Source organism: Ixodes scapularis, unplaced genomic scaffold, assembly GCF_016920785.2.
Source record: "Ixodes scapularis isolate PalLabHiFi unplaced genomic scaffold, ASM1692078v2 PGA_scaffold2__306_contigs__length_199485367, whole genome shotgun sequence".
NCBI classification, from domain to species: Eukaryota; Metazoa; Arthropoda; class Arachnida; order Ixodida; family Ixodidae; genus Ixodes; species Ixodes scapularis.
The window spans coordinates 161,551,933-161,696,111 of NW_024609857.1; the positions used below are offsets into that span (position 1 = coordinate 161,551,933).

At 44.8% G+C, this 144,179-nt stretch overlaps 4 protein-coding genes and 1 non-coding gene across 5 annotated transcripts; 3 read left to right on the plus strand and 2 right to left on the minus strand.

Moving 5' to 3' along the window:
- Positions 1–3,691: 3,691 nt before the first annotated feature.
- LOC8025994 (aspartyl/asparaginyl beta-hydroxylase) lies at positions 3,692–31,031 on the plus strand (the record flags this gene model as incomplete). Its single annotated transcript, XM_029983902.4, has 14 exons — positions 3,692–3,761; positions 4,423–4,608; positions 7,134–7,240; positions 7,580–7,652; positions 10,747–11,001; positions 13,460–13,611; positions 16,215–16,449; positions 17,246–17,382; positions 18,660–18,854; positions 23,504–23,641; positions 23,891–24,020; positions 24,107–24,198; positions 28,381–28,511; positions 30,018–31,031. Coding segments are annotated over 14 exons (2,052 nt in total), but the record flags the coding sequence as incomplete, so codon positions are not given.
- A 3,670-nt stretch (positions 31,032–34,701) lies between these two features.
- LOC115328264 (probable 28S ribosomal protein S16, mitochondrial) lies at positions 34,702–43,091 on the plus strand. Its single transcript, XM_029989478.4, has 2 exons — positions 34,702–34,813; positions 42,623–43,091. The coding sequence occupies exon 2, from the start codon at positions 42,633–42,635 to the stop codon at positions 42,993–42,995; it is 363 nt and encodes a 120-aa protein (XP_029845338.2). The 5' UTR covers positions 34,702–34,813; positions 42,623–42,632; the 3' UTR covers positions 42,996–43,091.
- On the minus strand, positions 38,864–64,217 carry LOC121045539. The gene is made up of 16 exons (XM_040498443.2): positions 64,113–64,217; positions 61,909–61,979; positions 58,670–58,839; positions 55,570–57,507; positions 55,395–55,505; positions 55,157–55,249; positions 54,828–54,941; positions 54,518–54,698; positions 53,704–53,796; positions 53,560–53,630; positions 51,680–51,854; positions 49,806–49,982; positions 46,594–46,709; positions 45,314–45,453; positions 41,909–42,062; positions 38,864–40,157 (listed from the first exon to the last, which is right to left on the minus strand). Exons 1-16 carry the CDS (start codon positions 64,113–64,115, stop codon positions 40,006–40,008), a joined length of 3,759 nt encoding a protein of 1,252 aa, XP_040354377.1. The 5' UTR covers positions 64,116–64,217; the 3' UTR covers positions 38,864–40,005.
- Positions 64,218–87,489: 23,272 nt separating this feature from the next.
- On the plus strand, positions 87,490–90,584 carry LOC115331926. Its single transcript, XM_040498435.1, has 5 exons — positions 87,490–87,501; positions 87,611–87,874; positions 89,720–89,891; positions 90,035–90,118; positions 90,193–90,584. The coding sequence occupies exons 1-5, from the start codon at positions 87,490–87,492 to the stop codon at positions 90,582–90,584; spliced, it is 924 nt and encodes a 307-aa protein (XP_040354369.1).
- Positions 90,585–131,187: 40,603 nt separating this feature from the next.
- On the minus strand, positions 131,188–131,260 carry Trnar-ucg. The gene has a single exon. It is a non-coding gene; the product is annotated as a tRNA-Arg (tRNA).
- Positions 131,261–144,179: the final 12,919 nt, after the last annotated feature.

Here is a 144,179-nt window from a genome sequence, read left to right on the forward strand (position 1 = left end):
CAGTCATAATCCGATTACGAAGCCTTGCTAAGGCGTCGTAATCGGATTATGGCCGCTCCCGAGAGCGCACCCCACTGAGGAAGATGGCGGCGCCCTGAGACCGGAGCGGCTGGTTCCCGGTTTTCCCGCCAAGCGGGAAAACCGGGAACCAGCCGGTCCAGGCCGCTCCGCGCCCCTCCGCGTCTCTGGTGGCTTTCGCGGAGACGTGTTGTCGGCGCGGTGGCGAACGATGTAATTTGACGAAGGTCCGAATATTTCTTAAGTTTGCCTGAGTGATCATTAGTGTGGCGAAGCCTCAGTAGATTGTTTTCTTCTATTACGTGTTTGAAAGCCCGTTTACTCCACAGCACACGGTCGCGTGCTTTCGATTTCTTGGATGGGGAGGAATCACGGAAAAACTTTTTGATTTCTTGTCTGTCTCGAATCACATTCAAAGTGACGACTGCTTGGTAACTGATACTGGAGGAAACACCAATGCTGCAGTCAAATGAATGGGAAGGTTCGATAGCTGTTTTTCTTGAGTTTGGTTGCGTTCGGTTGGCTTCAAGTTTGAGCCACCCACGCCGGTCTGTGCGTTGGCTATTCATCTTGGCTGCTTTTCGCCGAAAAAGCCTCTGGACCACACTGAAGGAGTTGGGCTGATTTCGCAATTGCTTGATTCGTGAAAACCTGCTCGCTGCATACGATTAATGAGGGAAATTATCCGTTTTAAAAAGGTGGGGGACGAGTTTCGCGACGGTAGAAGCTGTCACGGCATTTTGATCTATCGCGCCTCCCAATATTTATATTATACCCCCGTCAAAGCCAGCAGCAATATCCGTTTACAATACTCAGGTTGACCGGCCACAAAAAATACTAATTTTCTCCGTTCAGGATTCGAAGCAAAGTTCAATGCAGAGAGGTTCTGCGTGAATTTCCGATGAAGACTCTCTTCAGTTTGTCTTCGTGCTGCCGGCTAGAACTATATGGCTGAGTTTAGGTAGTATCTCTCTGTCTGTCAACTATACTTTTATCCAGCAGTTCACCTTATAGCTAGTCAACTAAGCTCATATTTCAACCCAAAGAATATACTAATATCGCTTTAGTGGGACATAGTACGTAATATAATACATAATCCGCTCAAGAAGCGGTTGCTTAATTTTCGTAATTTTCCTGCAGCCTGTGTTGCTGGCCGAGTAGACTGGAGCTGTTTTGTAAACGCGGATACGCACAAAAGCTCGATTTCGCGGACAGATAAGTCGCATAGTCGAGGCATGCGAGTTAGCTGTAAAGTTACTCTCTGTGGAAAAATTCTATAGTAATCGCCGCTTTCCTTAGATGCTCAAAACTGATTAGTATATTACCGTCTCTCCAAAGCCCGTAGTTTCGGTTTGGAACGAAATCTCCGAAACGAAAGTTTGACACGAAAAGAACAAAAAAACACCGGCAAAACAAAACTATGCTTTGCAATATTATCTGCACCGGCTACACTTAACCGTCTCAGTTCAAATACCTATAAAATTGGGCATTAAACAAAAGAAAATCTGTTAAATTGAACGCGCCACCTGTTCAGGCGGCCCGGCCGAGCCGCCGCGACCTGGACTCGGCCGCCATGTTTGTTTGGTGGGGGCGCCCCCTATAGACCTTTTCTGCGAGTGCGCCGCCATCTTGAATTGACGTCACTTCCAGTATGGGCGAAAACCTTGTTTTGCCTTTGCCACGCCAATAGAAGGCATTTGGGATATAAGCGTAACCGTCACACTTTCTCGTTTTGCCTCCCCTTTATTTTTTTACTATTTGCAGGTTGAAACGTTGGATTATTTTTTCGTCGCCCATACCGGATACGCCTATTAGGTGGCTGGGAACGAGAGTACGCAGAAAAGGTCTATAGACATTTTCCACAGGGGCGCCGCCATCTTGAATTTTCGTCACTTCCAGTATGGGCGACGAAAAAATAATAAAACGTTTCAACCTGAAACTATCAAAATAATAGAGGGGAGCCAAAACGAGAATGTGTGACGGTTAGGCTTATATCCTAAATGTTTTCTATTGGCGTGGCGACGGCAAAACAATGTTTTCGCCCATACTGGAAGTGACGACAATTCAAGATGGCGGCGCCCTTGTGGAAAAGGTCTATAGGTCGCTGGAGTCGCGAATAGGCGAGGGCGAGCTTTTTGCCCACGCTCCATCGCGCATGCGCGGCGCCAATGGCGTCCGCGGGGGACGCTCCGGTTTGTAAAACGTTATTAATTAACATAATTTTATTTGCGGTCATTTTCTCTTCCCGCGCGATGATGGTGCCAACTTGATCGCTGACTAACCCTTTATTACCAAGGGGTCCCTCAGCAGTTTTTTTTTTTTTTTTTTAAACTTTGGAACCCCCGTCCTAATAAGTGTAATTAACTAACATCTTGTTTACGAATAAAAACACATTTTGACATGACTTTACATAGTTTAATTTACAAATATTTTTCATATTAAACTAAATGTGAGGCATTGTGCGGTGGATTCCTAATAATTAATTGCGATTCTCTGAAAGTTTTTTAATTGCCGGGTTTATTGCGTTTTAATCATATTTAGACTGTGTTAAAAGTTATATTCTATTTTGCTTTAATTTGTTTCAGTTCTCCATAGTGTGCAAGGAACTGTTGATAGTTTTGAGTTAAGAATTTCATTGTCGATGGTTGATATATATATATTTTTTTTTTCACTTAAGTTTACGGATTCTGTAATTCACTACGATAGAGCTAGGATAGGAATTTGATAGGATAGGAACATATCAAAGGAGATATTTACCTCAATTAAAACGTTACAAATAAAATCTAATCTGTCTCGCTTTCATGCCAAAGGAATATTTCACAAAAGAAAGTCACCACCTAGCCCTCTTTGTGTAATTGTATTTAAGGTTAAATAAATAACAACAAAACGCACACAGTTAAGTTTGATTCCAGGTTGGGCCTTTATCGATGCAAAACTAATTGTGACTAAGGCATTCACATCTAGGATCGTGCTGTCTTCTGCAACACAGCTGTTGTCCCATGCACTTCTTCATCTTTATATGTCGGCAGTGCAACTATTCAGGAGTAATGTTGCACTAATGGCGGGCAAGTATTATGTGGATTCAGTATTAACGCAAACATACGACAGCCACACATTTTCATATAAATATATTTCGGAAAATATTTTACATATATGTAAAATATTTACAAATATATGTGTAAAAATAAGATCCATATATTATTATAAATCACGGAAGAGGAACTGCGCTGGGTTCGTGAGTAATTTCCGCACATAGGCTGCAGTTTCCTTTCGCATTCCGGCAGTTATGTGTTTCACGCTACTCTCTTGTCTTTCTTTTTTGTAAAAGAAACTAAGTTGTTTCCGCTCAGTTAGTTTTTTTCTTACAGTGTCTTATTACAAAGTGTTTCACAGCAGAAGGCATAAACGATGAAACTAAAAGCCGCTAAAACAAAGGGCTAGCAGGCGAACACAGCGAGCAGGCGCTTTCGACGTGGAGTAGTTCAACAGCTGGAAACACTGGCAAAGTGCCCCCGTCCGAACTGTGGATCTTGGAAAAAGTTCACAAACTCGACTTCTCCACATCACCGTCCGTCCTCATAATTCTTACCGCTGGTTGTTGCAGCATGTTTTCGAGGCGTCCGTACTTGGTGTAAAGGTTCGGGAGTTTATTTTTTCGTAAAGAACATAACTTTTTGTTATCGCGACGATGTCCGACCGAGAGGTCCGTGCCCGAAAGAAGCGGAAAGGAGCGTTAGAGAAAGGTGCGTATTTATAAATAACTTCGCTATTTGCAGTCGGCCGAACCGTGTTGTGGAATGCGTACTTACAAAAACATTGTCCCCTATGTCTTAAATAATTTCGCTGAGCAGTAACATCACCGTACTTCGCAAAATCAAATTTCGGCGTACCGCACCGACAAGCCCGTTGCACGTATCATGGCGCTTTGGACGTTTTTGTGAGTAAACTCGATATTTCGACTTGCAAGCTACATTTTATGCTGTCTGTCGTGCATTTTCACTGGGATATTCATGTATTCACTAGCGGGGAATTTTCCAGTTCATACGCTCAACGAGTAATCGAGTTAAAATCTGCCATTTGGAGCGAGGCCCATTTCCGTGATACGTTTCCTGACGTCCAACAAAAGACTGAACCAAGTTCGTCCTACGTGTTTTAAATCTTCCATGTAACGTAGTTTAAGCTCATCACCCTAAATATAAAGTTGAGTCGAAGCGCACTAAAATGTATTTCCTCTTAACTCTATTCTGAGGAAGAAATTCTGTCGGACTTATTTCAGTATCTGTGCATCTAATATTTTCAAAGGCAGCTTTCCTAGAAAGGCTCTTATTATCCCCACGAAGAGTGCTTTAACTTAAATTTCTATTGCTTTGCTTTTATTGATTTTTTTTCCTCTTCACACAACAGGTGCAGCAGAGCTGCCCAGCACCCCTGGAAAATCCTCATCTCACAAACATTCTGACTCGGAACTTGAGGACGATTCCGCCTCGACCAGTGAGCCCAGTGCCACTGCTAAGGTCACCTTCTTAATCATCTTTGTAGCCCTTGCAATAACCGTGGGAGCTGTTGTCATCGCCCTCCGAAGTGCAGCACGTGAGATCTGTTTCTTATTCTAACATGCAGTGAGAAAAAACAAGAAAGTAACTGGCATTTCAAATCTACCCTTAAAAAGCAATAACATGTTATAGTATGTCATTGTTTTTTTTTTGTTTTTTTTTCTTAATTAATTTGACTTGTCACAAGGAACTTTTTTTGCACTCACCATCTTTTGTACAAATTTAAACTTAAAGTGCCGTTCACACCCTTGCGACCGAGTAAGACCGAGAGAGACCAGATTGGTTTTTAAGCCTTTTGCGACTTCTTAGGACCGGACGCGCTGCAGCGGAGCTGGTCCTAAGAGATTGCAAGAGGCTTAAAAACCGGTCTGGTCTCTCTCGGTCTTACTCGGTCGCAAGAGTGTGAACGGGCCTTAAGGGAAGCAGCAGGCTAAAAGGGCATTCAAATACTTCTAAAGCAGTATTTTCAAATAGAAACTTTTAATTTGTCAATAAAAACATCAATACCTTTTTCTGCTTATTTTAATTATTTCAATACCCTCAGGGCCCAGAAGCATTACGGAGGGGAGGGGTAAAAACGAAAACAAATTAAAACATATAGACAAGTCTAGTACAAAAAGTAAAAACATGAATGGTCAAGGATTAACAAAAATGATCAGTTATCGCAATTCTGAAGGACTCAACTGATGGTATAGACCAGGGGTGGCCAAGCTGCGGCTCTTCGCGTGTTAAAGTGCGGCTCGCGGCTACCTCCCCTACCTCCGCCTCCCTCTCGGTCACACGAGCACTTCGACGAAAAGAGAAATGTAAAGCGTTTTAAATCAATAGACAGGTTGCGGTTTGGTAGTCTTGTGCTACTGCTACCTTACGTACAGTTGGACTGCTTTTGACTCGAATGTATTGAAAATAGCTTGAGTTTCGTTTATTGCTCTGGACAAATATTTGCACACACCCCCCCCCCCCCCCCCCGCGGCTCTTGGAAGTTTCGTGGTTTTGTTTGCGGCTCTTAGGCCAGGTAAGCTTGGCCACCCCTGGTATAGACACTAAGAATCTGGGAGGGCAGTTCCATTCAGATGACGATAGTTGCACTATCATCCTTTTTATTCAGTTTCACTCCAGGTCAGATGTCCAATAGTCCACCCAAAAACTGAGTAAACAATATGTCACCATACCTCGTTGAAAAGTAGAGTTGTCTTTATAACTGCTGAGGTTTCTCATCTTCCCGTCGGGGTGTTTACATTTTGAAAGGTTGCTGGCTGCAGCCCAAAAACCGGTTCAGATATTTACACCAACTGCATTGCATTGCATTTCTCTAGGGCATATTGCGTGGCACTCAGTTGCTGTGATAAGGCATACCAGCAGCATCTCATTGTGAACGGTCGTTAACACAATTGGTCATTTTCAAAACACAAAAAACCAGCCTTTACTTATTCCGAGATACTGTTTTTTTTTTTAACTTTTCTAAAAACTGCTTTGTTATTCCATCCCTGGTCACATTGTTGCAGCAGCATTTTTAGTTTTGTACTACAACTAAAAATGAAAAACTGTCAGCTTCTATGATGAGCCAACAGCATTGCAACAACTCGCTGAGTTGAATCGAACAGCGATTCCTGTTTTCGTATGACCTCGGGTAGTTGCGTCAACTTTTAATGTGAAAACTCCTTTCCAAGTAAGTAGTCAAACGAATAACTGGTATCACTTTAGTGTGACATAAATGCTCACAACCACCACATTATAAATAAACTAATAAACAGAACTGACACTAGAAAGGCTATTATCAGCTCTTCAGCAGGCCACCAGTAGGTGGGTCAGCTGCTGTTAAAATGGTTTGTCAGTTTTGTGCACTCTTTTGCTTTTCTGCTCCTGTCCAAGTTCACAACTGTAACCGCTTTTTAGATGTGGTCATGCACAGCTGCTCGATTCCGTGCTAACGAAAAGTTAAGTGGCTGTTACTCGTGCGACACAGTTAGCTGATTCCAAGCCTGTAGTTTCAGTTTCACCGTTGATCCCCAAAACCAGAGTTTGAACCAATATATTTAAAGGGCAGCCCACTACTAGAAAAGAATACCTTGTAATTCAGAGACTCGAACTGCCCTCAATAGAGTTGCAACAGCAAAATCTAGTTAATGGAGCCAAGCAGTCCCTTCAAAATGACTGCCTGGACAAACCGTCTTTCTCTCTCCAGCATCTAGAGGACATCCGCAGCTAATTTATATTTTGTTTACGCATGCAAACATTTTACTATCATTCTATTTGCTGCGGTGAGCTACCACGCCTTGGCAGATGGGATTTTGTAAAATTTATACGCACACATACGCCAAGCCAGATATAATGGAATGTGTTACATTGCTGCAATATTTTGTGCAGCCTTGAGAGGATTTATGCAGTACATTTAACCATTTCCTTTTGCCATTTAGGGGGTATTTACTCGCATGGGTGTTTACCACTTGCACTCCTGCCATTTTGTCCATTTGCTCGCTGCAGGGAATATTGAAATTGCCATTATGGTTGGACATCTGCAACGGGTTTCAAGCTAACAATATAACATTGTTCAACTTCCAGCCACAATTGAAATTGCGGACGAAACGGTACTAGATGACATTCAAGAGAGCATCATTTTTCCACAAGATGAACATGAGCTTGAAAGTGAAAACTATGCAACAGAAAGGGTATGTCTGCCTGATCAATATAATTTTGTTTCTTGAGAAGTCCAAAGCATTTAAAAATAGCCATGCCCCCCTCCCCCCCCCCCCCCCCCCCCCCCAAAAAAAAAAAAAAGAAAAAAGTTTGGTAATTAAAGTTGAGCACATGAAGCTGTACCCCTTTTCTCCAATATTATTTGTTTTTAATATTAGGGCTCTAAAAATTGTGGAACTTTGCAGATATAATAAATACTTTTCAGATATATTCCATGTAGAAAATTAACCAAACTTTTTTATTTTGGTCTTGTGATTATCTTAATTAAGGTGTGTGCTGGTTTGAAAGTTTTCATTTTCATTTTGTTTCAGGATAAATCAAATGATTTGCAGCAAAGCATTGAAAATAGCAATGGAAATGGTGATAAGCGTAATTTCAACACAGGTATGTACCCTTTACCATAAAGTTTTGGAGAAACATTCAACCTCTTGAAGGACCCCCCCCCCCTTAATTTGTGGGCAATGTATCCTGATGAAAACATTGAGAGGTGCTGCCCACCCTCCAACTGCCCTGTTACAGGTTAGAAAAAATATTTGATGGGGCCCAAAGCTGGGTTGACAAGAAGCAAATGCCGAACCATTTCTTGAATGTGCTCTGATCAAAGCCTACATTATTATACTTTATTATAACATACCATAAAATACTGTGGGATTGCCCACCCCACATTCACTGAAAACTGGATTAATCTAGACATGGACTTGTCCAGTCAAATGGGTGCTTACCGTGTAATTTGCAGAATTCCCAAGTTTAGAACACGTTAAAGGTGGGCGCTTCTGCAGTATTTTACGGTAGTCATGAACAAGCTAGAAGAAGAAAACTGAAACAAATTTCCAAGATATCTTATTTACTGCTAATAAATTGTCAGCCTATTGAAATAAATGGAAAAATCCAAAATATAAAAATGGAAAAAAACAGTATTTGGTGTGCCCCCTGAAATAAGAATATGGATATGCACACACATGGGGTCGCAGCAGAACCGCGACATACCCGACGCTTCAATGGCCTCAACAAACATATGATCTGCTGGCACCAATAGCGGCCCAGGTTGCATACAAAGACGCCCCGATTGTTTTTAAGGACGTCTGTATTCTGTTTTCTGCATCAATTTATAAATTAAAACGAAACAATATTCTGCCATCTCTACGATCTATAATTTGCAGAATTGGTCCCCCATTGCACAAGCTCATTTCCAGCACCCATGTGTTGTTTGCCGAGTTTTTTCATAGCTTTTTACTCTTGCACACCGATAGATTGGCTGCCTTACATCTTTTCACTACTTGTCTCTTCACTTATGGTGGGCTTTCTCTAGTGTGCTGTAGTTGCATATTTTTGAGCATCTTTTCGCTTGTGTGGTGGAGTTGGCAATGCACATGGAGGAACTGGTTCAAACCCTGCTCGGCCCGGGTCTTCCTCATATTATTTTTGTGCTGTTCTGGAAAGTTCCAGCCTATTCTCAGTTTTATTGTGTGTTTTGTTTTAGAACATTCCTTACCACATGTAGAAGAGCAGCAGTGAGGTGCTCCCTTGAGATAGTCGCCCTTCCGTCACCGTCACAGGTTGCTTGATACCCTCTGTTTTAGTTTGTAAGCTCAAGTTTGCCTCATTAAACATTTATTTTCAGTTTGACATTTGTTTTCTATTTTTAGGCTGTGACAATATACAGATTTTATACATAAATGTCAGGCCGTAAGGGTTTGGTGACCGAATACCGTAGAATGCGGAGCAAGCGCCACCCAAATTTAAAGATAATCTTGAAAAACTGGTGGGATAGGCACCTGCTAAGGTCTGTTTACAGGATGCATTTTCTTAAAGCGCAACAGTTTTGCAAAATTGAGATTTCGTGCAGTCGGCCAATTCACATGTCGAGTTTGGGGTGCAAGAACGGTGACATTGACTCACAACAATTTTGCCAAACTTTTATTATCTGCACCTGGAATGTTGATCGCTTTGCAGCAATTAATGTGCAGTATGTACAGTGTGAAGAGACGGTCAGTCTAGGTAGTTAATATCGCTCAAACGACTTTGCCGGCAAATTTAGCTCACTCGGTTGATTATGCCTGCCAAACTGGGGAAAGATAGTGAATGTCAAAGAACAGACACAAAATCTCTAAGTACGGCATATACCTTCAAAAAAATGTAGCTTTTTTTTTTTTCATCGCAAAAATAGATTACACATCGCCCAACGCTCATTCTCCGTCCAAAGTCAGGGCTGGCAGTTCGAACCAGATTTCTAAAGTTTCAGCACAAGCCGTTACCTTATTCAGAAGTGTTTTCTGAAAATTTCGATGGGAAAATGGGGGTCATTTCCGCTTGTTTTTGGTAACCATAGAGCTCCATGTATTCGAAAGCTCCGTCGGCCGCCATTTTTCCATTGAAAATTTTAGAAAGTCACTTATAACTTTTGAAGGAAATAACGGTTACTGCTAAAACTTTGTTGTGTGGTTTGGACTGCTAGTGCTACCTTTGGCAGAGAATGAGCGTTGTATATTGCAAAGTTTATTTTTGCGGTGAAAAAATTCCTGTAAAAATATTTTGGGCGGGGGGGACCCCTTCTTTTAGGGATTTTTGAACCACTAAAAGATCAGTTATTACCAGTCATGTTTATGTGCAGTGTGCACACTCGTCGTGACTGTTGAGTAATCTTCACAGCGCCGCCAACCCGTACCACCTGTACCAAGCCCATACGCACCGCTTTTCCACTCACCGCTCAGTTTGTCTTTTTTTGCGGCTTTGGCTCGGATACAGGATCGGTCAAAATTCAAGCTCCTCCAAAAGCTCGCTGTGTCTTAAAGATCGGGCATTACAGCGATGTCAGGCAGCCTTGTGAACGTCCGGATGCCTGCTTTGGGTGTTTGATGAGCCTCGGTGAAGTTTCAGCAAACTCTCGCTCAAGAGCAAGGAGTGCATGTATCCGTTTCCAGATGCGCTCTTCTTTTTCCGTTTTGTTCAAATGGCGCACCCGTTTCCCGAAACCTAGTTTCGCGACACTAGACTCGCCGAAAAGATGCGCCATGTGAACTAACCTTTAAATCCAAAAACAAAAATGCAGAAGGGACAAATGATAGGCTGAACTTCACCACTTTGCACCAAAGTGCTAGGAGAAGTTGCTAACAAAAAGGAGCATCTCAGCTAACAGCTTAATGTGGGGTGGGCACCTGATGTGTCCTCTACTTAGTTTTCAAACCTCAAAAGTAGTGAGTGGACGCTCATTGTGGCATGGGCGCATGCTCGGTATTTTACAATATGTACTGCAGCTTGGCAGCGCATGGTATACAAAAAGCAAGCTAGACATGATTATCAAGTACCCTTAGCCCATCTGGTCACAGTGCTGACCACCATTTGACCGAGGTTATCAGTGGTGACCGGGTGAGTGTCTTCAGGACACCAGGGATCACTCGTCACCCACAATGTCACAAAAGTAGTGTTGTGTTGCTGTAAATAATCCGAACTAATGCTTGTATGCGATACTTTGTTCCAGACTCGACTCAAGAATTGCAGTCTTCCCAACACATAGTTCTAGAAACGACATCAGCAGATACACCCCACTACTTCGATACCACACAGCCAGGTGATGGTACCGAGGTGACTTCAGAGCACACTGAGGAGATTGCACAATCTACAGGGGAGCCTGAAGTTCCCAGTTCTACAGAAAGCGTCACACTTGCTCAGACAGCTCCGCTGAAGCAGGAGGAAACGGCCCAAGGGGCTTCACAGGATGCAACTTCAGCATCAGGCAAGTTGTGATTCTGAGCAGAATAAAAATTTATACTTGGTTTTCTGATGAGGCCGATTGGTACAAACGTGAAAGTTTTAAATTGGGTACTCTGGTGTGTAGCCAGAGGAGGTTGGGCTGGGGACTTACGGTGCTTCAGCCTCTCTCCCCTTGCCCCCAAATCTATATACCACATTTGCACGAATATAACGCAAGTTTTGTTTCAAAATTACGTGCTCCAAAACGCACCTCGCGTTATATTCGGAATCGAGTTCAGCCACGAGGCGCACGAGTCTGGAGAAAGCAAGAGGAGAAAGCCATCCCTCCGGCTCAATGCAAAATATCCGGTAGGAAGAGCAGTGGGGGTGTGGAAGGGAATTTATTAGCTATTGGGCCACGTGAAGGGGAGAATAGAAAACATAAAAAAGCATTTTTATCACTTTTGTGTTTGTACAACGCGTGCACGCCGCAGAAACTCGGCGCGCGCGCGCGTCTTGCGGGAATGCAGGCATTGGCCGATTCGAGCCAAGCCAAGCCGGGCCGAGTCAACACAAGCCAAGCCAAGACCACCAACTGTGTTTACGCAAGAGTAAAGCTATACGCACTCCGGAGTGCACTTTGGACGGAAATGGCTATACGCACTCCGCTTTTCTCGTGTAAAACGAGTGGTCACAACCAGCTTTCTAAGCGGTGGCATGGCATAGGGGTCAAGGAGTCTGCTTCATACGCAAGGGGACGCAAATTCGATCCGCGGTGGGCCTACCTTTTTTTTTTTTTTTTTTCTCTCAAACATTTTGTTTTGTCGAGGCACTTGGCGATATTTACGACATTTCTTTTTTTGCGATGAACAGTAAAAAAAAAATTTAATTAAAAGAATGTTGTCGAGAAACTTCGCGGAACTAAATGGTATGGGACTCCCTTTCCGGAGGTGCGATCGGGGACAGCGGGGCTTGAATTTCCGGCTGGACGCCGCGAAGCAGCGTGTACTGGTTACGTTTTGTAATTAGCAGCCGATACTGTCACCGCGAAGTGGATTGAACGCAGGCTGGGGGCTGTGTCAACGAGCTCCCCAGTGATACACGCACCGTTCGAAAAGCGTGGCTCGAGCGGCATGATCTCTCGGAGGAGTGCGTATAGCCATTTCCGTCCGAAGTGCACTCCGGAGTGCGTATAGCTTTACTCTTTATGCAATCGTGCAACACAAGGCATTTGTTTATGCAGAGGGACCAGAACAAGAAGTGTGATCGTGTATCGGATTCAGTAGTCTTTTTTTCTGCCTGCGCATTGTTTAGTTTCTGCTCCAGAGTGATCTGGTGTTTGTGTGTTGGTGCTTCTGCTTCGTGCCTTGTTTGGATTGCGGGCTGCCGAGGAGCTCGCAAGAAAAGAGAACTACCAGACAAGCAGGTGTCGTGCTGCTGCTTATCTGCGTAGTCGCCAAGTGGATTTTAAACGGAAGGACCTGAACAGTGAGGATGAGTGTAGTCAAAACATAAACTGACATTTCTTCTATTTCCATTGACTTTTCACATCTGCTATGCCCCCGAGTGCGAGAAATTGACGCGGCCTCGGTTCGCGTTATAATAGTAATAGTATTTTTTTTTCTTTTTGAGGGCATCAAAACCTGCCCTCGCGTTATATTCGTGGTCGCGTTATATTCGTGCAAATACGGTACGCATGGTGTCATCTTCATCCCTGGCAACCCTCCTCCCAAAAAAACAAATTTCTGGCTATGCCGCTTAATGTTATTGGAGTATGTAACTGCTGTATGTACTACAGTGCAACCAACTTATAACAATAATGAGAAAACCCAAAATTTTAATCGTTATAACCGATTATCGTTGTATCTGGTCTAGAAACTGGTTATTTCCAGTCTAAAAATTCTAGAAACTGATCGTTATAAGCGGTACATCGTTATATGTGGTATCGCTATAAGTGAATTGTACTGTACTTCCTTTCCCCTTATCCCGTACCGACTTGAATATGATAATTGAAATTTCCTCGAGAAAGTCTTGAAGGTCTCAGACCTCCCTTTATATCAACGGTTCTTTGTAATAATGGTGTTGCAATAAAGCGTATTTTTTAGTGACTGCCACAAATCAATCTTTAAGAGACCCTTAGCCCCTCAAGTAAGTACAGGGACAAGCAACCTATTCTGCTCAAATATTGCAATCTTCTGTCTTATTTTTTTTTAAATTTGTTTTGTGGATTTAATTTGTGCAGGGGCAAAGAAATGTGTCATGGTGCCTGACAACGCTGCTCTCCTCAACGTATTGTGTGCATTTCAAACTCTCAAGAGGAAAGCTTTAGAGAGCGAGTACTTATCAAGTCTGGCAATTCCCTATATTAGAGCATATTGGCAACTGTAGTTGCTGGGAACATGCTAACAGAGAAATTGAGCAGTGCCTCATTGCAGAACTAGGAATAAGAAAAAGAAAGCAAACAGATATGTTTTAAAACAGGAAGACTTGGTTTCTTGCAGAGGGCAGTCCACCTTTGTCTGATATGCCTACATCAACTCTCGAGACAATGCAAGTAAAACCCGACTTTCCTGAAGAAGAGTCTGCCATCACAAATGAATATGATGAGAAAATTCAGGATGATCTGAGGGACTCTGAAGAACTGCTTGAAAAGGTAAGTTTTCAGCAAATTCTTTCTAAATATTCTTTTTTTTTATCTATAGTGTTCTATGATTTGAGGCTGTATGAAAAGTTAAGGCTATAGACTGTATAATTAGGTTGTGTTCTTTCCTACTCGTATGAACTTCTTGACAAACATTTGTAGGGAATGTCTGTACTTCTAGTGCCGCATCCCTCACATGAGCGTTCTTGGCTTTTGTGGGCATCAAGCTGTAAAAAGAAAACATAATGAATCGTATTGCCTAGTTCTGAACTTTTCAGTGCTAATGGCAACAACTGCTCAATGGAGTGAAATACTTGATATAGTAGTTTCTTGATATCCTGTCATATTTTGTCTGTCATCTGATATCAGCTTGTTAGAGAGGTTTGTTAAATAAACAAACTGGAATTCTCTTTCTTCTTTTTTAGTTTGATGAAATATATATCTAAACTGTGGCAATATTCTGTTGCAGGAGTTTGAAGACATTTTCTGGGACCTCTAAATGAAAAAAAAATGTTTTTAGTCTTTAATTTAAAGGAAAGGGATTCTAGTTTTTTCAGGTACCGTTATTAGCTGTCTACGAAGGCTGAGTACAGATCATTGGGAAAACCTCAGGAGCGCAATATTTTCTTTCGTTACACTTTTATGAGAGGGAATGACTAACAGTTCTAATTCATGCTTGAACTGAGTACACATAGCATGAAACCGACTAATCTGACTACTCAGTGTAGGCATTGCAGCTGCAGTTCATTTGAAACATTAAACATTAAAAAAAAAAGAAAAAATAGAAGCGGCCAGGGCTATATAGTTTTTTTCCCACACCATGGTCACTGAAAAACAAAAAAATACACTTAACAAAGAAATATGCAGGTACTTTGGTGGAGCAAGGAAACACTGTTTCACGCTTCCCGTGTCACCTTGCATGTCGTCCTGCAGTGCCTTGCTGCCAGAAGAAAGCTATATCACACTGTTTAGCAATAAACACGCAAGTACATCTTTATTAGGATCAGCACCCCTCCAGTTAGCCTTACAAATTGGTAAATATAAGGAGTGATCAATAAGTTTTGCCTCCTAGGCTCTAACTTTCTGATTCAGTGATGGAATTCATTTACTTTAACTTGGTGCATTGGATACACAGCAAACATATGCATGTTTGTATTCATGCAGAATCATGGTTTTGCATTGAATTCAATTACTGTATTTTCCAGTCTAGAAGTTGGACCCACTTGTAAATGTCTATTCCTCTCGAAAAAGTTGGGATATAAGTTGTATCTTTGTGCAAGTCGCACATTTTTGTATGGTCGACGTAGCGAAACTGAACTGATTTTGCGTAAATGTGTTGTGATCGCAATACGTGTGCATGCAAGAACCAGTTTCAATATTCTCGTCAATGATTCGAACGAGAAATATAATCCTTACAACAAATTTGTTTCGATGTGCCGACTGTCGCTTCTACTGGAAGCCGTCATATTTTTGGACGTAGATTATGAGGGAAAGCTAATTTGCAGAGTCTGAGGGCTATGTCTGACAGATCTAGATCCGTTGCAGCCAAATTTGGTGACTGGAAGTTGATGCCAGATCTCTCGAAGAGATAGATAATTATGGAGCGCTGTGAAAGATGGCTCACTGATTCGCCGCAGCTGTTGGCTAATGCCGCCACACTTTGTACTGTCTTCAGAACTCCGGAAAAGCAGGCCGTCGCCGGGTTCTCTGCCGTTCCTCTTTTGACGTAATTGTCGATACGGCCTACTACATCCCACATCTTACCCATTTAAAAGCCAACGTGCAACGTCAGCTTTCTGCAGGGAAGATAATCCTCTTAGCGCTCCCCCTCCTAAGCTGCAAAAGGAGCCAAGTTGGGGCATGGTAAAAAGTGGAGAGGGTATAGGAAAGAAGCAGGCGGGCAAAATTGCGAAGTGTATGTCAACCTTTAAAGGCCGACTACCAGACTGGAGATTCTGCAAGGCAGAAGACCCTCCTCACCACGGGAGAGGAGGAAACAGGCAGTGGTGGGCAGGGTAGAAAGGGGAGAGGAGGAATCGGGAGAAAAGTGTAAAGTGCGAAGTGTACGTCGGCCTTTAAGGTTCATATTTCTAAAAGAAATACATAAAAGTTGCACCATTGTGTAAAACACACAGGCAGAAATTTTTCGAAAACATTTGTGCCTTGTACACTGGAAAGTATGATAGATTGCTTTTTGCACGTTAAACTTAGAAAGGTATCAAATTTGTTTTTTCACAGACTCGTTGAGTACACCTCGAGAACCTTTATTTAATTTATGACATCATGACTCGTGGCATAACCTTGAACTAATTGATGTGTGATGTTGCAGCTTACTGTTTGTGATGAAATGAGTGTGCTGTGGCCATTGGCGTTATGAATGCATTTCACAGTACATTAAACTTCACCCATTTGAGTGCTGTGCCGCATGCTTGCTCGGGCAATATTTTTTAATATATCGATTGGTGCGTGATTTGCCCTGTATTTTTGTTCAGGGTGTTTTGTTCTCATTTGTGTGTAGAGTTTTCTTTGCTACTAACAGCATTGTGATGGTTTCTTATCTAACAAATTTGTATGCGCATTGAAGTGGGTTGACCTCCTCGACTAACATTTTTCAGTTCCCGGAGCGAGCACTTCAGAGGTTTAAGGAAATCCTTCAGGCCCATCCTTTAAGTCCTAGAGCTAGTTACGGAAAGGCCCAAGCTCTCGAAAAACTGGCCGAGCTCAAAAAGAGCAATGCGATGCTAGAACAGGCTATTCAGGCCTATGCCGAAGTCATGAAGCTGCCCCAAGTGCCTGACGAACTGTACCTCAAAGCTGGGAACAGATCCGTGGATCGCATGAGGTTTAGGGGTAAGTTTGTACATTTCTACTAGTTCTCGTGACTTTCGGGAACGGTGGCAAAGCAGCGGTGGTGGTGGCCGCATGGTGGTGCTGCCAGTGAACAGAGCAGCTTCGTCTGCTGAATTGTGTGACCCTAAGAGTCTTGGCTGCTCTACCACTGAGACCAGATGCTCTTATAGTCAGTGACACATTGAGTGTTCAGGGAAAGCTCCTCTCACCTTTTTCCACTTGAGCAAAGTGAATGCTGGAAGGGAGGTCACCTCCTTTCCAGTGTTCGCTTTGCTCAAGTGGGAAGAGGTGGGAGGAGCTCCTACTGAACTCTTACTTACTACAGTTCCGAATCTGCGGGCACTCACTGTTTACCAAGGGAAGGGGCTATTGCCGTAAAATGCCAGGTGAGTGCCCACTCAACTTTACTGAAAACTGGGTTAATCCACACATGGGCGCTTGTCCGGTCAAATCGAGTGCTTAGCAGATATTTTGCGGAATTGCCAAGTTTGGGAAATGTTAATAATGGGCGCTTCCGCAATATTTTGTGGTAAAGTTTTTTTTATTCTTTGCTGTATTTGTTGTAATTTGTTTGTTCAGCACATGTGGAGAGTGGGAATGCGCAAGACTGAGAAGACAGCCTGTCTAGTGAGATTAAAAGAATAATTGCATCAAGAAAACACTACCAGAGGATTGCAAACATTTTGACGGCTATTTTTACCATTTCGTTCCGCGATCCCTGGCCATTGGGGTTTGCGGGCAAGTAGCACCTTTGATCTATTTATTTTTACAACCATTTCTCTCATTCTTCTTTCAGGAATGTTAACTCGTGCCTTGAAGTTGCAGAGCGAGATGAGCGCTAAGTTTCCGAAGAACGTGGGAATAAAAAACGAGATGGCCGTCTCATTTCTCATGATTGGTAGAGGTCAGCAGGCGGCAGAGTTGTTGGAACAGGTAACCATTCATTTTCTGTTTTGTTTGCAGAAGAATGATATCAGTCTGGCTGTCACTACTTTTTGAAGGTGATTTCATAATGTCAAATCATATTTTTAAAAAAATACATGTGCTGTGCAAGATTTTTGCGAACAAGCCTGTCCATTTACAATCGTGCAGAGAATGTTGAGTTCAATTTGGATTTTTCTTTGCAGAAGAACAGCTAATGGTGAGACTTCCATTAATTTAAATACCAAAATGCTTCATAAACTGGGAGGCTGAGTATAACACATCTTCAGAATTCCAGAGCAGATTGCATCTTTGAGCCTGTTATCAGTGCCTCGTCATTTATTGCCCTCTTTTCCTAAAAGACAATGATTGGCTTGCACATGCTCTGCAAGAAAATATATGCGCAGATTTTGTTCATAAGTAGCTCGTGCTGCAGTGCTTGAGACAAGCTATGGCACTCTGGTGTTCTGTTTTGTTTCACTCAACTCTGATTTGATTTCTACCATCAATGTGAACTTGCTCTACATTGAGAAAGATTTGTAGCCTATAGTTTGTAAAAGCTATTGGCTACAAACTATAGCACACAGTCATGTTAATTGACAAAATTCTTTAGAATTCTTCTTCAAGGCAGTGCTGTGTACGTAGCAGTTGATAGGCATGTCTCCAAACAAAGTGATTTAAAGATACACTAGAACCTCGATAGTATGTCAAACGGGCGACTGTGAAAGCCTGAATTTCTTTCAAGCCTAGCCCGTGTTCAAGCCCACCCATGCAAAAAGAACTAAAGGCGCAGCTTGGAGAGACAAAGAAGTGAAAAAGTTGTTGAAAGCTGCCGTGGCCTGACACGTCATATTGGCCGTATTGGGAGGCAGTGTTCTGGACGTAAGAACTGGGAAAGAGAACAAATCAGATAGGAAACGGATGCATACATCCGTATGGGAGTTCAACGAGGCTGGTGTTCGTGAACGTAACATCCGGGAAACTTGTAAACCGAGATTGTACTATTGTGTTTCTACTGTGGGAGCAGTTTCACATTTAACCTTGTTATAGAGTCGTATGCTGTCGTTCCAAAAGATGGAATATAGCTTGCTTGAGGTCTTGAGTGTGCTTGATGCTTGCAATAGCTGCATCTATATGGCGTTACCTCAGGTTGTTGTCTTTGTCGCACTGAGTTGCCTTTGAAGCGTGCACTGATCTTCAATTTTGTAGCAGTGCGATCCTTTCTCGACAGTCCGAGTCAGTCTGTACCAGCACATTGCTAGTAAATACAGGCATCTCGTTCCACATAGGTCTTGAAGCAGGACGGGAACAGTGGATTTGCAAAGGTGCATTATGGCTTCATTTTGAAAACGGAGAGGAACGATCTCCCAGGTGCCATCAAGTACATGAGCGAAGGGATTGCCACCCGCGAGCCGGGAGTTATTGACGGACGGTTCTACTTTCACCTGGGTGATGCCCTGGCCAGGACGGGACAGTCTAAAAAGGTGAGCGAAGCTTGCACGGGATTGGGTTTTCTTCCAGCGACAGTTGCGTCTCTTGTCTTTCTGTATTGCAGTTCCTCCAGTGGAGGGTGCACAAGGTTAGTTCTATGCTGTAAAACGAGCCGGAATAATCGATGCCTGGGCATAGAAAGCTCAAACTTTCACCGAATGGGCATTAAGGTGGTCAGCTTTACCTTATGAAATTTTAAGCTGTAGGTCCCTTCCTGTAAAAAATGAGACCAACAAACTTGCCAAAGTCAATGGCAGACGTTTTCGCAGGTAATCAAATTAGCGATGTATGTAACTTGTGGTGCCATCTCCTGACAGGTGCAGCTAGCAGACAACAACACTCTGTTGTCTACTTGCTGCACCTGGCAGGAGATGGCGACACAAATTACATTCATCGCTAATTTGGACGTCTGCAAACACGTCTGCTGTTGACTTCGGCAAGTTTGTTTGTCTAATTTTTTTTTTTAAAGGAAGAGAAATATGCCTTGAAATTGCACAAGGTAAAACTAACTACCTCAATACACATATGGTAAAAGTTTGAGCTTTCTATGAGCAGGTTCAGATTTTTTGCCCGGTTTACAATGCAAGATTCATTGTGTGCACCCTATAATTTAACATAGTTGTCCAATTCATGGGTGCTCAAACTAGATTCCCAGATTGCCTAGAGGGCACCATAAAATCCCCAGAGGAATTCTCTAGGCATTCCCTAGAACGGGGGTTTCAAATTCATTCGAGTCTGGGGACCAGATAGAACATCCTTCAAAGGTTGATGGCCCCAATGTAGCGGCAATGGCGTTTCACATTGCAAAAAGCAGCTGTGTCCCCCAGAGACACCCCAGAGATTTTCCAGAGGAGGGACCTCATACTCTCTGCTTTTTTTGAAACTTGCCATTTTGCCAGTGACATCTTTAGCTTTGATTTGTTTATACGACTTCTTTGGTAACAACAGGATATAAATGCCACCTCCCCACCAACTTATTGTCATAGTCGAAGAAAGCAGCACAGTGTTGCTACCCTATCGCTCAGTTCACTCGGAAATTAAACAAATCCTACATGTCTCAAGAAAAAAAAAAAATCTGGAAAGTATTACATCTTTTTTATTTTCCAGACAGTTATAAATAATGATAAAAATAATAATTCTTTATTCTTTGTTCCCACAAACAACTTTTCAGTATTCAGAGTGGTGCACAGCCAAAGAGCAGCCAAAGATTGCTGAAACACTACTCAACACAAATCATCTTGTCATATTTAGGCGACAGACATCCATTTCCAAACGAGCAAGGTAAAATCCCTAAGGCACATGAAAATATCCAGATGCTGTTTCTTATCGAAGGCCAACTGAATCCACGACAGAAGAGTTACTGGGGGCATGCAAGATGGATAAAACGATGAATTTCGACTCTACGGACAACTTCGGGAATGAATATATACGTAAAATCTCTACACTGCCTCCTCACAGCAAGTTTATGTAGCGTGAATCGCCTAAGTAATTTTTTATAATGATAAAAACACCCTCTTTCAATATAGCGGTCGTATACTATTCTTATCATTCATTTCTGTACGTTTTCAAGCGCAGTTGCCTGTATTATAGATAAAGAATTTCAGAAGACCGAGCCAAATTCTAGCCATGATCTAACTAGTGACTTATACAAATGCAACACACGAAAGGGCGATGAAAATTGGTGACAGAACCGAGAAATTACGCCTAACACTCGAAATGCAGCATTAACAGCTATGCACATGTGTTCGTTGAAAACCAGTGCACTATCAATATGAACACCATGATCCCTGATAACAGATACGCGGGGGATCGAGGTGCCTTCAAGGTTGTAGGAAAAACAAATTAACTCACGCTTTCTAGATAGCACACTATGTTTAAATTTCTCTGGATGAAGCGCCGAGCAGTTTTTAACACACCAATTTGAAACCTCTTTATCAGGCTGAAGGCAAGTGCAATCCAATAGTAGCATGATAAGAAAATATGTGTTTTTTCAATGGCATTTTCGGACGGCTTTATCTTTGGTAGTTTCTCCTGCTGAGGGAGAGTTTGTACAGCCAAAGTTCATACTTGAGCAAAGAGCTCATGCTTGTGGCTAGTGGGATTTTCATACAAGCAATTAACATGAGAAAGCTGAGAAACAAAAACTAAGATGAAACAATATTCAATCCAGTAGGAAACAGACGACCTAGTGGGAAATATGTGAACATGTGATAAGAGCAGAGCCACATTTCGAGCGGAAATGATTCGACGACCTGAGCTTGAGGCGTGGGATCTCGCAGCTGCGGGATGCCTGTGGGCCACGTCTCAGTGACTCACGGGCTGCGCGTTTGAGACGCCTCCCCTAGAGGTACCCTGGGGAATCCCTGGGGAACCCCCTGGGTAACCCCTGAGTTCCCCAAGCACCCAAGTTTTCTCGATTGTCCATATCACATGTAAAGAGTTTTCCCTGTCTAAGCAACATTTTGGTGAAAACATAGTGAGCATGCAGGCAAGCTGGTGAACATTAACTATGATGAATTATACCTGAGTCTGTGGTAAGAAAAGAGAAACATCAAACATTTGAAGAGACAGAAGAAAGTGTAAGGCGAATGTTTCAAACTCAGCTGCTGCGTTTTTTGGAGTCCCACTCCTTATGTGCCCATAGTGTATTCACATAAAACCACCAAACACAAAAAAACTAAGACAAACACAAAGAAGCGAAGTTCAAGCTCGCAACTGTTAGAGGCAAAAAAGCATCATTGACCTTTTCAACATTTTAGACATTTCCCCTCACCCTCAACCTCAAATTAAGCATCAAGGTTGGTCAATGAGAAATGTCCAAAATGTTCAAAGAATCTATTACGCTTTTTTTTTAGCAGTTGTGAACTTGAATTTAAGTTTTATTGTGTTTTGCAGTTGGATGTGGGTATGTTACTGGTGTATAAGGAGTGGGACTGAATAAACGCAGCAGCTGAGTACGAGACATTTGCCTTGTCCTTTTTTCTGTCTCTTCAACTGTTTGGTGTTTCCCTTTTCTTACCACAGTCTGAGCTATGCATCAATGCACAGCTATGAACCAAACACACCATAGTGTGTGTGTTATTGTAAATGAGGTTTGTAGGCCTCTGCACAGCTTAAATGTAACAATGCCAAGGAGGTCAGGGGTTCTTTGACTGTTATTCAAGGCAGGTAGCTGTTTCTCGCTATCAAAAATTGCAAACGATTGCACAAAGAGTGCTGCGATTAACAGCGGAAGCTGTTGCATTGCTGAAAGATTTGCCTTTAGTCGTTCTGCTTACACATATTTGCTTTAGGAGTTTGCTTTTAGTAGAATAGTTGGAGATGTGTGAAAGGTGCTTTTTCGTTTTTTCTTGTGCGTGAAAACTGGGGTCCGGCACGTTTTGCTGTTGCCACTGCAGCCCCCTGTCTATTCTGCTCAGTGTGGCACACTTGCTACTCCTCGAACGGAAAGTTGTAAGGAATGGCAAATGGCTATCTCTGGGAGGGGGAGGGAACTGAGCAAGCGCCTTGTAGACTCGCCGCTGAACCTTCCAGAAGCCCGAGGCTGCAGCGGCGAGGGGGAGTGGAGCTGGTCGAGAGAGAGAGAGCATTAGCGCCTTGCCATAGATGACGTGGTTGTGCGAGGGGCAACGGCAATGAGAAGAGTGTGATAGCACGGTGGTGCCATCACTCTCTCCCTACTATCACGGGAGCTTTTGCGTATGGACATGCCAGACTTTGCCCAAAAGAGACACTAACACCTACCTTTGTAAAAAGTTAGAGCACCCTTCATCTAATTCTTTCTTGAAATGTATGCCAATGATGGTGCAGTATGGCAGGTTTACCATTTTATGTTGCCATCGATTTATTGGGCCTCATAAGCCAGTTCCTTTCATTTCTGTGTTGTGTGTTTTTGTTTAAAGGGATGCTGAACCGAAATCTGGATTCCACCAAGCACGGCGGCAAAGCGTGTAATGGGATGCCACAAACACCAAAACATCACTCATACAGCAATATCTCGAACGGATGACCGTATTTTTAAAAAAATGGAGGGGCATTTGACAGATATGTGTATGTCTTGTTTCCCCGAGAAGGAGAGGGAACGGCCTCGCGCTTCACTGCCTCGCCGCCTTGAGGGGACGAAGCGAAGAGAGGAGGAAACGAGATATGTTGGCGGACGTCACGCAGCTCGTCGGCCTCATTCAATCTCGACCTTTCTTTCCAAAAATGTGGCCGTCCATTCGAGATATTGCCTTACGAGTAGTGTTGTAGAGATCGTAGTGTCCCGGCCTACATCTCCTGCATTGTGTTTCTTTAGATCCAAATTTCGGTCCACCATTCCTTTAATCAGTGGTGGACATACTCTTCAAAATTTCAGCATGCACAGTTACCCAGATCAACATTTAAAAATGATAAACTGTGAGCTTCATGATGTCCACTTTATTATGCTCCACTGGTGTGGTGAGACTAAGTTGCAAATATACATACATGGCTCTCAGCCATGTCTTCAATTTTTTTTTTGACATTTTTAAAGTTTAGAGTTTTTCTTTTTTAGGAAATTCTAAACACAAGTCGAGCATAACAGCGTTTGAGCTTATCGGATGTCTGAATCTCTGCTTTCCTTTTATGAACATGGAAGTTACTGTTTCCACTTCTGCTCTAGGCTCTAAGCATTTATAAAGAAGGTGTGAAAGAAGGACTCTTCTACTCCGTGTACCAACGTTCGCTGTACAACGTCGACGGCCTCAAGGCACAACCATGGTGGGACGCAAAGGAGACTTCCTATGCAGCGGCCATTAGGGTAAGGCTGAATCGGGTCTTTTAACGAGAACATTTTCGACAGAAGTCTGTCTGGTTGGGGAAAAATTAAATTTAAAAAGGAAGAACTGCAACCAAAACCCCAATATAGCAGGTTTTGAAACGTCGGGCTGAACCTTTTTGGGGTTTTGGGTGCAGTTCATCCTTTAAAAATTTAATTGGTTGTGTGTGTTGCAGATTTTTTTTTTATTTTTTTTTTATATTGACCTTTTTGACTGCATCATCATTGCAGGAATTAGAGAGGAACTGGGTTGACATAAAGAATGAGGCCCTCTCCCTCATGAACGACAAGGGCTTCCAGCCGGAATCGGAAAACCTGCGGGATTCGGGAGATTGGAAGCAGTTTGAAATTTACGCTAGAGGTAAACGTTTGCAATAATGGATTCCCCGCCTTTCGAGAGGAGCATCAATCGTTTCGACTTGCAACTTCAGCCTTGAAACGTTTCAGGTCGCAGAATTGAGAAGAACTGCAGGCTGGCTCCCAAAACTTGTGCCCTGATTGCTAGGATGCCCGATGCTGCAGGATGCAAGCGAGGACAGGTAAGCTCCACAACACTAGTTTTCAAAACTCGTTTGATCAACGTGTTCTGCAAGATACTGCGAGTGGCATTCCATTTTTGAGCTGAGTGCTTCATGTATACTTCTTTTCAACTCGACAGTCAAAGTTTAAGATGCTTGGCTTCTCACAGAACATTATGATTTTTTAGATAATGTGGTGAATTAACTAGGCATTGAGTATCAGTTTATTTGTTCATACACATTTCAAATGCAATTTTTATTTTTTTTATACCAAACTTTTATGAATTATACCTCGTGCAGCTCATCAACTACCGTATTTACTCGCATAATGAACACACTTTTTTTCCCGAAAAATTGACAGATATTTGGAAGCTGCATTCATTACGCGGGGTAAACTTTTTGCATTTACACACTTCGTGCAAATGGCATATTAGGTGCCAATATGACACGGCATGGTACTGTAGCATGTCTCCACTGATGGTGGAGCACCCACGGCTGGTTGGGGGGCGCACCACAGTAGCCATGCTTCATATATTGCAAATCTTTTTGGGGCGCTTTCGGCATGCCTTTTGCCTAAGGAAAAGTGCCCTACGAAGCTCACTTAGCACGAAGAGCAACGCGACCATTCTTAGGCTTAACCACTTTTACGATTTCATTGTCCGAAAGTGGACCACGGACGATGGTGTGTTTGTTGACATCAATGCATCCGATAGGCAAAGAATGTCCGGTGCTGGGCAATTCCTCGACCCAAGCTTTGTCAAGTATGCGTACCACTCGGTTTCATGGTTGATCACTTCCGCAACTACGCACTTGCGACCATTACAAGAGCGGCTCGGCTTGGCTTGACTTGGCCTGACTGCATGGCGGCAAAAGACAATTGGCTTGGTGGCTTGCTAAGTTGGACGCAATTCGAAACTCGCGGTGCTGAAAACTGGAAGTATGTTCATTACGCGGGGTAAAAGAAGAAAGTTCAAATGTTGGTACCCGTGTTGGGGAGTGCATTCATTATGTGAGTAAATACGGTATGCACCAAGTGTGATTTTTTCTTAAGTGACAATTGGTATAGCTTATTTAAACGTACTGCAGGTTCCAAGTTTTGTGCAACAGATGTCACATGTGGCACAAGACACTGGAAATCTCATTCCCTGTCGTAGGTTTGGTATATCAGTCAACAATCTTTCTTTTTCCTGGAAAGACAAAAGGCAGGTTTCGAGTTGGATTTCTCAGAGGGGACATACCGTTGTGTCTGCCTCCCTGTATTCACTTTGGAAAAGAACAGTGCCTAACCTCCAATGATTGCATCGCACGCTTTCTGACTAAGTAAGCACAAATAAAATTTGCATTTCCTCGAGTTATTAATGAAGTGTAACTGAACATGGCCCATGCTTTTACTTTTTTGCTGTGCACAGATGCAGCAGCTGATGACGTTTTTATATAAGAAACACAGCAAATAATGAGATAGAAAAAATTATTCTCTGCGAAAATTCTATCTGCGTAATAGCATTTTTGTGCAAGGATGTCTCCTTGGTCCTGCAAGCTTTTTTTCTTTTTCTTTCTGACGTATGACTCAGACGGGGCTGTTATCACTGAAACTTGGCTCAACGAGCACGTGTCAAGTGACGAAGTGTCTCCCGTCGGTTATAAAGGTTTCCGTAAGGATTGACTGTCGAGAGGTAGCGGTGTTGCAATTGCACTAAAAGACGGCATTTTACCACGCTCTCGTGTAAGCTGAACTAATAACGCTCTAATGATCTGGGCAAAGCTTTGTTTTTCATCACTGGCAATTGTAGTGGTTGCACTTTATCATCCACCTCAAGTGTTTCCCACTTATGGGCTCTACATGAATCTTTTTGCACACTTCCAAAGCGCTATACGTGCGGGTGATTTTAATTTATCGCACATTGATTGGGATCATATGCAGCCTCTGTGTTTGTGTCAGGAATTGCACTTGTTGATTGACATCGCCTTTTCATGTAACCTAACTCAAGTCGTTTGTGGCTTCACACGCATTATTAATGCAACTGAAAGCCTTCTTGATCTTGTCTTTGTTTTCTCCTAAGATTGCGCCACAAGGTACGAGCTAGGAAATTGTTGAAGGTGTTTCTGACCACTCTCTTGTTGTTTGCACTCTCTCACTTGCTTGTCAGCAACTGGATACCATTGACTTAAAGAGAGGTTCCATGACTTCAGTTATGCTAATGATGTTCATATCCTCGATATTTTGGAAGAGAGCTTTCCCGAATTTTGTGATATGTTTAAAGCCGCTGGCAGTACCACGCATGATTAATGGTCGTGGTTTAAAGTAGCGCTCAATGACTGCATCCAGAGGTTCATTCCGATGCAAGGGAAAAGAGTAAAAAGATATAATCCATGGATCACCCGTGACATCTTTCACCTGGGCATCAGTCCTCCTCAGGTTGCTTCAGGCATCGCAAGAGCACTCTCATCACTGCTGCACTCTTTGTTCCGAAGCAGACGTAGGGTGTTTTGCATCTTTGCAGTCGTCATCATTTTTTAACATGCTTCCTCAACGTATCTTTGTCTTTACCTTAGCCGCACACAAGGTCTACAATCGTAGCATCCGGGGTAGGAGCAACAACGGGAATGTCCACATCGACAAGCACGAACGAATCAAAGTTACTACTCTAGATGGCTTCACCAATGTGTTCACACACACTCCTGTAGCTCTTGGAAATGTGTTCACACACACTTCCCAGAGCATTGCAGCTCTGGAAATCATGCAATCGCTCGACATGCTTGCGTGCGCAAGAAAACCAGATGTGCGCAAAGCAATTTGCAATCTTTTATCTTCTAATCATGGGCACGCTTTTTCTTGCATGATAAACACTTCCCAAGCCCGTCCAGTATGTCTTGGTTGTTCTGTGGGATGGTCGACGGTGTCGAACAGTCGATGCTAGGATGTTGAATTTCTTGGCGATTTCGTGCTCAGGCCGGACACTTTTTTAACCTCGCAGATCGAAGTAACTTTTGACACACACTCCCACGACGCACATATACACCGCAGGCACACGCATCAGAGCCTCTCGCAGGGATGATATCCTCTCAGCTCCTTTGCTTCCTCGACCCAATTCCGACAAAAGTCAGGCCACGGGTGCCGTGGGTAGCGTAAGAATGCATACACTGCTCCCTGGCTGTGTCAAAGCATCATCGTTGGAAGCGGCGCTCTGCCCTTCATCATTCGTTTGCTCTGTTTACTGTTTTCCATTTGCCCAGTTTGCCGTTTGCCTCGGTGGGGGAGGGGGAAGGAATGCAAGGGCCCCCTGTGTGCCTCTGGGTGTGCTTTCGGCACCTTGGCTCTTGTATAAGCATGTGCCACCAATACCCATAGAATAATCCGGTTCAAAATGCGTGCATTTCGGTCGGGGAACTTTGAATAAAGCAATTTTGTTATGAAGGGACTACTGTAATTTAGGAATTTTACTTAACTAGCCAACTTGGCATGACTGTGGTTCCCTCTTCTAGTGTCTGCCGAGCCTATAAATACATAGAGAAGTCAGCACTTGTGTTACTCTCACCCTCTTTTTTTTATTGGTTTCTTTTAAAATTAAATAACCTAACCTAGCATTAGACCTCTATTATCAGGCCCGTAGTGGTTGGCTAGAAAACGAGATTAACTAACAATTTTAATGGATTTTGGTGACCTTTATCAATAGTCCTTAACTTTTTATGGCCAGGAGAATGGATGACATTGGCTTACAACAAAAAACTGTTATGGCCATTTCCCTCCCACTTGAAGTGATGCAGTTGTAGTCCGCACATTTTTGATATCGCCAAACGCATGAATCCCCGAAACCCGCCGCGGTGTTTTCAGGATTCGATTCTGGTTCCACCGATAGTGAAGTGAGTGCGTTACCACAGGGCTATGCCAGCTGCTTCGGCGCACCGCCTAATGAACCTCGTGTGACGAGGATAGCTGTGCAGCGTCCCCCAGACGGTCACAGTTGCGATGACGTCGCATCACGCCGCATCCGTTAGAGGGCTTTTGTACGTATAAAATAAATTGGCGCATCTCTCCGAGTACGGTAGACGTTGGCGATGGCTCCTCCACACAGGGGGCCAGCAACAGCAAAAGATGTATAAGAAAAGATTAGGGTTCGATAAGGTGTCGCAGCCATTGCTGTGACTACTGTGGGTTCACTCACACCTGGCTTATCATTTGTTTTTTTATGACTTTGTTTGCAGGTGAAGTTTTCACTGATGCACCCTGGCACCCACGTGTGGGCCCACACAGGTCCCACCAACTGCAGGCTCAGGGCTCACCTCGGCCTTGTGGTACCGCCTCGGGTGCGCATTCGAGTTGCCAATGAAACGAGGTGAGGGGTTCACATTACTAAATGTGGAGGCTGTTGGATGGCAATTGTTCCTTAGCCCCTCATACATTTCTACACGAGTCAATCGTCGTTTTAAAGGCGTTGCTGCATCAGTTTAGGTTGATTCCTTCATATCAAAAATATCATCTGAATGAAACCACCTTCTAGCATCTTTAGTAAACATGCCATTTAATCATTTATTTAATGAGGCATTGAGTAATTACCTATGCTAATATCACCCCGAACTGATAAGTTTCTAAGAAAATTGCACTCTTCATTTGTAGGTATTGAAATAAATAAAAAAATAGAGATTTATTTTTGCAGTGGACATATTTCTGTGTAGTTGGGTTAGGCTCCTCATTATATTTAATGTGGTATCTCTTAACATGGTACCTTAAAATTGTTTTATGACCAATCAGTGACATCGTAGATATGTGAAACAAAAAAATATTTGTTGCTGGTACAGTGATTAATTTTAATCTTTAAGGAGAAAACTTTTTTTTTTTTTTTAATATTTGCAATAACTGAATGAAATTTTCATAGTTTATAGTGCTTGATGTCCTCTTTGTAAATCTAGTTACTTTTAATATTGGCTTGTTTTTTATGCTCTAAATGCCATGCATGTGAAAAGAAAAATAGGTGCTTGTGTGCACGTGGGGTAGGGCAGCACACTTAGAAGAGCCTGTTAAAATAGGCTAGCTCGCTCCTTTTAAAGCACTGAGTGCAATAAACAATAAAAGTAATATGTACAAGAACTTTTTCTTTTAAAATAAACGAAAATCGCAACAGCACCATTTTCTAAGGGCAACAAAAGGTTTTTAAAGTTTGCAATAATATAAAAATTATACATTCTATTTAAACCATGATAGTTGTATTAGCCGCCTTGGTGGCTCTAAGGCGAGAGCGCCGGCCTACGGATCCCCATGTGATGGGTTCGAATTCCGGCCGAGTTGCCCGCAATCTGACGGAGGCTTATTGCAGTGAAGGCGCCGTGTAACCGAGCTTTCGGCTGCCCGTCAAAAGCTCCCCAGGTGATTGAAATTAATCCTTAGTCCTCCGCTGGGACGTGCCAGATGCCCGTCGTTGGTTTGGCACGTAAAACTCCCAATTTGATAGTTGCATTCTATGTATCCTCAAGCTTATGCATGCAAACTTTGGTTGTCATAGAACAATATTAAGAACATAAATTCTTGTGTGCAAACTGTGAAGATGCCTCAAACTGCAAAAATAAAAAAATGTGTTTGAATATTGCCATAGATATGTAAGCGGCACTCCTTCGCAGCAAAAAAATAATATATAGATATATTCTTTTTCTTTTTTTTTTGTGAGCAGTTTAAGCCACAAAAGATTAGGAGATGGCTAGGCCTACTTCTCAAAATAATTGTGATGGCAGGGGACATCACAATTTCAAGGACCGTGCACACTAACATGTCTCATATTTATACCTTTCTGGGTTTATGCCATAAAATTTGGTCTAATTGTGGCTTTTTTTTCTCTTCTTCATTCTAGGGAGTGGAAGGAGGGAAAAGTGCTGGTGTTTGATGACTCTTTTGAACACGAAGTGTGGCACGAGGGAGACCGGTTTCGGCTAGTGCTCATTGTGGACTTCTGGCATCCTGAGCTGACGGCAGCGCAGAAGGCCTCATTGTCTCCAATATAGGGTGTCGGGATGCACCCTTAATAGGCTTTTCAAAGTTCTTCAGCGCATTTTGAGAATTACTTAAGGGCAGTCTAGTGTGATTATTTTTAAATGAAATCTATTTGCATGTTGTGTAATCCCGAGAGATGGCCCACTGCCATCTCCTGTTTTTGTATGCTCATTAGAACGGGAATTGTGATGCACTGCTCAACGAACAGTCACATCGTTCAAGAGCCGCAATAACAGCATCCAAGGAAGGTTTCTATGTTACGTTTTCAATGTGCATACGATATACACAACTTGTTTACATGACAGACGATGCACCATGCACATCTTTCTGCTCCGGAGGTGTGTGTTGTGTGGTTCTTTTTTACTGCAATTGGCGGCAGCTTTCTGTGGAATTTTAGAAGTGAAGAGTGGGTATCCACTGCCTTTATTGGTGCTCAATTTGGACGAATGCATGTGCACCCACTGCTTTGACTGTATTGACACAGAAACTTGTCTCCAAGTATAACATTACATGATGAGCATCAACAAGTGCTGGGCGGTTTCTTTGTTATGGTGACAATCTTTATGTTGCTTTTTACAAGCACATATATGTGCATATGTTATTGGAATGGCCTCAATACAAACATTTCTATGACCATGTCAAATGAAAACTTAAACTTTTCAAAGGGAAGGAACAGAAAGGTGGACACACAACTTCTCAAACTTGGCTTCCATTACCTTTTTGTCAAACCCGGTGCTTGAATTTTCGCTGTGTGTGATGAGCGGGCGATGAAGCCACTCTGTTGATACATGTTTATAACCAGCACCTTTTAGGTAGGCCTTTTTTGTTAGTGACATTCATTTGAGAATAATATGCAATGAATTTTGAAAACATACCTAGGGCCTCGTGCTTTCTGAGACTTTCCATTTAGAGTTCAGCAAGTGGTAGTTCCAAAGTGGTAAGTTGGCACTGTGCAGGCCCACTATATGGAGCTGGTGTTTCACAACCACCTGGATTTTCCTAACAAGTTAGAGGGCATTCTATCTTCTTTTCAATAGTTCTCTCAGTTCATTTGAAGGGCACCTTCATCAATTTTGTAGATTGTGGGATCATGACTTTTTACCACGGTCAGTTTTTTTGGTACAGTGTTTAATTTTGTAGAAATCTGCTGTTACATTAGATTCTAAAGTCTTAGCCACAGTATAAACAATGAACTCCGGAAGTGCAGCAAACCCCAGAGAAAAGCTCCTCCACTTTTTGCCGGCTCTGGAGAGAAGCTCACCGTAGATGCAATTTTCATAAAACTATAGTGCAGAGGCCACGAACATCTCGAAAGCCTTGTTCAAAACAATGTGGTTGCTGTCCTTTTAAAGCTGTGGTGAAACCAAGGCTACAGGCACCTTCAGCACCTGTAGCTGTGGTGGCCTGCGGCAATGTTACCATAGTCAGTGACAGGTTAAGAATTGAGGGGAAACTCTTTCCACTTTAGCAGAGTGAATGCTGGAAAGGAGGCAACCCCCTCTCCAGCGTTTGCTCTGCTAAGGTAGAAAGGGGTGGGATGAGTTTCCCCTGAGCTCTTAGCCTATTACTGACTATAGATCAATGACAGTTGACAAGCTTCCAATAGTGCCTGGCGCCTTTTCGTGGCACGTCCGCTTGACGGCACTCGTTATGCTATCAGCCTAGCCGATATGAACAACCGACAGAGCTGTAGAAGGGTGGTGAGTTGGGCTAGATGGCATGAAGATATCTGGAACATAACAGCGCACAAAGGACGAGGACTAAGGAAAGAAACACGCAAGCGCCGACTCGCAACTGAAATATAATACACAAAGAAATAAGAAGCTGAAAGCATCAGAAAGGCTCGGACTACAAGAGCACGCCAGAGACGCAGCTTGAAAGGCACAGTATGCACTGCATAAATGCTAGGGTACACAAATATAATTTCAACCTACAAATTAGTTTTCTTGCACAAGGACCTATCCAAAAATTAGGTTTCCTCATCCGACAGCCCCACGAAAGTCTTGCTGATGCAGCGTTCTCCCAAAATATTGATACGTAATACATGCTTCAAGAATTCCGCGAGTGTCTTTTTCTCTATATCTTCTAATAATTGTTGCGCCCTGAAAAGATGGTGAACACGAATGAGATCTGCAGTGCAAAGGGAACTCGTGACCCCCCCACCGTTGATTTCAGGGATCTATCATGTTCGGTGAGACAGTTGGAGACCAAAGCTCCCACCTGTTGTTTAAAATTTTGGGAGAACGCTGCGTTGGCAAGCCTTCCACGGGGCTGTCGGATGAGAAAACCTTTTTCTTTTTTTTTTCGATAGGACCTTGTGTAATAGAATTAATTTGTAGTTTGAAATTATGTTTGTGTACCCTACCATTTATGCAGTGTGTACTCTGCCTTTCAAGCTGTGTCTGTGGTGTGCTCTTGTAGTTCGAGCTTTTCTATTGTTTTCATCTTCTTCCTTTGTGTATAATATTTCTGTTGCGAGTCAGCGCTTGTGCGTCTTGTGTGTTCCTTTACCTTGTCCTCGTCCCTTGTGTATTGTTATGTTCCACAAAACCGGTAGAACGTTGGATGCACATTGCCTGCTGTGGATAGTTATTCTATTGTGGTTTTTACGGTAAACATAAAGTTTGCACAAAAAGTGTAAAGGGTGTCATTCCAAAATGATCCTTCTCCGTTGCCCCTGGGAGCAGTTTCAACAGTGCCGCAAGTGGCAAAAGGATCACTATTTGCCCATGCCTGCTTGCATGCCGGAAAAGCACAGTTTTTGAACAATGCTCTTCCATAGAGCTTGTCAAATGACAGATCTAGGAATGTTGGCCTCTGGCACTTGGAGATGCAGTGCAATCCACTTATAACAAAAATAAGAAAACCCGGAAATTCAATCGTTATAACCGGTTATCATTGTATCTGGACTAGAAACTGATCATTTCCAGTCTAGAAGCTCTAGAAACTGATTGTGATAAGCAGTACATCGTTATATGTGGTATCGTTAATAAGTTGATTGCACTGTAGTAGGCGCTTTGTTGGAAACTCTGTGAAAGAAAAGACGCCGGTAGGAATAAGAGGGTAGAGGCCTCTTTGTACTAACTTGGGTGCGAAATATAAACCACAATGGGCACAGTAGGGATGTCTCTGTAGGTTGGAGCTGAACCTAAGTCACAGTAACTCAATGGAGCTAACAGGATCTAGCGTCCTTTCTGGAAGAAACGTTCGCACTCACTCATGCCACACCTATACAGCTTTATACCGAAAAACCGAGAAATCCGGAAAAGGGTGGATGCTGGCGTAGCCAGTGTGGGAAAGGGGAGGGGGCCTTCACATGAAGCAGCTCTACTTGTTAGATCCAAGTCACTGGATCCTGAGAAAGTAGCACCAAGCTCCCTGAATGGTTGTCATTTTGGTTCATGAAATAAGCAATTTCTCCTTGACCTCTCCATTATTGGTGAGCTAACCTAAACTCACCGCCGATAGGTAGCTTTATAAGATGTATACGTGCACCGGCGAAACAAGCGTACCTCTTCGTACTGCCACCACATGCAGTGTCGGTGCTTGGAGGAATTGAAAAATGATTTTTCTGTCTTGAAATATGCAACAAGAAGAATGTGAAGCACAAGTTTGTCTGCTTCTTTTTTCAGGGCTTTTAATGATGTCAAAACGCCGAGCTCTGGTTGACTCTGATTGAAGGATAGTATGTAGACCTCAAGGCAGCTTGCTTTGAGGTCTGCCCACTATCCTTCAGTCAGAGTTTGGTATTCTGACGTCACCATAACCCCTGCAAAAGAAGCAGACGAACTTGCGCTCTGCGTATCATTGCGAGAGATCCCTAGAAGTGGGCATGATTGATAAGTTAATTGCATACTCAGTGCCGAAGACGTTTATGTTGGCGAGGAACGTCTTCATATGATTATGCTTCGTGGTGCGACTGGTTTAGAACGACACCCTCGAAGATTTGAATGGATTGAACTGGTGATTGCCATGGTAATGGAGACCGATTAGCCAATCGCCTTGCGAGGTTTTAGTAGTTCATTTGCTTCTTGCACCCCAGTGCGCCTACATGATTGGCTCACTTTCTCCCCTACTCTTCTTTGACGCCTACACATGCACACACAGGGGTTGCGATTATGTCAGAACGCCGAGCTCTTATTGGCTGATTGAACAAAATAGTGGGTAGACCTCGAGGCATCTAGCATTGAGGTCTACCCACTATCCTTTCAATCAAAGCCAAACGGAGCTCGGCGTCGTTCTGACGTCGAGCAACCCCTGTGCAAAAGCAGACGACTTTGTCTCCCGGGTGAACGTAGCTTTGGCAAGCACGTAATCGCACGGGCGTGCCTGCTCGAGCAGAGGCATGGCGGCGGCCAGTCGCCCAGCTTGCAATCGTCTATATCCGCTGACTGTTCACTTTTCATTCTCTACCTGACGAGACAAATATTAAAAATATTGAATCATTGTCAACTTGCGGCAAAACAGGTTAGGTGGCGCTAAACACCGTCCAAATCGGATGTTCAGGAAGTGTGAGATGCTGTCTATCCATATAGTTTGTTATCCATTTATACATAAAACAATATGGTGGCGCCCAGTGAGGTGTGCGAGTAACGTGCGGGGTGAGGGCTCTTTCGAATTCGTGTTCTCGGCTATCGTGAAGGAGGATATTTACAGGTACAGTACATATGTCTCTGTCCATCCTTCGTTTTTAAGTGTTCTTTTATGACTGCTTTTAAAATATTCTCCTAAAACTGAAGGTGACCGTGTCGTAGCGACGGCACATGTCGATCCTTTGGATTTCCCCCGCCCCGTCCAAATCAACAACCGCGTTTAACGTTCGTGTTTAGACAGCGTAAGGTCGGCCTGCTCTTGAGGTATGGCGGCACTGGTTGACAATGTAGATGATACATTTAGCCAGTGCAGCACCACTGCTAGCCTGTGTTCTTTAACGTGCACCACGTAGTAATGATGCACGACCGCGCGCCGGTAAGGCTCTCATCCAGATCGAAACGGGCAGTGGTTGGGATTGATCCCAGGGTTCTGCAGCGCGAACTTTCGCTCCACGTGCTCCGAGCTGCGGTGCGCTAACGCACTGGGTTAGCGATTCCCCCCCTTAATTAAGCCCTGTCGTAGAGATGATGGGCAAGGTTGAACCTCACCGTACTCCAAAAAGGTTTTGGAGAAAAGTCTGTCCCAAACAAATATATATCAAAAGAAATTCCTGAAGCGTTTAAGAGCCCGATTTCTTGTATTCTGCATACAAATGCACCCTAGGGCCCCTAGGAACGGAGCTCACCAGCCGTTAAATTCGAACCACTCGTGCTTTCGGCCAAGTGTGTGAAAGTACTTAGGCACCTCGGCAGCTTTCCGCCATTTGTGACGACTACAAAAGACAATCCCCGCTGTATTATCGTTTGTTGAAAGATAATACTTGTAGCAGGGATGCGAAATTGCCTTTTAAGAGCTACGTTTCTATTTTGTGCCAAAATATATACCGTAATATTCCGAGAGATGGCGCACCTAAAATCAAGAACAAATTGTATGAAAATATGGAGTAGGCTAACTTTCGGTGTACAGTCAAAAAAAATTTGAAAAAAAAAAAAAGGAAAGAAACTGAGTAAAGATGACTACTTCCCAGTCAGTAACATTTGCTTATATCCCGCCATAGCTAATTAGCTGCATTTATACCGAGCTAGGAGTGGGCTATCTTTTGTTGTCGAATAAGATATAGCAAGTCAAGCCAAAAAAATGGGGTGGGCTGTCTTGGGGGTGGGGCATCTCTCGGGATTTTATGGTAATAATATGCGCCGAGAAACGGAGAGGACGAGACGAGAGCATGTGAGAACGTCATAACGTGGAACACCGGCGTTCTGCGTTTGGCTCTCGCATTCAGACACGTTTGACGAGTGCAGTGGATACATAGGCAGCTAGCTTTAGGTCTACCCACTAATCATTCGAATCAGAGCTCGGCGTTGGGGCGTCCCCACGGGCCCTCGGCACATAGTACCTGGCAAGGTAAGGACGGTAGAGAGGAGCTTCAGTTGACTCACCTCAAGTTCGAGCTCCTTACTTTCAATAATGCTTCAATATCTCCTCTACCTCGAGTGCGCACGCGCAGCTAGAGTATGGCAAAAGACGCGGAGGACATGCTGGAGGCTGAGTGCCGGAGACATGCCCTGCTGCTCTCATTTTATCAGTGACTATAATATTAATCGCTCTTATTGTCATGCAGTGTCGTGCGCTCATCTTTTCCGTACCGATCACAACACCGGTTAACTTTTTTTTATTTCTGGGATGCCAAGATCCCGTAGAATGAGTTATGACCAAAAACAGACGATCTGAGAAACCTCTTTAGTGCACCTTTATTGCTGGTGATAATGAGCATATCTTTATATCGGGGCATCTTGCCAGGAGCTCGGTGTTAGCCTTCGCTGGTTTGTGGCTTCTGTTTCCAAGGTACTTACACTTTGCTTTGTCTGCCAGCTTTTCTCTAGGATTGTCCAAATAATGGTTCCCATTAAATACCCTTGTGTCATTCATAGTCTTCATTGTAAAAGTGAAAGCCATAGCAAACTTTCATTTTAAGTATTGAAGCTAGGGACGATATTGCACTATTCGATTCAAAATATTATTAGAAGCTTTTGATAAGCCACTAGCGCCATGTAGCGGCTCCTAGCAGGAGCATTTAGGTAGCGGCTCCTAGCAGAAGCATTTAGCGCACTCATTGTCGTAGCACCCGACCATTGTTTTTAATTAATGTCAGCTTACCTGAGCATTGCACTGTACAAAACATTCGGGGCCACAGCTGATGCTAACCTTTTTTACGCTAGAGAAAAAAATTCAAAACACAGGCCTCTCCATGCACAGGCGAAAACATCCGCAATCGTCTTATTCCCAATAGGCGTACTCGATCCGTCAATGAGAGAAGCACAGTCTGATAAAAAGAGATGCGAAAAATACTTACCACATAGATTTTATCAATTAATGACACTGGTGAACATTTTCCCATAGTAATTTCTGGACCTTCAAACACAGAAGCATTCTGTAGAAGCATATTTACAGATAAAGAAAAAACATGCTGGTGTATTGCCATCATTGCTGTTTGCATATGTGGGGACACAATTGAATCCAAGCTACTTCTGATGGTCGAATCACGTGAGAACACAAACAAAGCAACACTGGGTGTGGTTGTTTTTTTTTAATGCCAAGGTATGAACCCTTTACTCCAGAGTGAGAGGCGGGTGCATTAGGTAGTGCAGGGAGCGGACAGCACATCATTATGCCCCGTAACACTGACACTGCCAAGGCGGAGCGATGCAAGCTTTTTAGGCGTCACATTATTTAAGTTTGCATACAATATCATTTGGCATGTCTTTCTAGCTTTTCGTACAGACTCGTGCTGAGCCGTTTGTTGGGTGCGGTAAGAAGTTCCTTGCTCCATGAACTTCACATGTAGTTCAAACTCCTTAGTTTGAAATGGTTAGGAATCATTCTGGATTAATTAAATGGGTTAACTTGTTTGGTTTAACGTTATCTAAGCCTATTTGGTCTTTCATGCCGTCAGTGAAGTACTGTGATTGCTTAGTTCTTTACAGCACACTCTGAGTAAGCTGAGTGTTAAGTATTCGTATCGGCAACAGTTTGCGTGTGCCATAGGGAATTCCGGGTAGGATTTGTTCACTACATTCTGACTGACCGAATGATTGTGTGTCATACTTTTTTTAAAATAAATGTGTGTTCTTTTTCTTTTATTTTAATAATTCATTTTGATGTCTTGAGGTTCACGTCAGGATTCATAACTCTGAGGCATGAAAATACCGTTATGGGAAACACCCCTTGGTAGCTTACAATGGAGAAAAAGCGAGGCGACGTTATTTGATTTGATTCCTCGATTTTACCTCACCTCTTGCAAAAACTCCAGAGTTAAGCTACGATTGAAGAAGGTCTGGCATACCTATTTTTTTCCAGCTATAAAAAGTGGTGTAACTGCATTCATTGCCCAAGAGTAAGAGGGTGTGATGACATTATGGAAACGGGGAAGCCCCTAAGAACTTGTGGTAAAACCTTGAGCACTATAATTTAGGCAAGAAATAGCCTTAGTAAGTAAAAAAGAAGAAATTGAGGGGAAGTTAACAAGAACTTGAGGCCGAGTTTTGGAGTGAATAAAACAAAGAACAGAAAAGATCCAGTAATCAGCTGAGAGCACCTCTTACACTTTTTTGTTTTGCGAGGCAACTAGCATTTTTCAATTTAAACCTTTTCAGGTAAGATATGAAAGATGTTCTATCCAAGCTGTTCTAAATGGCGGCATAGCAGCCCCCCAATACTATAGTTACTAAACAGAGTACAAACATACAGAGCCCAGATTCCCAAAACGTTCTTACGACAAAAAAGATAATATATTTATCTTGTGACAAAGTTACAAACTTTTGAGTATTCCCGAAGCAAAATGTTCGTAACTTTTGCGTAAGTTACTATGAAATCCGTAACTTACGCAAAACTTACGAACATTTTGCTTCGAGAATACTCAAAAGTTTGTAATTTTGTCGTAAGTTTAGAAACTTTTTTGTCATAAGAAAGTTTAGGGAATCTGGCCTCTAGTTTTTAACTGTATGCTAGGATTGTGAAGGAGCTGCAAGATCCTACTGGGGAGGGCTGCTGTATTTTAAAAAAGGTCTGAGGACACTTGAATTTGAATCATTGTGGGAAATGCAGACATTTGTGTCATGAGCAGTCACCAAAGTTTATTCATTCACATAGTCAAGAAAAAAATGAATGGTATGAAAAAATCATCCACACCTGTACACATGCACACAAAAGATGACCATTTAAATTAGGTGAGCAGTGGGCTTGTTTGTCAACAGATGCTGTGCCCCACAAACTGCTGTCTAAGACTGACTAGAGAAAAGAAACAAAAGTGCTGCCATTAAGGGTTAGATTAGATGAGGTGGAGTTATTAGTAGAATTAGTTTAATCAGTAATCATTGCAGAATGTACGCGATTGATTCAGGTGCTGAATTTGTTCTAAGGACACCCGCACCAAGTTGGATGAAACGGATTATAAAAGCTAAATTCGGTATAACACAGGTGTAAAGATTAATATACACATTGGAATAACGTTAGCATAAATGTTAGATTGGCATTTGCTCGCAAATGTTTGTTGAGCATAAAAGCGAGCGTGAAAACTACTTTTCAGGTTGCTAACTTTCTATGAAGTACAAACTTTGTGAGGAAAATGCGAGAAGCCGGGAAGCCACTACTGGCTTCAATGTCATGTCGTATGGCTATGAATGACAAGTCGTAGCGGTTGAACCAGCCTTCAGAGTTGAATGAGGCTAAATTTACTTAAAGGCCGACGTGCAACATTGATTTTCTGCAAGGCAGAAAATTCTCTCGGTTGCCTCCTCTTCCAAACTGCAATGGTAACGGTGGAGGGAGATGATGCGGGAGAGGAGAGGCAAACAAACGTGTAAACTGTGACGTGTGCATTGACCTTTAATGACCTTTAATGGTATGCAAGGTGCATCGTGAGCATGTTTAAACAGAGAAGGTGAAGTAGTGCACCGAGCAATTCTAGGTATAGCCTAGGAATGCACATTGCCCAAGTACCGCACTCCGAATGGGCTTGATACAAGTTGAACCGGAGGCGCCGGAAGTGTCATCATTTGAAGAGTTGCCATAGTCGAGAAGCACCGTATGAAACCACACGCACGCAGACACACATTCATGCACACATGACGACACGTTCCGCCGTAAAATGGTGGCCTCGCAAAACGTATCTCAAAAAGTATCACAGTGCAAGTTTGGCTAAGGGCGAGACCCCCTGCGACGGGAATTAAACTACAAAAAGATGGGAGTAAGAAGGGCTAGGCAGTCGATAAGTTGGGGCAGTCTTCTTCGTCTCGACCGTCGTAGCAGTCCCGTGTGCCGTCGCATAGTTGAGATTTGGCCATGCATCGCCCCAGGCGACAGCGCACACCGTTGCAGCTCCCGAGTGGTTTGGGCACTCCTTCTGTCTCTGGATAAGAAATGAAGAGGGTAGAACACAATCATGAAAGAATGAACGACGTTTGCAATTCCCTGTCATGCCGAATTAGAGCACAGCTCTTGAAAAGGAGGAAGGGAGGGTACGAAGAGGCAAATATGCCCCTCCTCCTCTCCTTCTCCTCCCCCTCCCTCCATCCCCCCTTGTTACGTTACTTGTGAAGGTCGTGACCTTCGTTTCACTGTGAAACCTTCACGAGTGACCTTCGTGACCCTCGTGATGTCACGTCTGACGTCATAATGGGAAACGTCCCATAATGCAATGCGTGGTTACGGCGATGCCGCTCAAGCCGGAAACGGGCGCCTGAGAGCTGCACTCTAAAACTGTGAGACTATACTTCGTATCACTGTAACTTGGCAAAGATTGAATGTGACGGCCCCCTCAAGCCAATCAAAGCAACGGAGGTGAGGCGCGTGACGGCCCCTTCCAAAGGTACAGGGGCGAGAGCCTTAACCCAGGCAGTTGGAGAAGAGGGGGAGGAGAAACTCCCTTCTTACCCTCTTTTGTGTGTCCCAGAATTTGCCTTTGCCCCCTGGAAGGCTAGCCCTCGACTCAAGACTCTTACGAAAGCGGCTTTCCTCTATTTCACACCTACGGCTCCGACAGCACTGCGCACAACCCGTGAGATAGGGCACAATCACGAGTCTCTTTCTCTGACGTGTCAATTGGCTCACTGGGATTGTAGCCTTCGCTGTTCGCTAAAATAAGGAACAGCACAAACACGCACTCGCATACACAGCTGAAAATTTCTTTGTCAAGAAACCTCCTAAATATAGTCTGAACACAAGGTGAAGACACAAGAAACAGAAAAAGAACACAAAACAGAGGGTATACTCCAACACCCGCTTTGCACCTGTCGTGTTTGCATCAACTTGACCCAACCAAAAAGATAAGAATAACCTTCTTTCCGTTCCCTCCACCAACCCACACACACACATACAAAAAAGAAATCATAGACTATAAACCTGTACAAACATTCTCAATTTCGGGTACAGTCTAAAAGAAAGCCCATTCACTGCATTTCTATGTTTTTCGTAATTATGTTCAATTTACACCAGCTCGTTTTCGCACTTACTTTTTGTTCGAAGAGGATAGCACTGCATTACATGTATTGCTTGTCTTGTATGGAGTGGAGTCCGTAAAATGTGTGCCATATTTGCTGGTCTAAAAGTCTCATTGTTGTGTGACTTTCTATAAATGGCAGTATACTATACTTTTCTGTAAGTCCCACTTGTTGGTAAGGATGGCTGGCGGTGTTGCTGCAGCCACGGAACTACACTGCTACACTGATCGCCAGAAGAGCACGCCATCGGCGAAGGCTTTATCGTTCCTCTTGTCATAAATATTGATATGGCCTACTACACCTTGCACAGTAAAGATCCAGACGTATTTAGGCTGCACCATTGAATAAGATGCACCGATAGAAATTGGGGAAAATAACTGCAACTGACACGCCACGACTAACAAATAACAGCAACTAACATAATCTATCAAAGCAAATGAGGCATTGGAAATGCCCCCTGCTGTAAAGCGGTTTATACAGGAAAGTGCACACAGTGCTTAAAATATTGACTGATATGAGAGTACATAATGAAGGTCGCATCCTAGGCACATTGGCAGCCATTCTACCAGTGCATTAATGCTGCTTATTTCTGCAGGCGACTAACAGTTTACACCACAATGCTAAAAGAGCCTTTTACACAGGATGGGAGAAGCACACTTACCCATCGTGTGGTGGATCCAAGGAAGGTAGCGCATAACCTTGGTGTAAACGCCAGGCCTGCCTGGCCTTCCGCAGCCGTCGCCGTTGCTCGTGACACCCACCAGGGACCACCGGCCGTCTGCTTTCTGGCACATGAGGGGGCCCCCTGAGTCTCCCTGGGGCACGCAGAAATGGGAAGCACTCTTAGTAGGGTTCATTGAGCCATACACTATTCAACTCTGGGCCATAAACCGATTGCAGCTTTTGATGGACTGATTCTACGAGGAATACCCAAAACTTGTTGAACCACCATTGTTTTCCATCATCGACGAACCATATACGATGGGTGTGTTGAGCTGTTTCCATTTTTCTTTTGTTCTCGTGGGAGTATTTAGGTTTTTCATGCTCGTTACCGAATGAAACACCTCTGCTCACGAATGCAGATGCGGAACGACTCTCTGTGTAATAAAGTAGAACCAGTTGCAGCGGCGTGCCAAGTACAGTGATGTCTCGTTAATGTGAACCCCGTTACTATGGAAACCTTGCTATATAGGCACCATCTTTTGGGGACAAACTGGGTAAATATGTGCAGTCTTGTCTCGTTATTATGGAGAAGTCACTTGATGGCCCATTTCGGGGGGAACAAAGGTGTCCATTCTAACGAGACGTGACCGTGTTGCATTCTTTTGTAGCCTCTACCCAGCATCACTAACATATGTCACCCTCCCCTTCCCAGGTCTTGCAGCATGCCGCCAGGCATCCGCATCCAGCTGATGCTGAAGGGTTGCGCCAACCGGCCCGTCTACCACATTGTGGCGGCGTACCGGAGTCGGCGTCCCCACGAGGAGGCTCTGGAGCAGATCGGCTCGTTCGACCCCATGCCCAATGAGCGCAACGAGAAGCTGGTGGCCATCAACTTCGACCGGCTCAAGTACTGGTTCGGCCAGGGAGCCAGGCCAAGCAGGGGCATGGGCTGCCTCCTGGGCCTTGCGGGCTACACTCGCGTGCACCCCCTAACGTACATGAGGGCGTGGCGAGCGCGGCAGGCTAAGCTCAACGAGCAGAAGAAGGAAGAGGCGGCGGAGGGGAAGGAGGCTGCTGGCAGCTGAGGGCGGCATATCTGCATGTCTTGTAAATGTTAAAGGTTTCTGATGTACGCATAGATATAGCTTGGTTCGTGTATAAAGGATTCTTTCGCCAAGGAACTGATGACTGATTCATTGTTTCAGTTTGCCTGTTAGCAGCATGGCCTTGGTGATGGTGCATACCTACATCCATAAATGAACAACCTGTGAGATTAAACATGTTAGAATCTACTAGAACAAAAGTGGTATACATGTAGCTTGGGGAATGTATCGGGCAGAGTAGGAGTTGATCGTTAATGTGAAACATTAGGTTCAACCTTAATGACATACATAGGATTTGCAGCACATTCATGTCATCAGTTCATTTAATTAAACATGACCTGAAAGATTGGAAGAAAAACATCCTGATACCTCTGTTTGTCTATAATGGGTAAGTTGCTACTGTTAAAACGATTGTCTTGTAGGCTCATCGAGCAAAACAATTAGGGCTGTGTGAGGCTCCTCAACAAGAAACTAAGGACAGGTTTGTTTCCTGGGATATTGGTGTGCAGTACTGTTGCAATGAGCCTTTACCAAATTGTTGCCATCTTAGCTGGTTAGAAGTTGTAGACCCAGCATAACATTTCAATGCCATTAAGGCAGAAAAGTTCTACTAATGTTTCTAAAATATTGGATGGAATTATGCAGAAAATAATGTGCATATTACTTGTATAGAATCTGCTTTTTTCCCCTAAGCAATTCTTGAGTTGTGCTAATTTTGAAGTCTCAAATTTTGATTTCAAGATTTGGTTTCTTCAGTGAAGTTTGGTTTATTGCTGCTGTATCTGGCAGGTTTGGCACCAGAATATACTACGCTGTTCTTGTCATCAAAAGTGTTTTGAACTTTTAGCAGTGAGAGTTTGGACTATCTTTTTGCAGTGGCTTGTGATGTATGTAGATCTAGAGCAGGAGACTCCCAACGTTTTTGACTAAAGGACCGGATTGGAGACCTGCCACAGTTTGGAGGGCCGGAAAGTACATAACCATAGATATGATGAAAATACTAAAGAAACAAGCCTGAAAAGCATTTAGATACAAAGATTTAAACCAGAGCATTAATTTTAAAAAAAATGTAAGGTGGATGAATATGTGTAGTTCCTTTTTAAATGCAACATGTTACTAATTATAATATTACAAGATAATTGTGACCCACAGAACTTGCCAGGGATAAATCAAAGTGCATATGAGCTTTCACATATTCACACAGGGCAGAAGACATGGGAATGGTAGATGTGATGGCAATAATATGCAAGAATTATTACACAAGACACTAAGCACGATATACTTGAGAATGCAAAGGAATTTTATTATAGTTACACAGACATCAAGCAGGGAACTACGAGTAGAAAGGATAGTGATGACAATGTGCAATAAATAATATTGCAAGAAAACTCGCATTTTGATGCAGTTTTTCTTTTTTTCTCATTCTTTCTAATATTTTAGTGTGCGTCGTGGCGCCATTTGTTTTAGGCGCTTGTCTTCGCGTTTGGCCGTGCGCCACTGGAAAGACCACAGCCATCCGCGGGCCGGGCTTTGGAGATGCCGTGATGTAGCGAATAACTCTGTTGCCGCCTGGTAAGTTCTCAGGCTTATTTGAGAGACATTACTGAGAGTTTCCAACTGCCCAATCGGGGTCCCATTATTTATGGGCCACATTTGCAATATGAGCTGCGAGGAGGTGACGAAAGCGTTGATCGTCTGCAAACGTCTCTGCCTTTCCTCCTGCTCTCCTCATCACGCGAAAGCTCTGCACATGCGCACGTGCAACCGATTGCCACAGGAGGTGTCTGCCATTAAATAGCAAACGTTCCCCATGGTTTGAGATGGAACCCCTCTTTAATCTAGGCTCTCTGGAGAAGACGGGGGCATGTTGGCACCATCTATGAGACTGCCCTGGAACTGCACAGCACTAGAGCAAAGATTCTGCAGTATTTTGGGAAATAGTTGTTTACAACATTGTCAAACCTCTGGGTTCTTTCGAAAGAGATCACAAGAGGTTGTAAGGCACTCGGTTGTAAGCAGTCGCAAGTGTCAATCAGCCTTGAGTGTTATCACTCGGGAATTGTGTCTGTAACCCCAAGCTCTTTGTCATTAAGTGGAGTTGCCCTTTGTTCTGTGTAAAGGCATGCCATGGGAGGTCATACTTCATTCTTTTCACAGCAGTGAATTGTGGTATGCATTATATGCCTATTAATATATTGCATTTTAGATAATCCGAAAAAGAAGGTTATTTTGCTGATGAAGAGGTGTTGCTTTTAAACTATGTTAGTTGAATGGACCTTTGCTTTCTCTTGCCAGCTTACCAGGCAGGCATCTCTTCCACCCCTTTCATATCCAGCACAGAACATGTTTTCTGTGATGTTGTAAAGCGGGAGAAACAAGGTCCTCCTTCGGCACTCTTCAGTTGTGAGCACAGGCAGCGGAACTTCTTGAAGCGTGTCAGCTGCAAGGCACGAGAAAAGAAAGTACTGAAAATACCGTGACACAATTGTACCATCGTTGCATTATAGAACCAACAGCCATGCTATTCAACTTTGACTGTCTGTAGCTTGTTATGAGCCATTTTATAGTTATAACTGTTTATACATGTGGTGTGGTTTTGACAGTGGATTTAATGAGTGAAAGGAACCTGGCACTTGGAGCAAAATGTTGCCGTAGAAACAGTTTTGTGTTTGATTTAATGTGGCAAATACTGAATGGACCTCTCCGATGAGTATACATTGTCATTGTATGGAGTCACTTCACAAAGTTTCACCCTCATACTGCCTGAACCCCAAAACAGGTATTACGTAGGGCTTCTGAAGATTAAAAGTACTGACAATTTGAAAAAGGGCTTTTGTTCTATGAGTCTGTGGAGGTTGAACAGAATGTAGCATGCAACTTTTTATGGGAGTCCTTTCCTTGGCCACTATTTTGAACCTATTTGACAGTTATAACATCTTGCATGATCAGGTGAGTAAAAAGATTTAAATAGTTCTAAGTTGCTTCTTGAAAACACTAATATAAAACACTTGTGTACAGTGTTTTGAGCAGGTATCTTCTGGAAACTCATGGTAATTCTAAGAAGCAGTTTATTGCAAAAAGTTAAACAACCCTTCAGTTGCAACAGTACTAAAAAAAAAGAAAACAAGCGAGCTGGTGGTGATTCATGTTAATAAAAACCCGAGACTCAGGAACACAGAAGGGATTGTGTTGTGTTCGTCCCCTTCTGTGTTCCTGAGCCTCGGGTTTTTATTACCAGGAACACTTCAGTTATTGCAACTATTTGATCTCAAAGAATTTACTTCCTATGATAGGCTTCATGAACTCACGGGGTGAAACAAACCCACTGTATCATACTCAACCAAATTGAAAAACAGCGCGAATAACACACGGACAAGGAGAAGAGAACACACAGGACTATTTCGCGCTGTTTTTCAATATGGATTCATACCAACTAGCCCAACTTTCCATTCTAGTATACTCAACCAAGTACAATACAATTTTCACATTAAGTGTGGATCATAGGGATTAACAATTGATGCTCCTTCATCACGCGCTCTTTTTGTGTCACACTGCGGACAGGAAATGCGAAGGGACTTACGGAAAAGCCGTCCAACTTCAAGAAGCTTGCCCCAGCCGACAGCGACACAAAATGACGTATGGCGGGGTCTGACGGTCTCACCATCAGTCGGAAGGCAGATGGGCCGGATGTAATCGCTGAAATATGTCAGAACGTTAATTAGCACCCGACACTCCGCGGTTACACTTAATTCAAAATTTCCCTGCAGCGCGTAAGTGCAGTGCGGAAAATCGCGGCTACAGGGCTACACAATTCGGGAAAGTGGAAAGCTGCAGGCTGGCAACAGCTGTATGTGCTCGCCTGTACAGGGAATTACGACTTTTTAAAACAATACCCCTGGAAATGACATAGACTTTTCCGTGTGACAGGATTATTGATTCTTTCTTCATCAGGTGAATTTAATATTCACATGGGATTTTACTTGCGCAGTTCCAACGTCGCTCTTACGGCAAAAAGAAAAACAACAAAAAAAATTGTGGTCGAAGTTGAGGTGTCTGACGTCGTAACTTCGAAATCGCAAACCAAATCGCGCCGTGTGTATCGGGAGTCAACGCGATGAGCAAACGCGTGCGGTTTCCCCGCACTGCTGCTTTCCCGCAGGCCACATATGCTTGTGGGGAAACTCTTTCCAGTGTGCCTGGTTGAAGTGTACACCTGTTCGTTGTAAGGCGAAAGAAACGGGGTGAAAGAAATTGTTGACGAACTTTGACAATTAAATACTGGTGATCTACTTGGATTACATCAATATTTTTTGTGTCTATGGAGAGCCCAAAACACGCTGCTAGGACGAGAAGCCTCTCCCACAAGCCTTTTACAGCCCTTGGTTGGTAGTTGCCTTTTCGCCACTCGCATACTTCCCAGCGTTAACTGCGCTAAGCTGGAAAGAGTGGAGGGCTTTGCCACGGCCACTCGATCCCCCCTGTGTGGCCGTGGCTTTGCGATAGAAGCTTATCCTGCAGTATCGTTTTTAATGACCTTTCCTCAAGCCATATGAGTATGCTTGGTTGTTGTTGTTGTTTTGCTTTTTTTTTGTTTTTTTTCCTTCCAGTTTTGGTGACTGTTTGCAATATACCAGCTGCGACCACGATTCTCCCAAGTGGAGGGGGTTATGTGGCGGGCTCATATAAATTTTGCAATGCCTCGCGCCAAAAACGTGATTTTCAGTTTATCGTAAGATCCCGACAATTAATTTTCAATAATAAATGTAAAAAAAAAATGAAAGCCGTTTACAACTCCCTGTAACACCGAATTAGAGCGCAGCTCTTGAGGAGGAGGAGGAAAGGGTACTGAGGGTCACGTGTTCTGGGGGGGGTCACGTGACCCCTCGAGGTCACTTGACCTTGGTGGGGTCACGTGACCTGGGGGTGTCACGTGACCTCGGGGGCGGTCACGTGACCCCCCAGAGAAATTTTCCCGCTAGATTTAGCGGGTAAGTTTTTCCGCTAGATTTAGCGGGAAAAATTTTCGGCTAGATTTAGCGGGGAAGTTTTTCCGCTAGATTTAGCGGGGAAAATTTTCCGCTAGATTTAGCGGGGAAATGTTCCCGCTAGATTTAGCGGGGAATTTTTCCGCTAGATTTAGCGGGGAAATGTTTCCTCTAGATTTAGCGGGGAAATTTTTCCGCTAGATTTAGCGGGGAAATTTTTCCGCTAAATTTAGCGGGGAAATTTACCCATAATGCACCGCGCGGTTACGCCGACGGCGACGCCGCTCAAGCCGGAAACGGGCGCCTAAGAGCTGCGCTCTAAAACAAAACAAAAAGTTATGTTTGGCAGAGTATTGCGATACGAGTGAAACATTGTAAATGTATTTCACTACCCATATACAAATACATTTTAAAATTTTATCTCGGTACAGAGATATGGATACTCAAAAGTATCTCTGAGATACTATAGCGATACATTTGTATCACGATACTGTTCAGCACTAAAGTAACCCCTTTTCCGCCAACAAAAAAAAAAAAAAAAAAAATCGGCGGCGAAAAATAAAAGAAAAATGAAGGCGATATTTTTGCTGTTATTTAGTTACCGTAAATAGGGGAGGCAGCATCTTTAAAATGGCAGCGCTCTTAGCTGCTAAAGGAGCTGTGCAACGATTTTAACGTTGAAAGAATTGGCATCTTCTACTTTTGACATTGTTCACCCTGTCGCAAAGGGCAGAAAACACACCTCCTTCCTTCGAAATGTTGCGATTCCGCCGCGTAATGGCGAGGCAAAAATTAGAATATTCTCCGACCAGCAGCCGTAAGCGGCGGTCATGAGAACCACGCGGCATGACGTCAATGGGGGTCTTGTCGAAAGATAGCCAGTTGTGCGAATACCTGCTCGATAAAAGGTAACTTTTTTGTAAATCATGTCGTTCCAACATAAATATAAATGCGTCAAAAACCTGGTATCATCGACGAAACTTTTATTATACGCAGTTTTAGTGGCGCCATCTATCCTAGGTCCACAAAACCGTCAGCTCTATCTGCTACCGCGAACAGCCGCCAGAAGCCAAAGGGGGAGGGGGACAGGGCCGGACGGGTATGGCCGGACACGGATGAGACTTTCCTCCTTTCACCATACTGTTCGCGCTGCGCCCGCCGGCACGTGGTCACGGGGTCGCGAGCGGATGAGTTCCCGCTGCTCCCCGATGGCTCTAGAGAGAGCTTCAGCGGAACCCCGCGCCACCCCCATTGACGTCACAACGCACGTGACTCGGAAGATGGTGAAGGAGTTGAGAGGTGCCGAAAACCTCAATCTTTGTCCATTTTTAAAATAAAAACAAGGACATGCAGGCAAAAGCGGCTTTTTGTTCTTTACTTCAGAAAGGTCGGGACACCAACTCCCAAATTATTTAAGCAAAGCGCTGAAACTGTTGCACAGCTCTTTTAATGAGCATGCCATCAGATTATTGTACTCGAAAGGCGTGAAGCCTGGATAATGCAGGGATCAGCGGGACAAGAGTAGACGAGTGGGTTGACGCGTTTAAAAATGGGCGAACATCAATGCGTGATCAGCAACGGTCGGGCCGCGTTGGGACGGCCGAAGCGCTGCTGATTACACATTGATGTTCGCCCCCTTATTTCTGATGTTTGCTTCGAACCTTTCATGCAGATGAGGCGAGCGCGTGCAGCGTGGGTACCTACGCTTCCAGGATCCTCCTCGGTGCTTTGGTAATTGGGCGAAGGGTTATTTGTCGTAGCGTTCCCATCCTTTTGAGTTTCGTTTCTCTTGGGACCGCAGACTCACCTGAACTCGACGGGTTTCTCGAGCTTGAGCAGGGCGATGTCGTTGGCGAAGCCCTTGTCGACGTACTGCGGGTGGATGACGGCGTGACTGACCCTGGCCACCACCTCGAACGGCGACGGCATCTCGGAGCCCCGACGGAGCATCCCGAGTCGCGCCGTCCAGTGAGACGTCAGCGTGCTGGCGGACGCCGTTGAAGAAAAAACGGCCATTAGAACTTTTTTTTTTTTTTTTCCTGCCAACACGTTGAACGATTTCTCTCAAGAATTAGAGCCGCGAACCGATTACAGATAGCTGTCTTTCACATTTCTGGAAATACGGGCCCAAAGTTTCTTATTAAAGCTACGCATTGAATGAGATAATAAATTAAGTACTCCATCCGTCGTAATTCGTGGCTCCATGCAGAAGTCGATGTCGACTTCTGAATTCCACCGGTATCAGCTGTGTACGCTTGATTAACACGGACGGCAGCTTCCCTAATCGCCCCATCAAACATATCACAGACAGAAAGGCTGTTAGACTCAATTCCGTGTTTATTTATTTTTATTTTTTTTTTTGCATTTACGTTGTTTTTTTTTTTTTTTGTATTACCATTCTTTCATCGTATTTACTACGCATCTCTTTTCTTCTAGATATTTCACCTCGTCTGAATCACTTGTACAAGATTGCCCGTTTCCCCTGACGCACTGCCTCATTTTTCACTCTTTTTCTTTTTTTTCGGAACAGAGTTGATGCTACAAGCGCGAGCATGTGGCCCTGACCAGTGCTTGCACTGCACGAGCGCACGTGCTTGGCAGGGACGCTTAAAGCCTGGAGCTCGCGCTCGTGCTTTTGTTAGGTGCCACTAAGATATAACATAATTGCTTACTATTGTTTTTGTTTTTTGCCTTGCTGCTTTTTTTTTTTTGTTTACAATTTTTTTTTTCAAATGCTCAGTCTAATTTATTTTTCTCTTATGTAATGACATTTCTGGAACTAACTTTTAAGGTATATAAATAAATTAATGAATCATTAAATATACTGTAGCACTTGGTTTCGATACGTTAAAACTACATGCTTAAAATTGTATCCGTCGACACGGATTTGTAATTGAACGTTGTGACGTTTATTATCCTGGAAGTAGTAGTAATATGGTCTCGCTAACAACCGTTACTGCTTTCGCTGAGTTCCTTTACGTCCGTCTTTTCTTTATATTTTCTTTATATTTTTATTGCCCACGGTTTATTGCTGATTGCAAGATATTATTCCCTCTTTGGCCCTTCTCTAAGGAACCCTTACTGCGTTCGTGAATATTATCAGCCACCGCAGTTGCTGCATTTCCGCTGCTTGTTCAGCGTTGGCAGTGTATGTCAGATCACAGCGTAACAAATGCCTCAATTACGGCCGGTTTACTACGGTTTGTATTTAAGAGAAAATGAATGAAATGAGTTTATTAAAAATATGCAAGGATATCGACCTGCGTTGATGGGCAAGAAAATGGGACCTGGAAGAGATCAAATAGACGAGAAAGAAAATAGTTATAGATAAAGAAAAAAAACTGCCTGTCCCTTTGGCACATCCCAAAAGCGCATAGCCGTTGTAGATCCTCCTTGACGTCACGTAGCATTGGGATGTAACGTGGTGCGATGACAGGTCACGCACGTGACATCATGACTTCATTTTGACATCTTGGTGTGACGTGCAGACCGTCACGCTGATGACGTCACACTGAACATCTTAAAACGCTGATGACGTCACGTGAATACCACGACGTCATCGGCGTGACATCACTATTGAGGGCACGTCGTATGGACACAAAAGCGCTAAGAGACATGGCCCTATATATGCTATGCATTAAAAAAGAGAGAGAGAGAGAGAGTGGTTAACAAAGGGCTCACTTGTAGAAGCAGTGCCCCGCCGTGATGAGCCACTGCGACCCGACCAGGGCAGCCCCGCACTGGAACTCGCCTTCTTTGTAAAGGGCCACCTGCCAGGGCCAGGACCCGGGAGCGGAGCTGTGGCCGCCCACGATGCGCTTGCGCACGAACGTGCCCAGAGGACGGATTCCGCACTCTGGGCGATAAAGGACACGCCGCTAGTATTACACGTCTTGGTGCTATCGTATCAAGTCTGATAAAAATGGATTTAAAAAGCGCGTATATTTTTTTTATTGATGAACGATATATGCCAGTGTCCGAAATGTTAGCCCCCAGCGATGAAAATGGGAAATAATAAACTCAAACTCAGGATATTTTGAAGAGATGGGCTGCGCATAAAACAGGATTTTTTGCTTTTTACGGAACTCTTGGCATGGGTGTTGTACTTGAACCATCAAGGCTATGCATTTCTGACGTTCTCGCACTGCGATAAATGCTAAGATTTACAAAGAAAAAACAAATCGGGGTCTTGCGAAAAGCGCAGCCCCTCTACTGTGTCATGGCGTCAGCATAAACAAACATGGCATCGCCTATGGAAGAGAGAAGACACTGGTCTACAATGTCGTATGGTTATATGGATGACTATCGGGCCGAACGTGCACAAAATGAAGTTCAGAAAGCACTTCGTGCCTAGATCGGTAAAATGAAATTAAATTGCATTTTATTTCTTCGAAGGATCACCTGCTTAAAGATGTGACCTTCTGGGGCAGGTCGATCAATAAGAAAACAAAAGGAAAGAAAAACGGGTCACGTCAAAATAATAACAAAACACAGCATAAAAAAAAATTGAATCCCTTTTCCATCAAACAATGTTAAGAAAAAACACGGAGAAAGTAAGTCGTAACTCAGAATCAGTCATTTCTGTCGCAGCAAACAGATCGAAAAGTTGTCTGACAGCAATCTCACATGGAGATGCACTCCACAAAGAGAATGTGTGCTCTGTGTCTGAGCTGTAGCCCCTGAGTAGTAAACAAGGCGCACAACGGCCGGCTGTCAGTCGTCGCGGCTGGAGGCCAAAACGGGCATCTTCGAACGGCAGATGCCACCGAGCGACTGGACGTGGGCACTTGGCTAATGTTCCCTGGGGCACCCGGACGCCCAATGTCGAGATCTGATTTAATGAATGGAAACATGGTATGTCTCAGAGTTGCGACAGCCTTTCACTAGATAGCGAAAGCTATCCAACCAGACTTTCTAACACTGCCACTAGCTCAGTAATGTTTACTCACAGGAACAAGTCTCCTGTGAGTAGGCATTCCAGTACTGCCACTAGCTCAGTAGACTTTCTAATACTGCCACTAGCTCAGTAGGCTTTCTAATACTGTCACTAGCTCAGTAGGCTTTCTAATACTGCCACTGGCTCAGTAATTCCTACTCAGAGGAGACAGCCAAGTCTACTGTGAGTAGGCATTCTAATACTGCCACTAGCTCAGTAGACTTTCTAATACTGCCACTAGCTCAGTAATTCCTACTCACAGGAGACATCCGAGCCTCCTGTGAGCAGGCATTCTAATACTGCCACTAGCTCGAGTAGACTTCCTAATACTGCCACCAGCTCAGTAATGCCTACTCACAGGAGACAGTCTGTCTCGACTGGTCAGTGTGTACCAAGCGAAAAACAAAAACGTCCATCGAAATAAAAATAAAAGCTCTTCGGGCCCATCCTTTTTATATTTTCTAAACGTTTCCGTAATCATGAATTGTCCCCGGTTTCTTGTCATTCTTGATAGAAAGCTCGGGCTAGGAGCTCACACACTACAGCGTCAAAACTGCGTCGGTTTTTTGTGGGTTTCGAACATCCGCTCTTCAACTGCATATTACATATTCGGTGAACAGCTTACCTAGCGTGGAGCACGTGATGTGAAGGACCTCCTTCCTAGGGCAGTTGGTTTCCTTGTACATGAGAGCAATGCTGGAATAAAAGTTCAATTACATTATTGGTTTCTATAGGTTACCGATCGTAAATGGTTCCGCCTGAAATTTACCTCGATTTGTCTTCGTTGTCTTGCCTCATCTCAAAGTATACTGTGCCTTCCTTACGAGCCTTGTCTTTGGTCCTTCGGATGGCGAGGACTTTTCTGTCGAAATTGCAAATAAAAATAATGATGTATACCTTGTAACAAACGTACGGTGCATTATGACCTAAACTGAGAATGTTCCAATGGGCTCTAGTTAACCTTTTTTTTTATTTAGATATATATTTTACAGCCACATTCTCGGGACGTCTCTATCACTGTTGATATCTTTCGAAGTATCACATCGCCCTATGTGTAGTTTGTTCGCACGGAGTTATCGTTCGTTTTGTCTTGCCCACACGTTCACTGCAATTTTATGCGGGTATATGTATACTTTTTTTTAATCTTTTACGGCTGTGATCCTTGTGGATTTTTCGTGTTCAGGAAACGGAATCGCCGTCGTTTTATTCCGAGACTCCGCTTGAGCAAACAGATTGAGCGCAATCGCTCAAGAGATTCACTGTTTCCGAAAATGTGCAGTATGATAACGCTCCATAGATGGCTCAAGGCAAGGGAGGGGCCTGAATGCTTCCACGTTAACATCAAATGAAAACTTTAAATTGATTCACTTTAAAGCTGCCAAGCGAGAGCAAAGAAAAATTAACAGGCACAATGTCCACCTGCTTTTCAGGGGTGGTCTGCACTGGCAATTTCGTCGTGTGATATGTCTCTTAAGACCGAAGATTGGGCTAGTTGGCTAGCTATAATCTATAAGGGTATGTCTGGTTGACCGGCCGGCCGCACTTAAGAAACAAAAGAAATAACCCGACGAGGGCGTGAATACCTGTAAGAGAGCGTGTTGCAGGCCGCGTGTCCGATTTCTCCCAGCGACCAGGTCTCGTTGCTGAGGTAGCGTGGGAACTGGTCGATGCAGAGCTTGCCCCAGATTCCGTTCCTCTTGAGTTGCAGGTAGCCTTGCCCGGAAGACATGGACGTGGACTCTTCCCGTTCGTCCACGAGACCGACTGGGAATTACAAGAACAATTAGTTTATTACGCCGTGTTCTCTGCCGCAGACAATTATTACGTTTATGTTATTTTATTTCTTATTTTTTTATAACGAAGGGAAAGGTAAAGTCAATTGCAGCTGATTACCGCATTGAACTTCGTCCAGGCCGTAAGGACAGTCGTGGTTCCCATTGCAGACTTTCTCCTGTGAGACACACTGCTTCGCCCCAGGACATACGAACATCCCAGGATCACACCAAGCTGATTTAGTTTTTTAGGAAGAGTAGGAGAAGGGGGGGAAATAAAACGAGGGTGACGGTCAGTAAACGTACAGGCGAGATGGTTGTAGAGTGTCGCTGTGGTTCGTCGTTTATCACGCAAGAAAAATTAGGTCAGTACTGCGGCAAGTTTTGCGACACTAAGTAAGTCGTGGCAGTTGGTAAAGTTGGCTAAGGCTGTTATCAGCGTTAACTTACGACAATATATTTCGTCGGTGAAATCCCAGCAGTCGAGGATGCCGTCGCAGATTTTGTGGTGGAGTTTCTCGTGTTTTAAGTAGTCCTTGCATGCTGAAACCAAGGTTGGAGACATGACTTTTCCGCGCTGACTACATATCAGAACTGCAGGTTTTTTTGGGGGAAATCACAAGGGCTTAAAGATGTGACATTTCTTGCACTTTCTTTTGTTAACTCCGTTCTTAACAGCAACACTTACAGCAGTTGCGTTCGTCAGACCCGTCCCTGCAGTTCATCTTTCGGTCGCAGAGTGCAGTCTGTGGCACGCACTCCCCGCTTTTACACTGTATCTCTCTCAAATAATCGCAATCTGAAATAAAACGCCACTGTCAGACGATTTACGCGGAAATAAGCGTTGTGTTTCGAAATCTCACCTCGTCGTACCGTCACTGTGGTTGGCACGACCAGGAGAGTCGTAGACGTATGACCGGGACCACTTCTGTCTTCGTAGTGCTTCGTGATGTCATTGTCGTGAAGCGAGTCCTTCGGCAGGGGCGCACTTGTGACAACGCTATATGTGACCCTCGTGACAACTTGCAACGTTGGGGCTTCAGTAGTGGACGATGGTCGCGAATGCTTGTCCCCGTTTTTGCTGACCTTGTCGAAGTACCCTCCCTTCTCGTCGTCGACCGGCGTGTACTTGGAGTCGTACGCGTCCGCCTTGGAAGGCAGGTCTCCGGAGATGAACTTGGCGATGCCGCCGGCGTTCTGAGCCCCCGAATAGATCACCGAATGAATCTCGGAGTGGTCCCCCGAGCTCGTGCTGACCGTCTGGTGGACCGAGATGGACGTGATGTTCAGCTCGGGATGCTTGAGATGGTGGCCCTCCCGCGTGCCCCCCAGCGGAATGAAGGCGCTCCCTTTGTTTGTGCCGTGGATTCGGATGGGTTCGCTCGGCGGGTCACCAAACTGCGGAACTCCCGGAGGTCTTCCGGTCGGCCTTCCGGACACTGGCGCTGGTTTCTGCGGTCGGTGCGGTACTGCCTCGGCCTCCGCCGTGAGGTCGATGAATTGTGGCTCCGGCCTTGCGGGTCTCTCCTGAGCACGAGTACGGTTCTTGGGCCGTGCTTGCCCACTCGGGGCGTTCGGAGGTCGAATGTAAAGACCGACCCCGATCTCGAACTCGGTGGTCGAGCTCACTGGACGTGCTGTCGTCGAGGGCTCTTTCCGTCTGTTGTTCTTGTGGACGGAAGGCTGCGAATTGATGAAGAGCCCCGCTCCTACTGAGAGTTCTGTGGTGGAAGACGTCGGCTCGCTGGGTCTGTGCGTTGACTCGTCTAATGGCTCGGGCTTCTCAGTGCGGTGCGGGACCGGTATCTTAGGTTCGGTTTGCGTATTTCCCCGCAGAGGCGACGTCTCCGATTCTATCTGCCAAGCGTGACCCACGCCTTGCTGAGCAGGATTCTTGGGGGCATTATCGGACGTCTTGATCGAAACTCCGGCTCCCACTGTGATCTCGGAGGTTAAGAGCGGCTTGTACGGTGGTCTTGCATTCGTGACCGATGGCTGCGCTTTGACTTGAGGAATTGCAGCCGCGTGTAGGACCTGCGCAGAACCGCTGGGCGGTAGGGCCGGTGCACTTGCATTCGCTCGCGAATCTGATTTCTCGACACTTTCAACCTTTTCGGGCATCGTTGCTACGTCATCCGGCGGGTGTATGTTGATGAACGAAGGTTTCAGTGCCTCCGGGCTTGTCGTCTTATTTTTGGAAGGTGCTGACGGGATTTTATCCGCTTTCACTACCACGCCCGCTCCGACTGTCAGTTCGATTACTTCCGTGCCGGTGCTATTCGTAAACCTATCTTGACTAGAATGTGACTGCGAAGGTGCATCAGAATCCAAATTTGTTACATCCAGTGGTTCTTCACTGTCCGATTCACGAGAAGAACTGGGTGAGGGCAAAACTGTCGCGGGCGTCCTTGAAGAGTTGTCGGCAAAAGTTAAGTTGCGTGTATCATGAAATGACTCATCGGACGACTTGATGGGGGCGTCTGGAAGCGTATCTGAGTCGTCACCCAATTCGGTCGGGCCGTCGTCCCACGTGGTTCCTTCGACGTCCGCGTCTGTGTCCTGCTGCTCCGGAAAGAAAGGCTGCCAGGAATTGTATTCGTCGGGACCCAGGGAGCTGTCGTTTTCGCGTGGGATTCTGTGACCCGTGCTGTCAGCGTCGTTTTGGTTCGACCAATAATCTCTTGTTCCAGCTGGCGGAACGTCGTTTTTGTCGTCTCGCAAATTATTGTTCGGGTCCGGGTTTTTATTTGCGACGTCTTGCTCCAAGTCGCTGTATGGTAGCAAGTTGTTTTCGGACATCTCTGAAACGTAAATAATTTGAATTAATTTCCTTGAAGGGCTCAATGGGTAGTTTTGGTATTTTTTTAAGAATGAAAGTGTTCATTTGAGAATCACAGTATAGTTGCCTCTATTGGTGTACAGTTTTAAGACCTGTAGTTAGTTCGCATACTACGGAACGCAAAAACACAGGGTTGTTATTGAAACAATATGTGCTAAACCAAGTTCAATCCGGTAGATTGCTTAGCGAACAAGATATATACCTAGCCCTTTTTTTTTTAACAACTAGCTTTCGAAAGGCGACGACTTGCATCGTAGAATACAAATCGTAATAATTCCTGTAATTATGACGCTTATTATTCTGCCGACATCCATTTTCATCGAACTACTAACTTAACTGCTCAGAGTAATCGTAGCCTGACGTACAATATGTCCGGTAATATACATATAATGTGATAGACGTACGATCCCTTCTGACCGAGATGGAAGTGAAGTCATTACGGGAGTCCATTTAGATAATGCCAGTGATGAACGCCGTTCACTCGATGGTACACAACTACTGTAACCTCCATTCTTCCGTAGTAAACTATAGAAGAATACATCGCGTTGGCCAAAGACGGATCATGCTATTCGTTTTGAACGGCCAAACTAACGATAAACATAAAATGTTTCCCACCATCCCTACGCAAAAATAAATCGACGAAAGCACGATTGATTCCTAATTAACGTGCAAGTGATTTGGAGCTTTGTGCTATAACGGCTTAATTTAATCAGGACTCCCCATCGGCAATGTCAGATATTCCAGCCGGGTGGGCGTTCTCATTTTATGCCCTTAACATGGGTAGTGCGAGCGCCGAAACGTCAGTGCATGCCAAATATTGGAACACATGGTCAGGATCGCTAGCTGATTTGTTATTCTCTTAACCTTCTTGGTTCTAAAAACTTTCCAAGGGCCTCCATACAATATACCAGCTGCATCCGTATAACTGGTTTATCGCCTGTTTTAGTTGGTTCGCAGCGGCGTATTAGCTCTCCGTACATTACGTTTCATGAGTGATTGTCATGGCCACGCCGCCTTCTTTGAAAAACCTTTTCACTGTAATTAGAGTGCCCAGGAAGGCGTTGAGTATTATTAATTGCGTCTCCCATTTCTCGCCTTCCTGAACGAGTGATGTCCCATTTTACCTGTGAGTTGAATGGCGTTCTCGTCAATCTTGAGGTTGCCGAACGCACCCATGGGTCCTTTCTCAATTTCCTCCTGTAGCGTTTTCTTGAATTTCGTTTCTAGGTTGTTGGCAGTTGGGGTGCGTCGTTTGTCTATCTCAAGTTCAAACAACACGATGAGGCTCCCTTGCCTGCAAGTGTCCAAAGCGTACGAATCACAACCATGACGATACTCAGTTAAAAAATAAATCCAAGAAACCATTACTCTGGAAGCACATCTGGCACACTTTCTGCAAGTGTGTCTCAAGGCTGACGGGGACTTTAGTCCAGAAAAAAAAAAAAAAAAAACGCTGAGCAAGTGCAGCAAGGGGAAACTTGCGGAGGACATTACGGCAGTTCTTTTGAAATATTTCGTTCCCGTATTGACGAATTTGACGCATTCGCAGTAATTCCAGCTACGATGGCGGAGTGCAATATGTCCGTAGTTTTGGAGCAACGGCGCATAAACAAACTTCGGGTAAAAGAAAAAGTTAAACCAGTTGAAAATTTGAGAACATAGCAAGCACATTTGGGGGGCAAGCGACGTCACGGTCAAGAGGGCACAGATGTCGTCAACAGTTTGGGGAAGGATGACCGGCGGTGACAAACGGACCGCACGAATACGTTCTTTCGACTGCAGTCGCGCAGCCTGGTCCTTCCGATGCCAAGGGAATCACAGAGCTGACAAAACAACGGCAGTGGTGCCTGGACGTGCACGGGCAATAGTTTAGAAAACTGATCTAATTTCCTGCTTGTCAATTTTATTTATTTTCTATATATGAATATAAGTCTCGGTCAACCTTGAAAGACCCTCGTAATTCCAGAGGGGCATCGGTCAATGAGATGACTGATTCCTCTTAATATTTTGATGCCGCCTATAATCATCTATAACGGGTGTTTCCCCGAAAATTTAGAAGAAAAGATAAAATTAAAATGGCTAAGCAAAAAAAAAAAAAAAAACCCTCTTTTTGGGAACATATTAGCCACGTCGGACATCGGGGATTGCGAAAAATAATAAAAGATAATTAGCCTAAAAATTAACTCAAATATACTAATCAACCTTTTAATTGGTAAAGCATATAAAATAGCGCAAAAAAGACAAGGACAATAAGTATACAGGACACGTGCTAACTTTCAACTAGCTTTATTCAGGAAAAGTAAACATTTATTTTCCTGAATAAAGCTAGTTAATGAAATAAAAGTAAAACCTTTTAAATAATGAAGATGGATTTATGGTTCCAATTCAAAACCCGTTAAGCACCTCTGAAAACCACTAAATCAACTGATTTTAGGAAGATATGTGCAGGTGCTGCAATTTGCGGCGTAATGAAAAAAAAAAAAAAAAAAAGGAACGTTCAGTTTTGGCGTGTTCAAGTTTAAGGTTTCTTATCGGAGCGGATCTTTGGGCCAAAACTCCTGCCCACCCCGCCCCCCCAGTGACCGAGGCGCGTAATGCACGTGCGCCACTCGAGGCGATGCGGTAACTTCGAGCCTCGGCCACGGGACGGCAGGACCGCTGGCGCAGAGATGCGCTCCGATAGGAAACCGGAATCTAAAAAAACGCGTCCAATTTTGGTGTTTTTTGAAACGCCGTACAGCTGCCGTACTGAATGCTATACCTGCCTCGTATATTTCTGAAATAGCCCTTCCATTGCGTACTGCTGCCGTATTGAATGCTGTACCTGCCACATATATTTCTAAAATAGCCCTTCCAATCTCCAGCGAGTTTGAGACCACTGCTCTAGAGTGTTCGAGTTAGCAATATAGGGTTTTACTAAACACTACCTTCGTTTAAAAGGTTAAAAGGCGCGAACTGAAACAGGACGAAAAAAGACACACGTACGGCGAGGACAAGCGCCAAACCCTTTTAACCCTTTAATCGATATGTACCAACCAGCGCCGACCAAATTTTGTTTCCTTTGTTGCTGATTTTAAGTTTTTGTTTTTTTCTCTTGAAAAAAAAAAAGCAAAAGGCGAATGATTGCTTTTCTAAGAACCTTGAAGTGTCAAAAGTACACGCACTAGAATTACCAGATATGGATCACTTCAGGATAAACACACTTGAGTCATCTATTGTTTAAAATCATTGTTATCTGACGTATTATCTGAAATCGTGAGAAACGCTTTTCTGTCCTCCAGAAATGTTATAACAATCCGCGACAAAGTTAGACGATAGCGCCTGAGCTGCCTGAAACCTAACTAACAGCTCGGGAAGTCGCATTTTTGAATTTTCAGTTGCGCCCGCTGTGCACTAAGCGACGAAATGGCGCTGCCCACAGGAGAATCAGGAAATGGAATGTCCATCCTCTAAGCCAGAGCCGTATACACAGAGAGTCTGGCCATTCATTGGGAAGCATAGGAGTCAAATGCCGTTGGCCGAAAGCGTGCTGGGCCTGTTCCAGGGCGTCTTTAGAAGTTCGAGAGTGGCCAACCAGAAGTAGGAAATAATACCCTGGTGGTGGTCGCGAGAAACGAAATTAATAAGTGCGTCGGAGTACCTCTCGGTGACTGAAAAGAAAGCGCACGTGACGTTTCAATCACGGTCATCCAAAATAATGGTGGAAGAGCGTGACTAGCGAAATGATCGACGTGATCCGTACGCCATGCGCCGAGGGCCTGGAATCTGCCGTCCGAGCGGTCACGCACTGTTCGAGCAAAACAGAGTTCGAGCGGCACATTCGTTTCTTACATCTTTCTGCATGATCGTAATCGAAACATCACGTGTACCCTGATTTCAACCAGGAAGGGTTACTACATTTAACTCTTACGCGCTTATTAAAACCCCATATCTATGATCAAAACTGTTTCTCGCTACCGCCGCTAGGGGATTCTTTTCGGTTTCTGGTTGACCCAGAGAGCATGTCAAGCCCTCTTTCTGCATCTGGTGCCGGCACTGGCTCTGCCCACTCCTCCCATTGACCAAACTCTCTCTATATACACGGCTCTGCTGTAAGCATAGCTCATCTAGTTGCTGTAGCATGCACGCATACATTAATGCATTTGTAAACAAGAAAACGAAATGGCCGCATTCTCGGGTCGCTATTGATAGTATCGCTTCGAACTCGACGGAGCGGACAGAGGGTGAACCATTCGTCGTCCTTGCTTCCCTCGACGCTATTAATGCGGTGTTGAAAAATGGCTACGCGGCAAGGCTATTTGTCCACTAAATCATTTCGCGTCGCTCGCGCCCTGACAAACGACTTTCAGATGGCGATCCTTACCGGAACGCGTATATGGTGACTTTGCTCAGGGAGCTGTTGAGCTGGGGGGACTTGCGATACGCCGCTTGAAGCTGAAAGAGACGATCGGCACCGATAAGGAAATTCACTCGTCTCAATCAGGTCGACACGAACGAAACGCGGACGTTAGTGAGGCCTTGAATCCGCGCTGCTGCGTGGCTTTTCTTCCTCCCTTTCGCGGAAGTCGCGAATGACTTACTCGGGTACGAAAACTGCGTCATCGTGCGGTCAATCACTTTCGTCGTTTGTGGAATATTACGGGAGAATTACGGCTACGTGCTGTTCCCGAGGTGGCAACTGTTCTCGATACACTTCTCAATTACGCTGATTGTGGGTTGAATCACGCTAATTCGTGACAAGGTCGCGGGCACCTGGTTTATCGTGTTTTATGTCCTTCAGAGGACATAAAACAAGATAAACCAAATGCCCGCCTGTTCTTTTTTTTTTTTTTTTTTACTTTGCGTTGCGTTACAAAAGCTTACGTCGGCTTACGTAGAGGGTCACCAGACATCTGTGGTTTTAATGAAGCGTGACAGCCAGTGCAAGGAGTACACTAGCACGCGACATTCGTCAAACTCGTGTTCCAGTGACTTAAGTGTAACGTAAGAAAACACAAGGAAACGCCCATGTGTGAACGGGCTTTGAGTCGTAATTGTGCACACGTAGCGCGCAAATTTATTATAACATTTTCGTTCACTGCATATGCGCTAATAGATACTTTTAGTAGGTACTGTCGAAACCCGTTATAGCAAAGTTGGTTATAACGAAATAGCGGCTTGAGCGAAGCGATCACGATTTCCCATTTCATTTTGCACTTCGTTATAACCGAAGTCGGTTATAACGAAATAGCGGATATAGCGAAGTTATTTCAGATTCCCGATGACTTCGTTATAACCGGTCTCGACAGTACTTCCAATGGTTTCGGTAACAATACTTGCATTGTATTAGGAAGTTTTAGTAGACCGTTCTGATAACTGGCGATGCCCGATACCTGGCCGACGCCTTTGCGGATGCATAATAGAGTTTTAGTAGATTGTTCAGATACCTCGATAACGATACCGGATGACAATAGGGAGCTTTCGTAAACCGCTTTCCTCCCTCCACTAATGTTATCCGCAACGAAGAGACAGTATACTGTGCTTGCGCGCCTCTAGCCTTGACTGAAGAAACCTGGATCTTGTAGCGGATTGTGGCGAGCGCTGCGGGACGGCGGAAACGATCTACGAAAACTCCCTAATAGATTGTTTTTGGTAGATCGTTGGGATGACTCCGACAACGATACCCGATTCTTCGCCGCCGCCTTTGCGCGTATCTTTATCGAGGCGGGTATCGGAGGAATCGGAACGATGTACGATGTACGGCCGCAAAGGCGTCGGCGGAGTATCGGGTATCGTTATCAGATCTATCGGAATGATCTACTAAAACTCATTATTGTATCGTTGTCCGGTATCGTTATCGGAGGTATGGGAACGATCTGCTAAAACTCCCTAACAGGGACTTTTAGTAGATCGCTCCGATGTTTCCAATAACAATACCCGATACTCCGCCGTCGCCTTTCCGCATGCAACGTATCCTTATCGAGAATCGTTATGGGAGGTATCGAAACCATCTACTACGACTCTTATCGAGCACCGTTATCGGACATCGTTATTGTAAAAAAAAAAAGATGGACTAAAACTTTGATATGGACGCAAACCTTTCTTCTGTGGCTGCCAGAAAGATCAGGACGAATGTTCAGTTTAGCGAGTTAGGCCAACTTTAATGTCGAACATAGTACCTTCAAATATTCTCCAGCTCGGCGAATCGTTGCAGCAGGGGTCTACCATATAGCCTAAAATAAGGCTCTGTCATTGAAACCTAATTTTTCGTTGCTAAAGCCCTTGTGATCTTTCTATAGGAAACCGCTTGGTATACTCTCATGTAATAGCGTTCGAACAAAAAATCAGAATGAAAGGAACTATTTAAGCAATTATGGCTTTTTTTCATTATTATTAGAAGTGCTTAAGTTGTCAAGCCGAAAGTAAAATCAACTTCACAATGAGCTCACCAACACGCTACTTTATCATACGCTGCCGTACCAAGGGCATACCAAGGGAGAGAACAGCTAAAGACAACGCACACAGCTCGATTAATCAGTTTCGTAACCTAGATTGCAGGTGTATATATACGAGTAACTTTGACCTCACCATGTTGGCATACTTGGCTGACTTGTCCCTAAATTCCTTGGAAGTCGAGTTGAGGAGGCTGGGGTCCCAGACGTCTCCTTCCACTACCTTGACAACGCCTAGGAGACGAACAGCTGCGTGGGGCCGGGTGCCGAAGCGACAAAGACAGACGGAAAAAGAAAAGGAATCAATTTGAATCCCCCCCTTGGCCGAGATCCTTCAGTGCAATCCACAGGAAGAACCGTTCTGCGCCGGCTCGAGTCAGCAATGGCCCAGATACTTACATGGGTGAATGTGCTGGCTGGTGATGGCTGTCAAGGAAAGGAAACGACGATGTTAGAGTCTATCGACACGCTTTTTCAGAGACGAGCGTGACACTGGCGTGGGTGGGAACATAGAATTAAACGCGGGAGGCGCCGTCTCCTGTCAGGCGTCTTTGCCCTTTTGTGTAATGGCTTCATCCGATAATTCATGTGGCGTAATAAAGCGTCCTTGTCCTCTTTGCCAGCGATGAGATGACGTTCTCTCGGCACGCGTGCGGCGTAAAGCGATTTTTGTGGCGCTTATTTTGTCTCTCCGAGCTGCACCCTCGACGGCGGGGTGGCAAGATGCCCTTATCTGGTTAATTTAATAACGACACTTTAGGAGGAACCGTGCTATTTGACAACGAACTTTTAATTAAAGTGAGTAGGAGGGTCCAGATGAGAAAGAGGGTAGTAAGTCGAGCCAATCCGCGCGGATTTTTTCTTAGAATAGCACGCAAACGTTGAGGACCTGTCTGGGGTCTAGTGCACATCTTTTGTCGTTGTTCTCATCTTTTTTATTTTTTTTTTGCGACTTTGAACCAGTATTTGTTACCGACAGTCTAATAAACGCAAGGCTTGGCTTATTCTGTTTATGCTTTTCTTTGTGATCGGTTTTTGGCCGCTCTTATCTTTGAATTCCGAAATGTCATTGGCTGAGGAGCGTTCACAAGAGACACCAGACTCGCAACACCCTGAATTTCTTAAGCTGTCAGTGGTTGTGGATCGAGACACGTTGTTTCCCAAACCTCATCTTGCATTTTTCCAGCCTTTATCGATTCCTTAAGGGTTTTTTCTGCTTCAATTGTTTATTACTTAACTGGTTGTTACTTAACTGTTAATGTTTTCACGATTGCGTGTCCATGCGAACAATTCGTATGTCTTTATCACCAATAAGATCGCCAACCAAAAAAAATAGGGTGAAGCTGCGGGTCCACTCTTTCGATTGTCCAACGATATCGCGGCTTTCGTCGGCAAGAACAATCGGGAACCAATCATGAAGTCATAAATCGCCATACCCCCGTCGTTATTTTCTTTTTTAATCTGTCAATGGTTGAAAGTTAGGTTACCAAATTATGAACCGCATTTTCTTATAAGCGGTATTCACGGAACGACATACTGTTTGTCGTTATTCTCAGCGCATGCTCGGAACTAGCTCCCATTTCTCTTGTGCCAAGAACAAATATCTCAATTGGGAAAAAGGCGCGACCATGCACATTCAACGTGCGTTCCATCCAATCGGAACTGTGGTTGTTGACAGGCGATAAACGGGAGCCGTAATCACCGAGAGTTTCAGAAACGCCGGCCGCCGCTTATGACGCAAACGCTTTTCGATTCGCGATTCGTTTCTTTCGGAGTCCTTGTCAGTTAACGGTACACGTTTTATTGACTACAGAGTGGTAATAAAGGCTGTTTTCCTGCTTTTACTCGAATGGATCTGAATTATTTCGGCGGATCATGTCATGTCACTCGGCAAGACAGACGGAGCAACGCTGGACGCGGGTATACGGAGAGAAAGTTCGTCTGCTTGTTGCACATGGGTTGCGATGATGTCAAAACGACAAGCTCTTATTGGCTGATTGAAAAAAAATTGTCGGTAGACCTCAAGGCCTCTAGAATCGAGGTCTACCCACTATCTTTCCAATCAGAGCCAATCGGAACTTGGCGTTGTTCTGACGTCACAGCAACCCCTGCTCAAGAAGCAGACGACTTGCTCTCCGCATAGGCTTTCGAATGCCAAGGTACAGAACCTTTACCCTGGAGTTAGATCGGGTAAATTTTTGAACACGGCCAAAACGATCGGGACGCTCTACGCCAGACTTTTTTCTTTCTTTTTTTTTTTAAGCTAGCAGTGTTTATAGTTCTCAGCGTGTGCTGGGAAGATGAGTGACCAACAATATGGCTTCCCGTGAAAAACCTCTATTCAGTTTTCAGACGCAATGACTCAAATCAACAGCGTGAGGCTTACGGCATCCCCTGACCGGTGGCGTCGGAACAGGGGAGAGAGGGGGAGGGGAGCGATCGCCCCCCGCCCCCCCCCCCCCCCCCCTTCTCTTTGGCATTTATAAAAATTAAATGTAAACAATACGAGAAAGGGACAAGGAAATTCCCCCCTCCTCGCCAAATCTCCCGAATAGTTTCGACGCCACTTCCCCCGAGTCTCTTCTCGAAGCACTGTTCGCGGACCGGCCAAAGACGTCGATCCCGTGACCCCGAACGGCACTCACCGCTGAGGTAGGCGCATAGCGCCACGAGGCTGCCGAAGAGGACGGCCGACGCCAGGGCCGCGAGCAGGACGCAGCGCCAAGGGCAGCAGCGCGCCGGAGCCCTGCCCCAGGAGCGGCTCCGACTCCGGGCCGAGAGCCCGCGCCTGCACGCGCTGCTCCGCTCGTCGTCCCAGACTAGGTACGGGGCCTTGCGGTGGAACGAGTAGGGTAGGTAGTCGTCCACGGAGGCGACGCCCCCGACCACGGCGACGCCGGAGGTCGCGATGCCGCTCGGGCTGCCGGCGGCCCCTACGGGGACGACGCCTGGGACACCCGGGGACACGGCGGCGCCGCCGACCTCATCGCCGCACGTTGGGAACGGCGTGAAGTCGGCCGGTTTCTGGGGGGCAAGAGAGAAGCAAAGAAAAGCATCAGGCACCCGGGCCTCTGAAATGATGCCCGATCATTCGCCCAATACCCGCGGACAACTGTTGGGGCATTTCAGAAGTGAAGAGTACGCGTGCACAGGCGTTGATGGGCGCTCAAGATATGCATGCGCGTGTGGTCCGGTATCTTTGAATGCCACAGAAAGTTGTCCCTGAGTGTATGTACTGGAAACCCACCGGCTCTACTGGCTGACAGAAACAGCGTATGCGATTACAGAAGCAGATGACACTTCGTCACACGTTTGTATGCCGGACGACTTGCAGATATGTCGTTGCTAAACAGAACGTGATACTCGGCTCCTCGTGAACCGACACAGGAGAGAGCTGCCTGCTGACGGTATCTGCTGAAGACTTCGAGCGAAGCGAAAATCCTTGCAATTCCCGCAGTTTTTTCCGATACGTCCATCACAATATTTAAGAAAAAAAAAAAAAAAAAAAGAGAACGAATAGTGAGGGAATTGACGTAATGCGTTAATAGTATATTCGCACATTGATTTTTCTAAAAATAACCATGGTACCATAAAATGCTAAGATCGGCGCAGTTACCGGCAGTTGCGTGCATGGGCCCATAATCTGAGCTGTTTGGTTCCGAATGCATTAGTTCCACTACTCCGACTTTCTTAGCCTGGCATCCTGTGGGCTAAAATGAAAGGTTAATTGGTGACACGGAACACGGGAGTCTCCTGTATTTCAGTCTGCCACCCTCCCCCAGTCTTGACAGTCGTCCTCGTGCTATCGAAAGAAAACATACGGTATCGCACGAATTCGCCTAGACCTCGCCATTAAAGTTTCGATAGCGTTCTCGCACCATGGTCAGGCTGCTCTCCATGTAGCCCAAGTCCTCCATATCACATTTGAAAAGACAGTATTCTAAACTGCAGACTGCGACAGCCTATTGTCTGCTAGCTGCGAGAAACTTCGATCTAGAGATAAAAACCGCTAAAGATATTTGTCTTCACACGCGTTACCTTATGAGTTGTGTCAGATCACACCATTCTCATTGGCCCAAGATCGCAGACTTCTGATTACATTGTTACGAACGTTACGCTCGATTGGCTATCTCCATCCGGCTATTTGGAATGCAAGTGTATGCACAAAGATTAAATTTAATCACTTCCAGGCGACAGTGTACGCTGTTACGTAAGCTTTAGGTAAATAGGTGTCCGTGTATACATCATGCTGCCGCGCCACAGCGCGGACGCTTATGCAAAAACCCTCATTCGGTTGAGCGGTTGCCGTAATAGACGCGGCGTCTTAAACCACCACACGCTTTGCATGCGAGATGGGACGACCAACGCAACGACTGCTTTCTTTATCTCCTCTCCTCGCAAATTGGTGGTCTATCAGCCGTGCGGATGCGAAAGCGGAAAACGAAATCCCAACGTGTCGCCACTCGCCATACGATACGTTTCCCTCTCAACAGAGGCCGGGGCTTCCTTTTTCTGGTTGATGGCGAAGAGCGATTGCACGGTGTAAGTGGAATTGATGCGTATCTCTTCCATTCTTCCGGCCGCGGCGTTGAATGGAGAACGCCCTTTCCTTGCCCGTTCAGTCGAGAAGTGCATCATTTGAAGTCACTCCCAAGTTCTCCTTGGCGTATCGAGCAACCAGGTTACGGTAGACTAAGCACATTATCGGGAGACTTTTTTTTCTGTTTTTCTTTCAGGAGCTCTCAGACTGACAGGCCAAAACCTCCTGCCGGTCATAGAGACTGACTATTGCAGACTGAGCGAGAATGGTCTAGTTTTTTATAGGCATTTTCACGGATTTTATTCCTCCTATAAAATTCCGCCACGTCGATGAAACTTATCCGTAGGCTTGTAGCTATACATAAACCATAACTATGATGGATCTACGCTGATCAACTTGCGAATAACGGCCCCAGTGAATTAACCGCCATATGTGAATTGGGGAAAGCCCTTTACTGGTTCGCATGTATGGATCCCCTGCTTTTACTCGGGTCTTGAGCAGAAATACTGATTTTTTTTTCTTGTAGTTTCAAAAGTCACATCCGCTCCCCCTGCAGTGTCCCTGAGCGAAGAATCGTAAATTTCTTATGAACGTAGTCTAGGTTTTGTGAAGAAGGCTGAGATTTTAGACTAGTTACTGTTTGATAAACTTAGGTAGCATTCTATCACGAGTGCCCTGGTTACGTAGCATTTTTTTTTTTAACGCGCGAACTGAAGCATTTATGCTAAACTCACATTACACTGACCGAATTGCTTCCTTACGAAGCGATTGTCATAAAATAAAAACGTAACGAATAAAAGTGATTATGTTAATTGTAGGAGCGTTATAGCGCTTAGGATATTTTGACAACGCATGCAAATATCAACAATATTTTAGGCAACTACGGCACATATTGCATCATTCTTATTAAATGAATATCCGTAATCTATGTTATAGGGTGTTGTCACATGACGTCAATCTGCCATTATGATGTTAAAGGCCGACGACCAGCCAGAAAGGTAGAAACTTTCCCTGAATTCCTCCTTTCCGTTCGAGAACGAGGGAACCCCTCCTCCTTTTTGTGGGGAGTAGCTCAGAAACCCGCTTCCGTGGAGAGAGGGGGAGAGGAGAGTACGAGAGGAAGTCGCGAGAAAAAAGCTGTGATCCGTTCTCCTTCCCGGCAGAAGACGATTCTGCATCTCGGCCTTTAAAGTGAATGAGTGAAAAAATAATTTATTTGTCAAAAAAAAAAAAAAAAAAAAGCGTGATGAAACATAAGCACTTGTCGACTACCGATTTGAGGCTGTCATGGAAATCTTCGGAATACTCGCGTTCAGCTTGCGCGCCAGACAGCTCATGACAACAAAATGGCGCACGAAATTACGTCAGTGAAAACAGATTATGATCGCTGACAGTTAAAAAAAAAAAAAAAAAAAGCTCCAATCATGGCTTGTTGTGCTCTTATTTCTTGATTCGGGGTTCGTTCTTCAATGTTCTTATTGACGAAAGCCATAGTGGTACGTCCGTAATTTTATAGCGATAAGTATAAATATTCTTAACAGCTGAAAAAAAAAAATAAAAAAAACTTTGCAACATTGTTCATTTTTTTATAGCCTTTAAGGTGGCATTTAAAAAATAATACTGCAGCATACCGAAAGAGTTAGGTGTCTAGGCAGCAGCTAGCTGCCGAAGGATCCTAGAGCCTGTTGACATATGCGCCCTGTTTCATAACATAAATATCCAACAGAAACATATCCAACAGAATGGACCGTGCAAATTAAACGCGCGACGTTTATCGTTGCTGTTTTTGTCCAAAAAAGAAGAAAAAGAAAAGATAACATCGGTGTACGTATTTTAATCACATAAAATAATAATAATAATAAAAATAAAACTGGGTAGCGAGAAAATGCCGATAGTCGGAGAGAGGTTAAGAGTTAAGGTAAACTGTTCCCAGCTCTCCCAGCTCTAGCAGAGCTGACGTTGGAGAGGAGGTCACCTCCTCTCCAGTGTTCGTTCTGCTAAAGCGAGGAGACATGGGAGGAGCCTCCCCTGAATTCTTAACCTGTCACCAACTTTAGTGCTTAAACAGTCCACGACATTGCAACTAACGTAGAACACGTATACTCAAGAGCAAATCATACATATAGTTTCTGAAATTGTTAACTGTCGTTCATCTTAGGTAACAACATCATTAAAAAAAGCCGCAACTGGTACTCGTGTTTTGTTTTAAATTATTATTCGCCTCAAGAATGAGAACCCAAACCGGTTAAGAGCGAGTCATAAAACAGATTCTGTGTTTAAAAAAAAAAGGTAGCGAAAAAGATAATGGTGTGAGGCGGAATAAACGAGAGCCAAAGACCAGCCGACGACCAGAACACCAAATCCGTCAAACAAATCAACGGCACGTCCGCCGCCTCTCCCGACGGACGGCTCACTCGTGCCATAGGCCTCGTGCACGTCTTCGCCGCGCCCTCCACGGCGAGGGGCGATGGCAAACAAAGGAGCCGCTCCCCCAATAAGGAAGATGGGGCTCTCGCTCATCCTCCTGAGCGCCTTTTGGGAGCACGACGGCGGCGGCGCCATTATATGCATAACGCCGGTTCCGTCGCTTCCTGGAGCTCCGTTGCACCTGTCTCGTGGCACGTCCCTTCCGCCGGGGACTTCCGGCTAGCGGCCTTTACTCGATTTGAAGTGCGGCAATGAGCATTGGCTTGTGTTTTGCCTCGTCGAACCCTGACCAGCCGGCAGAGACTTTCAATCTCTTAAGGCCCATACGCACATTCGCGTTTGAGCGCGGTGCGTTCCATAGCGGCATGCGGACGCGTTGCGTTGCGAAGAGCGCTTGCGCCAAACGTGTAGGCACAGTTGCGTTGACACGCAGTCAACCGCAGTCAAGAGCCAATAAGAACGTGCTATCGTCGCTAGCGGCTCACCAATAGTAAACGAAATCCAAGGCAACATGGCGGCGCACAGCGACAGCGTCGAAGTGTTCGATCTTGGTACAATCCTGCCGGCTTCCCCGACGTTTTGTCAAGCTTGAACCATCGCAGCCTTGGAAAATACAGTCCCCACCACTCCCCAAAACGAAAAAGCAAGCACTGCGGGCGGAGAACCGGATACGTCTCGCCGAGTCGGCCGGGTGGGGCGAGCGAACACGTCACCCCCTCTCCTCTTTCGGCTGCTGATTGGTCGAACGCACCGCAACGCTTCAGAAAGTTGAACGAGTCTCTACTCGCTTGCGACGCGCTACGGAGCGTTGCGGGTAGGCGCGCGTCGCACCGCAAGCGACCGCTCCTGGGCGCAAGGACGCCGCAACGCACTCAAACGCGTTCAAACGCGAATGTGCGTATGGGCCTATACAACGGTGTGTTCTGAGACTGTGTCCAGTCCGTGCTGCACTTTGGAACACAATGTGCGTGGTTTTCGCGTGATTTAAGTTGCGAACTATGGTTTGAACTCATGAGGCTGTTAACCTCACATTGCCTGATAAGCCAATCAAAAATGAAAGTTGTCTATGTAAAATACGATGCAGCGACCCTTTACCACCCTTCATAATGGCATATAAAGCAAATAGAAAATTTTGTACTAAACATTTCCTAAAGACAAAGTGTGTATAAGATATTTTGCTAGATAATACGTACAACATATCTCCTGAGCATAAAATGCGTACAACTCACTCACGCGTAACACAAAAATTGATATTTCCTTTCGTGCGTGAGTGCGTCTGATTTTAAGAAGAGTCCCAAAAGTTGAAACCCGCTTTACGCATACATAAAAAAGCTGACCGAATTATGTGCTCTAACTTGTTATGCAGTCAGCACTAACGATAAATAAAATATATAAGCTTTGTATGCATATTAGCGGATATAAGCAGACAACTTGTTATACGTACAGTCAGCACCAAACGTAAATCACTTAGTGTTTAAATTCTTGAATCTATCGTGACGTAAACCCCGGGTCAGGGACAGATGGACTTACGACTGAGACCGATTCATGTCTCGATATTTCGTCATTTTTATTTATATTCCAACCTCGCCTTCGACCTGCTTGACTTGTAATAATACTCACAACTCGAATAAAACACTTGTATGGCAAAGTTTTAGGCGATTGTATTGTATACATAAAACGTTCTAGCATGACGTGACATCGGGCCATGTGACGTCAATTTCCCCGCTAAATTTAACGGAGAAACTGAATTTGTGTGTAGGTCACGTGACGTTAATTTTCCCGCTAAATTTAGAGGAGAAACTAGATTGCCGTATAGGTCACGTCATATCAGGTCACGTGACGTCAATTACCCCGCTAAATTTAGCGGGGAAATCGACGTCACGTGCACGGAAAATCTCTGCATGCAACACTGCGCGCGTTGCATTGTGGGAGGTCACAGACCACGACTTCACAAAGTCCGGAACAACCAACCAAATAACGTTTCACGTTAAAAATAACTTGTGCTTTTGCATTTCGCAAGTGACAGTGCAGTGGTAAGAACCCGGTGCACCTGTAAAAGAGACTTTAATCGTTTTCAAAACAAATTCGCACAAGACCGCTTTTCTGCTTTTCTATATTGTTATCTATAAAATGAAGTCAATATCACCGAACATGCGTCCCATATACTTTTCTTGTCGGAAGTTCGGTTTGTAGCGTGCATCTTTCTCTCCTTCGGATATAGTCAACATTCGCATGAATGACTGACGCTCGAACGGATAGGCGCTTTTGCACCTATCCATTGATCCGTTCTTCCGCGATTCCCATCTGCTCAAAACGTTAGCCACGTAAAGACGTTTGCTTATGAGAGAAATGTTTCTGATTATACAGGGAGACACTAAAGGAGTGGGGAAGATGGGAGCGTGCGGTGTACCTCGAACTGCTAAACTCTGAATGGAGAGAGAGTGGGCAGAGAAGACACAAGGGCTAGCTAGCTGCCCTTGTCTCTACTCGCTCTCTTACTACAATCAGAGCGAAGAAGAGCGTCGTCTGCTGATCGCGCAACGTCTGGCGTCTGAAAGTCGAACGCCGGCGTCCGGCGTTCAAACGCCACACCCTGTGCGAGGGGCAGACGATGATCTTGCTCGCTCTGACTGGAGGGAGAAGCTCGGTAGCGGTATAGCGAAGGCAGACAGCCTTTGCATCTACCCCCTATTCTTCCATTCAGATCTCGGCGCTTTGACGTCACAGCACGCTCCCATCTCCTCCTCTCCTGCAGTGTCTCTCCGCATAGTCGATGGCTTAAGTCACGTGACAGCGCGCGACCAATACATTGCTTGCACTCGCGTCAACTCAGCGGCTGCTGTGGTAAATAAGGGTGTTGCTGAGCGCCCGTACTTTTAGAAGCGGTCTTTTTGCACCATGGAATTTTTTTTTTTTTCTTGACAGGAACAAGTGGGAAAGACCGCCGGCACAGTACGGTGATGTAACGTAGGTGACATGTCTGCCGTCGCGTCTTTGCTCGTGTCAACGAAAACGCGGAATTGCAAGCCCGCTAAAGTTATTCCCACGTGCATGCCACGCCTGCTTGCAGGCGCGGGACACGAGTCGGGATGCCGTGTTTCGGCTGGGATAAGACAAAACATAATAATGCTAAAAATCGAAGCGCGGAACTTTGAGAACATGCCGCACCCGCCTACTTCACAAAACCTCCCGTTATCCCTCTCGACAAAAAGAGAGAAAAAAAAAAAAAAACTGTTCTCCTTGCATTCGCAAAACGAGAGCGGCAGCGCGGCTTCACCCTCGCCAGCTGGAAGGAGAAAGCGCGGCAGAAGTTCGACCTTCCCCCGGTATTGACTTTAATGGAGCGAGCTCGGGCCGTGCCGCGGCGGCACGTAATTCACGCAACACCATCACGACGCTGGCTGTCAGTCGGCGGCGGGGGCCCGCCCCGGTCGGACGTGCAGCCATCGGAAGCAGAAAGGAAAACCGCTTTGGAGGGCCAACTGCCCGACTGCAGTGGCCTACTTCTTTCCACTCGTGAATATATGAACGTGGGGGTGATAAGCGAAACTCTGCCCTGCTTGTCGGGAGAGGGCGGCGTGAACGAGACTTTCGCTGTTACCAGCTCCGTTCGACGACATCACTCCTAACCTGACAGTGCGGTGGAAGCTACGCCCTAGTTGGACCAATCGTGCTTCTGCCTCCCGACACGTGATCAAGGTCTCGCCTATACCTGCGCGCTGAGAGTGGGCCCAGGTTATGAAAGGGAGGCAGGGGGTTGATTGTTCCGGCGAGCGCGTATAGCTCCCATCGCACTGTCAGCTAAGGGCTCATCTATAGGAGGTGCGAAGGTGCGCGAAGCATGTCAAGCTTTGAGAAGAAATATTTCGGTTTTAGTATATATGTTATTTTTCTAAATCGCGAACTGAGCAGACACGCGATGCCCTTTTCTGCGGTCGGTATCATTGGGGTTGATGTGGTTACGGGCTTTGGAATCGAGTCGTATGCGTTGTTTCCTCGTCGATAATGGTGCTGGGGGTGAATAAGGGAGAAAGCTAGAGCGGCTCGTTCGACGCCTCGTAATAGCCTGGTGTCGATTGTGTTCGATATGCACACGTGAAATGCAGGGAGTTGCCGGGCCTCGCCCGTCATGGGCTTTGTTTCTTCTCCGTGTTTTCAGTCTTTCCGAGTCCCCGTTTTTTTTTTCCTTTTTTTTTAGATTTTGTTTTGACGATTTGCGCTCCGGAAAAGAGAAAGGAGGGGTTATTGCAATCTGTTTCATAGCCTCCATATATCTGTTCCTGTCTACGTGCCGTCTCGTTGATACGAGGAGAAGTGCGCGTGAACAGCAAAAGTGGTGCCGATTATGCGATACCCCGGTGCTGTCTTTATAGTGTCGAACGATCTAAGCTCGCTTTATTATGTCTGATTGGTCGTGATATAATCCACGAATTAAGTCTTACTAAGTTAACTTACCTGAAAAAATTTACCGTTAGAAACTCTTGATAAGGCTATCATTGTAAGCATAATGAAGCCAAAGTACTTAACAGCATTAAAAAAAAAACGTTGCGTGAAGTTTAATACGCTTGACCAGTTTGTGTACAAAGAGAAAATATTTAAAATTTCGCCGTTTCGTGATATTAAATCTGTGGAGCCCTGCGCGCATAACGGTTTGATCATCCGGATGCGGTCCGCATCCGCAGACTTTGTATCCGCATCCGAACCCCATCCGCAAAATTCGGAACCGCGTCCGACTCTCAATCCGGGCATTCATTTTACATCATAATATCAAGCATAAAAAACAACAACAAAAAATGGACGCATCTCCACGTGGTGAATGATGTTGATTGGGGCGAAGCTCTGGTGGTGCTGATGATACTGATTTTATTGTTCATGGGTAGTGCTGATGGTGCTGATTTTTTTTTATTGCTCATAGGCAGTGCTGAGTTCCGGGTTGCGTTTCGACTTCATTATTACTGCTTTATGGTCGAAATGCAGAGCCAGTGGTTCTTCTAGCGGATCAGCTGGGATCCGCTAGAAGCCGTGGGAACGCATCTCCACCGCTGAAGTCAACGGTCCATGTCAGAAAGAGAATGTGTGGTACGGATCGTGGTTATGTACGCAGTTCAGCGTTTGACCGCAGCGCTCTCTCGTCTTTAAACGTTGAGCCAATGCATGCAAAGTTGAGCCAATGCATGCAAAGAAAACGTACGCCCCCGTGCGGGCGTACGTTTTCTTTTTTAAAAGTGGGCCGATCCCGGAGGCAGTGCAATCGATGTGAGCACGGACGCCGGACAAGGCTAGACCCTAAGCAGCTTTGCCCCTAAAAACATTTGGATGGTATAAGCCGTCTGCTTATATTTCTACAAAGAACTCTTCATGTAAGAATACGGAGAAGGTCATTTTATCGCATTCTGTTTTATCGTAGTTATACAATAAGTGATCATCCTTCCAGAGACACTTTGCATCGCTCGAAAGGTGCTCGCAGTTATGAGATGGTCTTGGGAGTCCGTGACACTGACACTCTGTTCAGTATAAGCGCTCAAAAGGGAGGAAATTTATATTTATTTTTCTTTTCGCTTGGTAAAACCCACTCCAAGCAGGCGCATATTTTATAAGCATGAAAATCGACAAAGGACAGACTAATAACATTGTGTCGTTTTATTTAGCCGGAACAATAAAAAAGTGGGAGAGGAAGGGCGCTCACTCGCCGCAGCAAAATACTCGTGTCTTTGTGGTAAGGCGCGAGGACACCATTGGAAAAATAACACACTATTCAATAAAGACAACACCTCCTATGGGTTTCAGTTTTAATCCCGAACCCTCAACCGCATGCTCGGAACCATGTTCTTAAAACGAGTCAGTGCCAACTGTCGAGAAAAAGAAAACGTACAGACACGCGACGTTTCACTTGTCGAGGTTGTTGTGTAGAAGAAACAGAATATCATCAACTCAGACAGATTTAGACTGGTTCGCCTCCATTAAATTAATACTCTCTAATGAGAAGTCTCTCTCCGGTGGTGCACTTGATATGCTGGGATGGCACGCACGAACTGCGTTACAAGAATGAGAGGCCAGATTCACGAAGAGCTTCTTAGTTTACGACAACTTAGCTAAGAAGTTCGTAAGTTAAGAACATCGTAAGAAGAGGAGAAATCGGTATTCACGAACGCGTTCTGAAGTGAGAGGAGGAAAGCGACGTTGTCGTACGGAAAAACTAAAACTTACCGGTGCTGTTGCTATGGCGACGGCGTCTTCGGCAGCACGAACAACCAATCGGAGAGCTCGGCATTTGTTCGGAGCCGTTCGGAGCCGTTCGGAGCACGTGGATTTTTCATAACAAACACAGGCGGCCTTTCTGCCACCGCTGGTCTGGGGTTCGTATCCGTGCAGTGATATGTCGACGCTAACACGATTTAAACTCGCCGGAATGCCGAGGCCGGGATGCGTAACCATCCCCATTGACTGCTACGAGCTCGATCGCTACCAAGTCAACACAACTGTCATCGTTGGTAAAAGACGGCCCGCAGTCGTTTGCAGAGCGACGTAGATGGGAACAAATTGCCGCGGCGTTTTTTGCGGCCTCGGAGATGCAGGAGCGAGCCGACGTTACAAAAGATACGTTTGAACTATGACAGTGTACGCAAGAGCCACGTAAATGCCTGTTCACACTACGGAACGGACGCGCGCGTTTGATCGAAGTGCTGGATTTGCGCTGTTGGACCGCGAATTGATAAGCGCTTCGGGTCCGATCCTTTACAATTGCAACTCGATGCTGACGTGACACCCGGCGAAGAAAGGTTGGACCGGCATTGCGACCCACGAACTGTTACAGCGATCGACTGTGAGGTGCAGTCGTGTCAGAATAAAATGGAATACTAATAACAAAGTGTACATACCATGTTGCGAAGGTAATCCATACGGCGTTTATTTGAGCTTGATATCACACAAAACAGAGATAGAATCGATGAGAGCACCTTTTCGACGACAGCGTTCGTCACCGTTGCCTCGGAAAACAATGAGATGACAAGAGGAAGAGATTGACCTCTTAATCTAGAATTGAGGTCAGCGATCAAACTATATACGGGAAGGGTTCACAAGGGTCGCGCGGGCATATTCCATCCAGCACGCCAGCCGGTCGTGGGCAGACGGTCTTCGCCAAGGACCGTCAGATCATCGCTGCGCCGAGTCGGAGTGCCTGCTAGGCCTATCTGCCGATCGGTCGGAGTCCGTACTCGTGGCCCTTGGAGTTTTTCCCGGGTGTCTGTGGATCCAGCGTTCTTGTTCGTTCGTCGTGGTCTGTTTCAAGTACTTTTTACTTGTTTCTTGCTGTTTGAAGTCGGGACGCGTGAGAAGCGCACGTAGAAAAATAAACATCCGTTGGTTGTCGCGACCAACTGAGCGACGCTGTCGGCCATGCTGATTTGATCGTAAGAAGTGCGTAAGACAGCTTCGGAGCTGTCGTAGGATTTCGTCGCAACCTGCGCAAAACTTACGAAAATTTCGTTTCGTGAATACGGATTTGTTCTTAAGTTTTGTCTTACGCACATTTTTGGCGTAAGATCGTTTCGTGAATCTGGCCTGAGGTCCGGAAACTCGTGCTGGCGGAAGTTCCCCACTCCAGAGGATCGAATGCAGTCTCCTCAGTATATACTCGTAGCCGAAGCCCACTTGCAGGCTTATTCTCCTTTCTCTGCCCAACAAGAACAAACTTTCCGGGACAACTGATAGTTCTGTGTTCTTTACTTTTTCGAGGGACAACATTTTTGGCGAAATAGGATGTCCTTAAGCGATCTTCGGTAATATACAAATGCGCATTGACGTAAAGAACAATTTCCTCCCCGATTGGTACCTTTTATCTAAGAGGGTATGTTTACCCCCGCAATACATTCGATGACGCACTTCATTGTATCACTCACTTGTTCACTCTGCATTGTACGGTCGCGCACGTTTAGGGGCCCCCTCGGCAAAGATGGATCCGGACGCGCGGATATCCGCATCCGATCCATATCCGCAGCCCCTGGCATCCGTATCCGATCCGCAGTCCACCAAATCTGATTCATTTTTATCCGAATCCGCCAGTTTACTACGGATATCCGCGGATATCCGCGAAGAATCAGCGGATAGGCAGAGCTCTTTATCTGGCATCTCCTCAAGTATACAAACTTCAAGCTAAGACATGGCGTCGATCCTTTGTTTAAGATTGCCCGGACATTAGAATTTCCTCGAATGACTCCTCTCATATTGAGAACACACCTTTTATCGAAGGCAGCCATGATGTTGAAAGACAACATACGACACGCAGGCGTGGATGCAATTGCTATTGACCGTAAAGAGACAGACAAGGAAAGTTGCCAGAGGAGGAGGTATAAAGAAAAGGGACAGAAGTTCCAAGGAATATTTTACTCTTTATTTTATTTTGTTTTTGCCTCATTCACAACAGGGTTCTTTTTTTTCTTTTTGCTTGTAGATTGAGCAGGTGTTTTTAGCAACTCTGTGTCACCTTTTTTTATTATTTCTCTGGAAATTACTACGACGACAGTCAGATCAATATGAGAAAATATATCACCATGCTGACCAAGTCCCAGAGAACGCCCAATGTACCCTCTACTTCCAAACATTCATTTGAATTCGCACACATACGCTGGGCCTCCTTCTCATTTTCTCATTGCTTCTTATTCGCCGGATTAACTAAAGATGACTTTGTACGATATTTATTCTCAAATATTTCACCTGCAAGAATTTTATAGTAATGTTCGTGGTCAGCTCAATTAAAAAAAAAGTGATGCTTTTGATTCTCAGATAAATTGACAGTATTAAGCCGGATTCACACTGCTCATACATCATACAAAAGCCAGTCTGCAAACACGTCTCACCGCAATGTCCATGGTTCGAATGCCGCAGGCCAAGTTTCTCCTTGAACTCATTGCCACACGGCATTCGAAGCACGGATCTCGCGGTGACTCGTTTTCGAATCTGTATGCCAACTGTCGTTGGTATCATTTATAAGCAGCGTGACCTTGGCTTTAGAGATCACTGGGGCTAAAAAAACCACCGATTTTTTTTTTTAATTTGTTAGCTTTAGAACGGTTGTTTTGGCGAAAACCCGGCGGTGTCTTTCCTTTGTCAGTTGTCGCGTGCGACGCTCCCATTGACACGAAGCGCTGACGTGAGTATGCATCAACCTCTCCCCCTCTCTTCGGCGTTGACAAACTGACAGACACCGCCGGGTTTTCGTCAAGACGAGCCCTTTCGTTTTCGGCAAAGTCACGCGCACAGCTGGCGCCGAGTCAGAGAGGAGGAGGCGCCGCGCAACACCTCTTAGATAACAAAGGCTTAGTGCTGACGGTTCCAAGTAATTGCAATACGCGTACTTCCAAGAGTGATCAGACTACACTTGCGATTATTTAGTAATCAAATTTTAATCATATTACTACAAAATTACTTCATAAAGTAATATATTACAAGTAGTTTGATTACTTTCAATGAGTACCATACAAATCTGCCGTGTTTGTTTGATTGCTTTTTTTTTTTCTCAGGAAGTAGTTTTGTTACCTGGTTTCATTCTTCTACGAATCCCGGGACGTTTTCCAAGTATCCCAGTCACACGCGCACGCATGTTCCCCGGACGTTGGGAAATCCGTGCCCAGTTTGCTTCAACCAAAGACCCAATAAAAGATTTTTTTGTCGATATTAAAAAGTAACACACAAAAAAGCCGCATTTCAAATTCCTTTACGTGTATTGCTTCGCGCTCAATGGAAACACCAGTCATAGGTATTATGTTAATACGTTTAGCCAATGAGGTGAACGAGCGTTTTGTGTTATCAGTGGAAAGAGGGATGAGGCACCTACTTGTTTTGTGTGTGTACTTGGATTGCGTGACAATTCAAGCCACCTGCGAAGGTGACTAAGGGAAAATAATTAATTTGTATCCCACGAGCGCACAGCGGTAACGTGTAAACGCGGGCATTTCTGAGAGCGAATGCCGTGTAATCACAAACATGGTCATCTGTGACCAGCTGGTGCCGCTCAACCGAGCACAACGATTGTGACGTCACACGAACTCACTGCTCCGCCTGACGTCACGGAATTGCGTGACGTCGCGTGACGCCCCGACGTCGTGGTCACGTGGGCCATACTTTAGCCACATTCAGGCTATACCGCTTACATGACCTTGACTCGCGTGTCGGTCGAACGTAGCGTGTCGCCCTTCTCGTGAAAGCCAGCGCTCTAAAACAATCTGCGCTGAAAAGAAAGAGCTAACAAAGTGTAAATCACGGGACTGCGAAAAGTGTTCGTCATTAGGGAGTTTTAGTAGACCGTGTTTCCCCCTCCGCTAACCCTCCGCTACGGAAAAACCGCCACTCCGCCTGCGCGCCGATGGCCTTGGCTGTAGAGTTCCGGGTAGCGAAGGGGCTTAGCGGAGGGGGAAACACGGTCTACTAAAACTCCCTATCTTCGTTACGGTCAGACGAGACCCTGAAGGTTCTTACCACGAGCCCACCCTTAATTGCCTAAGACTAAGGGCTGGTTTTTTTGTCTGTGACCCGCCGCGTCGCGGCCACTTGTGACTGCTCACGACGTGTCGTAGTGTAGCGCGAGGAGCCGTAGCGCATTCGGCCATACTCGGCCGCAAATGTCCGAACCAGCTTTTAAGACGCTGCTCATACATCGATCGCGGTGTTTGCTAGAGACACGCTGAGCGAATTACGTGCGGACATGACTCACGCATTTTCGAAGCCCGTTTGCTCCGCGCGTATGTAGGCTGCGAACATGTCTGCAGAGAGTTCTTATATGACGAACATGACGGGACCGTCTTGCTTGGAACAAACACGCAGACAGCGTCTGCGTCGGTGCCCTCTTGAAACGGTGTACTCTGAAGACAATCTCCGCTTGTGTATGAGCCGTTGAGGAAGGGGAGGGGTGTTTCTGGTCAAGAGACCCAACGAGTAAGAGATCCAACATTCAAGTGACAGCCCAGTTAAAAAAAAAAAAAAGAATCCAACGTGTCGAGAGATCTAAAATAGGCCAAAAGGTCCGAGGAGTGAAGAGATACGTTGAGTCGAGAGTATCATCGAGTGAAGAGATTCGTCGAGTCGAGAGATTCGTCGAGTCGAGAGTTTCATCGAGTCAAGAGATTCATCGAGTCGAGAGATTCGACGCGCCAAGAGAGCTAAACGTTGGTTAAAAGTCAGCTGCGCCGGGAGGGCGATAATTCGGAGATTCACGCAGGGTGTAGGCCCGCTCGTTCCTCGTCAAGCATGCAGGGAGCCCTCACAAAGAGTGATCGGCTTTAGAGGGTCCAGCCAACGTCCAGCCTTCTTGCCGCAGCTGGCAATCAACGTCGCTCGGTTTCTCGGAGGAGGTCCGCACACGGAAACGAAAGCGAAGGAGTCCGGTTAATCACGCTCGGATCAGGGCCTTGCGCAACCTCGGACCGCTTTTCGGCGCTATCGCGGGGCAAGATCGAGCCCGGGCATGCCGCGGGAGCCGCAAGGCCCAGGCTGCACCCGCATAAAGAAGGCTGCGTTCTGCGCGAAGGGGCGAGCGCTACCCATGCTACTCCTCCTAGATAACGAGGCCGCATCGCTGGATTTTTGACGTCACCTACGAGCGGCCAACGCGGGGCTCGAATCGGACGCGAGTGCTACGTCAGGCGCGTGACTGGGACTCGGGTTGGAGTGAGTAAGGACAAGGGTGTAAGGTACTCTTTAGGCGAGAACACAGAGCACGTCGAACGCTGCGACGCGATCGATAAACCAGATAAAGTCCTGTTGGCGCGCGCCCGAGCATACCTATGTCGACAGCGTCTCCGCCGGCCAGATGGCGTAACTGAGGGTATAAATAAAGTGACTCGTTGCCGTGGCACCCGGGTACATGGACTTTTTCCCTCGGCGCATCTGCTCTTACCTCGACGGACTTTGGCTTGAACACCGCGCCATAAATCTCTCCGCTTCAAGAAGTTCGTAAGACTGCTCTGGCCGCCGTTGAGGCACGAAACTAGAGACAGTTGCGAAGCAGTGTCTAAGCAACAGGCGCAGTGCAAGTGCCAAGTTTTGCCTAATGCGCCCCCCCCCCCCCCCTTTTCAAAAAAAGAAGAAAGAAAAACAAGGAAGGAAGCATGTAGTTTACAGAGAAGATTGGGAAACCGGACCCGGTACAGGGTACCACTAGTCGCTTATCGAAGGGTCATCTGGTGGTACCGGTTGCAACAAAGACGAGGAGAGGACTTTACCTGGCAGCTGCGTGCGGTGTCCATGGCACTGATCAGCGAAAACATTATGACCACCTATTTAATACTGTGTTGACCCACCATTCGCACACACAACAGTCACAAGGGTCGTCTGCTTCAGAGTACCACGCATATACTACGAAGCCCAATAAAGTGTGTGCTCAGAAAGACTCGTAATTTGACCTACATTGTATCTAGCTGTCGGTTGAGCCACAGGAAGCCGCCTATTTTGACTCAACAAGCGGGAAAGCTTTCGACGTCTAGATTCTGTGATGAGGCGTGAACGGGTAGCGACTAACAGTTTCAACGTCATTCAACTAATATAAGTACTAACGAAGGCAGCTCGCTAACACCCGACGAGCCTTACAGTTTCCTAGACAGCTGTCTTGAGCCATCGGGCCATCACGATTTGTCTTTTGTCAAAGTCGCATAAATCAGCAGCCTAATTCCCAAGTATAGTCGGCAAACGTACTCCTCTGTATCCCCGGAAGCTGTTAGCGAGTGTTCAATTCGCGGCCCCCGTTGGCCACCTGTAGGGGACGCAGAAAACCCAGCACTCCGGCCCCGTTATCCGAGAGGTGCAGGGCCCAGCCTAAAAGGATTACGCATACGGCCGCGCCACGAGGAAGAAGAATGCCGACCGAGAGCGGATGAAAAACGAAAGCCCTGCCCCGCTCCGCTGGAATCTGGGTCGCGGACATCGTGAACGGCCGGATGGGGGAGCGCACCTCTGCTGGGACACTTCGTGTGTACTTAGTGGCGTGTTTGCACGGCACCTCTGCGGTTCACCGGAAAGAAAAAAAGTGGGGTAATGAGGCAAGCCGCTAGGTGATCCGTCGAGAGTTTAATCTACATGCGGTGTGAGAGAGGAGTCATATAAAACTCGTCACGCATTTGTGTTTTCTTTTTTGTTTTTTTGTTTAAACGTGGCACGTTTTTTGGTTAGATGTTTGGCATTTCGTGACGTTCAGAAGTGAAGCCTGGATAAAAGACAAGCCGCGAGTCTCGACACCGATTGGTTGAGGGGTGGGAGAGGAGGAGATAAGTGATCGACGCTGATTGGTTAACAAGGAGGTAATGTGACCAGAGGTGTACGCGAGGAGGAGCTCGGCCAACACCACCTGGACAGAAGGCCTCCACACGCGTCATTATAGTCAGATCGATCGAGGCGAGAGATTGGGCACGAGTGCTGCGTCAGTGTTCGGCTGCGGCTCGTGGCCAATCAGCGCGTCGAAGGTCGGGCTCGGATCCAATAGCCGACCGAGCGCGATCCGACTGTGATGACGTTTCATAGAGGAAGAAGAAACCGTGCGGAGGCCTTCTGTCTAGGTGGTGTTGGCTCGGCCACCTGAGCGCACCGAGGGAGAGGAGCTCGAGAGTGTGGAACGCTCTGGAATATCTCCAGGTTTATCGTAGTAAAAGCACTCCGAGGCCATCTCGTTTGCGTCCTAAACTTCTTTTCATTAGGTTTATCAGTCCGATTAGGGCTATAGTCGGTGACAGGTGAAGAAGGAAGTGGAAGCTCCGCCCACCTCTTCCCACTTTAGCAGAGGGGACGGTGGAGAGGAGGTCGCCTCCTCCTCAGCATTCGCTCTGCTATGGTGGAAAGAGGTGGGAGGGGCTTCCACTTCCTTCTTGACCTGTCACCGACTATAGTACCGCTTCTTTCTAGGAACAACGATCAAGTGTACAAATGGTGCGCGTTATACTATCTGATTAAAAGCGCCGTGAACGTGGGCGTCTGGAAACTGGGAGTATCGCTAAACGTTTGTGCTCCTAGAACGTTTCACGTACACTCTAATAAACAGAGGGTGTAGTAGTTACACCGCTTGTCGTATATATAACCCCCCAAAACTACATTTCGGCGTTTAGTCCATTGACGTGGAACTGACGACACCAACGTTTAGGAACGGCTTGATATCTGTGTGACATAGCTTACTAAATACTAGCTAATCTACGTATCAAAAACTACAAAAAAAAGAAGAAAAAAGAATGAGGTTTTCCAGCAGGGCCAACCAAACCTTGAGTATTTTTCTACAGTATCTAATGCGTACATTAGCGATTTTAATGAATTGTATTACTCGACTATCGAGCCGCTTGCGAAAGTTGGTATCGTAGGTTCGATGTCAGTGGACTAAACGTTGAACTGTAGCTTTTGGACAGTTATGTATGGGACGAGCGGTGTAAGTGCTACACCCCCCCCCCCCCCCCCCCCCCCCTTTCTGAGAGTATATGCAACACAATTGCCATTCGCCAAAACTTTTAATTTATATATTTTTTTTAATGTTTTAAGTACATTGTCTGGAACGCCGCCCCGAAGTGGCAAAAGATGACGACTCAGGAATAGGAGTGTCCTGCTGTCGGATGTCGCGATTCTGGCGGTTGGGCGTAGAAATTTCGTGGAAAAAGTCGGCTGTTTGATACTATACTTCGTTTCAGCTTCGGTCCAGAGCCAGCCAAAGCTACAAGCGCGAGCTCCGGGCTTTCAGCATCCCTGCCAAGCACGCGCGCTGGTGCAGTGCAAGCACTGTTCTGGGCCACATGCTCGCGCTTGTAGCATCGGCTGCGTCTGGACCGAAGCTGAAACGAAGTATAGCGTGGCAAAGGCAGTGTGGAGATCTATATGTACACGTGTGGAGATTGGATGGCGCGAATGGTAGCTGGGTGACATCTTCCGAGGTGGCAATGGAAATGCGACTTTCTCGCAGGCCTGTCGGAGTGTGAGACGCAGCAGACGAAGCGCGCGGCGAACAATGATGAACTAAACGCGGCAGCGCCGAGCAAAGCACTGGCGCTGTAGCTTCTGACCAAAGGGAACCAAAGGCTCGAACATAAACTTCAACCCGTTGCTACCGTTACGATGAAGCGAGCACGCCTAACGGAGCGTCCGCATTTCTTTCTCTCTCTGCTTACTGTCGCTCTAACCCGTTGCTACCGTTTCAATGAACTGAAAACGCCTAATGGAGCGTCCGCATTTTTTTTTTCCAGCAAGCAACAGGATTTGGTTGCTCGAAAGAATGTTCAAGTTTGCTCGTGCCACGTGTTTGAGATAGGCACAAGTGTGGCTCTAACCCGTTGATACTAGGGTGCCTTCATGCGCGCTTTGCTTAGGGTGGTGGCATCTCGCCATTTTGTCACACACGTTTATTTTTATTTTTTGTTGAGAAGCGCGTGAAAGAGCGTGTCCCTGCACGCGCTTGTGGCGCTGACTGTGCTATGGCGACATTTTGTTTTCGTCGATTTCTTTGTATTTTGCCCGTGAGCGCGTGCTGTCGGCATCTGGTACTACAAAGGGTGGCATCACCCTAAACAGAAGGACATTGAGGCACCCTAGTTGATACCGTTACGATGAAGTGAGCACGCCCAAGGGAGCGTCTGCATTTTTGTTCTCTTTCTGCTTACTGTCGCTCGCTCTCTCTCGCGCTCTTTCTCTGTGGAAGCCCGCTCTCGTTTCACGGAGCAGAGCGCCGCTGTATGTCTGAACACGCGATGTATCTGTTTTTTTGTTTTTTTTCCCCGGCTGGAAATAAAGCGGATTCACTCAAACTCCTTCTGCTGGCACCGGTGACCAATCAGTGAGAAGACGAGCACCGCGTCATCATTCGGCTCATCGACTTTCGGCCCCGGTTGGGTGACGAAAATGGCCGGGTTCGGGCTATAGAACGTATTCTGCGTTCCGAACTCAAGCGTCGCTGTCATCGCGGCGTCCCGACTCCCATGGCTGCCGAACGTTCCCAGACTGTCAAGACGGAAGCGACCTGCGGCAGAATAGGCGTCCGCTACATCCGCTACCACTGTTGTCCCTTACAAAAATAATCGATGAGTTTCAATTGAGCTCCTAATGTATTATTTTAGAGTACATTAGAAACTCAATGAAAACTCATTGACAATTCTTTTAAGGAGTGACACCACCGACATTGCGGGCCGCCACGTGACACGTCTATGACGTCATAAGGCGGAAATCAAGGGATGTCGTTTTAAGACGCGGAAAACACATAATTCAGTGGCGCGTTCGAGACACCATAGTCATAAGGTGGGGACAGCTTTATTGCACTTAATGCATTAGTCCTTTAAAGGGATACTGAACCGATATCTGAACTTTTCAAAATAAGCCCCGGACGAGCTGCCCGGGACGTTACTATACCTAAAAATCAAGACCATACCAAGGGATGGTGATCGGATTATTATATTTCTTTGATTGAAGAGCCGCGTTCGAGCAATCCGTCGGCCGGAAGCCGCCGGTGCGATTGACGCCACCGCGGAGGAGCCCTAGCGGAACTGACGTCACAGACCTCTCGCTCCTTGGCAGACTCGGTTGTCCCGCTGCAGTCCTAATGGAGAACCGCGCCGAGTGTTCCTCATTCTGATCCAGTTTCTTTAATAATTATGCCGCGGTACTGCGCTGCACAAGACTGCTCGAACAGCGTATGTTACAGCGGCAGGCCTGCGCACAAGTTTCCGAGTGAGCCCACGTTGCGGAAGCTGCGGATTCGCGCGGCCCGTCCTTCCCAGCCAACATGGAAGCCCGCCAAAGGCGATTGTCTTTGCACGGAGCACTTCGAAGACGAGGACTACAAGACGAGCCCGAAGTTACTGCAAAGTCTGGGCTTGCCTGTACAACAGGCCTATTTGAAGCCTGGCGTGGTGCCATCGCTCTTCACGCGAAAACGCAAGCGAGAGCGGCACAGCGGCGCCGTGGAAAAACGGCGACGGAAAGAGGTGAGCGCAGCTACTGAAATATTTTTCTGCTTGTTTCTGAGAGGAAAGCACGAATGCGAGTGGTCGTGAGATTAGCGTAGTACATTGCGCGACGCTGTTAGCGCAAGCCTGCTAACTCGCCTTTGAGGACGAGCGCGGAGAAACGCCGAGATCGCGTTTTCGCTAACAGCGTCGCGCAGGGTAAGTGTGTACTATATCCGTGTTCGCTATCGTGCCCTTAGCCGGACGAAAGGTTGCCGCCAATCGCAGGTGCTCCACTGTCGGTATCGTGTACATGGCGAGACTGCAGCTATACTCTGTTTCACCTTATGATGTACCGCAGGAAAGGCTACAAGCTCGAGCTTGTAGCCTTTCCTGCGAGCTCACAGCGTAGGCAGCTGCCTACGCTGTGAGCTCTCCGTTGCGGTACAACATAAGGTGAAACGGAGTATAGTAGCTGCGGCGATGGCACTCGGTTTTCGGGCTCATTTGCTAGAAACTTGCTTTGAAGCTACGAGCTTGCGCCGGCACCTTTGGCTCAGTTGTGAAGGCTGGTATTTATCTTTATTACTACTGATAAATGCCAGCTAATTTTAATTTGAGAAATTTGGCATAAACCAATAAATATCTAATTTTGATTTGGGCTACCTGAAAAAGGCACATAGGACCGAGCTGAACCATTCCTGGGAGAATGTGGTTAATTGATGATCTACGTACTTCCTTTTGGTTTGCAGCGGGTACATTCCGAGCTTGAGCAGGATGTGCAAACTCCGCGGCATCTTGAGCATGTGCTATTCTTCATTGTGGCGCATAAGGAGATGCTGTTGAATTTCGGAATAGGGTACTCACAGTATGAGTGCCACGCCATTTAGAAAAGTGTGCCTGTATACATCATTCTATTTTGGAAAACTCATTTTCCTCTCTGGTCTGCTCTCCCTGATGAGGTGGTCAAGCTGCTGTCGCTTCATCTGTTCAGTGTTAACCTGGAAGGCAGTTTCTCTCAACTGCGGAAAATAAATGAAAAAGAGTGCTGCAGTTTTTTTAATGAGAACCTTGTTATGGTACATATTTCCGCCCCTTGTTTATATTTCTGATTACTATGACGATATCTTAGTTATAGACCAACACGCGGCCCTGACGTCACGCACCTGCGGTGGCACTCTTGACGGCACTGCGCAGGCGCAGAGGCTTCACGTGAATTCGGTTTCTGCGTTCGCACAGTCCCCACACCTGGTGTGGGCAAATGCAGGCTTTTTTGTAAACAGTGTGCCGGTTTATAAGATCTTGTTTCGTCTATGTTCTTCCCATACATTGAATACATGCTCGCAGTAATGCTTCACGTCGACAAGTGCTGAGAATGCCTAAAAACCTGGTGGTGTATGGAATTAAATTGCAGCAAAAATCAATTCTAGTGCCAAAAATAGATGCTGCTAAACGCGCGCCAATTTAGAACAAAAATAAACACTGCGAAATCTTTTGCTGAGTTACTCTGTCTTAATCTCGTGGAATGTGGTGTTTATTTATAAAGTTCACTAAGAACACCAGCTGGCCATTTATGACAATTGCACCCCAATCAAGAGGCTATTACAAGTGTTGTTCAATTTCTCGACTCGAGGCAAGGCCACTAATTAACCTCGGTCGTCATTCGATCGTTTCATCTTAGTGTTCATGACTGTGCACTTGACGGTGTGATTTGCTTACCAGTTCAAGCAAAGTCAAGATGAGGAGGGTACACAGAGTGACATGAGCCTAACGAAGATAAGGGCTTGGGCCAGTCACCCTCATTTGAGCAGAACCTGGGTGTTAGCAGCATATTGACAGTGTGTTTGTTTGCATGTTGTAAGTTTTTATGCCTATCATTTATAGATAATTGCTGAATTGCTGGAGGCACCGGCACAAGCAAAGGCCACACTCATCGCTGAAGAAGTCAGCACATCGTCAACCCCTTCTGGTGACGACACTGAGCAAGGTCCTGACTCTGGATATGAACCAATGCATGATGCAAATGCTGGCATCGAAGAACCTTGTTCGAGCTCAGGTATGTGCGCCAATTGAAACTACTCGGCTGACATATTTTAGTACTGAATTCTGCCAAATTAGGGTAATCTAGTCTATTGCTGATTACATGAGCCAAGGATGATTTTGTTTTGAAAGACACTTTATTTCCTCTGCTGTGAACAGCCCCCTCCATCAGTAATGCCAAACAGGCTCAACCTGACCTTCGGAACGCTGCTACGCAGACCTCGAGCATCTACAGAAATCGAGGTATGTATCTGCAAGAAGAAATTTCACAGAAGGCAGCATTGTTCAGATCGTTGTAACACGTTATGATGGCACAGGCATACAAGTCACCTTGAAGACCTCATCACGAAAGTCCCAAACGAATCCTGTCCTCGTGACACCACGATGCTCCTCACCAAATCATGTCCCCCAGGCTCCATTGGATTGGATGTTGCCTGAAGGGCTGACTCTGTCGCCGCAGCCGCCAGTGCGCAGACAACCAGCTCCACCACCGGACCCACCACAGCTGCCAACAATAAACAATGAGCTGCCCAGTGCAGGCCAGGAAGAGTCTGTTGAAGAGTGTCCCACGGAGCTGCCAGAGCCACACGTGGAAGCAGACAGCCTATACCTCCCCTCTGACGCTAGCTTCTTAGGGGGAGGGGTTGGGGCTTACATTAGGGGGGAGAGGGGGGTGGGGGGCTTACACTTACTGTATTGCTTTAGCTAAAAAATAAAAAAAATAAAAAAAATCACGGAACTTCTAAAATGTCAAATAAGCCGGAAAAGGGGGCAGGTACTTCCCAAACGCTTTAAATATGATATATGCTTATTATTGAGCGCGGTAGTTTGTTACAATTGCGAATAGAAAGCTGCGAGTGGACAAATGTGAAACTATCGGTCCTAGGAAGAAATGAAAGCAGTTTGCGAGAGTTATCTTAGCGACGAAAGGGGTAAACTCCGAGTGTGCAGTATAAGGTTTACTGCATTCCTACCAAAGGAGATGCAGTAAAACTCGTCCAGTATAGTTTTAGGGTGGACACCATTCTGCGTGTTTACAGAAGCGGGACTTCCATGTTGAATTTTAAGTGCGCTGACGCTAGCCGTTAAGCTATAGTTGGGGTGAACAAATCGGGCAAGGTGCGTTTTTGAACTGCCTCCTAAATATCCGACGTTCTAAAAATAACTGATTCCAGAAGAATGAAGCGTACTCCAGCTGGGGTCAATCAAGTCACGCCTATGTTAATTTATTTAGAGAGAGAGAAAAAAGGTTACGTTCCAGAACGCCCTGTGGTTTGTTAGTTAACTTTGACTACTGGGCTATTTGGTAGTTCATTCTTAAGAGTGCAAACAGCGCAACGAGACAGGCAGAGCAAAAGAAGGCTGACAGGCAAGCGCGTTGTCACTGAGAGATTCCCATGAGAGATTACCGATGAAGTGAACTTTACGGTACCTGTAAGTTGAAACTTTTGTTTAAGGGCTTGCAACATGTGCCCGCGATCGCCTATCCAACAATAATACTAAAAATAGTAAAACGGACTAGAAAGGCGGCAAAATATTAGCCAAGGCAAAATCAGGAGGCGCTAATGCACACATGCCTTTAGAACAACACAAATTCTTTAGAAACTAAAAGCTAGGTAAGACCACATTTAAAGCGACACGCGCCAAAGAAATGCATCGTAGGACTTAGAAAAAAACAAAACAAAAAAAACGCTGCTTTTAAGTTTGAGAAGTTTTTATGTTTGACGAATGTGCTCTTGGTGCAATTTTGTTGTTCCAACTCGGCTTTTGTCTGCTTATAATTATATTCAACTCTATTAAAATACGCTACAGCAGGTTCACTACCCTCCCCCACGTTTTTGCTTTCCTTACATCTTTCTGTTACGCCCTGATGAAAAGAACCGGCACTCAATCTCTCTTCCATGTCTCTCTTCCTTGCCCCTCGTGGGGTCGTTTCAAGCACCGCTTTCTGGTTTCAGTCTTTTTCGCGTCTCTCTGAACTTGTCCGGTCCTTGTCTCTAGATGACCCGATCTCCTTTCTCTCGATGCACTTCAATCCCCCTCCTAATAATTCAAATAATTATCTAATTAATTATCCTCGTATTCCTTCTCAAACCTCCTGTTTCTTACTTTTGTTTTAGTAAAAAAGGCTCGTGGATAATGACGTTTTCGTTCGTGCACCTTTGCAGGTGCACTGAAATAAAAAAGACTTCAGTCTCCTACCGGTTTCTTTTTATTTTTTTTTATTATTTTTATTTTAGCATATTGTTAGCCGTGAAGCCAGAACGGGTCGGCAGACATTTTAGAAAGGCAAGCACACTCATTATAAATGTTATAAAAAAAACAGTGCACATTTTTGTCTACTTACACCACCTGTGGTTAGGAAGTTATATTGGTCAACAAAATTAACGAATTTTTTCAAGAGTGTATTAAAGCGATAAGGCACAATGAGTTTGTTATACGTCTCGTTCTGTTTGGGTTATGGAAGTTTGCATATATCAGGGGTGGCCAAGCTGCGGCTCGCGAGCTGCATGCGGCTCTTCGCGTGTTAAAGTGCGGCTCGCGGCTCCCTCCCCTAGTCCCCCCCCCCCCCCCCCCCTCTCCCGCCTCCCTCCCGGTCACGCAAACACTTCCCTAAAAATAGAAATGGAACGCTTAATGAAAAAAAAAAAAAAAAACAGTTAGGGCGCAGGCGAGCTGGTGTAGGTTTACCATCTCAGGTGGTCTAAAAAAATGAAGGCGTTTAGAATCGAAAGACAGGTCACGGTTTAATTGTCTTGTGCTACTGCTACCTTACGTAACGTTCGACTGCTTTTTACTCGGATTGATTGAAATTAGTTTGTTTCGTTTATTGCTCTTGACAAAAGTGTGCCTCCCCCCCCCCCCCCCCCACACACACACACAAACACACACGCGGCTCTTGGAAGTTCCACGGTTTTGTTTGCGGCTCTTAGGCCGGGTCAGCCTGGCCACCCCTGGCATATATGCAACATATTTCTGAATACCAACAAAGCAATCAACATGTAGCAAATAAAAAACTAATAACATCATTTGAGTCAAGACTACCCTGGTACTTATCATTCTCGCACTATGGCTCGCACCAACACCTCCTAGACGACAAGGCCGATGTCCCGAATTTTTGACGTCCCGACCGGAGGCAGCGCGGGGAGAGCTGATTGGACCCGAGTGCTGCGTCAGTGTTCGGCTGGGGCTCGTGCTCAATCAGTGAAAACACGAGTCCAAGCCGAACGCTCATGCAGCTGCCGTGTCCAATCAGCGCTTCCCGAGCTGGCCTCCCATTGGTGACGTCACAAATTCAGCGGATCGGCCTTGTCGTCAAGCTTGTTTGACTTGGAGCCACTATTTTGAGAACGAACGAAGATTTTCGTATTTACCCGTCTTGCATAAAACTGTCTTTTTTTTTTTTTTTTACTGAACATTTTTTATATTCTAGGTACGCGAATCATTCGAATTTTAATAGGCAGCCACTTTGGAGTAATTCCTTCGTTGAGCAACGGCGACACTGAACTGGTATATTAAACAGTAAGTGAAAACAGATTTTTTTTTTTTTTGGGGGGGGGGGGGATGTAGAACTGAAGAAACGACAGTATTAAATTTTGCATTAATGAAATATTGTCTAAGAGATTAGTAAAGGAGGGCACTTTACAAAAGCGCCACTGAAATGAATTTCGAACTTATATTCGAATTTGAATGTTGACCATTTTCTCAGGAGGGAATGTACGCAGGCGAGCCGGTTAGGAAACATCATTGAAAGGGAACCTGACACTGGCACAAATAGAAAAAAAAAAAAAAAAAAAAAAACGGACAGCACGGCACAGCATTTCGAACGCAGCTTGTTTATGAATCTGTGTCGTATTGTCCGTTTTTTTTTTTTTATTTGTCCTAGTCTCAAGTTTTCTTTCAATTACATTCTCTCGGTACAATTAAACGCGCCTGAGGCGACCTTTACAGCGTAAAAGACCAATGAAACAGGTCAAATGCCCATAGTATCCGTGGCGACTCACCCTAAATAGGAAATATGGCTGAAAACGGTCGTGGTGACAGAGTTGATATGTAGAGAAGAATAACCAAAAAAGTCGGACGGATTTCTGACCACCGCTGAGGCACTGTCCCGCCGCTTTGAGACAGGTGCTTTGACCGCAAGGAAAAACCATAACTGATTTTGTTATAATAGGCTGAATCGGGCATTGAGGCTTTTGCTTCTGGGGTAAACGGACACTAATGGCCGCCATTTCTTGGCACCAAAAATGCATAAGGGTCTATGGGAAAACGAAGTAAAGTGCAGCTATCTCGTTTTTTAGGTGTTCTTGAAAGAGAAAGGTTTACTCTGTTCTCCAGAAACCACATAAATAATATGTGCACAGATTTTGAAAACAGTATGCCTCTGAACGTTCATACAATATTTTGTGTCCAAGAATGGCGACTCTCTCAGACAAAAAAGCTATAGGGCAGTTTAATATGAGACAATAAATGACCTGGGGTTTTTAACTTTATTTTATCTAAATAGTATCATACTTCGATTTTAGTTTATACCGTGTAGATGTAACTGTAACGTTAGATTGCCGCAACTGTAACAACCACGCGCTCCTTTGAAACCAATGCAAGCTGTATTAAAAGAAAGCGTTACAAGAATGAAAAGGAACGGCGAAGGCCCTACGTTCTTGGTTATAATAAACGTGCACAATGCTGTCTGCGACCGACCAGTTCGAACACTTCTAACATTCTGGTGGATCAGATATTTTCTCACAAGCAGGCATTACACTTCCTGAACACCTCGCTGAGTGCTTCCAAAAAGCGAACTCCCACAGAGGCCTTTTACCTTTTTAAAACAAAAACAACAAAGCTTTTTTTTTTTTTTTTTGTCTATAACAACAGGCAACCCATCACGTGTGCTCTCTTTGAAAACATATGTAGCTTCGTGGCGGTCACAGCTTACAAGGAAGAGAATACCTATTTCGTATGGTTCGTATTTATTAATTATATCTACGAATAAAAAAATGAAAAAATGCAGCATGCAAACAAAAGTGTATAAAATTAGGGAAATTAATATAAAAACGCGATCATGCTTCGATAAATAAGTTAAATGAGATCCCCCGAAATAAGTTAAATGAGATCCCCCGAAACACGAGTAGAATGCTGTCGCAATGCCTTAATATCTTTTCTGAAAAAAAAAAAAAAAAATACAATCAACACTTTATTCTGAGCGCGTACATTAAAAGGGCGAAATTCAGAGTTATTTTCATTTCTGCGCCAAATCATTTGGACGATACTGTCTGGTTCCTCTGGGACTTTCCATGTTCGTTCGAGGTCAGTAAGCAGTGTCAAGACTCAAAATAGAAAGATCCGTTACTCCGCGCATTCTGGACAAGTTTTCGACTTGAGGCAAAGCGCGACTCTAACTCGATTGTAATCTCATCGTCGTTAACCAAACATACTCGCGGAAAATAACGCAGAGACCCGCCCGGTCGCCATTCATGCTGCGCCCCAAGTTGGGCGCCCATTTTGGTGTCGGAAGTTGGTTGTCCTCAAAGGCGGAAACGAACAAGGGGAGCGCGCATTCGCTCTCCTGCCGAACCAAGGGTGGAGCGGCCCCAACCCGAAGAAGGCGTGGAATGGAGAAACCGCGCTCAGGGTGCATCGACCTTAGAGAGCCGCAGTCAAAAGAGTCTGTGTCCCGCTCCTCCTCCGACCGACTACACGCCATTCCGGGGAGCCCTTAATCCGCCACGCTTAGTCAGCGCACACACACAGACACGAACAGACAAGCGCACACCCGCCAAACGTGCCGAGCTGGTTTCTCCGTGCGTTCTTGTCCGTGTTTGGTCGGTTTGTTTTTTGTGTGTTTTGGGGGGTGCCGCGTTTTTCTTGGCTCTGCGGGAAATCGGAGAGATCTCGGAGGCGCACGCACAGACTCGGCCCGATCCGAAGGTGAAGGGACCTGGCGGAGACCTGGTGACCCTCGCCGTGCACTTGCCGCCGTCGCCGCGGCTGCTGCTGCTGCGGTAAGAGCGCGCACTTGCAGCTAGCTTCTAGCACGGCGCATTGCAAGGTCACGGCCGGGTGGATGGCTGGCAGGCTTGTAAGCCCCCACGGGCCACCCCTTTTTTTTTTTTTGCCGGTGCGGGAGCAGAAATTGCGATCCGTGCGTGGCCAATACAACGAGGCACGGTTGTTGTCTATATTGAAACTGTGCTCTGTTCGCCGTTGGGATGTAAGCCGTTCCACGCTGTCGTTGTATTGGTTTTTGCCTGTTGTATTCGTGTCGTTTGTTAATTATAACAAAAATTTATGATTTTAGTGCTAAACCGTTAAGAAGAAAGTATTGCGAAAAGAACTTGTCAGTCAATGGGCATTGTAAGTCGTAACCGATCAATAAGTGAATTTTGACGCTATGCCAACGAGTAAAATATTTCGCAACTTTAGCGGTAGAAACAACAAAAAATTATATATCGCCCAAAGTCTCTTGTTTCTGGCGTAAACGTTATTTCAAATATTATTCAACTTTTGGCAAAATATTATTTTGCTATTACACCCCCATTCTCTCTCTCCCCCCTCCCCCCCTTTTTTTTTTGAAAAATCTTTTTACTATTTTATAGTGCGAGCGTACATCGTGTTTAAATCGTTTCAACTTTATTGAGTCACACCGATCAAAAGCCTTTAGGCATTCAGTCTGTTAAAAAGTAATGTTTTCCACTGTGACCACAGTGTATCTTCCGCTGGGACCTGCTTTGTGAGCTTATCGGGACCTTCAGGAAAACCAATACGTAAGCTTTCTTTTGTTAAAAAAAAATAATAATTAAAGTAGTTTCCTCGGATATCATGTTTAGCTTTCAATGGTCTCGAGCATATCTCTATACGCCGCAGTATTTGGGAGTTGGAAATTTGCAACATCCCTCGGAAGCACATTTGTTGCGATATCACTAGAAATTATAGGTCTAACGTTCTGGCAGATGCACAGTGCACAAATTCCAGCAGATGGATTGACTTCATCGTTCTCTGTTTCTGTTTTCGGTCATCTTGCAAGATTTTCTCGAAAGTGAAATAAGAATTAAGGCCGGCAGCGTAATCACTCCGGAGATTTCCAGAAAAAAAAAATATTGCATGACGCTGAATTTTTTCGTTCTAATCTAACTCACAAGCTACTGTAGTCAGAAGTAGGAAACCTCCTTTATGTAATTAAAAAAAAAAAAAAATCTCTGAGAACCCTATATTTGAGAGTCCTCTGAAAAGACATGTCGGTAGTGCTACGAAATAGAAAAATCCAGGGTGTCGTTTTTTTTTTTTTTTTTTTTTTTTTTTAAGTTATAAAAGCTACACTAATGTGGTCTGTGGGACGTAATACGGGGGCAGACCATCACTTAAGTTGGATATTTCATTGAGACAAACATATAGTTTCGATTATAGACTTGTTGAGCTACATCGAAAACCGCTAAATCAGTGAATGTTAGAAATATTTGGAGCGTGTTGGAAGCACAGTAATGCGCTAATTTACCGTTCGTGCAACAAGAGCAAAGCTGGCGTTGCAAAAACGCGGATAAGGTTAGCACCCGCATTTTAAAACGCAAACAATTTGCCGATTTAGTGGCTTTTCATGACACTCAGTAAGTTTCTAATTGGAACCATATGATTATATTCACTAATTAAAAATTATTCCACAAATTTTAGCTAATTGTTCGGCTTACCGTGATAATTATCCCCCTATATTTTGTTCCACTGACAGTATAAGTCGCGTGCGCAGAACGCGTTAATGTAACCTTCACTTTTTTTTTTTAAAGAGCGAAGAAAAACGGGCGAAATCATATAACTCTACAAAGTTGGCCCATCGTTTTTTTTTTTTTTTTTTAATTGCGAATTTAAGGTCTGTTGAATACTGTAAACGACTTATTTTTCGCGGGCTCAATATTTCGCGATTGTGGTCAAAGCTTGCATTTCGGAATAATTCGCGGGCTCTATTTTTCGCGAAGCGGTGGGATCTCAATATAGATTCCAATGTGTTTACACTTCACCGGAATTGTTCGCCGGACCTATTTTTCGTAAATTGTAGGCGATTTGCGAAATTAGAAAAAATTAGATCCTCGCGAACATTAAGTCATTTACAGTATCTGATTGGGATCACGAAGATGGAAAGATCGGTTATTATAATCATTCACATAACGTACATATTTTTCACGCCCTCAAAATATCTTCCTCATAGCCGTTGTTCTCAAAAACATTTGCAGTGTCATTCGCAGCCTTTCCCTCACCCTTTGTCTTCCTTTCGCGTGCTTCTATTTACAGTTTACTTATTTGTCTTTTTAAGCTACGTTCTGGGGTATCAATTCAGAAGACCAGCGTCGTCTTCAATATCACGTTTAAATGTTCGTTTAAAGCATCGCGATTTCTATAGCGACACGGACGAGGACTCTAGCATCTAATAGCACGTAGGAACACTCCCGGGGCTTCCAAATGATTGCGACGAAAAGCGTTTGTTCCATAAGAAATATCCGCCGTAGTTTATGGCCGCCAGCGTTTCCTCGGCCTCCACCATTTAGACGTTGAATGGGAAATAAATTTGATTTGATTTGATTTCGATATGATCTAAAAATACGCGCCCCACCCTCACATTCGCGTGGCCAACGAATCCGTAATAAAATATCCCCGTTGATGGCGCAAGCACGCCCTTGCTATTTTCTTTCTCGCTCCCACTCGGCAGTTACGTGAAATTCCCGTAACGAAGAACAAATGCGAGCAAAGCAACGGGAGCAAGAAAGCGCGCGGCGAGCCAGCGGAGCCTGCAGCGATCCGGGCCAAGGTCTTCTAATTGCAAGTCCTGCCGTCGCCTCCCTCTTTTTCTCTTCTTTTAAATCACTCGCTTTTGCACAGACCGTGTCCTGGTGAGGGGGAACCACGAGTACTACTCGACTCTGCCGCTGTATGTCGGACGTCATTAGAGTTGAGGCCCCGTTCGTGAGAATGACTCTTTGCGGTCCCGCGGTCGAGAAGTCGCACGCTATGGCGACTTCCGACGTCCTTTGACGACAGTAAAATGCGCGATAAAACAAAAATATAAAATAATGACGAGGGAACAGAGGGGGGCGGGGTTGCATGCAAATGCTTCATTCGTATATGGCGATGGAAATCATCTGGCAATGGAAAGTGCATGTTTGCAGGAGCAAAGAAGCAAGTTTCTGATACGCATTTTTTTTTTTATTTAATTACTAATGCGTTCTATCTTGGTCAACCAAGGAACGTCACGATCTGTGCAGCGTTTTAGATCCCCCCTTGACGATTTTGTGATTGGGGAGAGCACGATACGAACAGATGATTGCCACTTAATGAGTTTCCTTCAAGTGCCAGAAGCCGAAGAAATCCTCTGGCAGCGGCACGAACAGGCCGAATAAAGAGGTCGAGTTTCTTAGATCCATATTTTATTTATTACTTTTTTTATGTGATGACTAATTGGCTCGACCGAGAAGAATGCAACCTTGTGCACGGCTGTCTAATCATAAACGTTATTATTATTTTTTTTCGGTTTTGGTGACAGATCGTGCATTGGCAAGGTTTCTAGAACGGGAATACTCTTATTTGGCTCGTTCGCTTTGACCTTGGGGAATTCGGTGATAGCCTGCTTTGCAGCGCGAGTCAGTGGATAATTAAGTGCGATTCGAAAGTCAGGTGCTAGGCCTGATGCGAACGTCTGATTCTCACGTCGACACCTGTCCTGGTTTATACGCGAGGGAACGCTGTCCTTGTCCGTTTCCCTGCATATCTAACTGTCGTAGTGAAGTAGCAACGCCTACATTTTTCCTGCTTCGGTTAAGATACAAAAAAAAAAAAGAAGAAGAAAATTGTTAAAATACGACAGTCGACGTTTTCGTGCCAAAGGATATCCAAGCATAACAAATATATGGGAGATATTTTATCGTCGTCCGTTCGCGGAACATTTTGTGGTTGCCCACAATTTGAATGACAGTAAACGTTCCGGTTGGTTCCAGATGCCTAACCTTCATGATATTGGCATTTATTATTCGCTTGAACTTCGTTCCTGATATTCACAACGCTCTCCTTTAGAGCCTCTGTTTTTATCTGTGTTCTTCGTAGTTTAATGCGATTGATTCCCCGCCTGTTCGTCACACCCCAGAACGAAACGATAAATAGACCGAGCTGCATGGATGCTTGTACACAGCGTGGGTCCAATATCCTCGCCCTCGAGGTATGGCGCTCAACCCGCTGACGTCACACCACTGTCTGCACAGCGCATGCGCAGACGAGCATATTCGTAAATAAAATGTAAACATAATCCCATTTGTCGCAGCAGCTTTTACTTTTGTTAAAACGATAAAATTATTTTTCTTCTTTGTCCAAGCTAGTAGACCTCTATAATTTCACAACAAATCAATGCTGTAGGCGTTGCCGAAAAAAAAGGCAACGAAATACGTTACTCGTTATTTGCAAATAAAAGGAACGCGTTACCGACCTACGTTACCTGAAAATAAAGGTTAGGGTGTTACCGACATACGGTACCTCAAAATGAATGAACTGCACCATTTGGTACAGTTCGCACCGTCGTAAAGGAAAAGTGGAGATGCGCCGGAATGGAACAGATGGAGAAGTTCAAAAAAGAAGCGACCTTGACGTGAAGGGATGAACGCGAGCCAACTTCCACACCAGCTCACAGTCTTTGGCTGGTGAAGCTTGGTGCTCGTGCCGGGCCGTCTCGCACCATGCCTTCCATGTTACCGCAGAGGTGACATCCTTCGTGAGTGTAGAACACCACGATGCCGGGAGTACCGCGCCGTTACGGCCACGCTAAGAGTGTGTGTGCCGACCTACGCAGGCAAGCTTAGCCAATCAAGATGCCTAACTGACGACATTGTCCAGGAACTCCTCCTGGACATCAGAGCCAGTAACAAAAGCGCCCGGTGCGCATCCACAATTGGCCCTCTCCTCCCCCCCCCCCCCCACACACACACACACACTTTTATTCTCTTCCAACATAACAACGCGATCTCTCTCTCTCTCCTGGACATCAACGAGGTTGTCGACGCAACAGGAGAGGTCATCCGTCCCACTTCGTCGACAGCGAAAACTGAGCTGGAAACTTCGACACAGCAGCCACGGTCCGCCAGCCCTGAGATGATGACACCGAACGCAGGGCCAGGACCATTAACACATGAACCATAATCGAGGCAACGAAGGAAGATTGGTCAGATGGCGAATTCCCTCCCTTAACCACGACTCCGGAGTTTTCTTTTCAACAACTGCTACCTCGACAAGAACGTCCCACCCCGTACGGCGGAGCACCCGTCAAGCGACCCGCTCCTTCAAACAACGACTACGCCCCAGCTGTCTACAACAGGTGTCTCGGAAGACAAGAAAGATTAGAGACGTGACGTGAAACGCAAGCCCTACACGGTGCGGGAACACTCGCACAGCAAGACCCCCCAGCCTGAACACGAGGGAAAGACTGTGATGCACTTCCGCCCTAACTAATATGTCTCTGGCATTTTCTCCCCTCAGCTTCTACTATGAACTTCAGAGGACTGTGTCTACGACAAATTTAATTGTATAGGCTCTTCTCAAAAGAACAAATCGACTTTGTCGCAGTTCAGGAGACAAAGATATCGTCTGATAAAGACACAGGTCGTGCACTGGACCCTTTCCTCTCAAATTATCTGGTATGTGTTAGTAAGGCTGACGGGTTGTCGGGAGGATGCCTTTTGTTTTTAAGGATGAGGCTAGGATATACGTCACTCTCACATGCCATCTATGATGACGGAAGGTTGACATGTTCCGATTTCTTGTTACATGATAAATACTGGCGATTAAATTGTATTTATGCTCATAACGACGTTCGACAGCTACGCTCGTTTTTTTTTTTTTTAATTAAAAACCTTGCTTTATACTTAGATACCGAAAAACAAATTATTTTGTTCGGTGACTTTAATTGTGTGTGTAATATAAACGATAGATCCAACACCCCCTTCAAGACCTGACATACGCGTGCTGACACTCCCAACACTCTCACGTATGAATATCACTTATTTGATGTCAGGGCTTCTCAAGGTACTTCTTTCCGATACACATACCTACAAGCTTCATGTAATGTCAGACTCGATCGCATTTACGTTTCAAGTTCGCTCTTTTCACAGGGTACGGCATATGACGTGAAACCAGTTCCCTTTTAAGATCATTCGGGAGTTTTCGTAGACCGCCTTTCCCCCTCCGCTAAGCCCTCCGCAACGAAGAAGTTGCTACGGCGCCTGCGCGCCGATAGCCTTGACTGTAGAATTCCGAATATCGTAGCGGGTTGCGAAGGGCGTAGCGGGACGGCGAAAACGATCTACGAAAACTCCCTATTTCCTTGTAAGCGTCCATATCGGAACAGACCCGCAACGTAAGTTGAAACCAAAATGGGCTTTGTTGAAATTTAGCGCGAGACTTTTAGACAACACAGATTTCGAAGAGCGTGTGCGCGAATGTTTCAACAGTGCAACAACAAATCATAAATTCGTCATTTTGGCTCAATGGAACTCTGTCAAGCAGGAGGTTATAAACGAAGCAATGGAATGCGCGTGCATTGCATCGTTTCATGCAATGAAAGAAGAAAGTACTATTTTAAAATTTTACACATTATTCATAAGCTGGAGTGTGAAACACCCGGCTTTTTTTGGGAAGAAATTACACGCGTGAGATGTCAGATACAGCGTTATGAACAAAACCGATATCATGGTGCACTAGTACGGTCTAGGTGCAGACGATATCTATCCGCTGACACACCTTCGCGTCGCGCAATCGACAACGAGATGCGAAATGGACATTAAAAAAAAAAAATTAAACTCTCAAACTGTAACGCGACACTGAACCGATGAAGATGACATTGAAAAAAAAAGGTATTTGAATTTCATTACCAAAACCTCTTTGGGCACAAACAATCCGTAGACAATCAATTAGCAAAGTCTTTGGTCTCTTTGATGCCCCAGGCTGACCAGCTTCAACGCGACCTTCTTAGCGGACCAATAACGCTAGAAGAAGTCTGATGGGCGGTGGTAGACCAGCTACTAAACTCTAAAATATCAGGACCTGATGGACTCCCCGCCGAATTTCAGAAGTACAAAAAGCAGCTGCGCCCTTTTCTACTCAAGGTCTTCTTGAAGGCTTATGAAGTGGGAGCATTTCCGCCTACATTTTATAACAGCCACACGGTCTTAATTCTAAAAGTAAAGATCCAGACAAACTCATACACACTGAAAGCTATCGGCCAATTACTTTATATAATCTGCACTATAAGATCTTCGCTAAACTTCGGCCAAAAAGATTTCAGTATGTTACGTCCAGTGTTGTTGGTGACCATCAGACCTGTGGAATTAAGAGGCGATGCATAAAAACTCACATACACGTAGCACGCGCAGTAATAGAAAACCTGCGTTCTACATGCCGGACAAGTTGCCATGGTGCAAGTAGACTTGGCGAATGCATTCGACCGGGTGTCCCCCGCTTTCCTTTTGGCTATTCTTCGTCATATAGACCCAGGATCCCACAAGCATGAAGGGTATTGCGATGTGTTACCGTAACTGTGCCACGAGGTTTATAATCAATGGTTCGCTTTCAAGTCCAATTCGACTAAAATCATCGGTCAAACAAGGATTCCCTTTATCCCTTATCCCCGTGGAAGGTTGTCATTTTTACTCCAGAGAGGTTAAGGTATTATCATACGACGATGATACTGCTTTTTTTTTTGTGCTGATAAGTGAAGCATAGACAATGTTTTCACTTTAACTAAATACTTCTGTGATACTACCGGTGCTCTTATTATTAAGACGAAATGCGTTGGCTTCTGGTGCGGGCAATGAACCGCGGCACCCTCAGAATATACTGGAATATCGTGGACCTGCGTTGCTGGTCAGTACTGAGGAGTGCCCCTCAATTGCATTGGGAACGATGGCCACTACCGGACAGAACGAGTGGCAAAAATCAAAAGTCAAGCTAACATTATGAAAACAAATCAGTGGTCTGTTTTCGGGCCAGCAAAAGCGTGTAATATTTTTCTTGTAGCGAAGCTCTGGTATATTCTTCAGGTTATTTTCAGCGCCAGAACCCACATTTAAAAGTTTCACATGGTTTTTGCGACTTTTGTGTGGAACTCCACTTGGGAACCTATGCGACACCGCAATCTTTTTCGCCCTGTTGATGTCGGTGGTCTCGGACTAACACATAGCTTTATAAAACAAGTAATAACTATGTTTATATTCTTCAAAACACCACATCATTTCCTTCGTACTTACCTACAGACAAAACTCTCAGGTGCTTTACCTTATTTGGTGGTTTCATCGGTATCAGGGGGCATCTCATGTCCTTCCTCAGAGAAGTCGTAAGCGCGATAGATTTTCTTAAAACCCGTTTTTCTTTGAAATACTTATTTACGATTTCACGCCAAGCATTATTTGCCGATCTTCTTGACGTAACTTTTCCTGTACCTTTGTATCGAAGTATATTCAATCATGGACCAGGACAAGATGTTCTTACGCGTGTCCGAAAATTGCGTGTCTCACATAACGCAATGTCCTTTTTTTTTAACTTCACACTTCTACGTTGCGTGTGAAGCTCTGCCTTCGCGAACGAGGACTTTTTGTACCATGGTCAGGGAATTGCCGTCTTTGTAACCAACCAGAAACTATAGAACATTATTTTCTGCACTGGAAGCCTACCTTTTCTGGGACGTTTTACAGAGAACACTGACTTGGACGTCAACGCCTACACAATCCGGTTTTTTTCTTCCTTTAAAACCGAACGATAGTCTTTCTTATGATTTGCTCACGCTGATGGGTTTGCAAAGTCTCTGGAAGACGAGAAGGATCGACAGAAATGCCGATCCACCCCGGACTACAAAATCAAATTTTATAGAAACTGTATCTCACGTGAGAAATGTGTTGGATGATCTTAAAAACCGCTCAGACTGGTATGCTCTCATTGATTGACGCCTGCATCTTCCGGATTTTAGCTATGTAATTCGTTTCGAAATCCTTTCTTCGTTTCCCGAACGTAAACCGATAACAATACTTTGAAGTGGTCAGGAACCGATTAATTGTTTGCATTGTTATTATTTTCAGTGATCACTTTGCCGAACTGCATGCTTGATGTTTTGTCCTGTCACCTTTTCATGCAAAAAAAAAAAATTGTTTGCGCGGATTAGTCAGTAGTGTGTCTGGCTCGCAACCGAAGGGTCGTGGTTTCGGATCCCGCCTAAAATTCTCACAATGTTTTCCTTAAGACAAATTAATTACTTCATAAACTGAAATCTTTTGAGACATGCAGCGAAAAACATGACATTGCATGTCATGTTTTTCATCACTTTTATTCCACGCGTGACGTCACGTTTTACGTGAGCGTTGTGGGTTGTTTGAAATTCCCGCGCGAGGCCATGTGGCTTTGACGTCATGACCCTATCAGCCATTCAAGATTTTTCCGTCCCACCGCCGCCGACCCTGGCTTTTCTGCAACACGAGCTGTTGAACGCTGTCTCGTTAAAACACCTATACTGGTGTTTGACAGGTGTTTTATTCCGAATACACCTCTTCAACGCGCAATTTTTTTTTCATGATAGGCTTAGTGTTTATGATACACCTACTGAGCGTCTCAGAGAGATGTCGTTACACCTTTTGCCTACTTCGAAAATTTGTTCAGGAGACATATTACACTATTTACAGAGGAGAAGGTAGTTCCGCCTAAAAACCCCTTTTATTATTTTTTTTTCAAGTTTGCCGGGATAGACTTCACTGAAATAAAAGACCGGAGTCACACTGGGCTATGCGTGTATAACATGCTTTTGAGAAAGTTCAAAGGGGAAAGGGGGGGGGGGGGTCTAACCAAATAAAAGGGGAGGATTATGCACAAAAAAATAAATATTGCTACCATTTTTTTATAGTTTCGGGTTGGAAATCTAAACCGCAGAGACACCCCATCGCAGAACATAAAGATAGATATGGTGCACAAGTACGAATACCTGGAAGTGTGGATCAATGAAGGAAAAAAAATACCTCGAGTTACATTAGAGAAATATAATTGGTAAGGGTCGACGGGGATTCGGCCATTGTAAAACACGGGGCGCTATGGAACTTTAATAGAAACGAAGGAGTGAGGGGAGCATGGGAAGGAGTAATTGTATCAGGATTGACCTTTGGTAAGGAAGTCTTGTGCGTGAGTCCTAAAGTTCAGGCGAGATTGTAGATAGGACGAAGGAGCGTTGGCACGATAGTTCTAGGGGCACATGGAAACACTCCAAACGAGGGAGTGCAGGGCGATATGAGCTGGTCATCGTTTAGGAGCAGAGAGGCAGTAAGTAAAATATATTTTGACCAAAAAAGACATGGAGGACACTCGGTGGACGCATAAAATTTATAAATACCTGTGCATGAGTAGTCTTAACACGAAATAGACGAGACGGACACGAAAGCTTAGGATTAAATACCTGCAGACGGTCAACGGAGTGGAGCAAACGCGTTGAGTGGAAAAGGCAGTTAAGTAGGCAGAGAGATGGATGTGGGAGGAGAAAATACAAGCGAAGTCAGCTTTAACGATTTATACGTCACAAAAGCAAGAAAGAGGGGAGGAAGGTTTATTCGACAATTCAAGAGGGAGCGCCTACAGTTTGAAGCGACAACGGGAGCCTTAAGAACAAAAACGTATAGGGTCAAAGTTGAAGGCACAGAGACAATGTGCGCATTGTGTAAGGAAGAGAGGGAAACAATTGAGCATTTGATTCTAAAATGTAGGAAGCTTATTCCTGCCTTTCCCGAAAGATCGACAGACGTACCGGTGGTTCTCGGTTACGCTGGAAAAGATGGAAGGGTGGATTATAGAATAGTAGAGGCAACGAAGAGGAGGTTGGCGCACAGGTGGAAATGATCTAGAGAAAATTGAACGAAGTACAACTAACTGGCATAGCTGGAGGACAGGCGGGACAGAAAAAAGCTGAGACTCCCTCCCGCGTGGATCCGTCCCAAGGTCTCAACCCTGCGCCCCGGTGGGTCCGGTGTTTTTGTGACGCCGAAGAGGTTCGACCAGCGGAAAGTTGGCGACTCCCTCGCCGGGGGGAGAGGCGGGTCATGATGTTTTTGGCTTTTTACCCGATCCCCAAAGATCTGCCTGCTGATCATCTTCATGGCCTGGTGATAGTTAAGATAAGCGCATTGGTTTGACAGAGGAAATCAGGTTTTTCTTATTGTGTTTAGGCTATAGGTGGCGCAAGCTGCCACCCAGTATAAAAGGTATCCGTTATTATCCATCCATTCATCCATCCGTAGCGGTCAAACGGACCAAAACGGACGGTGGAACGAACGGACGGATCTGCGTCGTTTGTCACTCAAGGCAAGTTCTGATTGTTTTCCCAAGTATTTGGAGCAAGTATACAACTTGGAAATGTTAAGAGGTCCGATTTGAGAACGTCAGATCTATGTGCGTTAGTTCTGGAATCGGAGCCATACTAGACTGCTGACTCGTAACATATTTATTTTCGAGGTAGGCGAGAATCACAACTGCCAGTTGTATACAAAGTGTCCTAAAAAAAAAAAAGTTACGACGTTCATTTTATTGCGTAAATAAACTACGCATTGCCAAACGCTAATTTTCCGCTCAAAGGTAGCGCTAGAGGTCCTAAACAGATGCCAAAGTTTCAGCCCGAACAGATATCTTATTCAAAAGGTATGAGTGATTTTCTTAAAATTTCGGTGGGAAAATGGCGACCGACCCAGCTCTCGAATATTTATACAAAATTACACAGACATTTTTCTGTATAATTTTGTATCAGTGTAATTATCGGTAGTATCTTTATTAGGGCAATATGTTTAGTTACGTAATAAGTTTATCGTGAAGTACTTTGGCCTCTAAATGAAGAAGCAAACGCACAAGGAAGAAGTTTACACTAAAACATTGTTGGTAGTTAGCTGTTTGACCCTCCTGTCCTTTCTTTCTTCGTGTTCAGGCATAATTCTAAAGTTCAAGCTGATAGATTTACGAGTACTTTCCTGAGACAAATTACGCAGGACTTGTGTTAGTTTTGTTATCGCCAGTTTAAAGGGGCCATGAAATAATTTTTCAACTTCTGTTTTAGTTGTAATCCTCAATTCAGAAGTGAACTGCGACATCACGTGATCGTGACATGCTACGGCACCGTTGCGATGACCTCAAGCTTCCGTCGTGCTTTTTAAGCACACCATAGAACTTGGCATTCACAAGTGATGATAAGTTCCTTCAAGACACTCACTGGCCACGAACGCGAATTCAAGTATTCGTTGACGGATTGATTGTTGACGAGCGGATACGTCCGAGTGACGCAGTTCTCGTGTCCAATGCGTGAGCTGGGGTCGGCTGACGTGGGTTTGGTACCGCGGATGTATCATAGTGGAAAGGCGGAGAGATTTCAAAGGAAAGGAGGTACGAAGTAGTCCGCCATACTTTCAAATATTTGTAGCGAAAAGCTGGCTTTTAACTTTCTACCCTGTTTCTTTGGACCCACAAACGATATGAAATTAGGCAAGGCCCAATCTAAAATCATTTATCCCAGCGGAAAATTAATTTCCTGACCGCTGTAAGCGGCCAAGTATAATGACGATACGCAGGAAGGTGTCTCATCTGGTTCAGTTAATAAATATTACTTAATGAGCCTACCCCCCCCCCCCTAAAAGAAGACAATAAAAGAAATGCCATGGTTCAAAAAACTCACTTCCGAACGCAAACGTTTCACAACCTTGGAGAAGGGAATATGTATATATGTCGTTATTGAACTGCCACGTTATAACTTGAACCTGTTTGTACTGCGTTTAAGTTTACAAACTGTTGACCTCATAAAATTACGTCACCAAGCTCTCAGCGTTTCGAGCGTAAAACGCTTATGTATACAAAAGAGCATGTCTGAAGACGGTAATGAGTGGGCAAATGCATTAGGCATTAAACGAATCGTCGAAGGGCCCCTGACCTCGCAGCTTAACAATCGTCGCTCTCTTTTCAGCGAGATAAGATCGTCTGGACACTTAGCCCACGGGAGCAAATAATCTCGATGGGCTTTCTTTTTTTATCTGGGTCTCTGCGCTAGGGCCCTTCCTTTCGTTTCAAGAGTAGAAGGGCCATAAAGCATCACGATCCAGGTCGGCCACGCTATCGCGGTGCTGGATGGAGGGAAATTGACAGGGAATAAAGTATGATTTCTAATTTGAATAATCTTCCCGCGAAAGACCCACGCTCCACTTGGAAGCTTCCGTAACCACAGCGGCTACGCCTTTCATTACTCGCCTAGGATCGGCTTTTGTGCTCGGCTCCCTTTTTTTATCACTTTTATTCCCGTTCAAATAGCTTGAACCTTCTACGTAAGTTTCTCAAAACAAGTAATTTACACCTCGCTCATTCTTAACGTGTTTTCTATAACTATTCTTTTATGTCCGAAATTACGTCAAAATGCAAAAAAAACACGAGCACAAAATAAGCTTGATCAGTCACATGTACGAGGGTGATGGAAACATTATTCGCACTCTGGTTGTAGAATTTAATGTGATCTTAACCTTTCCAAGGCCAAGCACGTTATGAATAATTGGATAGGCAAAGCTTTGAGTGGTTTACAAACGATTTGTCACGCCGTCCACACTAACTCGTCTATCCAACAGAGTCAGTGCAGGGTCATTCCATGTCAAACGTCCCAGACGTTGCGCTCAACCACCTTCAGTTTCTAAAAAAAAGAAAATTCATGGCGTTTTGCCGCATTGTCCGTAGCCATGCCCTAAAATATTTTTGACCCAAAAATATTTTAATGGCGTGAGCGCGGTTTTAACTTTTAAAAATAGCGTGAAAAATAGGTATCACTCTATAATTTAGGAAACATCAGCTTTTTTTTTATGAAACACCCAACAATATTTCTTCTTAAATCTGCACGGCTTTCGACTTGCAATGTGGTTGGACTTGGGCAGTTTTGTTTAATTTATATATTAAAAAAAAACACAGTTGTTTTTTGAAAATTTTAACATTTTTGTTATTTTATTAAAATATCTAGTTGCTTTGAGGACTTAATAGAACTTGTTACCGGCTACCCTGCAGGTATATAATCTGTAAAAAAATGTTTAAATCGCTCAATTAAATATTTCGCAGTAAAACAAAATCCTGAAGTTACCAAAAAGAGCGTTTTGACGCATTAACAGCCGTTTATTTCACCCTGTGGTCCAAGTAAAAATACAAAATATGATGGGTTTGGAAGAACAATCGATTGTTTTTTGATTCTGAAAGTTAAATCAAAGTAATTTTTGTCTAAAGCGAGAAAACAATTTGAGTTGAACTCTCGTACCACAACCAGGCGTCGCTTCTTAACGCCTCTTCGCCGCACAGCACGCCACCGGCGACGATAACTGACACGATTAGGTCCGAAGAAAGAACAGAGTTTAGTGCCGCTTCCCCTTGTTCGTCTTTTCAGCTGCAAGGGAAGAAACGGCGGGCATCGTGTTGATAATCGGAGGTGCCGCCAGTGCGTAGCCATAGCAGGCCCTTCGTGCCCTTTGTATCCCAGGGCGGCTCCTCACGCTCCGAAACGTGGACCTGGACGGAGTTTCTTTTTTATGACTGACACTTGTGCGTCCTTACTTAAACACCTGTACTCATTCAGACACACTTCTTTGCGACAAAAAGCTTCCCTCATTCTGTGCACAAAGTCTTCGATACATATCAGCATTAGACAAACAGAATGGCTTCCCCACTTGTGAAAGTCCCGAGATAGGGACAGCGATTGTTTCTCGCACCCTAGTCACAACATAAATGGCTTATCACCTTTAAATATGCACAGCAGTGACTGGGAAAACCTCGTGCAAAAAGCGCTGACAAGACAAACAGAAGTTGTAAGATATCCGGAGTGGTGCTAATTGTTTGTCACCCTCGTACAACTATAAATAAGGGGAAGCTGTTCAAACAGGTGTCATTGTTTTGATTATGATTGCGATATTGTTACTAAAAAAATTTCTAAGTTCCATGTATGAGATATATTTAAAATAATTGTTGATGCATATTGATATGCAACGTGTGTGCAGGAATGTAGAGTTTTTTGTTTTTTTTTCAGCGTTGTAAGCGTTGATAATTGCATCACTTCCGAGTATTTTGAGTGCATTGTCAACCGCCTGGGTAGCAATATAGATAAAATAAAAGCCTTATGTGGTGCGCACCCTTCTTCTACTAGTTCGTCGCGTTTTTAACGCTTTTAATTCTCTACAATGTACGACCCACTCGCCCAAGTTCATACCCTTCTGCATAGGGAACAAATTTAGATATCCGAGAAGAGCAAATGACGCACCATTTCTTAAATTCATCAGAGCCGCGCCCAAAGTTCCTTAGGTTCTAATAGTGACTTCCGCCGACAAAACACTAGCTTGAATCGGGAGTGCTCTGTGTGAGGTTGGCGTTCTCAATTGAGTCAAAATACGCCATTGCGACTGAATTCGTCACCCTCCAGTTGCCCCTTGCACGCCAAATAGCAGTTCGGAGTTGTACCACTGTAAACTGTATTCCTACAAATACTGGTTCAGGTATGCCGAGTGCGCAGCATACAGCATGTCGGCGCCACATGCAGCGAGGGGATAAACGCAACGATCGGTATTTTTGGAGGCATGACTCCAAATAGCGGTATCCGCTCTGCGGATGTCGCTTCTCCGCAGTGTACTGGTACACGGCAAGCGGCGCACTTAACGGAGCTAACTATCCCGCCTAAATATACCTCGTCGTACAATGAGGAATGCGGCGAACCTTTGGAGTACTGGTAAAAGTCAGAATAACCACAACTCTAGGGAGTTCGCACAGGTCTACCGTAGCAACTCGGCGATAGAGCGGTGTTTGTGTTGTTTGTTTCGGTAGTGAGAAATAAATGAACATATTTTGTAACGATGGTGACACAAAATCCCCACATTTTGGGGAAATGCGCGAGTACGTAGAAGGACTGTGGTGCAGACTGCTGCAAGTGGAACCGCAATCACATGAGACATGCCTGTATCCCGTAAACAGTGTCGAAAGCCGTTTGGAACACTGGGGCCCGCACCGGCATGTTCCACGGCGCTGCCTCGGGGCTATCTTGCGGCCGACATCATACGGTTGAATAAGTATTGAGGTTGCGCGAGGTTTTTGCTCCACGTGCTCAAAGCTGCAGTGTGTTGAAATGGAAAAGGTGGAGCGGCGGACAACGGATGTGAGGAGAGGCACGTGACTGGCGCCCCGCTGCGGCGAGACGCTGAAACACACTTCTTCCGAGCGAACAAGTGTGTTTCGGGTCCTCGCCGCTGCAAAAGCTGTGCGCTGACGTCCAGGTTCCTGAGAAATGGCTTTTTGATGCTCTGTGCTACCAGATCCTCGCGCTCCAAACCTGCGACCGAGCTTTCTATGCCTCCGTCGTCGAACTTCCAGGATTTGTGAACATAGAGGAGGCTACGGCCATGCAACCTGCGCACACTCCTTAATTCACTAACGTCTGGTACGCGCGCGCGCGCCAACACGGCCGAGTAACTCTGTAGACCGCGCACACGCACACGCACCTGCTTTCGATGCACACGCGTCGGCGCTTCGCGATGTAATATGCTCCACCCTGTAACGATCTGCGCGCCGCAGCTCCAGTTCTCGTAATCGGGACGCAGTCAGTGTATCGCGGTATGCCGTCTCTTTTCTTTATGCGGGCCGGTTGCGGGGCGGAGCGTGCGGTTAACGTCCGGAGCGGCCCACAGGCCCCGATCGGGCACCCATTGTCTCGGGCTCGGCTACTGATCGTCGGCACCGACGCCGGTTCCCCGGAAAGATCGAACACCGATGGGGTTGTGTCCAACGCTCCGCCGTGATGCAATCCCCCCCAACTGGGAGATATGAATCCGAGACAACAGCTTGCAGAACGTGGGTGCTAGAATCGGGAAACGAAGCTGTCTGCGTGTGTGACATGCGGGGTTATCCCTGTGGCACGTCCACTTTGGAAAAAGGCGAGGGAGGTGATGTATGGGGCCGGCGGTATGGAACGGAAAATGATTCGCTTCCTGTACTCCGTCTCTGGCGGTGTTGGGGGAGAGGGATAAGAGAAGAGGAAACTTAGAAGGAATGACAAGGGAAGGTATATTTTGATGCATAGCCACGCCGAGGCAGACAGAAAAATTCTAGCACGTGGCTTCGTTTGGAGATGGGGGCGTTTTTCGCAAGCATAAGTATGGCGGGGAAAGCGCGTGCCATCACTTTATATGTAGGGTTTAATAAAAGCATCGCTTACCACATAATTTCCATCTAAAAAAATACTTTGAAGCAATTGTGTGGAACAAGCTGCGTGAGTCTCGAGCCTGGCCTCACGGGATTCATTAAGGTGTCACGAACAGTTGTCATAGCTTATGTATCAGCTCTAGTTAATTCACGGAGTCCATCTGCCAATCTTGGTCTCGTGCTTCTAGTGCATATTAAAAATGTACTTCCAAAATAACGTGGCGCGCACAAAACTCACCAAATGCGTATTCTCCAATCTCAAACAAAATTTTGTATATTAAAGTGCGCGCATTTTTTAGACAATTTACAGATATCGCATTGCCGGGAACTGTCGTTATTTTATTACGCAAAAACATAATCAGCATTGTATAGAACTAAAACAAGTGTTCTTTTTTGTTTTTTGTTTTAAGGGTTGCTTTGGTATGACTTATGGCTGCACCAACGGCTTAATAAGTTGTGTTAAAACAACCTTTTTCATTGGTTTTCCCACTACTAAAGGTAAAAAAAGAAAGTCACGCCAGTGTACAAAAATAACTTCTGAATACGCTTTAATTGTAATGCGGAAAATTGATAACGCAGGCTCGAGTGAAGAGACATATTGCTGATGCCATGAGATCTTTGCTCTGCCTCTTCAAAAGATGCGCTCCGTGTGCAAGGGATTCTACGTCATTAAAACTAATGTTAGTTTTGAAAATTTAAGTCGAAGTAGCACTTGTATGTGCGTCTGTTTTCTACTTTTTGGACACTTTTATTGCTGGGAAATATCGGCCGGGTCTATGAGCGAAGGGTTTCAAAAATCCCTACAAATGGGGTGGTTAAGAAAAAAAAAAAAACTCTTTCCGGGAACAAGCTGTCAGTCACGGCGGACGTCAAAGATACCAAAAAGCATGCTAATTAGCTCAGTGATGAACCAAATTCTTATAATTAGCTTTTTAATCAGTCAAGATCTGTGTACCTGGTTCCAATGGAAAACACGATGAACATTATTGAAAACCACTAAGTCAACTCATTTTAGAGATATATAAGGCAGAAACAGCATATTACGACGTACCAAAAAAAAAAAAACAAAAAAAAAAAAGTCCAATTTGGACGCATTTTTCGGATTAGGTTTCTTATCGGGGCTCATCTTTGCGCCCGCGGTCCTGCTCCCCGGTGGCCGAGGCGCAAAGCTAACGACTCCCCTCCCTCTCTTCGATAGGTAACAGAGACTTATTGGAGCGCAAAGATGCGCTCCGATAAGTGACAAAAATGCGTTCAATTTGAGCAATTTTTTTTTTGGAACGCCGTAATATGCTGTCTTTGCCTTATATATTTTTCAAATTAGTTGATTTAGTGGTTTTCGATTATGCTTAGCGAATTTCTAATTGAAACCATGCGTTTATTTTAATAAAATAGCTTTTAACTACCATATAAATTATATCATGAAAATACGTAGCAAGCAATGAAGCAATAAAAAAAGGTTCACCGAATAATCAACGACGGTGTAACATGTTTACTTTGATCAAAACATGTTTTTCCTGATCTCACGTGTGCTACAAGATTCTAGATCAAAATTATGGCGCACAAGCGTGTTTAGTAGAGTAGGCAAGCTCCTATCAATCGTTTGAAGGCGATAATTTTTGCGTGTTGCATCTACAGTGACCATCCAGAGATCTGAGTGACGAGTGGAGTATGTTATAGGCTTGTTTCAAAGTGATGACATTTTTTTAAGTTAATTAGTATAGTTAGTTATTTAGCTGATTAGTATGTATTTTTGCAATCCTTGACGTCGGCGGCCAGAAGTATGTTTCCGGAAAGAGTTTTTCCTCTTTCTTCACCACCCTATTTTTTAGGGATTATTGAAAACCTTCGCTGAAACGCCCTGTATATTCGCCCCATCCACCACTGAGTGCGAAGGTGGAGGTTCCAATGCGCCAACTCTAAAATCGAGCCACTAATATTTGCCTGATCAAAACAACTTCCATCAATAATTAAAAAAAAAAAAAAAAAAACTGAATGCAAGTGCTCAAACGAGCTGTTGTAGGTTCAAAATGACAAAACCACCGGGACTGCAGGTAAAAAACGACACACCTCTCAAAACTCAGTGTTTGTGTCGTTTTTTTTTTTTTTTTTTACATGCGTTCTTGAGATTTTTGTCATGTTCCGTCGTAACAAACTCTCATTTCCTCCCTGAACAAGGAAGCAGTGTACGACTTGCGACTGCCTCATACGAACAGGACTGACCACAAGCTTTGCACCGCACGAAACAGTTCCCACCGCCCCGTGTCGCCTTTGTTCTTTCCGTTTTAAATCTCTTACCAGACATAACAGAACAAGGTTGCGTGTGCCTGAAACTTCGTTTCCTGACTCTCCCCTCCTCCCCTTCTTTTTTTTTTTTTTTTAGTTTTTGTTCTTGGGCGTCTTTCAAAGGCACCGCAATCGCTCAATCAAGCCCCGATCCGCTCTCAAGAGAACACGCATCTCGACCGGCTTTTGTTCTCACACCGAGCCGTGTAGCGTTAAAAATGGAAAGTGCGTGATCCTGCGGTCGCCCACTTGGTTCATCTTTCTATGTTGTTGGGGTCTGTCTGCCTGTAGTGCGTGCAGAACGGCGCGAATGCAGATCGTATCCTATATATTTGCGCGCGTTTATTTATATCGATATATATGCGTCTATTCGCGTACAGTGTATTCAGACTTGTACACGTCTATTCATCTTCGTCTTACCGTCTATATATACATATTCGTGGAAGTCCTCGTGAGCTTTCTGGCAATTTAATTTGAAGGGGTTAGTCATATCCGACAAGCGGGCGTTTCCGAGAAGTGAGTATTTTGTTGTATGCCGTATTAAATCCTCGATGCTTAGTTTTATTTGATTGACCACAGCTTCAGTATATATAGTGATCACAATATGAATGTAAAGACATGTAGTGAAACTGATTCGTCGTGTGTATCTAAAGTTTTCCTTGTACGCAGATAACCGAGAGCACAGTGTTTACTGTCGTGTTTGTAGCGTTTAACACTTGCAACTAGGACGCCTTTTACTTTCCGCTTTCTTTGCTTTTGAAGTCTCTCTTTTATTCTCCCCATCCTTCTCCCCCAGCATAGGGTAGCCAAGTGGAACGATTCCCAGAATTAAGTTCCTTTCCTTCGTGTTCTGTCCTTCCTGCCTCGAAATTTCGAACCTATGATATATTTTGATCGTCCAACTAATATAGGTAGCTACAAACACTAAATATACGACGTCTTGTTATTATAGACCCTTTTATTACGTTTCCTGGGCATCGTGTTTACAAAAAAAAAAAAAACATATATATTTATGATTGTACTTTAACCGTGCACACGCGCGTGCCAATATTCAGAATATCTAGAACATGGCGCGAGTGCTCGCGCAAATATAACAGTTTCTCGAACCAAATGTGCACATTGTCGGGTTTACTCGTAGAGTAAAACTGAAATACTAAGGATACGTAATATGGGTATACGGTCGATAAAATATAAATAGAATATTTCATTAAAATAACCGTGAAAAAAATGTGTGGTGCAATAATAGAACGTGTGGCAGCGACGTTTATAATTAAAATGCTTCCTATTGTCAAAGGGAATTAGCATTTCCTTCTGCCTTTCACGTAGCACATAAATAAAATTAGCTACATTCAAAAGGAAACGGTTTACGGTATATTGCACGTAGAGATAGAGTGATTATAGAATTTATTATACATATCATTCCTGACCACGATTGAAGATCGGAAAATCAAATAACGTTCTCTTTCAGGTTCACTGGTGTAACCGATTACTTATCCCAGCGGTGTTGTACCCAAATCACTCAATATGGTAAAACACCCTTCATAAGCTATTAAAATTTTGAGTAATACGGTAAGGTGCAATCGGTGGAAAAACTACACATTGCAATTACTCTGATATACACAATGTGGCCTCGTTTGTGTCTATTTCAAAGTATCAATTCATGAAGGTTTTGTCTCGGCAGAATCTTCCGTCGCGTTCGACAATGTCGATTCCACATCTCAATAAATTAACGTGCCTTTCTCCTCACTTCACTACGCCACTCATATAGTTGCAGTTTGGATCTGACTGGTGGTCTTTTTATTTATATTTAGCAATGATTAACAGCGCGAGTGTGGATTCAGTTACTGTAGTGGTCATGTTCCTTTAATTTTCTTTTAGGTTTCTGCACTTTGTAATAGCCTCGGTATAGTCCTTTACCATTTTATCGTATCTGCGTATCTTTTATTAGTTGGCTTGGCTCCTTTGTACACATGTACTGGCGTTGAATCAATCGTGAATCATCGGCAGACAAAGCTCAAAAACAACGTTCCAGGACACGATCAATATACACAGGGAGTTCTGGACGCTGCTGCCGTATTGTCTCTTTTCGTAGGTGTCGTACTTCAGATTACACTTGCCAAGGACAGCCGTGCTGGCTTCGCTCTCATCGAAAAACCTACGCGTCCCCTTCGATGTTTGCAAACACCGCATTTGCCTGGCGCGTCTAACCGCCGATATTACCATTGAAATTTGGTTTCTATGTCTTTTTTCTTCCTTTATACGTAAGCAGTTCATAGTGGCCAGCCCACTTAGACCCTACTCTATGCCCACGTCATCCACTCAGTGTCCACATGCCATCTCGCGTGTTACTTGGATATGCGGTCGAGCTCAGGAAGAAAGTGGACGGTTGTATACAAACATGCGCTTACGCCGGCTTGGCAGCTCTTTTTTTTTTTTAGAGGCCACAGTAATTAAGTTTAGCTTCATGGTCACGTAACATTCATGCGCAGTTCGCGGGCAGAACGCTGCGCGAGGCAGCCGGGTTCTTGAGTTGGAGACCTTGCGCGGTTATCGCCGTCCATCGTCATTGAACGTGAAAATGCCCCCGAAACGCTGCTGGCGACGCGGAATCGTGTTTACAGTTCGAGGAGCTTTCCCAACCGAAGCGAAAATTGTTACAACGAGCATAGAAAAACAAAATAACTATATCACGTTATTTGCCCGGAGCCCCCTTTGCTTCGTCGGCTCAATGGCAGACTTCGTGAGCGAGAGGTGTTGTTTCACAAGTTTCGAGATGTTTATCGTGAGCCAGTTCTAATGGCTGTTAATCTAGTCACCTCGTACTTCATGTGGGATACGTTAGATACCTCTGACTACCATCGGCGGTGCGCTTAAACACACTTTATGTTTGCTCCTTTTTTGTTTGATTTTAACGAGCAATTTTTAAAGGACTATTTTTTTTTTTTTGCTTTCCATTTGGTTGTTTTATGTATAAGCTGCACTCACTAGGAAGGTTTAGCAAATCGTGTGTTTGTTGAACGACATTCGTGAGCTCGCGCTGCCACTTTGAAACATAGTTGAAAGCGTGCGCCCGTGGCCCAAAACGTATCGGGCTTTAAAAAATGATTTGCGATCGATTCTTAATCAATTATTTCACGAAATAGTTCTCTTTCCTTTTTTTTTTTCTTTTCGTAGACGAGGCGAAGAATAGGTGCAAAGGAGATATGCCATGTTTGTTTCCTACATATATCCTTTTTTATTTAAGGTAGCCTCACATTGAGCGGCCACGCTTACCCTGCGTCTTGTTCGAGGCCTCACTGACAAACTCCAACGCTGAAGGAGTCCCGTACCGTCCTTGCGTCACAGAATCACGCACTCGCCGAAGCTACACGCTTGTTCCCCATTAACCTAGGACGTGCGCATCACGCGATCCTTTCTTTGCACGGGGTCGGTGTTGCCGAAAGCCCCTCCGCTGTGAACAGGAAAAATAGGCTTTATCATTTGCTTCCTCATTGCGAAGGACATGTGCTTATTATTGTTTGTTCGGGTTCGCCTGCATTTCGTGGCAGTACACATTAATAATGAGCCGAGTTGAAAATGACGAGCAAACATAGTTTGCTTCGTCATTACCTACCGACTAATTGCACATCGAGGATACCTGGGTTCTTATAATATTTGAGCCAAGTTTATGCTAAGCATGTTTGCTCTGTACAAATATAGAAAAAAAAAATTAAAAAAAGTGTGCGCGAGAAGAGACTAATGCACCACGGTTGTCAACCATTCACCCTATTAACCTTCCGCTCTTTCATTTCACTCTCAAATAATCTGTTCTCGTCTTTCCTTTCTTTTTTTTTTTTTTAACACGACTTTTAATTTTGTTTATTTCATATACAAATAGAGATTACTTCCGCTATTTGAGCTTAAGTGTTCGTTTACGTCTAACTTCTACCATTTCTATTGTCATGATAAACATAGTAGCTTACGCTTTGCTGGAACATGCTGACATCGTATGGGATTCACACTCACAACCCTCATTGACCATTTGGAAGGCCTTCAAGAAAAATCTTTTAGATTTATTTATAACTTATACGGCGAAGATTCGCACCTGACACCGTTGTACACCGCCTCCGGAGTGTCCATATTATCATGTCGAAGGAAAGTAAAGCGTTTGGAATTTTTAAATAAAATAACTCATAATAACGATGGTTTAAATTTTGATGATTATTTGCAGTATAACGCGAGTCCGGATACAAGGCAGAAGCACGAGAATTCGCTCCTTGAGTTTCGTTGTAGAAAATACGTGTATACTCCTTTTTTCCTCGTTCTGTTTATGAGTGGGATGAATTGCCCCAAGTGTGATGGCGATTGCTTCTACCGCTTTATTTGCAAGTGAAGTTGATTAACGTTTTTTCTGTCACCGATGACTAAGCGACTTCTTAATTGTTGTTGTTGTGTTTATTCGACATATTAATTTTGATGTCTTATCGTGCCTTGGCCCTCAAATGTTGGCCGGCAGAATTCTCAAATAAATGGATAAGGTCAGCTTTCTTACGATGATAGCAATCTTACGCGGCAGAGCATGCCCACAATCATATCCTTTTATAGTCTGATAGTCTCTGGCGTAATGAATAATCAACAAGGTGTATTCTACATGACTGTAAGCTTTTTTTTTTATTTCTCAGATCTAGTTACGAGGTCTAAAAATCAACAAATTACTTTAATATGTGTCAAGCTTCCGTATAAAAGGAGCTTTCCTAATATCAAAGTGTCACACCATTTTCCTAGTTTCGTCACGCCGAAGAAAGTGAAGGCAGCGTGTTTTTCCATCATCTTCTTGTACTTTGTCCTTTGCGCGAACCATGTCTATCCTTTTTTTCTTGTGCAACCTTGAACTTTTATAGGACCTCTGTTTGTTTTAAATTATTATTACCTTTCTGCACCAAAGGAAAAACATATGTAATTATTTTTGGGAACAAAAATAATTAATATTTTTACTATTATAATTATCATTATTATAATTCATATTTTATTTAAAACTTTACTGCGTTAAACCGTTGTTCGTAAGCACGTTTGGATGAATAACTTCAAGATATCGTACGTTAGCTCTAGATCTCCCCTTCGCCGTACTGAGAGATACGAGTTGCCTTGTGTTGTCACGAAGTACGGAAACAGGGTTCGGAGTTTCTATGTGCCTTCTTTTTTCAACGATTTGCCGGACAATTTTATGGTCTGAACCCACTAAAACGACTCAAGCATGTTCTCGTGGTGTTAGTGAAGCATCCTGACTTTGTTTTGGTCTACGTACATATATGCGCCATTGTCTGTGTATATGTGTTAGGTGCCTGTTTGTTTAAATGCGTAAGAATTAGAACGCTCGTTTTGACGAAAACCTGGCGGTGTATGTCGTTTGTCAGTTGTCGCGGGCGACGCTCCCATCGTCCCGAAGCGCTGACATGAGCACGCGTCAACCTCTCCCTCTCATCCCGGCGCTGACAAACTGACAGACAGACACCGCCGGGTTTTCGTCAAAACGAGCCCTTTCGTTTTCGTCAATGTCACGTGCACAGCTGGCGTGGAGCCAGAGGATATGAGGCGCCGCTCAACACCTCCCAGATAACAAAGCCGTAGAGCTGACTGAGATGGCGTCACCAGAGAAGGCCAACGCTGGACACAGATTGGGAACGAGTGCAGCGTCAGGGCTCGATTTCGAGTCAAGTTTGAGCCGAACGTTGACGCAATCGTCGTGTCCAATCTGTGCCCAGCGTGGGCCTTCTCTGGTGACGCCATCTCATTCAGCTCTACGGCTTTGTTATCTAAGAGATGTTGCACCGCGGCGCGGTGGAACGCGGGCGTGCTCAGTTGCCGCTCTGCCGTCGCCGGTTGTTCTTCGCTCTGGGGTTCCGTAGTAGCGGTACGTGGGCTATGATGTGGGTGTACAGTTAAAACGACGGACGCGGTTCACTCCACGGGTAATATAGATGCGGTTCCTTCCACAACTGGTATGGATGTGTTTTTTTCATAGAGTGATATGGATCACCGTATCCAAGGGCGTGGACGTACTCTGACAGGCAGGGTACATAAAAGGAAGCGAAAAAATTTACAAGAATATGCATTGGTAAATTCTTGGGGAATCCGTTACCATGACCCTTGAAAAACGCCACACACGTCCCCCTTTGGGAAACACTAACACTATCTTCGTCACGAACTCAAAAAAAGAGGCAGAAAAAATAGAGGAAGCAAAAGAGAAAGCCAAAAGAAAAAAAAAAACAAAAAAACTGAAGGGGTCAGCGTTAGGGTTTCTCAAACGGGGACGTGTGTGGCATTTCATGCTAACGCATTCCCGAAGTATCCGCCAATGGATCTTCCTGTAATTTTTTTTAATGAACATGATCATCATCATTTACACCACACCGTGCAAAATGCATTTTTGATTTTAAACTTCATGTATTTGGAGATACTTTCAACTGTGAAGTCTGGGGTACTGTCCTACAAGCATCTACTGGCTTTAATGAACCCGCTTCTCTCTCTGTCTTCATATACACATAAAATACGATTATTATTTTTACTATTATTACTATGAATATAATTATTATTATTATTACAAGACAATAGTGCATCGTCACCTTCCGGATACCAGTGCAGATTGGACACGCATGCTGCTTCAGTGCTCGGCTGGGAATCGGGTCCAATCAGCTAGAACACGAGTCCCATCCGAATGCTGATGGAGCACTCGTGTCCAATCAGCGCTGGACTCCGGGAGGTGTCGTAGGACATCCAGCGTTACGTTCAACGGCCCTGTTGTCTAGAATACCTTGATACGTTGCCTTCCCCTTCTTTTCTCGGAGCCAAGGAGAGAAAATAAGTGACTTCGATCGTCCAATCGAGCGTTGCTGTAGGCGTTTGCTAGTGGCCACGTCTAAAAATCTATAGTCTGACCACTGTGCACGAAAAGTGCGCTGTTTGGCCGCCATTAGGGCAACTGTGAGCACGCCTGAGCAAGGCCTGACTATCGGAAGATCTACGCACGCCGTCAGCAAGCTGCCGGCGCCCAGAAGTCGTACTTGCAAACGCCAATACACGAGAGGGGCGCTTATGAAAATAATTTGTGGATATTCTAGACTTCACGAAGTAGATGGTTCGTGTTAGAACCAGAAAGAGACCAAGTTCGGTTGTTGTTGTTTGTATTTACGATTTTGTTTTGTTTCGTTTACTTGTTCAGTCTGCAAAGCAGTGTTCACTCTTGCCTCGGCCACCGATCAGACGGCGGACGATATTGTTAAATAAATTAATGAAAAAACCGCTCTACCGCACCTCAAATAGTCTTTCGTTTCCAGCGGAGAATGTCAGGGGGATAAACGTTTCGTTGTTTCTTTTTTGAGGCGAACTGCTGCAAAGGCAGGCAAAGCAAACGCAATTTGAATAGAAATACCGTCGCACCAGGCTGCAGCCCTTCGGAGCGCGTGCACGCGGTCCAGCGGCCCATTGCTTTCGCTGGCCCGCCCCGCAGTGTGTGTGCGATAGGCACCGCATAAATTAGCCCAGTCCTTGGCGGGGCTGCTCGCTGGCCGTAACGCTGCTTTCAATGCGCGGCCATGCCGGCAAGGACGAAGCCACCGTCGGCACTCGGACCCGAACGGCGAACTGAGCCGACCTAGCGAAGCGACTACCGTATAAGTATACTAAGTTTGACGTCACGTACTATATCATTTGGCGTGATCAGCTCGACGTGCGCCCGAAAGGCGGTCAACTGATACATTACTGCGGCTTGTTTTACTTCTTTGCATTTGCGATAATTATCGGACTGTTCCGATAGTATAGGAATTTTGTAATTACAAACGTCATGCTCTCAGTCATACTCTGATTATGCGGACATTTAAATGACTGGATAGTCACAATGGGAAAACAGACATTAAGAAATATATATATATATATATATATATATATATATATATTAATGTATGCATACTAAACCTATGTGTTACCCCCCCCCCCCCCTTTTTCCCCCTCAAAAAAAAAAAGCATAATTTACATTGCGAGACTGATTTGAGTGATATCAAGAGATAGTTTTATTTCAGGGTCGGCGTGATGTTTCGGAATGGACCGATCTCACCCGCCGGTTTGACTACGCCACCGCTGCCGCAATGCATCGAGGGAACTTTAGTCTTTTTGCGTGTGCGACAACCTCGCTGGAGCACTGCGCGTGTAAAGCACGAGAGGGCACGAGCCCTCACGTGCTCGGCCGTCTGCCTCCTGAGAACTAAAGTTATGGCGACGTCACGCATGCGCCGAACGCTTAGTGAGATCGGTCTATTGCTCCTAACGGCAATGAGTCTCGCAACGTAAACATTGTATATTAAACTTGGGCTAACGGGCTCTTTTTCGACTAGGGGTCGGTACGGTAGGCTCGGGCTGTTCTCTCCAACTCGGCGCCGTGGAGGATACACTACGAATATGACATTTCTATTTGCGTCGTTTACTTCTCTCGGTAATCAATACCTATGATATCTTTTTTCGCGTTTTTTTTTTCTTTCCTGGATAGAACCAACTGAAGGTATGTAGATAATAAAAATAAAGGTGAGGAAACGCTGGTTGCCTTGCCTTTATCTCTATGTATACGTGCAACTAATTCTACCCACACGATTGACCCAATTCCAACTCGGCTCCCGCCGTCTGCTCTCCTAAAGCAAGTCTCTGTAACTCCAAATCGGTTCATGCCCTATATAATACGAAGAGAAAATCTGAGAGAGAGAGGGGGGTAGATTAGTGCACGCGGTGACGTCAAAGCGTTCAGCTTTGATTGGAAGGATAGTGGGTGGACAAGAGACAATTACTAGCTGCCTTTGTCTCTAACCCCTGTTTCCCTCCAATCAGCGCGCAAGAGCATCCTCTGCTCCTCGCGTGGGGCCTGGCCACGCTGACCTGGGACCCTATGCTATGCGGCGGCACCAAGGAACCGTGACAGCGTCGTCTACAGCGATCGGTCAGCGTCGCGCCGCTAATCAATCGCAGCAGACGACGTAATCCCGGTCCCTTGGTCTCCCTTCGTCCCTCCGTGCAGCTTAGGGCCCCTGGCGTTCGAACGCCATACCCCGCGCGTGGAGCAGACGACGCTCTTGCTCACTCGGATTGGAGGGAGACGGCGGGTGGAGACACAGGCAACTAGAGCCCTTGCGTGTACCCCCTAATCCCTCCAATCAGAGCTCGGCGCTCTGACGTCACTGCGCGCTCTCGTCTCCTCTCTCTCTCTCTTTCTCTTTCCCAGTTTCTCTCTGTATATGACTGATAGAGCAACCTGCGAACATGAATGGACACGCTGAGAATTATAAAAAAAAAGTCGTGTTTTATATATTGGTTCATTATACAGTACCGTTAATACCTACATCCTGCGGAAGAACGTCGACGCCATTTCTACCCTGTAGCGTGTCGCTTTTTACGAGTACGGCCAAGGAGACGCCGACGTGTAATTTAGAGCAGGGCCCCCGTTCGGTTTGTGGGCATCGTCTCTTCCCAGCCGTAATGGAATGCCGATGATGGCTATACGATCGCATTCGATTATCCACTAGCTTCGTTTAGCAGTGCAAACGTTCTTCTTCTAGGCGAATCATCTTAATGGTCCCTGTTCCTTCCTTCACCGCGGGTAACATCACCGACAATATAGGTGTGACGGAATGATCGGCTACACGATCGACCGCCCCAAAACCTTCGAATGCACACTCTTTGATCACAGCGTCGTACATGTACACCGTGCTCGTTGGATGGGATGAGAACTATAAGAAAAACTTCACCGTGGATTGACTCGAGTAACCAAGATTGGTTTCTGCGCACGCATATGCATAACCAAGAGTCAACCTTTTAAACTTTTTTGTAGAAGTCGAGTCGGCATAGTTTAAAGAGTCCAACCTCGAGATACTTGACCCCGCTTTCTTCACAGGGGTTATAGGCGGGATCGTAGTCACGTGGCGAAAGATAGACGAATGAATGGCGCATCGAACGTGCAGCTTCGACCACACTGTCAGCTTAGGGGTGAACGGAATACGTGGCACCGTCGCACAAGCTTGGAATGACACGCAGCCGACAGCGTCGGTGTCCCCCCTCCCGACTCAATCAAAGTCACGCTCCTCGAGCAAGTCGGAGCTGACCGACACTTTTGTCCCGCAGCTTAGAAACGCATTACTGCCGTTTGATCGATCCCTGGATCGACCTCGGCCATTGACGCGATCGCGCAATAATTCCGAGACGGCAGTTGCGTCACGTCACTGGGGCTAATCTCAAAAAAGGCGAGCGCACATTTGGGAACGCGTTTCTTTAAGCTTGTGCACGGGAAGTCCCGCAAGGTGTCCCATGACGCTGATAGATCCGTTTCGATTAAACTCACTAGCACGGTGTAGAATGACGTATTTTTGACCCTGGTCGATCGCGCTGCGATGGTGTCGCCGTGGGTTACCGAGGGTTTAGAACGGCCGGCTGTTGTGGCAAACCTTGAGTGTCTGCGCGTGTTCACATGCTAAATGGTCCTTTGTAAAGGGATGTAACTGAACCGACAGAAACTTTCGCTTTACTTGCACGCAAATAAAAAAATTTCTTTTTTTTTTTAAGCCAATCGCCTTACTTTATTTGTAGGCAATTTAAACGAGGGATTATAATTGACACATTTTTGCGCGGATTCAAGGTGTGTAAATGTTGCAAGAATAGCTAAAAGAAATACCTTGAACATTATGAATCCTCATTTCAATGAGTGCCTGCTGCAGTCCTGGCTTCGCTCCAGCGCTTAAATTTGCGAACGTTTGAATTCCTTGTTTTCAGAAATATGTTAATTAAAGAACGGGTGTGTTTGCCGTGTTATTCCTTGTACGCGATCAGATTCTTCTGCAATAAATTATTTTGAAGAACAAAAATATGATAGGTATTTATATCAATAAATACCGTAGAGAAGAATGCTTCTATTAGTTTGTTTGTACTGTCTTTTTTATGCACCATGCCAGACTGGATATGAAACTGGCGGTCCACATACCCATATGCAATTGGTGAAAAAACAGTGTGCGCAATGGATGAAACAGCAACGCTCAGAAAAAATGCACATTCATACAGCGATCAGAGTAACAGTAGAAAATTACTACTGGAGCCATAAAATGAACAACAACAACAACAACAAAATAAACCGTTCAATTATGTTCAAAGTGTTCAAAATACAGATAGTTTTGGATAAACATGCAGTGTAAATATTTTGAAAAACTCTTAGTCAGATCTATGCGTTTTGTAAGGTTATTTAAAAGCCGAGGAACTGCAATATCGAAGCAGTTGCTGCCCATGATTAGATCTGCACGTGAGAATCCAATATTGCCGCGTGCGTGGCAGAGGTGGCGAGTCATGCGGTTGCCTCGCGAAGGAAAGCGGTTTGATCCCCGCTCGGCCCGGCCCTTTGTTTTATCCACCTTTGTTTTTTTTCTGGAAAGTTGCAGTTCATTATGGGCTATTCTCGTGGGTTTTGGTGCAGAACCTTTTTCAACCTAGCGTCTGCATAAAAGCAGGGGTAACACCCTGCTTCGGGGCAGTCGCCCGTATTCCGTCGCCAACTCAGGGCGCACTAGTGCATCCTGAGTTGCGAAAACGAAACTAAACGAAAAGAGAAAGAATCGTTATTCTTTCTCTTTTCGTTTCTAGGCACAAGTTCGTCTCATTAAACGTTAATAATAATAATAATAAATATACTTTGTTTCCATCCCTCATGCTGGTAAGGCCCAAGAAAAAAAGCTGCAGTAAGCAGCTTGACGAGTTCCTGAACCCCTACAACGGCCAGGAACAAGCGTTTTTCATATTTACATTTCTAATAAAGACACCCATAAAAATGCCGCCAACCACCTAATTCGTCTTCAGAATGCTCCGTTTCATGTCAACGCTATTCAAATCTTAATCCCACGTTCCCACTTCTGAATTCATAACCACGGCGAGCTTTGGTCGCCTAATGCGTTCCAAACCCCTGTTTTTTCGTTTTTGTTTTCTTTTTTCTACCAAAAAGTAGGACGACAAGGATATTAGTATTCACTTCATGTTCACAAGCATCATTCTCGACTTTGCGTAAAAGTTTTCAAGAAATGACTAATTCCAGGACGTACCCGTAGCCCTTTTTCGAAGAAAAACATCTTTTACCGAACTTTTTTCGGCGACACCGTATTGTGTTGTTTCGTTCTTTGTCTGAGCACCGCCTCCTCTCCTCATTCCGCAGTTGTCTCCGCGTCGGTAAACCGTAACGCATTATGCAAAAATCTCACGCTCATACGCACGTACAGATTCGCACACACGACCGCACACGGGGACGGCCCACATATCCAGTATGCCGCAGTCATCGCGCAAGTCCGCTTGACGGAGAGCGCACGTCCTGCGCATACACAACAGACACACACACCCAAGCGCATTTCACGCAGACCACAAAGAGAATTCGTGTCAATGGAACAGTCCGCTGCGCGACAGAGACGGAATCCATCAACGAGCTCGTCGGAGGGAGAACGAGAAGAAAGTGAGGGGGATTCTACACTGTCAGAACAGATTGCCAACCACGTATACAACAACGCCGATCGCAGGCGCGTGCCGCATGCAGCGTTGTTTTCGCAGTCGTGCTTCGCTCAACAATGGAGGCTAAACAATGATCGCTCCGGGAGCGCACGCGGATACGAACTATACGGAGGTCGCGCAATCTTCCCTCATGAGCGAATAATTCATTTGTCCGACAAGAAAAAAAAAATAAAACCTACCAAATAAACGAGAAATCAGCGCGCGCGCGGGCACGCGCGGATTTGTGCTTGACGCAACCTATGATCATTTCACCCCTAAGCTGGCAATGCGGTGGAACGCGCTCGCCGGACAAATCAGCCGCTTCCGTTCCGTCAGCTGACTCCGCTCTCTTCACGTATACATGGGCGGGAGCGTGATCACGTGGTAAACGGTAGACGTACGTGATTGGTTCAAACGAGAACGTAGCTTCCGCCGCCCTGTCGCCTTACGGGTGAGTCTCTAGAGAGAGGGACGATAGGCGGAAACGGTGCGCTTCCTTCCGCTGCATTTCGGTCTCCGTGCAGCCTCCCCCCATTCTGCGGCAGTTCTGTGTATACCCGTGTCTCTCGTGTCGTTTGCGTCCTCCGAGTCGCCGAGGTGCGCGTGGGAGGGAGGAAAGAACGCGTGTGCCCTCTCCGATCGCCGTCGTGTCGTTGCGAAGTCGGGGCGTTTTCCCGCCTGTGGCAGGTAGTACACACACGTCCACAATCCGTGGGATGAGTTATGATGGCCTCTGTGGATTGACAGTCTTTTTTTTTTTTTTTGCTTTCGCAGAGTCTGTGTTTCTCTTTGTCATTGATTTTGGCTTAAGTTCGTATGAAAACAGTTTTGCATGTTGCCGCTTTCTTTGTTTTTTTTTTCTTTCTTTCCGGCACGTCTATGTTTATCTTTGAAAGACACCTAGAATAAGGAAAACAGAAAAAAAAAAGTATCGATATTTTTTCAGAGATGAATTGTCACCAGCTCGTGCGTTGATTTAGTATTTTATTAATATGTATGTGTGTTTTTGTTTTGTTTCTTTCTCCCAGCTGACATGACGAACTCGTTGTACTGAGAAAGCTCAATGAACGGAGAATACGCCCGCCAGTGCTGAACAAACGTAAGGGAAACTGCAAGTTTAGGGTGGTAGGTTTCTCAGGTAATGTCACCTGAAATTTAAGTGGAAGCCAATGACGTCCATTAACGTAACTAAGCTTGGAAGTAGAAACTAAATAATGATTTTTTTTTTCGTTTTTCTTTTAGACAACCACGTCTGGAAGGCGGCCAACTGACGAAGTGGCCGCCAATGCAGTGGCAGCATAAGATATTAGCGAAAGGTGTACACTTGAATTAATACATTAATTTCCTGTACACGACTAAAATAAAAGAAACAAAATATTATCGTAATGATAAACAAAAAAGGAAACTAAAAATTAATCACATCTTCGACCAAAAACCTAAACTAAAAAAAAAAAAAAGAAATCTTGTCCGTATAATAAAAACACAATTTTTTTTTTTTTTTTTTTTTGTGGAATCTGTATGCATTACAGTTCCCTACGATTTATTTTCGTACACGTAGAACGGATCAGCAAAGTAAATTTAAACAACTCAATTTTCCCATTCATCTTATAGTCTCGTTCGTCTGAGTGATTCAGATGTGTGGTTCAGCTTTTCAACTTTCTCGCAACAAATATAGTACTTTATAAAAAAAAAAAAAAAAAAAATCGTGTAATTCGTGCAGCATGTGGGTCAAACCGTGACTGCAGTCCAGCGTCACGCAACCCTTTTCAAGCCCGGTCTAGGTTCCCACTGGGCTTTCGAATTGATCACATTCCTACCACCGCAAGACGCTGATGAACGTTATACTGTTCCGAGGTAACCACTGTGCGCGAGTACCTACCGCACTTAGCTCTAGAAACGAGGCCTCCTTCGAGCAGTTTACATTCATTTTTAACGTGAATGGGCTCTCATTTGGATCAAGGTCTGGCAGGAGGGCACGAAGGCAATTAAAATTGCCCGCTGTGACAGCAGCAGAACCAATTGCCGTAAAAAAAATATGAAATAAAAATGAAAGCGGCGCTACACGAAATAAACGATAAGTAAAAATGCTCCGTATACACCAACATAAGATGAAGTAATACAGTGAAAATTCAAAAGAAAAACTGTATAGCACGCCAGATAGTTTCGAACTGTGATTTAATTTTAGCTAAATATACTTTCTTAATATTGTTTTTAATTGACGTTCAAGACGCTCTCTTGGTCATCAGGAGCGCTCGTCTTCTGGACAAGAGTGATTTTCAGTCGGCTTCCGAATTGTGGGAAAAGAAACAAAACAAAAACGGGAATGCTGTCTTTTATGGCTGTCAAAAGACTATATATTCGTTCCTTCAAATTCGTGAAACGGTTTCAGCCGGCAGTTTTTTCAACGCGGACGTCGCCCCTTTTTTCTCCTGCGCCTCGTTATTTTTGTTCCGCAAAACAATAAGGATGCTTTTTCGACTCCTCGCCGGATGCCTCGCACGGATCCTTGATGGTTTCAAAACAAACATGTACATGTTACTGAAACAAAACAAAAAAACTAACCAAATACGTTAACTCGTCCTTTACTTAGAAAGTAACCAAGTACGTTACTTGTTACTTAGACCCAAAAGGAACACGTTATTCAACTTAAAAGTAAAGAATTACACTCGTTACTCTAAGTATGTCGTTGTTTATTACAAAAAAAAAAAAGAGCTGCCTTTCAATAATCATTTGTCGCTCATAATTCCTAGCATTTCAACACATCCATGGGCATCTTACTTGTATTCTCTTGCTAGCGCTTTGTGTGCCGTGAAAGTCACACTGGCGAGCCTGGGCGAACGCCAAATAGGGTGACTTGATTTGTGCACGCTACTATTCATAATTACCTAAATATCAATACTGGTTACTCCATCAAAAAGTACTGAAAAAAACGTTAATTAAAGGCCGACGACCAGATCGCGCTGTCCACTTTCCCCTCGCTTCCTCCTCTCCCCCCTTCTCCTTTGTCCACCGTTGCCTGTTTCCTCCTCTCCATGGCGAGGAGGATCTTCTGCTTCGCAGAATCTTGAGACTGGTCGTCGGCCTTTTTAAGCGTTTTTTCTCTCGAAAAAACACTAGGCCGTCACTTTACCCCGAGCGAAAAAAAAAAAAAGAGCTAGATGGAAGTAACCATCACTCTAGAAATCGAAATTTTTGTAACAAAAACAAGCTACAACGGAGTCACCACGAACAAAAACAGAAAACGTAATATCACCAAAAGCCAACGAAGGTTGCGTCCGCGACAGGACTCGAACCTGCAATCTTCTGATCCGAAGTCAGACGCCTTATCCATTAGGCCACGCGGACGGGACGATGAGACTGCTTGTAAAACCTTGTTTTGTCATGGGAGTTTTGTTCTCTAGTTCACTACATTTCTCCTGGTCGTTTTTTTTTTCTTCCCCAAGAAGAGGGGAGTGCGGAAGGGAAGGGGAGAGGAAGAAATTTCGGAATTTTTGGCCGCAGTCGCGATTTCGTGATATTACGTTCTTGGGACTCTTTGACAGTGTGAGATTTGTTTCGTTTCTTTCCAATTTTGGACACGTTACTAAAAATAATCGATTACAATTACAATTCATCTTCGTTAAAAGTATTCAATGAAATTACTCGATTACTTGAAAGTAATATCAATTGGCCGTTATTTGAAAAAGTACTCCTTTACTTTTCCTATTGCTTCACATTTTCAAAACAAACGATTTTTCTGCCGGTTTCAAAACGCGTGTTTCGTACTATCTATTATGGGGTTAGAATCATCGAATTATAGACTACTTATCTTCCTAGTACACCAATTTTGGTAAACCATCCTCTTGTCTTCAGACTTGGTTCGAGGATTCCTCCGTAGAAAACTTGTAGAAACCAAGGAAGTGGAAGGAAAATAATAACGGTGCAAGTAATTTCAGTGCTTCAAAAAGTAATCATGTTACTCTCGCGATTACTGCCTTATAAATGTGTTCAAATTATTCAAAAAATGACTGCAAAAAGCATTCGATTACTAGTAATGTAATTACGTGGAATGAATACTCGGGGGCCACTTTCTCTGACAATGCAGTCAAAAGTGCGGGCACGCCTGCCCTCTCCCCTACTGAGCGCCGTTTAAAGCTGTATGCGCTCTCTCTTCCTCTCCTCAGAAATGCAACAAAGAGTTGCCCCCGAGTACTGGAGACTCTACACTCTAAAAAAAAAGGGTATCACCATACACCCCTTTGTCCCATATAATACACCCCAAAACTTCATTTCGACCGTACAGCGCCCTATAGTCGAACAGACGGCACAAAATTTTACCAGGGGCTTGATAACGGTGCGATATAACTTATTAAATTGCTAAAGTACGTAATAAAGACCAAAGAAAGAAAACACGGAGCTTTTGCAGTACGGCCGAGAAAACTCCAATAACTTTTTTTGTATTCAATAATACGTACATCACCTATCTTAATACGTTGTACCACACGGCTATCAAGCTCCTCGAAATCGTTGGGGCCGCCTGCTCGATTATGGGGCGCTGTATGTCGAATTGAAGTTTTGGGGTGTATTATATGGGACAAGGGGTGTAATAATACACCTTTTTTTCTGAGAGTGTAGAGAGCCGTTATTAATGCCTTAGCGTTACTCCCCGCATGACAGGGAAAAGCTGACGGCGTCCGTCTGCGGATAAAACAGTGGAAAGAGAAGCGCACCGCGTAGAGAATGAGGAGAGAGGAGGAGGAGGAGGAGGAGGAGTTTTTTGTGGGGGCAGAGGTTTTATTATATAAAACTCTGATTAGGCCAATCTTAGAATATGCTAGTGTCATTTGAGATCCCCACAAATCATAGTGTATTTCGGAATCATAGTGTATTTCAGAGATTAGCGGTGCGCTTTGTGGACCAGTATGTATTCCTCTTACTTGTCCCTCACAAAACTTTGTACTGAGGCGGGCCTGGAAACACTACAGGAGAGAAGGAGAATAAATTGTCTAAAATTTCTCTACCTTATCGTTAACGACGAGCTTGGAATAGACAAAGATAATTATATTAGATTAGTCTGCCCCAAGTCTACTACGCATTTTTACAGCAGAACAATAAAACCATATAGTTATAAAAATGAAGCATTTAAATACTCCTTCTTTTCTCGAACAATTATTGATTGGAATAGTTTGTCACCTGATGTTGTGAATAGTACTAACTTATATATTTTTGTTCCAAGTTGTCGCAGCAAATGCAACCTGTCTGATGTTATGTTTGATCCACTCCTGTAACACTCTCGAAAGAGATTGACAGTACTAATAAAGAAGAAAGAGGAAGAAGAGTAGAGAAGGTCAAAGGCGAGAAAGAGGCGACTTCACGGGGCGGAAGCCAATGCGCGCGCGGATGCTGGGGCCAGTCTGAACTTGCGCGTGAGCGGAGTGGGTATGCCTTGGCTTCTCCTGCAAAATGGAGTGTGAAACAAGTACTAGCGCTGGTCCAAGTAGGCGGAGACAAATATTAAAGGGAGATTCATTGGTGGATCCTTACACTGCTTATACACATAGCCTCCTATATACTGACAAAGCCTGGCAGATCGCTGGCAGATCGATTATGGCGGCCGCAGAAGCGGCCGCCATAATGGAAAAGGTGGAGCGGCCGACAACGGATGAGAGCAGAGCCACGTGACTGGCGCCCCGCTGCGGCGAGACGCCTATACACACTTCTCTCGCGGTGCGAACAAGTGTGTTTCGGGTCCTCGCCGCTGCAAAAGCTGTGCGCTGACGTCCAGGTTCCCCGAGAAATTTCTCTTTGATGCTCTGTGCTACCTGATCCTCGCGCTCGAAATCTGCGACCGGGCACTCTATGGCTCCGTTGTTGAACTTACGTTATACATCATACAAAAGATAGCCTGCCAAACATCAGTCACCGCGATATCCGTGGTTCGAATTCAGCGTGCCAAGTTTCTCCTTGAACTCGTTGCCACGAGGTGGCAACGAGTTCAAGTTTTGAAGCACGGATCTCGCAGTGACTTGCGTTCGAATTTGTTTGCAGACTGTCTTTTGCATGGTGTATGAGCGGTGTGACCCGGACTTTAGGGAATGCGTAAGCGTCACCCTTGGGAAACGCCCCGCACTTCCCTCTTCGGTAAACGCTAACACTGACCCCGTAACGAAGCCAAAAAGAGGTAGCAAAAAATAGAGGAAAGAGAAAGCCAAAACAGAAAAAAAAGTGAAGGGGTCAGCGTTAGCGTTTCCCAAAGGGGGACGTGTGTGGCGTTTTCCAAGGGTCATGCTAACGCATTCCCTAAGGATTCACCAATGAATCTTATTTTCTTTTTTTTTTTAGAAGAATTGTTTCTTTGTTTGAACAGGATCCCGTGGTTTATGGGCCGCGTTTGCAGTACGAGCTGCGAGGAGGCGATGAAAGCGTTGATCATCTGCAAACTTTGCCTTTGCACCTCATTTGCTTATCGCAACGCAAAAACAAATGCAGCGCACGCGCACTTGCGACCGATCGCCACGGGAGGTGTCCGCCATTAAATTGCAAACGCTCCCCGTTGTATGCGATTGATCCTTTTTACAATCTAGGCGAGTCCAGCGAAATCGAAGGCACCTAGCGGCTATAACACAAACTTGTGACAACAGGTTTGCTCGCCAGCCTTCTTGAGCGAATCAGATATTCGCAGCTCCTAGCGGTCTAAAAAGACGAAGACGTGCAAGCAGGTTCGAAAACACGCCGGGAAAATTCTCGTGAAAGTGGGTTCCAAAAACACGTCGGGAAAATCGCAGCATGAATAACTGGCAACCATGGCTGCCAGTTATACATGCTACAGGAAGCGCGCCCGCTGGGCCCGTTTTCCGCAGCGTACGATCTGCTAAACTTCTCTACAGTCTCGATCGAACTTGGTAAAACACTGTACCCATGCAAAACAAAGCATTTTCAATCCAAGATGGCCAGCTAGACTGTCTTTTGAAGCGTGGCTGCTTGCAAACGTCTGTACCTTTCCGGGTCCGGAAAACCTCAGAAAACCTCGCGGAATTTTATATTGCACAGGACGACGCAGGGAGTCCTTATTCGGCGCCATGAAATGTATCACATGAAACGCGTTTTTTTCTTCCATCTAACCTCGCTTATTATTCAACATTCACCGCGACAGTGCCTTATTATTTATTTATTTATTTGTTTTGCTGTCGGATGTATAGACGTACAATACACGGCTTATGATTTTGTGGTTTTGAATAATATTGGAAACAAATGTCTTAGAAATAAGTATAAAAAGTTTTTTTTTTCGTTAGAAATAGCGAAACTCACTTACAGCATCTTCCCCTCGAAGGTAGCAACCTGTGGCGGCTTCAAGCTGAGCTAATTGCTTTATTTCTTATATATGGCGCCAGCTGAATATGAAGAAAGGCAAACACTAGAGTGCCTCCACGTTCTTGAAGGTACCCTAGCAAACACACAAGCCAGGCACATAGCCAGGATTTTGATTCGGGGGGAGGCCGGGCCCAGTGCCCCCCCACCCCGCCCGGTACGTGCCTGACATCAGCGGTGTGTTTGCCTTTTCTGTCTCTCTCTGTATGTAAACTTCCTTCATGTTTAACTGGCACCATAGCGCCACTAAATAAGCTATCCTTTAGAGTGCCGACACTTACCTATCTTGGGGCCAAAAATCATGGTTGCCAGTTATCTGAAGCTGTATCTGAAATCCCAGGAAACGCTTTTCCCTCCTCCAGAAACGTTTGAACAGTGCGCGACAGAGCAATGCAATATTACACGAGCTTCCTAACACCGAATCTAAAGCTGCGGAACTCGCACTTTTGAATCATGACGATCGTCAGTTGCGTCTGCTATGCTCTGCACAAACACCAAGATGGCGACGCCCACAACAATATCGGGGTACAGAGTGCGGCTACTCTAAGCGTAACAAAATGTTTAGCTGGGCTTGTTGGTTCATGACTGCAAATGAGCGCCAAAGGAACGAGGACCGGTGAAGAAGTGGGTGACAACACAGGGCGGCTCTAAGCGTAGCTGATGTGGTGGCTCCAGCTGACACGATATAAAAGGTATAGCAGCCTCTCCACTGTTTAGCAAAATAAAAAATGACGAAACGTCAAAAAATAAAACAAAAAGAGGCGTTTATTTTACACTACCAAATGCGATATCAGGAAACAGATCATTTTTGTAGTTATGTTGAACACATATTTCACTTTTTCTTAAGTTTGTTCCCGTCAATAATTAATCACGTTGGACCCTGTCGAGGTTTCATATCCGAATATTTCAAAGAATAACTAAATGCCTTCTTTCTACCTTCCCCGATTTAACTCTTCATATGCTCCGTTTCACTCTATGTCCTAGCGCAGTGACGGTAATAAAGCAGCACTAGATAACACAGCTGGAATATTAAAAAAAAAAAAAGTTAATTACAAGTTAACCTCGTTATACAAAAAAAAAAAAAAACGATAAATGTTTTTGTGTGTGTTTTAAATTCTCTTCAGATTGCTCTTTCCTGCGTTCGTTCCCGTCAATCACCAATCACGTAAATACCAGTCGGAGTTTCCCGTCCCGATTATTGAAAGGATAGCTAAAATGACCCGTTTCTATCTACTTTCACCGATTGTAAGGAACCCTGTCGTAGGAAACACGAGTTGAGGATCGCAAAAATAGTAAAACAGACGTTAATTCTACGCAACTAAACACGATATTAAGAAGAAAAAAGAGAGAAAAAACAACTGACACACTTTTGGACGTTTTTGTTTCGGCACTCTTTTCTTTCTCGCAGTTATAATACCCTCTTCGTGTCGTTGTTCTTTCTTGTGTTCGTTCGCGTCAATCAACGATCCCGTGGGGTCCCCTTGCCGAGGTTTCAATTACACGCCGAAAGTCTCTTAATCGGGTAACCTGGAGTGGCATGGAAGAGGAAAGCGCGACAGCTCGTAGGCGCCAATCAACGCTAATGACGTGCCCACCCCGGAGCGGAGAAGGGGCGCCACAATGGCGTCCTTGAGCCGAGAAACAAAGACGCGGCGGAATTCAATGTGGGACAGCGTTGACGTTTCTCTCTGCATGGAGCGAGCAGGGGGCGGCGCGGTGTGCGGTAGCCGGACACCTGACGAGCGTGGGCAAGCAAGCGCAACCTTCAGTCGGGATTCCGACAGTCAAACGGGCGAAGGGCTTCGCGCTTAGTATTGACTCACTCAGTCATGCAATTCCAAAATGTGTCGCTGTTAGCCTTAGGTGATATTTTGCTGAACCTAACGATCGCCTTACGCCAGAAATGGCAGATCTACAAAAGACACGGTGTTCCGACATGATGACAGAATTACCTGCGGTCATGCCTCATGCACGTTCGAAGCATCCTTGCTTCATGTACCCGCATCCTTCCAACTTGTCTGTGGACGGTGGTTGTGCGATCAATGCGTCATGAAAGGAAGAAAAGGCCTCGGACAGTTTCTGGAGACTGCCTTTTGTACGATGTATTAGCACTGGTAGTGCGGCTTTGGAGAGGCCGAGCGAATTGTCCGCTTCCCAATCCCCGATACACAGGTGACTCTTGTTTTAGATCTTTCTACTAGATTCAGCCCCCTTCCTGTTTTGTCTACATCGCAAGTTTGGGTTATTGGCGGGCACACACGCGTGAACAATCGATAAAAGTCATCTGAGCTATACAGTACCGTTTGGTTGGCTGCACTGCTTATTTCACGCGCCCTGATTGCTTTTTTTTTTTTTTTTATGAACGCTTTTTTTATGATAGGCTGGTAATGGTTGCTTGGTTGTACTTAATGAGCGAGTGGTAAATTACTTCTAAGTTCATCGACAACTTTCTGTCATTGGGAACAATATGCATCGCCTCGCCTCGGCTAAGCGTGTGTCAATAAATTGTTGAGAAGCGCTTAGAGAAGTATGCGCGTGCAGTGATTCAGAGCCCACATGTCAACTGCAGGTTCAGGCAGGCATTAGAAAAGGACAGGGGCCCGCATAAACCCGACGATATAAATGATAATTATAACTATTACAATGATTATCATGATGATCATCGTGGTGGCGGTGGAAATTCCAACGATGTCGACAACGACCATAACAGTGCTGGTCTCTGCAGACGTACGTTTAACGATCCGCTGAATGTGCTCTTTCGATGTTTTATCACACATAATGCAAAGATCCCACGATACAGACGCACACATATAAAAAACCATCGTCCCTAAACTGCGTTTATTTAACAACAGCATACCCCATCGCGTAATTTAACTTAATTTAATTTCTTATTTTCCTCGAAACCGGAGAACATTCGACGAATCTGTCATTGGTGGCAGCTGGTCTTTCGCAATCCCTTCTTCCCATTTGACGAATAATCCCTCACTTAGGCGTCGTGTGCACGACGAAACGGAATCGCAAGAACGTCCGCTTCGCCCGAGGACGGTCGACTTGGCGCTCCACTTTGCGCCTAAATATAGCCGGAAACCGTCGCCGCCCAGCCGATCTACTCGTCGACCACGTCCCTGGCTCTTTTCCGCGCAGTCCGTTTCACTGCTATGCAAATCTCACCGGGCGCGATATCGGCAGCATTAACTGCACTGCGCCCGGCGGGGGATAATAAATAATGTCGCGCTTTCGATATCCACACGCCTTTCCATCTTGTCCTCGGCGAAAAACCTCCGAGAAAGCGCAAAAAAAAAAAAAAAAAAAGAGTAAATCCGATTTTTTTTTTCTTTTGTTGAAGCAAATTTGAGTTGTTGGAAAAGTTGTTTACTGTCTCGACCGCGTCGCATGCTTGTCATTAATCGGAGCGGTCAAAATTGATAATAAACGCGCGGCTGGTGCGATTGGGTCGCCCCAGTTTTGCTCATGCTTCGGCATAACGTGTCGACTGCACAGTAATCGAGTGTGAACAAAAAAAAAGGAAAGACTCGGTGGTTTTTACTTACTTGGTAGTCAAATAAATATATATATATATTTTTTTCATTCGACGACTTCGAATTTCGTATGTCAGCATTGTACCGAATAACCCTACTTTTGTCTGTTGCAACGTAGCCCCGGAGTCACTTCTGCTCGCGCATCATACAAAGGACACGGTGTTTGCAGCGGACGCGATGACGGAATGTTTTTGTGGACGGGCCCGAAGCGTCTTCGAAGCTCGTCTGCTTCTCGCGTGTGTTTCGAACGTGTCTACAGAGAGCGTTTACACGAACAATCTGACCGCCATACAAAAGAAAGGCCTCATACATTGTCTGCCTGTCTGTATTTTGTGTGATGTATTCGCAGCGTGACCTCGGCTCAAATTGTGCAAAAGATGCGTCGCCCACGAGAGAGAGAAAAAAGTAGACGGCTTGGGTTAAAATTTATTTTAAAATAATAGCTCAAGTATGGAGTTACTCACAAACACAAATCTCCACCGGCCACAAAAGCAATCACACATAGTAACACAATTATAGCAGACAGAACACTCACACAGCGCTGTGTGAGTGTTTTGTGAGCTGGGCGTTTTCAGATAAGATCGAACAATCATGTCCGGTGACCATTTTAATTTTGATAAAAAAAAATATATTTTGGTGGCTTTATGCCCAGAAGAATAAAACCAATCCTTGTTATAAAAAAAAAAATCCCTTGCAAAATAAATTTGTAAGCACCCTCTCAGTCACGTGCGCGTTTTGCGTATCGCGCGATGTTGACATGTCGGGCGGCTTCCTCCAAAAAACTGTTCTGGCTACAGGTCTAGAAATATTCACTGACAAATTAGGCATTTGAAGAATTGACAAAAAGTATTAATCACCGAGTATTAGAGTAGTTATTTTGAGGAAACAAAATCGCAAACACGGCACATTGCTCAATAAAGCTCTGGATTAAAGAATATTTTTCTCCGTATCTATAAAAGCGATGGTCTTCAAACTTTGCCAGTGTATTGCCCTGTATATAGTTCACCTTTGCGTGAGATATTAATAGGGAGTTTTCGTAGATCGTTTCCGCTGTCCCGCAGCGCTCTCCGCAACCAGCTACGATACCCGCAACTCTACAGTCAAGGCCATCGGCGCGCAGGCGCAGTAGCGGCTGCTTCGTTGCGGAGGGCTTAGCGGAGGGGAAAACCCGGTCTACGGAAGCTCCGTATTGTCCTTATTAGCGGAAGAAATTTACGAGAATTGCTAACACAGGGACATTTAACTAAAAATGCATTATTTTGAAAATCATTAAAAAAAAAAAAGGCCATCTTTAATATTCTTGAAACTCCTTGAAATTAACGTTTATAATATGTACTATCAGAGTCTGTAAAAAGATGATGCAATAATTGTGTTGCTTTTAGGTAACTTATAAAGCGAGAAACATGGCCAAATTGACGCTAACGCAGTTGAAATGGGGCGTACACAAACCCGTTCTTCACAATTTAATTATTATTAAAAAAACGTAAAACTGCTACGGGGTGGTCAGGAAAAGACAAATTGACAGCACAGAGGTGGACGGTAGTTTTGAAGGAAAAATTTCTAATACATTTTTGTACAACCGACCCGAAAATGCCCATGGGCCGGGGCGATCTAGGGGCGCCACCCTGTAACATGCTTCGCGGTGCCTGTTTCAACAGCCGGCGTGGAGCGTTCCGTCTACGCGACGTAAAGGAAGCAACCGGAGCGACTTTGCAAACATATCAGCCTACAACCTTGGCGGTAACATGATATAGGAAGTAAGGCGCGGCAGAACCTGAACCTGCGCCGCCTATGAGCGCCAATTGATCCGCCGCCGTGGAGGGCCACACAACCCGTAGAAAATAAAAGATACATGAAAAAAAAAGGAAAAAGAACTCCGATTGAAGGAGATTGTCTGTAACTTATTTTGTAATACAACGGTTTGGAGAATCGTGAAATCCAACTTGGGTATGCTCATGTGACCTACGTAAGTGATGGTGCAGCAAGCCACTTTAAGAACAAGTACCAACTACACGAGCCGCAGAGCCACAAATACACGTCAGCGAGGTGTATTTTTTCCGCAACTTGACATGGCAAGAGTGCCTGTGATTGAATGGGGGGTCGTGTCAAGCACCAGATCACGTCGTACAGCCTCCGACGGCCCGCCAAGTCAGTGATCAAGTCGGCATCAGAGATGGTGGCCCCACTGAACACTAAACTGCCGAACGTGAAACTAATCCACCTCCCGAAAGCTGACGTCAGAGCGTTCAGGGAGAGGAAAGCTAAAAACCGGGGCTCTGGGACGTAGGAGGTCGATCTATTTACTCTATGATAGATGCGGATGAATCTTATAACGAATTTTTGCAGATTTTCAAAGAACTTTATGACTTGCATTTTCCGGTGAAAACGGTAACTGTAAATAGGAAGATAAGAAAACCATGGCTAACCCCTCTGCATGTAAAAACGATGCAGAAGGAAAATCGCTTATATAGGGAGTTTGTAACTTCAAGGAATCAGGACAAGTTATTGCGTTTTAAGAAATTTAGGAACGAATTAACGTCTGAACTAAGAAAAGCGAAATCGTCATACTATAAGCAAAAATTCTATGACGCCACAAAACAGCGCCCTGAGGTTGCCTGGAAAGTTATAAATGAAGTTCTTAATCGCAATAAGGCATCTTCTTGTAGAGGAGAATTAACCGTAGAAGGTCGACCTACGTCGGGAGAGTGTCTGGCAGACTGTTTTAACGCCCACTTTACAGATACGCAGACTACTACCTACGATGACAGTGCCATTCGTTATGTCAGTCATATCGATGACACTTTTTTCTTGAACTCCACCGACGAGAAAGAAGTCTTTAATACATTCTTAGGTCTCAGAAACAGTAAGAGTAGTGATATCGACAAGCTTAAAATAAAACCAGTTAAATATGTGATGGACATTGTTGCACCATGCCTAGCGCATATATATAACTTATCATTATCTTCCGGAATATTTCCCACAAGTATGAAGTTTGCTAAAGTCTCAGCCATATACAAAGTTGGTGATAAAAACATGGTAAAAAACTATAGACCTATATCCGTGCTGCCTGTATTCTCTAAAGCCCTCGAGAAAATTATTCTTACAAGTCTCGATAACTTTTTTTGTAAAACATTGCGTGTTAACAGACAATCAGTTTGGTTTTCGAAAATGTAAATCAACTGAAGCTGCGTTGTTATTTCAAAAGGAAATTATATTACAAAACATAGAAAAGAGACCTATTACATTAGGTGTATTCATTGATATTAGCAAAGCATTTATGTTTTAAAACACGGAATTTTGCTTTCGAAATTAAATCGTTATGGCGTCCGTGGTGTGCCACTGGCTTTACTGAAATTATATTTACAAGATCGGAAACAGTGTGTTGTTATTGATGGTCATTGTTCTTCTTTTCTGAATGTACAGCAAGGCGTCCCGCAAGGTAGTATATTGGGGCCTCTTTTGTTTAATGTCTTCATCAATGATATTGCGAATATTGACAAAGAAGCACAGTTTATTATTTATGCAGACGATACAAGCCTGTTTTTCTCTGGTAATGATGCTAATACAATAATATGTGAAGCAAACTCTATTCTAGAAAAGTTTTCTCAATGCTCTGAGGTAAATCGGCTCAACATAAACGCAACAAAATCGAAGGCTATTTTATTCAGGGCTATCAATAAACCAATCGCGGTAAATCATACACTCCAACTTGGCACTTCGGAAATTGAACTAGTAAATAAACATAAAACTTTAGGTTATTTTTTTCGGAGCACTTTACGTGGGAATCTCATGTCAACTATCTAGTTGGTAAACTTTTTCGTATTGTCGGTATTGTCGCTCGTTGTCGGATTGTTTTACCCCCTAACATTTAGGTACAAATTTACCACGATCTGTTTTAGTCTCACTTAAATTATTGCCATCTCATGTTGGCTACATCGACAAAAACTAATCTTCAAAATGTTCTACTAATGCAAAAAAAAAATAGTACGTTTTATTGCGGATGTTTCGTATACAGGCCACACAGAACCTTTGTTTACAAAATTTAGAATACTTCCTGTTGCGAGCATGTTCGAATACCGTTTACTTTGTGCGATTCGTTTTTCATCTCAAGCATTTGTAGATTTTTTTTTACATTATTTCAGGACTCAAAATGAACGAAAGTAATGTTAACACACGCCGTACAGAGAGATATGTGCTTCCTCAATCTCGCACAAACTATAACTTTCCGTCACTACATTATAATGTGCCATGCTTATTAAACAAGTATATCACAAATAACATAAACATATACAAGTTAAACAAAAAATACCTCCGCTTGCACTGTGTGTAGCTTCGCGTAGTGGGATTTTGAATAATTGCATGTTTTCGCTGTGATTTTTTGTTCTTTTTTATTATATGGGTGTTCTGTTTTCATCTCAAATCATGCAAGCAAAAAGGTTCGAATTTTTAATTTCGCTGAAAAAAATATATGTTATGGCGTCGTCTTTAAAAACGCAGTAGCCACAAATCGCAAGTTCGTCGGATTTTTCGTTCTCGACTTACGAATTTTAAAAGAGGCCGCGGCGGAAAGCAATGTTTTTCACATCCGTCGTGGGTCGGATGTTTCGCTCGATCTCCCGCAGTGAATTTTCAGTCCACATTATATTAACTTTTTGCAAGCATTCTGTGAGCACGTTTAAAAGGCTTTAATGCTTAAAATAATTTTAGCCTTTTTGCTTTTTTTCTGTAAAAATGTCAAAAACGCCCCCTCGGTCAATTGTTGTCGAAATTTGGCAATTAATTACTGGCGATCTACTTAGGTTACATTAATATTTTTTATGTCCACGGAGAGCCCAGAACACGCTATTTTTATATATTAGTAAATGACTCGGGCTGTATAAAATATCCTTTGCGGGACGTTTACGTTAATATCATGCGAAAACCAAAAAAGTACCATTTTTGAAATCGATTTTCTCAAAAAACCCTTTTTTATTTTTTTTTTATTTTTTGTTAAAATGTAGATATGATAGTTGTCTACACGAAAAGGAAGTCAAGAATGTGTGTATTTTGTTTGTATGTTCTATATTTAAGCATCAATATCGTTCAAAAACGTGTTTTTACGGCTCGAAATGAACTTGCGAATTGCGCGCCTTCACAAACGGTGAAATATTTTTGCATTTTTTCAGCGTTCCCAGATAAAAATTAAATGTGCCCTGATCTCAAGAGGCTGCTAGTGCAGACAATCGTTAAGGAAAAGAAATCAAACTGGAAATTTGTCTGGGTGAGGAATGGTAAAATTTTTGCAAGGAAAGCTGAGAAAACGGTTGCGCTTAAGATAGAAACCAGCGATGACGTGGCTAAGATTGTAAACGGCTGAAATTTATCATGATGCGTTATCT

What these genes read in the sequence shown, in the direction of transcription:
- LOC115328264 (XM_029989478.4), top strand. Translation starts at nt 42,633, where the DNA reads ATGCCGCCAGGCATCCGCATCCAGCTGATGCTGAAGGGTTGCGCCAAC.
- LOC121045539 (XM_040498443.2), bottom strand. An exon ending in CACCGACGAAATATATTGTC is followed by an intron (nt 54,942 to 55,156) that starts GTAAGTTAACGC and finishes AAACTAAATCAG; the next exon opens with CTTGGTGTGATCCTGGGATG. An exon ending in TGCAACACGCTCTCTTACAG is followed by an intron (nt 53,797 to 54,517) that starts GTATTCACGCCC and finishes CAATTTCGACAG; the next exon opens with AAAAGTCCTCGCCATCCGAA.
- LOC115331926 (XM_040498435.1), top strand. An exon ending in AGAACCTTGTTCGAGCTCAG is followed by an intron (nt 89,892 to 90,034) that starts GTATGTGCGCCA and finishes TGCTGTGAACAG; the next exon opens with CCCCCTCCATCAGTAATGCC. An exon ending in GAGCATCTACAGAAATCGAG is followed by an intron (nt 90,119 to 90,192) that starts GTATGTATCTGC and finishes ATGATGGCACAG; the next exon opens with GCATACAAGTCACCTTGAAG.